The sequence below is a fragment of the Pseudopodoces humilis genome, chromosome 7 (genome assembly GCF_049639895.1).
Source record: "Pseudopodoces humilis isolate 2021_Gansu_Grassland_sample_001 chromosome 7, ASM4963989v1, whole genome shotgun sequence".
NCBI lineage: Eukaryota > Metazoa > Chordata > Aves > Passeriformes > Paridae > Pseudopodoces > Pseudopodoces humilis.
Genome location: NC_142206.1, coordinates 53,743,928 through 53,888,106, shown reverse-complemented (window position 1 = coordinate 53,888,106; position 144,179 = coordinate 53,743,928). Strand labels below are relative to the sequence as shown.

The 144,179-nt window shown below is 42.5% G+C and overlaps 1 protein-coding gene across 1 annotated transcript; it reads right to left on the bottom strand.

Moving 5' to 3' along the window:
* Positions 1-28,804: 28,804 nt before the first annotated feature.
* KIF26A (kinesin family member 26A) lies at positions 28,805-122,293 on the bottom strand. Its single transcript, XM_014250039.2, has 14 exons — positions 122,220-122,293; positions 92,109-92,609; positions 75,482-75,642; positions 56,826-57,009; positions 44,740-44,949; positions 42,699-42,792; positions 41,948-42,210; positions 41,516-41,699; positions 41,060-41,219; positions 39,227-39,389; positions 35,293-38,671; positions 31,689-31,879; positions 30,666-30,816; positions 28,805-30,147 (listed from the first exon to the last, which is right to left on the bottom strand). The coding sequence occupies exons 2-14, from the start codon at positions 92,472-92,474 to the stop codon at positions 29,972-29,974; spliced, it is 5,682 nt and encodes a 1,893-aa protein (XP_014105514.2). The 5' UTR covers positions 92,475-92,609; positions 122,220-122,293; the 3' UTR covers positions 28,805-29,971.
* Between the last annotated feature and the right edge of the window lie 21,886 nt (positions 122,294-144,179).

Genomic DNA, 144,179 nt, shown 5'->3' with positions numbered 1-144,179 from the left:
CCTGAAACTACTGGCAACAGCAGAAACACAACAAAACAAGCAACACCACTCAGCTAAATATGCCATTACAATGCATGCACAGTTGTTTTATTATGCACAGGCCAGTAGATTAGTACACATCACCTAATAATGTACAATTAGGTTCACTTCAGAAACAAAAACAGACTGGCAATGTGGATGTTCACAGAAACTGCACAAGCAATGAAAACCATTTCATTTCCAATGAAAAGGGAAAACTGGACAAACCTTGCCCTATGACAGATGAAGCACATGAATAAAAAGAGGCTGGTATTTTCCTTCTCCACATGTCAGGGGATAAAACATGTTATGAAATCTTCATTTCTTGATTGCACACAACCATGAATGCCAGCTTGCTGTAATTAAAAGGCTGGAACATCAGCATTCAACAAGGTTTAGAAAAGACTGCTTAGGAGAGAAGTTCCATTTACCCTTCTGTAGTATGTCACAACAGCACAAGAACCCCGTACCACACATGAAGCTCATGGTTTTCAGCACTGCTGGATTTCTATATAATTTCTGCACAAATTTAAATAGTGGGTGATACAATGCAGTATCTGCATCAGCTACCTGGCTGTGGACTGACTGCACTCCAACAGCTTCCATGGTGCTGTAGCCTCTGTCCCCAGGTGGTCTAAAATGCTTCCTCTAGAGCAGAACAAAAGATGAATTCTCTAGTGTTTCCAGGAGGCTGCAATCAGCCACCAGCCTGACCAAAAATATTTTTTGTGCATTGTGTAGCATCATTTATCATCACGTCCTACACTAATCATCTTCACCACATGAGCCTGTATTCAGGCCTTCAGTCCACCACTAAAGTTTCCCTTTACCTTAGATTTGATCAATTTTTTCCCCATACTATCTTCCTCCTTCCCCAAATAACTGTTTCAGAGGTTTGACAGTGTTGATAACTGTAAAGAGCTTAATTTAATGTATAAATTTGTGCTTACATATTCAAAAGGAACTTTGATAAATAATAAAAGCAGACCCAGAACACATACTTATTTTAAATCTTTTTTAAAAGAAAATCAAATTTAGAGACAATCTTTACAGATTGACCACAGGCTGAAAGCCAGGTCTCATGCAGCTGGTGTCATCCAGACCCTAATGAGACATGTTTCCAACACTCAGGAATCAGTTAGAAATGTCATCATTGTTCACATGTATTTGGAGACATTATTAGAGTAATTGAACTACTTTTTCAAACTTCTTACCAAAAAGCTTAACCAAGGATCTCAAATACTAGTTTGAAAGAAGGCTGACAGGCCTTTAAGATTAACATCAGGTATTGAGATCCACGATGAAAGCTGAAAAACTGACAACACCAGTCCTTTCTTGTAAGAGCAAGAGAGCTGACTCCACTGAAGCATAACTCATGTTACCAGTTCTGCAGTCAAAAAGTAATGTTTGCAACCTGATGCTCTGAAGATGGGATTGGGAAGCAAATCTTCAAGTATTAATGGCCTCTCTACTCTTCATTTCAGGCAATTCAGCCAGGAGCTTATGGCTAGTACAAAGCAGGGTAACCAAACACCCCAGACTGGCAGCCAGGGAGCAGACCTTCACTATTAACTGAGCAAAGTCCTGCTTCTTCCCCATCCTCAGCTCACAGCTGAGATTTAGCCATGACATTGTAATTGCTTCAGGAATGTGTAAACCCTCAGCCTCAGTCCTTATGGCAATGGGTTCTGTGAATTAACGAGTGAGGTAAATCACAGCTGGTTAAGCTTACATCTCCATAAAGATGTTCATGTGTATATACAGAAATACAGCAGCACAGAGTCCATCATAAACAAAATATTCCAAGCAAGGAAAGGAGAGTGGTCACGACTCTGCTGCACATTAGCCCCAGGGTTCCTGCAGCACATCAGCCTGTAAGGGCTGATGACATGAGACCATGACATCCTGAGTCAAATGCCTTGGTGCAGAGCACACACCACCTTCTGGGCCATAAACACTCCCTTCAGATCCTGAGATTCAGCTGCTTCCATGCACAGCCCAGAGGGCAGCTGCAGTTACACTCACTGACTTAGCCACCTGCTGAGTTTGTTTCTCCAGCACATTTTTTAGACAGAAAAACAAGAACAAAGAAATTTAAAAGCGTGCATACATTTGAATAATGCTAAAGACAGACTTTGAAGCAAGAGCAGAAGATGATTATGAACTGAAACTGCTACGTGGTTCTTTCTGCAACTCATAGCTGCAGCAGCACTCTTTCCTTCTTCTCCACATCAGATGGATGATTATTTAAATTCATTTATTTAATTTACTGCTCCTTCCTCTTGCAAAGGAGACAAAAATCAAGCAGACAGTGATCAAAGACCTTAAAAGATCAGCAGCCAAAAGGACATGTCTATTTTATGCTCCCTTCTCTCCACCCATTCTAGAATGAGTGGCAGAGGCTTACTGAGAAGCAAAAGAAACTGGGACTCTCTGGTTGCTTTTGACTCTAATTTCTAACCCCATCAGGGTAGAAATAAAGCCTGCCTTCTACCTTCATGACCTTTGATTTCTGACACTGCAAGACTCTCAAACTTTTTAACAATAAAATTTATCTTTCTAGAGAAGAAGAAAGAATCTGATCTTCCCCTTTGGGTACAGTAGGACTTTTAGAGATGAGACTGTGGTACATTTCTATTCAGGAAATAGCTCTACTTTATATTACACAACTGCTCTTTAGTTAAAAGGGATGTTCCAGAGTCTGAGAGAAACTGCATCTGAAACTTACTGAGATGGATGTGCTAAATGTAGTGAGCACATTTTCATAACAAAAAAAATCAAAGCAGAACTTCAAATTAACTCAACACAAACTATCCCATAACATTAGAGGAAGAACAAGTTTTAAAAGTACTTCTGGTTCAATTTAAAAGTGAACACTTCTACTTAAATTTGGATGTAACCCTGTGAAGCTTCTCTTTGTTATTGTTGTTAATTTTTAAACCAATAACATTAATTTTAGATAAATTGGAAAAATCCCTAAATGTAAAAATTCTCAGCTCAATGAAATCACCAGCTATAATCCAAATTTTTGAAAGTTTTTGTTAATTTGGTTGACTTTTCAGTAGCTTTGATTTCTTTAAAGCAAATCTGTTCACTTAATATAACTTTACATAAAAATTGTTTGCAGACTTTACTTTAAACTGCAGCCAATTGTACTGGCCTCTTTTCAGAAAAATCCTCCATCAGACCAACAAAAACTGGGATAGATCCTCAGACTGGTATCATCTAAAGTAACTTCTCTGGCTGGTAGATATTGCACTAGACGGATTCTGGTACTTCATTTGAGCAGAAAACTTTGGTTTTATTAGTTCAGGAAACATTTTGTAGAAGAGTATGCAAAATTTATTTTAGAAGAAACAGCTGTGATCATCTGGTGTAGTTCTTCCAGGTGTACTAATCCAATCCATTCTGATCAGCAATTGTGTGGGTTTTGTTACATAAACAGTGATGAATGCACCAGACCCGTGGCCAGCAGCAAAGCCGGTGATTCCAGGAGACCACATCCCATCAGTCTGGATCAGAAAGTGATTTGGTCCAATAATCTTATTCTTCCCTCTCTGCCTCCCTACAAATCCTGACCATTTTAAGAGTTTCTAATTTAGGAATTTTTTTTTTAATTATTTGGGCATCTTTATTTTCAACATACTGCAGGAATAACAGTAAAGCTTCACTTCTCATACAACCATCCAAGAAAAGGCCTTTTTCAAAGGAAGTAGTTCTCCATTTCTCTCAGCAACACAAGAAAATCTCCCTGAAAAGCTTCCTACTATTCTGCAGGGTGTCTGAAAAGAAGGGGAATTGCTGCTTTAAATATGCCTCTCAGGCTCCATTGTTATCAGCATCCAAGTTCTTTCTTTGCCCATTTTCCTCTCACCTTTTGCTGCTTATATTTCCTCAGGCATAAATTTCTTGCTTTTTTGAAAATAGATATCTGTCTCCTTCATAAGAGAGGCTATTTAGAGCTAGAAAAAAGAATACAGAGAGAAATCACCACAAGTTTTATATGTGTTAGTGTAACTTGAAGACATGATGGGTTCACTTTTTTTCTGCATATCCATACCTTCATTTTATAATAGACAGACTCATGGTAAGGAAGTGAGGCTCCATGTAATTCCCTTCCCTGCTGGTAGCCCCCCATTAAGCCTTGAGAGACATTGAGTCTGTTTCAAACACACCATATCTTCACAAGGTGCCAGAGAACTTAACTTTGGTTGTTATTAAAATCACTAATTCTCAAACGTGCAATTTCTCATTCTCAAACACTAAAATGAAAAGGGATAAAAAATAAATACTACTGGCTTTTGTTTTCACCAGTTGAAACTGAGGTTTGTACCCCTGTTATAATTCGTTGGACACATGTTAATTATTTGCATTTAAAAGTCATGGATGTGGCTTCCATATAAAAAAAAAAACAAAACAAGTCATAAACTGACATTCAGATATAATATAGATTTAATATCTCCTCTCTATTTCAAATTTCACCAAACTCAACTGAGTTCCTGGCTGCTGCAAAGTGACTGCATAGTCTGAATAAACACAAATGTTCAAAGGACTGATAATGTGCCAAAAAAAGTTCTCCTCCATGAAAGAAACACTTTTTCTGTCTGAATGACCAGTTTCTCTGAAAGTCCCACCCAAAAATAGCCTAGATGTACTTTATAGCTAGCATCTGACTCACACTACATTTTCACCTTGGTAAAAATACAAGATCAAAAGAGCAAAGCCAAGGGGTATAATTTTCTCCTCCTTTGTCACATCCCAAAATGTTAAGTACACGTTCTTTTCCAGCAATCCTCATACAAAAGGATAAAATGAAGAGCAATGAACTTCAGTCTACTAAATGTCACCCCAAAATAGGTAATTACCATATGAACATTAAACTGATGCACTCCTCTCCTTACGAGGTTCCTTTTTACAAGCTGAAGTTATTACCAGATCTTAATTGATGTAAAAATGAAATCTCTCAGAGCTGCAATTCGAAGACCTCCAAAACTTCACCTACCAGCTCATTCTAAACAGAGTTGATAAACCTGGGTCAAAATCAATTAAAAATATTCACTAAGCACATGGAGAGGGAGCATGTGTTTGAGCCAGAATTGCATGCAGAACTTTGAATTTGTGTCTGTGCATACAGCCTACATGGGTCACTTCTCAGCCAGTGACTGCTGGTTGTTCCTCTGAGGAAAGGTTTGCTGCATCTGTGTCCTTGCCCATGAACTTCATGGTGAAACAGATACCTGAGTATCAGTGTGTTATAGGCTAGAGGCAAATCCAATGTCAGCAATGGGCATCAGCTGAGTAGTTCAAATCAAAAGCTACAGGCAAATTTAGACTGCACATTAATTTAGCCCATGGTTTATTTACTGAGGGGAAAGCATCCACACATTTCAGGTTCTCTAGAAGATTTATCTCTATAAGACAGAGTTATGTGGAGACAATCTGCTTTAGCACCTCTCTCAAGAAGCACTTAACATGGAATCTCTTTTCTGTGATTATCTCTTTCATCAGCACTTTCCTAAAATACAGGAAAGGGAGAGAAACCCCTGCGGAGCCGACAGGGATCACAAGACTGCATTCATGTTACACCAGGACAGCCACAAGAGAAGTCTTAAAATTAGGTATCAAAGGAGAAAGACTAGAAAGTACTCCAGTCCAGACAGGCTAAAGCATGAATCCATGGTACATCACATAATTTTAGTTCAGGATTATTAGTTTATTCCTATATGTAGTGACACAAAGCTCATTTTTCTGCTTATATAGCACTTAGAGTTCATATAAAAATACACTGACGTTTAAAGGCTGAACAAAACCTGGCATGTTTGAGACAATGATCTACATTCACTTCCAAATATTCATCTCTACACTCTTCCAAACTAAAGCAGCTAAGGTGAACTATGAATGAAGAGTTACTTTTTTTTTTCTTGAAGAGTCTAAGAAGCTACTTCAAAAGGAAGCGAACATTTCAAATGCTATATAAATACTATGATTTTAAGGTAATGTCATATTGTTGATCAGTCCAGGTAATCTCCACATAAACATGGAGAAGTCAAATATGAAAATATACTACCATCTTTCTATAACATCTCTGATAAAGCTATATCCTTCCATGGACTCAGGAGTTTCTTTGATGCTCAATACTCAAAAGCCATAGTCTGTAAAATATTTTCCCAAGCCCACAGCTTTCCACTTAGCTACAAATTTTCTTTAACAAGTGACTATGAACACCTCTGTGCTCAGAGTGACAAATGTGTTTCCTTGTTTCCTCTCTGCAGATTCCATGTAGGAAACATCACCAGCACAGCACAAGGCATGTCACAAAGCTACAGCTTCCAAGAGCTTTCAACACAGAAATAAGCTTCCATATTTCTATTCCAATTTGATGGTTCTTTTCTCAATTTGTGTCAAAAGACAAACCTCATCCAGTCTCTCAGCAGTCCACTCCAAATGGCACTGCTGAGCTCACACAGGCTTGATGCACAAAGCTACCAAGTCTGACATGAGTTACTGTCCCTGTTCCACAGACTTCCACTCTGCCAGAGCAGCCAGGGGGAAAATAACAGGGTTCCAATCTGCTTGGAAGGGTTTTATTTTTCACTCCTCAGTATTCATACTCAAGCATTTATTTGGTACAATCATAGTCATCATGCTAAATTGGCAGAAAACTGAGATTGCTGATTTATTCCTATAGCAGGAAGATTCAGATAACAGCAAGCAGCACAACATACAATTCAACAGCAGCATGTAACTTCTGCACCCAAAATTTTATGGAGAGAGTTGTCTCATGTGCAGTGGTTTAGCTTTATCAATTTGAGTTTGTCAGCTAACACACCAAATAATGTGGTGGGTTTAGTGCTGGCTAAAATCACCAGTGCACTTACTCATTTTTTTGTAGTATATTTTGGTAGTATATTTTCATATTTGACCTCTCCTTTACCTCTCTCCCAGCTGCTACAGTTCTCCCTTCTCCAAGCTCTCTGTGGGCTCCTGGGCCTCCATTCCCTTCCATCTGCTCAAGCCTGGAAGTAAACCTGGGACCTGCACAGCTCTCACGAGCACCAGTTCCATACAAACTAAGTTTTACTGCTGCTTTTCAGCATCTGAGCCACAACTCATGGGCTGATTCATCTGAGAATACCTTGCCAGCTCCTTGCTTGATTCTGCTTGAGGAGAGCAGCAGCAGCAGCAAAAAAGGTCACAACTGCCACTGTTTCAGCATGCACATTTTATATGCTGAAAGAGTTTTTGCAAGAGTTAGTGCAGATGGAACCAAAAAATCCTTGCTCCAGGATGCTGGCAAGGAAAACTGTTCCCTCTACTGACATGTTGGCAAGGAATTTTTTTTTTTTTTTCTTTTTTCCCCCCTTCTTACACCAGCACTTTCATATTGGAAATTCTCCCTGCAACAGGATGCTGGCCAGAGTAACACAGGCCACAAGCATCCTAGAGATCCTAAAGCTTCCTTGTTTTTTTATTTGCCTGACAATAACACTGAAATCTTTCAGTATCATCCTCATTGACTGCATTAAACATCAGTAAGAATTACTTCCAATACATAAATTTTTCCCTCTCTCACTATCACCTTTATAGAGACAGAATTTTAGGTACATGAGCTGTTCTACCATGAGGTTAGGAGATACCTAGATTTTTGTTTCATACTTATGCAGAGAGATTAATTGTGTACGGGGTGTGTCACCGACACATCCTGTCTGTTCAGATTAACTTTCCTCCTTAATCCAGATCCCAAACTCAATTTTGAAGCAAGAACATTCTGAGTTTGGCTGCTAACATGCTACAAGCCACTAGATCAGGGAAAAAAACCCTCCACTTCACAATGTACTTGTAATAAAGGATGGCCTGGAAGAGCTTACTCTCACACTCTCAGACATCACCTGACACAGAAGACACAGCTTCTAGCTGGTAGTCCACACTTCCTGTAGCATTAGACAAGCTGCAGTGGAAGAGGGAACTAAAAGTCTCAATTTTTTCTCATCTTAGACCCAGCAACTGAGGCTACTGGAGCCTACCCATAGCTTAAAAATCTCCACATTCACATTATCACATCCCTTAGTGTGCTGTACACTACCTCACAGCAGGGTTTATTGGGTTAGGATCACTAACTGCATGAATTTTAGGCAAGACTAGACTTGAGACATGGGTCCAGAGTTTTCTGCCTCTGACAATACTAATTTATATCTGCTTTATAGGCCTTGCACCATCTACCAAGGTGTCTTTTGACTTCAGACAAGAGTCATGGTGATTTTAGCAGCAGCATTTCACAATCAAGGTCCTGCACAAACAGTTATTCCTGCAAGATGAAAGCAGCCTCCCTGGACAGCAAGTAACTGTAAAGTTAGTGCTCTATGCCCTTCAGATTAGGGAAACTGCAGATTTGTTTTCATTATGGGAAATAAACTGATTAGCAGATGGCTATTCATTTTTCCCTCTCTGTCAACTCTAATAAAATATAAATGGAAAATATAAATAGAAATCTTACTTCAATTAACATTCAAAGAGTTGAATGTTTGATCTCAAAAAATTTTGAATTTTGATCTCAAAAAAAATCAAAATTCCTGAACATTAAGTATATGGTTTGTACAAATTAAGTAAATTAATCTTTTAAAAAGGACGTTTGTTTTTGCACTTGACTGATAGCATGCAACATGATTAAAACACATTGACCTCCAAGCTTTAAAAAGATCACTGAAGATTTACTTAGACATTGGACCCACTTAGCTAGGTTTTACCAACTGAGCAGATATTCTTCAGGCTACACAAGTGCAATTTCTTGACTTTATTTCACCTTAGTGTCTTTATCAACATGGCAAACCACAATAGGGTTTTAGATAATAAAAAAGTCAAGAAATGAGGTCCCACTTTCAGCTTGCCACACTCTTCAGGGCCAGTAAGTCAGAAGCTTTTGCCTAGATTTTGTTTCCACATTTATGCAGCATGCAGTGGAATGTGCTTTTGAAACAGGCAGAAATGAGCTTGTGCAGGAGGCACTCAAGTGTGTGCTGCAAGAAGAGTTAGCGATGACCTGCCTTTCTGCATTTGGTGTTCCATGTCTTGCATCTCCCACCATTTCTCTGCCTGCTCTACTTTGATTATAAACACTTATTTGGTGTTCCTCACAACAGACCAGGGAGGTCTCAGCTGCAAGGGCCTTCCCAAGGGCAGCATAATGTGAAAAACAGCTCTGCAGGGGATTTACAGAACTAGAAAAATACATGGAAAGTATTTGCTCTGTAAGCTGTTGGTCAGAAATCACTGCAAAGGACAAAAATCACCATTACATTGGTGCCCTCCCCTCCAGATTCAGCAGATGCTACCTTAATGCCAATGTGATCCAGCCTTGCTATAAAACTGTACAAAAAATACCACAGCATTTCAGTGCATTGCTATTTTGTTATCACAAAATGTATGCCTTCTTGATCCCCAGCTATCATCTGCCCAAACTACCATCAGCAAATACATTCTCCCAGACTCAGAGAGATTAGGGAAAGCAGGCTACAATAATTTCCTTCTCTTCTCAAACCCAGCAGACAGAGTAGCAGCCCTTCCTGCTCCAACAGACCAATGAAAAAAGTGTGAAAAATAACTGTATTGTAGAAGCAAACACAAATTCAGACCAAATGGGAGGCCTGTGGAGCAAGGCACATAGTCTGTGAGTGCTTGCCTCTCACTGGGAACATGCCTCTGGTCAAGAAAATACTTTAACATATGTGTAAGACACATTGCAGTCACTGAGCCTCAAAATTATTAAATTCTTTCCTGAACAACAGCTTAAAGAAGAAATAAAATATTCTCCACTATTTTCATAGTTTATTCCAGAAGAGGCTTCCTTGATTAGAATAATACTGTTTGTGTTATAACTGTTTGACTCATGTCTTGAATTCCCTGCCATACAGAGTTTTCTCAAAGAACACCGGGAAATTATGAAATAAGAATTTGTCTTAATGGCCATTTCCAGTCTTGCAGTAAGGCAAGTTTCTCCTAAAAAATAAACATGATAAATTGGTATCTAGAAAATCCAGTCAGCTATTAAAAACACATTCTGTATATAAGAATAAGATCTAGACATTTCATTCCAACCCCAGGGTCTGGAAAGGGATGGACATGAAGTCCACAGGTCCTGCCATTCCCTGTATGTTCCTGGCCTCTGATTCCCTGCCTGCTAACACAATCACTATCTCAGCTGGCAAACCCACACATCTGTTTTCCAAAGCCAGGCTTGCCTGCCATGCTCAAAGTGCTTGGCTCCTACCTCAGCTAGAGTTCCAGAGCTCACGAGGAATCACAGAACTAAGAAAGGTCTCCCACCTTACCCCCATGGCCATCCCTTGGGTGGCTGCCTAAAGCAGGTCAGAGCACTCTTCAGCCCAGGCCATCAGCAGCAGCTCCCAACCTTCCCAAGGAAATCTCGGAGTCCAGATCACCCAGCCACAGGAAACCGTGCCTGGTCATGGGACCTGGCTCACAGTCCATATTGCCAAGAATTTTCCTCATCACATAATGCAAACCCTCCAGGGCTGCTTTATCACCACACAATGCCCTGCAACTTGCACAGCTTCTAATCTTTTAGAACTTCTTAGTTATTTCACCCCAAAAGAAAGAATTAAAGAATTTTAAAGCCGAGATTGAAGTTTTACTGTGTGAAATTAATTCAACCAAACACTGCAACCCAGTGGAAGCTCCAGACCTCTTTAAATGAGCCCCTTCAGCAGATAATGTCTTTTTAATCAGTTTGATGCTCTGATAAATCTACTCTTATTTCCTAGCAGGGAAAAAAAGGAGCAACTGAGTTGATGCTTGCTTGAAACAAAGTATTTTGAGATAGAAGCTATTTGTGTTCATAAACCCCAGAAAGCCTCTAATTTAGAAACACAGGCAAATCCTTTCTATTCCAACTCCATAAATCTGTTTGTCTAATCCTGGGATATTTTGAGAGATTTTATGATAGCCCATGTGCATATCATTCCACTTGTCTGCACAGCAAAATTTGCTTGAGTACACAAAACATATAGCAACTTGTTGGGCTGAGTAATAGTAATAATCCATCTAATCACAGTCAATTCAGCTGCTGGTTGCTTATGGGCATCCTTTACACATTAATTTAAAGACTGAATAAGCAAGATCAGAGCAGCTATTTAACAAAAGCATGCTCATAAAGCTCCTCTAAGCACCCAACACTCATTTTCAGAGGCTTGTGATCTGGGAGCATGCTTTTAAAACAAGTTTACCAGCTTTAACCTTTCTGCTTGTCATCAGAAATACAAGTGAGGAGAATTTTATCTCATTTCTTACTAAATGATACACATTTCTGAACACTAATTTGGGCATCAAGAAAAAGGACACTTGTACACAAACAATGAAGTGGAGATTTTTGGTTTGTGGTTTGACTTTTTTCTTAAATAAATCATGTATTATGCCCACTCTCCAGTCTCAACTTGCCTTATTTTCAGTCAGAATTGCCCCAGTGAGGTGATGGGGTAGAAAGTGAGGTGATGGTGCCCCTTTTAGACTGAAGGTCTAGTGGGCACCATCAGTCTTTCATTAAGAAATATTTCTTGCTTTAATGTGTTTGAGTAGGAAAACCACACATTAAGTGGCTGAGGTTTTGGCCCATAGTGAGTGCCCACTTTTTCAGCTGTTTTCAGATGTGTTCACAGATGTGAGTGGCAGCAGAGGTCACCATCACAGAACTCATGGCCCACTCAGGTCACCACTGCAAACCCTGACTGCTTAAACCTGGTGACTTGTGTGCCTTACATTGTCACAACAGGGAAAAAAAACAGGGCATGATCTTGTGGCTTTCAGGGTGGATGTGCAAGAACTAAGGGTCCAGTTCCTTCAAACTGGGTGGACAAGCATGTCACAAAATGTGAAACAAGCACTCCATGTATGGTGTGTCAGGAGGTGCTCTGGCAAAGCACACGGTTACTAAACATGACTCCAGATTTATCTCCAACCTCAACAGGCAAAGCTAATGAGAAGATAATTGATTCGTCCCCCAAGACAACAAAACAGCAGTTTGCTCCAGAAGAAGGTTTCTTCAACTCATTTCTTCAACTCTAAAGGTGTTAGAAATCAAGCATCAGAAGTCCCCTCAGCCTTTCCAGGAGGAGCATCAACAATAAATCACAAGTGAGTTCTGTGAACACTCAAGTGGACACATGAAGGCCTAAGAAACACCATCCACTGAGAAAGAAATCCCAGCATGTGAGAGAAAATGACTCCTCCCAAGTTCTTCCTGGCTTTTTGCTTTAAAGGCTGAGACAGTGAATGGAGACAAAAATTACAAGAATAAAAACGAGATACAGTGCAAAAACTGAGCGGAAGTGTCACTGGCCACAGATGCCTCTGTATGACAGCAGCTCTTCTGCAGAGTGAAGAAAACTGTTCTGTTAATTGTCCTGCTGTAACAACCCCAGAAAAATGCCGTTCAAGAATCAGGCCTTTTTGTGATAGAGCTGTACTGGTCAGTGAATTGTTTCCCCGCTGACCACAATACCATCACAGGAGGTGGTTCAGGAAAGCAGAGATCAGTGGAAGCAATGGTGTTAAATCACTGATTGAACCAGGGTAGGATGTTTTACTGGAACATTTGTCATGAGGGGTAGGCATGCATCAAAAGGTCCCTTTCTTAGCTCCAATATCACATGCAGAACCTAAATTTCAAAATTCCAGTTGGAAATGCAGTTGTATACATTACTTTCCCCTTCTTCTAACTGGTAAAGAGATACTAGCAAAATTCCTAGCTCTTCACAGGATACTACCTTCATTTAAAATCACTTCTTTACACATGACTAGGGATGTGTTAAGTTCTTGAGTATACTTCTAGTTAATATAAATTTGTGTCAGTGTCAACATCCAAACTGTTGATTTATAGAGCAGGAAAGTATCTGGGCAATGAACTCTGCTAGCACTGGCTACAAAAATTTAGCATCTAATTATAATATATTAAAAATTATCACCTTTTGATCAGTAAAGATACCATTATTACATCATTGCTATGCTATATTGCAACTGGGTTTCTCAAGGACACTTATTAATCACCACAAGATTCATAATATTCCAGTTACTATTACTGTACCACTGCAGAAGTAAACAGAGATTGAGAAACCAAGTATCTTGCCCTCAGATCCCTTAAATAGTCTGTGGCAGGTTCAAAGTGTTCTTTATAGCAAAGAAAAGGCAGCTTAATAGCTAAGCACCACATTGATACTTGGGAGATCTGAAGTCACTTCTTTCCCATACACCTTTTGTTTTGTGTCTGGCATGCTTCCAAATATATCCAGGTTCATCCTTAGTACAAGTGGGTGAAACTAATTAAACAGGAGCTGGATAAACATAGAAAGTGTTAAAGTAACCCAGCCACGCACAGCCCAAGCCAGTACTGTTTGTGCAGTAATGTTGTTTTTCATATGTATGAAGGGAAAAACAATTCTTCTTTTAATTGCCAACTGCTTAGTCCTAGACAATAGGAACTAAAGCACAGGTTAATCCAAGGAGATTACATACCACCCCCAGTGCAGGTACACAAAGCATCTTATTCCACCTATCCTTTCAAAGTAGAAAATGACTTCACATCAAGGCAGTTTGGGAGCCCGAAGAATGTGGGCAAGTTTGTGCTGGTGCACTTCACATCATGACTTGCTGCTTGTGCCTATCAGTGCCATGTGGATGGTCCTACACCCCTCGGTGAGTGTGCAGCTGCTCCTTGGCAGCACAGGCATTGGGACACAAAGAAATACACAGAAGGCTCTGCAGGAAGACTTGTGAATGCTGGTGGGACATAGCTAGCCTCCTCCAGCAGAGAGAGGCTTTAGGATAAATGTTCATTCCCATGTGCTTCAGCAGCAATGCCACCACCCCACCTCACACTAATGGGGGAAACAGCCCACAGAAGCAGCAATATGGATCTTACTTAGTCTTATTGAATTAAAGATGTGACAGCAAAGATGTAACAGAGGGATCTTGGCTTTGACTCCACAACTCCTTCAGTTCTGTGCTATCAATAGAATTATTCAAAAATTTGCTTAATAAGAGAATACACCCCCATGCATGTCGGCTCCTAATACACTGTTTTGTTTTCAGCCTGTCTTTGGTAGCTTCTTGGGGCTGCGGCAGTACATATCACACATTAGCTTCAACCTTTTCATTCAATCAGCTATCATATATTGAAATACCTTCCCTTGTCAACAAGAAAGAAATATTTAAGATTAAGAGAGAGGACCCCTGGGTAAGGCTTAGAAAAAAGGTATAGGAAAGATTTGGCTCTTCAAGCTCTCCTGTATATGTTCTTCTGCAGCTCTCCCAGTATCACTAAGCCTGTTCTTCTCAGGGGAATTACATTTGATAGCATATTTAGTTCACAGGCCTAGCACAGTTACATTAAACAGAGGCAGCTGATAAAACATTACATCTCCCTCCCCCTGGTACTCCATTTGCTGTGATGTAAAAGGCAGACACCCCATAGAGAAATTAATCAGAAAGAAGGGGAATGAATCTAAAGAGTGAAAATTAAAGACCCCATGACATCTACATCCATCTACTACATCCAGATGAAACTGTATCCAAAACTCAAGGATGTATTAAGATCTTTCCGAGAGATGGAAGGGGTTACAGAATTCAGTATATTATCATCAATATAAATTACAGTTGTTTAAATGGAAAGAATTCTCTTTGCTCAGCAATGAAGCTCCACAGAGAACACAATGTCTTTTAGAAGAAAGTACACTTTTTTTGCTCTGCAAACTGAAGAAAAAGACTTCAAGCTAAAGGACAGCTCATATAGAGGCAATATCAGTCTAACTTCAGTAAAACCACACTGCTTTACCTTCAGTAAGGATATAGCCTAAGTATCTACATTTCTCCCATAAAGGGAAATCTACAGAGGTGTCTGTGTTCAAAAAAACCCACAAACCAACAAAACAACCATAACTGTGTGTCCTAATTGAATGGTCAGTTCCTCCCCATTTGGTCTAATGCTCTCGAAGCTTTTCAACACCAAATCTATCCCAACATAAAGAATTCCTATAACTCTTTTAAGGGCATCTTGATTTCCCTTTATCCCTTAACCAGATACTCATCTATCAGAATCCCTGAAAAGACATTTGCAGAATCAAATGGTGCTCTGTAAGGGAGGGATTCTAAATGTTTTAGCTAACAAATTTGGCTGGAATGGATTAACCTGGATAGAATGTGAAAGAAGCAATCTTGGCTTTAAGCACACATGAACTACTCTAGCCTTTGTAGACTTCAAATGGTAGCAGGGAGAATATATTTAACCAGCAAGGAAAATTGCAAGACATGGACAAAAGTGAATGGACCATGCAGCCTCTTTTAAACCATCATGTAGGTATGCAGGTTTTATTTGCAACACCCTAACTTAATGCCAGGGTTTAAATTTATGGTCTGTGAGCAAATGTGCAAGAAGAACCTCGTGAACTCTTACAGACAGTACCACATTTATGAAGCAATGCTCAGATTACAGCTTCCTCAAAAAGGAACTTAGTAGAGCAGGGTTTGAAATGCTACTTTCAAATCTGTTAGGCTTGATTCAGGTAGACCTGAATTTGAAGTGTGGAGCAGAGAAAGACCCTTAAATTAATCACATCCCTCCACAACACAGGATACAGAGTAAATATATCACCTTTCCTGTAAAGATATATCGCTTCAGGTGTTTGCAGATGAATAAGCCTGAATCAACCATGCAAGCCTACTTACTTTACCAAAATCAAAACTTAACTTCATTTCAAACTCACTTATTCTAGAGACACACAGCAGCCTTAAATCACTTTAAGGGGAGATGGAAAAAAAAAACCTACAGGAGAATACTGCTTCTATTCTCAAAATAAGAGCATTACTCCAATCTTGGTAGTTCTGGGTGAGAGATCAGAATTGGGCCTTGAAAGATTATTAAACAAGTATTAAAGTAAAGAGGACTATATTGCATGTTCCTTCTAGAAAGTCTCATACTTTGTCTCTCAAATCCAGCAAGAGGCTGCACACCAGAAGACAGGAAATTCTAAGTTTAGTCAGAGCTGACTTTCAAACCACATCATCATTTATTCAGAGAGAAAATACCTTCATGCCTCCTGTTGTTGCAGACTGTTGAGATGAGGAGAATACAATGTTCTCCTCTTCAGAAAGGACAGTAACATCACACTGAGGGTGGGAAGGGTCTGCTCACGTATTAAAGAATCCTGTTCGTAGCCACACTCCAGTAAAAAAAATAAAATTATATCATGATACAGACTGCAACAAAATAGTAAGACAGATAATTTTCCCATTAGTTGCTATCCAAGCAAGCCCACTACTTGACAGTAACAGCTTTGGTACAGTCCTGCCTAGTTCAACTTTCTCACTTTATCTCTCTAAATTCTCCTTCTGTTTCCTTCACTTTCACAAAAGTTTCCTCACCTTTCTCCCACTGCATATGCAAAAGAAAGAAAAACTTACTGGCTGTCCAGCCCCTGTGTTCTTCAGAAAAGCCCCTCTGAGCCTCTCAGCTCATAAGGAGCTCCCTGCCTAAACCAGCCCCTAGAATCATAGAATAGGCCAAGTTGGAAGGGACCCATCAGTATCACTGGTTCCAGCTCCAGCCCAGTCCCCAAGCAGTCTCTGGTAAGAATGTGACAGACATTTCATTTAACAAATTTCTCTAGATCATAGAATCACTCAGGTTAGAAAAGACCTTTAAGATCATTCAGCCCAACCATTACTCAGCATTGCCAAGACATGTCCTTAAGCATGACATCCATACATCTAAATACCTCCAGGGGTGGTTACTCCACCATCTCCCTCAGTAGCCTGTTCCAATGCTTGACAGCCCTTTCTGTGAAGAAATTTTTCCTAATATCCAATCTAAACCTTCCCTGGCACCTTGTGGCAGTTTCCTCTCATGCTATTGCTTGTTGGCTGGGACAAGAGGCCACCTTGCTCCACCTTCCTTTCAGGCAGTTGTAGAAGACAGTAAGGTCCCCCCGAGTCTCCTTTTCTCCAGGCTAAACACCCCCAGCTCCCTCAGCTGCTCCTCATAACAATGGTACTCCAGACCCTTCTCCAGCTCCATTGCCTTTCTCTGGACTTGTTCCAGCACCTCAATGTCTTTGCTGAAATGAGGGGCCCAGAACTGGACACAGCACTCGGGGTGTGGCCTTACCAGTGCTGAGAACAGGGGGACAATCACAGTCCTGGTCCTGTGGCCATGCTATTCCCAGTGCAGGCCAGGATGCCACTGGCCTTTTGGCCACATGCACACACTGCTGGCTCACAGCAACAGCAGCCCAGGTCCTTTGCCACCGTGCCATTTTCCAGCCACTCTGTCCCCAGCCTGTAGCGCTGCAGGGGGTTGTTGTGACCCAAAGACAGGATCTGGCACCTCACCTTGTTGAGCCTCATACATCTCGCCTTGGGCCCATTGATCCAGCCTGTCCAGAACCTTCTGTGGAGCCTCCCTACCCTCCAGCAGATCAACACTCCCACCCAACTTGGTGTCATCAACAAGGATGACTGAGGACACCCTTAATCCCCTCATCCTGAACACTGATAAGATGTTAAACAGAACTGGATCACTACTTACTAATAGATGAGACACTCAAGAATAAAAATTCCTCCCAGCATTACAGTGTAATAGACTTCCAACACCACCACCAACAGAATAGCAAACCACATGAAAGCACCAGGACTATGACCAAGACTGTTCCAGGACTTATTTCAAAGTGATGAGATACATCTTGGGCTGTGGCAACACCTGTGAGACCGAGGTGTCCCTTTCTACATCTGCAGGGATAGCAGTGTGCTTCCTGGTTACATCAAAGGAAAGAACATGTCAAAAACAGTGTTCAAGTAACATCATTTAGTAGAAATATTTATGCTGCAATTTCTGGGAGTTAAGAAACATTCCAGATACATCCTACAAATGTTATTAGGCTGTTTTTGTAAAAGTAGGAGAGAAAAGGATGAGAACGCTTGTAACAAATGTTCTTGACATATTAAGCTAAGAAGATTATCTATGCTTAAATATTCTTTGGAGGATGTTGGTTTATTTACCTTATGAAAGACTTACATGGACTAGATCTTAGTTCAGATCAGCACCACACATGTGAACACTCTGCAAAACATTAACTAAGTGAAATAAAGCAAGCTGGAAGCTTTCATATGTTTCTGACTCTGTATAATGCCAGGTTTTTCTAAGTTAACTCTCACTGGCTTACTCTTGCCATTTCCCTTGATTATTCTTTGCTTTAGCCTTACAAACCAATAGGCTTTATTTAATTGCTATGTTCAATACTATGGTTTCTTTTTATGTTAACATCACAAGGACAGTGGGAGGACATCTATTTTCTCTACCTTTAAAAAGAATTTCTGGTGCCATGGGCACTTGCTGAATTGAAATGCGGAGGGCTTTTTGCCCTTGGCACATTAAGCCATTCCTTAATACAGTAGGCAAACAATAATTAAGATAAAGACTTCGGTATATGAATAACTTTCACTACGCATTAGACTTCACTCAAGGGTTAATAATCTGCCCAGGGTTGAGGTCTGTGTGAAATGTCAGGAAGCTGTAAAGGGGGGGTCTATTCTAGCTTTCAACACCAGCAAATAAAACACCTTATTTTAACAAGATCACAAAGAAGAGCAATGCAATGCTGTTGCTACCACAATTTTCTGCCTGAATGTGTGTCTATGTGTATAATAAAATTAATCATTTCATCCACATCAGCTTTCTTCAGGAATGTGACAATATCCAATTGTAAAAATATCAGTGAATTCCTACCCGAGGCATGTTGAGGAGAATTCAGATTTGTTAGTGTTACACTGATAAGCACCCATTTCTCAGAGGCACATTTTTGTCCTGTAAAGAACATTTCTGTATTTGATTCAAAAACTTTTGGGCAGGTCCAGACAATATTATCCTGGAAGCTGTGGGATGTGGTTTATCTTCCAACAGCCAGAGTGGGGAACAAGGAGCCAAGACAGTCTTGCCCCCCTAACCCGTGTGCCTTTGCTTTTCCTCAGTTTACCCTCAATAGCACTCTTCTAATAATAGCTTGCTTTAATATTTGCAAAACATACTGAATGCATGTCCTGTGCATGTAAATATGTATACAAATGATTTCACAGCAGGGTGCTCAGCTCTCAAAAGTGTTTTGACATGGCCTGCAAACATGAGAAAAGGCTTAACTGAAAACTTCTCATACTAAATACTTCAGCTCAAATTAACAATTTGCATTGGGATACTTCACACCCACTTCAGGCTAAGTCGTATTTCAAACTAACATAACTTTTTGCACTATGATGAGAATAAGAGGACTCCAGTAGGAAGTACACACATCAGCACTTTCTTCTCCTTTTAAGTATAGTGCAGGCTTTGAAGTAGCAAAAAATAAGAACAGGTGTATTTTGTAAACAAATTTCTACATCAACTTTCAAGACTACCCTGCAAAGTAATGAAAATATTCATCTTCATTATTGTAAAGAGTAACATAAATAAACAATTATTCTCTTTTTTTTTTTTTGCAGAGATATTAGGTTGATCAGTTAGGCCTATTGCAGAAAGACTTGAATTAGTCTGATTAGTCTCAGCTACTTAAATTCAGAAGCAGATGCCTCACTTTGCAAGAGTGGTGATTAAAGGCTGCATTCACAAAAAAAATTGGATTACGCACACTTAAGACAATACCTACCATTTTTCAGCTCTTCCCCTCACAGCAGATGGCCTGTACAATTACTGACTTCAAAAAATTCTCACTAGAACTCCTCCAAGGCTCCCCTCACTTTTTGAGACAAAGGTATGTGCAAGTCAAGACTATTTTCAAATTTTCTTCTCATATTGAGGCTCATCATGCAGGTCAAGAAAACCATTCACACAGGATTGTAAATCAAAATACAGTGCCTGAACATTCCCAGAAGAGTCACCCATATGGCTACTAGCAGCAAGGGAGAAGCAGAATAATAACATAAGAGCCTTGGCAGCAAATAAAATCCACATCTCACCCTCACAGCACTCCAGCCAGCTCAAGCAAGTGAGAAAGCCAGGACTGAGAGATACAAAATGGCTCATTATCTACCCCAGAAGGCACAGCACTGCCAAGCCGCTCTTTATCAAGTCCTTAACAGGTGTAAAATTAGCACTTGTTATTAAAGACAATGGAGTTACATGTATTGCCAGCAGCCGAAGAAATGTGCTAGAATTGTTTTCACCTCCAGTTAATTCGGTACCATTCAATAATGTGCACGAAGCCCGTAAATTAGAGAAGTGCCTCCTGAAGCATGGCAGGGAGCTAAGACAGTGTGAGCAGCCTTTCTAAAACACAGGTGATTTCCTCAATGAAGGACTGAGGACCAAAACCTCTTTTCATCAATACTGATGTAAGTTCAAACAAATTGCATTTGCCTGAGTGTGCTCTCAGGTAAACCTGTGCCAGTGTAATCTCCAACCAGAACCTGGAGCTGTCAGAAATCCTCATAAGCAAATGTCAGGACAGCGCTGTTTGCAGCTTTTATAACCCCACAGAGCACAGACTGGCTGGCTGCACCAATATTCTCTCTTCTCAGCTACTTGCAATTCATTCCTGGGAATAAAGCAGAGAGAGGTGGTATTTACTGAGCAAAACCCTATTTCAGATGTACCTCATTATAGGCAGATCTCATTATAGGCAGATGACCTCAGGTTTAGGACAAGAAGTCACTGAATCACTCAGGACTGTGTATCTTCATTCTGTTCTAATACCATGCTCAGCTCTGAAAGCAAATTATTTAGATACATACTGCACATAGGAATGCATCTAACTGCTGAGCCGTATTATTTAATAGCACTGTACAACTCACTACTCTCCTCCTTTCTTCAGTAACTGGGAGAAGGATTGGCCAACGTCAAACAAATCTGATCAAGGACAGAAATCTCAGTGATAATTACATTCCCACAGGGTTTCATGAAAACTGGCAGTGAGATAGAGGAGGAAATTAACTTCTCCACCAAGGGGAGGGAAGTCAGGCATCTCACTATCCCTGTGGCAGCAATTGGCCAGGCAGCCAGCACACAATTTGCTCTGCACTAGCCAAGGCACACGCTGCCTTTTGTCTGCTGGGACTGTCACTGGGAGCATGTCAGGAGATCAACTTTAGTGGGAGGCATTTTTAAGCCCATAAGAAACCCTGCTTCTCCTGCCAGATACCATGCACAGCCTGAAGTGCAAACCATGGGACAAAGCTTTCTTGCTTTAATATTAATACTGAGTCTGTTCCTGGTGTGTGTGGGAATGGTGCTGGTCTAGTGCAGAACAATCAGCTCAGAGAGAGTTTCTAATAGCTGCAGGTTCTCTTCTGCTGTAGTGTTCTGCAGTTTTCCTACCGTCATTTTATGATGCAGACAGAACATGTCTGAAAGCCAACATGTATACCCAATATAAAAAGCAAACTTTCTATTCAAAGGCCACTGGACAAGTTCAGGTTTGGACAAAACGGGTGCCTGTTTGCTAAGGTATGAAACACCCTACCACTGTCCTTGGTTCGTCATGTATCTTAGAGGAGGCAAGAATCAACATAAAGCAAATAAAAAGAGCAGTTTCTTTTTATACAGAGCAAGTCTCCAGCTCTTGTTGGATTGATAGGTGTGGTGAGTCACCAGCACATTGCCAGGGCTGTCAAGTTGTCACTTTAGCTGGCTGCAGTACAAAGCCGAGTCCTTCCACACGGTCACCACTCCCCTCTCTGCGTGCAAATAAAGACTACAGCCTTCTCACTCCTTTTTCCAAAAGCACAGGGAAATCTGTTATTTCTTCATCAGTCTCGCATCCCCCTGGGCAGTGGGAGTGCTCATCATCTGATGCATGTAAATGCTAACAAAACTCCCATCTTGACATTAAATGGTTTAAAACCTCTAAAATGGCAAACGCAGCGTAGTAATGACAAAAACTGGTAGGTTTCAGGTTTCCTACAGGATTCTGCCATGCTGGCACTGACATCTGTGATATTGCTAAACTAGACCCTGGACTTCCCAAGGACTGGGAACTAGCAGGAGAACTTGAGTTACAGTCTGGTTGCCACAGATATTTCCGTCAACCAGTGGAGCTGCTCGGTCATGCACTGACGCTCCCCAGCCTACGTGGGTGCACTTCAGAAAAGAAAAGGAGCAGCAGGTTCCCTAGAGGAGTTCGTGCCAGTGTGCTGCAGGCTGGCAAAACTCATCACTCATTCACTCTGATAAGATGATAGCACAACAAAGGCAAGGCTGATGCAACACCTTTGTAAACACAGAGCCACGCTGGCTTTGTTGAAGTATTGCCACATTTTAAACCTACATACAAACAGCAGAACCACTGCAGCGTGTTGCTGGGGTAGGCTGCAGCTAAATCACCCCCTGCAAAGCACTGGGGGCTCTGGGCAAGCAGCAACACAAGTGGCAGCCACTTGAAATGCAACAACTGGCACAGGTCCTCGAGGGCCACCAGCAGCCTTGCACCTCACTTACCATCAGCTGGAAAACTATTAACCAGCTGCATCCATGCAAAGAGCAGAGAGAGGCTTGTGCCAGGTGGAGGGAGGCAGGGCCCTCACGTTTCCAAAGGTTCCCAAAGGTTAGTTTGTGTATGGTGCTGTCAGACTGCTGTGCTCCTTTCCAGCCTGATTATTAGCACTGCTAATGGGGACAGGCCTTGGAGGACAAGGACTGTAGAGCTGAGTGCCTGGTGCACACAGAGCCAAGATTCCTGGCCACATTCCCAGCATATAGAGACCTATCTACTACATTAACAGATTTTATAACATCAGCAGTTGAAACAGGACATCCATAACGTGGAGGGGTTAACTTTACAAAAATTTTCAATCCTGTATTTATAATGAACACACGTGAAAAGTGATCTTTTGTTGCTATGGTAAACTAGTCAGTGTGTTGTCAGTGTATTGGAAGACCTTCCTTGCCTAGACCTGGAGAGATTTCCTAGTTCTGATTTTGGAGGAAAAATAAGTAAGACATGTCACTGAAGTTTAATGCTTTGATGCTATTTCAGGCACTGGTTTGGGTTGGGTCACCTGTCTATCAAGGACAAACCCATCAAGTAACTTCATTACCATTGCACAACACCTAATAGTAAAACTGCATTTACAACAGGATTATTAGTAAAGAAGAGCAGGAAGAGAGAAAGAGAGTTTAGATACTAAAGAACAAATCAGAGACCAAGTGAGGCACCCAAAGAGGCAACAGCAAGAATTGAAAATGTCCTACCGAACACTTAAAAACTGGGAAAAGGAGAAAACAGGGAAACCTTGTGTTTGCAAAAGTGTTTTAGAAAACTTCTACATCAAAGCTATACATAGGGGGGGTGCAAATGATCTGGTTGGTATGAGGCTGAGCAAAAATGTGACAAAGGATATAAACAGGGGAGCAACACACAGCTGGCCTCAATCTTCTCCACTCCCTTGTGCTTGCCCAGAATGCACGGCTTTGAAAAGAAGTGCACAATCCATGTACTGGTATTTTCTTCCATTATGGATGTATTTGTATATATTATTATATTTTCCTCCTTCTGTTTCTGTCTCCAAAAGCTGAATCAAAGCTCTCCATCATTTCCTGTTGCATAAGTAAATAACATTATCTTCTCTTTGAAAACTGAGCAGTTTGAAAATGGCATCCCATTGGGGCCTGTCTGCAGGGTTTCAGCTGCCGCAGCTGAATGTTTTGCTCTATTCAGCAAAGGACATTGGAAGAGACATATTTTTAAGAACTTTTATGTGCTCAATTTGAAGGCAAACACAGTAGTCCACTTTGTCCTTCCCTCTAGTTCCCTGTCTATTTAGGCTAAAAAATTGTGTTTGTACAGCACTTAGCCCCATGAGACTGAAGCCTTTAGGTACAAATGTAACTCATTTAAATGGTAATGTACAACAAAATGAGTGGCACTCTTCAAAACAAGCAGCATTTGTAAGTGTATCTCTGCCAGGTGCTGACAAATGGAGGGTCATGGTTGCAGGCAAAGGGAAAGGTCTCAGTGAGACAATATTTAGAAGTCAGTTTTTCCAGTCAAAGGCCAAACTCTAAAATGTCTGCTTATTTCTCTACTGCCTATGCCCTGAAGCACTGTGCCTGCCTCCCAGAGAGCAGCACACGAGGACTCCAAAGGTATTTCCTATACAAGGTCAGATCAATTAAAATGTGCTTTAAATAGAGTCACGAGAGCCAAGTGCAGAAACTCCACAGTCTGATTAGACCCCTGACACACTGAAGGGCAGAGCCTCAGACCATCTGCTGACCTCGGGTAGGAAAGCCAGATAACAAGGAGGTGGGACCTGCTTTTTCTGTACCCTGGGACTGAAGCTTTGCTCCTTCTGGTCATTCAATATTGCTTTAATACCAGAGGTGCCAGGACTTAACTAGTGACCTAGTTCTTTTCCTACTGAAGTCAACAGCAGAACTCCAAAACCTAGTCTCTCAAAAGTCAGGACAAGCTCTTTTAGGTGTCCCAGTGAGACCAAGCAGGAAAGGAGCTGCTGCTGTCCTTCTCCAGACCTGATAGGAAGTTTCAAAATAAATATTTACATTAAAGAAATAAATGAAGCAAAACCTTGGCAGAGTGAAGTTGCACTGGTTCACGCCAGGGCCTGGGCTGTCCACTTTGAAGACAAAGAAAACAAACAAAACCTGTCTCAGAGAGACCTTACAACCAAGATTTGAAAGGTCCTAGTCTCAAGAGAAAATATTAATATAAAAATGCAGCAAGTGAATTCAGTGCTACTGAATACGTGTTAATGCAGCAGAGAGATGGCAGAAATGTTATTTGTGTCTTCTGTAAGAGTATCCCTTTACTCTTCCCCCCCGCAGTGAGATGCAGTCCAGTGATACCTGCCCTTCTGTCTCATATGGGGGTCCCAGGAAAATACTAAAACCAGGAATTACCTGTCTCAAGCTAAATGCAGAAGCAAAAGACAAGGTTTAACAAGGTTAAAAACAGGCTGCTGAGGGAGTGCATCACCTGGAGTCCCTATGTGGGTTGCTTTGAAATATTCCCCTCCTCTTGGCTCCATGCTCCAGCTGTCCCAGCCGCCCTCCACTTGTGGAGAGGCTCTTGGGAAGGGGAAACAAGGAGTGAAGCCATTGGCTTCCCTTTAAGCTGCTCTAAGGTCACCGTCATGCCAAACACGCCCCATCATCCTGCAGCTCCCCTCAGGTCTGATAATAAATCTCTGAGCATTTACAGTGTCAAGGGTTATGTCTTATTCTTTGTATTCCACAAGCATATTTCTGCAAGTCAAATTCTGCATGGAGACATGAGATGTTACACACAGGAGCAGCCTGGAAGGCAGTTACTACTTTCTAATTTGCACTTGCGATATCATTTCACATTGGCAGAAATATTCTTTCCTTTCTCCTAAATACCACTGATAAATAAAATGTTTTTAGCAGGATTTTCATCTGGTGAAAGTCAAGGTAGCTCCGCTGAACCACTGCTAAAGGAATTTACACCATCTGAAGCCCTGGAGCAAAAAAAAATCCAAGTCAGTGGGATATAAGCCAAAATTGGAGTGTTTTGCTGGATACAAACCAGATTTACTTGCTTGCTTAAACAGGTGCCTAAGTGCTGTAGTGAAATGGGTCCCAAATATGAAAGCATTTTTTATTTATGTCCCCTTCTGCCAGCTTGGACATATGATACAGAGGTCATCTTATAGCTAACATTTTTGTCTTAAACCCTGACTATAGCCACACTGTAGAACAGCTGCCTGTGGAGTTATGTTCCACACATAACTTTAAAAATAAAATGCAACTGACTGGAAAACGTGGGTTTATAACTAGAAAGAGAATACAAGGGTACCTCAAAATAGATATAAATGAGACATTTTCTGCATGCTGAGAAAAGAACTCACAATCTTTTCTTTCTACTGCACTCTCTTTTGGTACTAGTGTTTCAATAATGTATTTACAGTGTCCTAGAACTGCCTTAGCTGGAACTGGTTAGACCAGAAGCACTGCATGGGAAAAGGGTTTACACATACATTAAACAAGTTTTTGTCTACAGAGCATCTTATTTCTCTATAGGGAATCTATGTTTGTACTAACTGCAATTCCAAACACTTGTAGCAATGTCCCCAGCAGGAACCCCATCTCCCAGGAGCAGTTTTATGTACTGAACCATGACCATTGAATGAGAAAAGGCAAAAGTAAGCTTAGAGACCATGTCCACAACACAAGTTCCTCCTCATTTTCTCCAGTCCCTGATCACCAGATGAGAGTCCTGCCTTCTAATTTGATTTCTGTTCCAGTCCATACTTCATCTGCTCCTGAAATAGGCCTGACCATGTGAGGACCTCTCCTCTTCTTGTCCTTCACACAAGCTCACCTCTGGCCTCCTTGTGAAACCTAGTGAGATGTGAAGTTTGAGGAAAAGGGAATTTGTGTCCCTGAAATTTACTCTTTAAGCTTTGAATCAGCATCGCACTCCAAAAAACCTGTCAATACTTTTTTCCCTCTTGTTGGGAAATAGGTGTGATGTGAGCTGCTTGATGAACTGAGCCATCAAGGGACCTAGAAAGTGTTGCCCCAGCAAGGAGAAGGTGAGGAATTTCATGGAAAGAACTACAAGCAAAGGAAAAAGTATTCCAGTGTGAACTATCTCTGCCAAAAGTTATTCAGGCAGCTCTCCAAAGCCAGTGGGTTTCTAAAGTTTTGTTTGATACTGTAACAAGCTCAACACAATCAGGTGTTTAAGTGTGCAATTTAGTGGCTGTTTTAAATCATCAAATTTAAATAGACAAGGAATGAAATAAAGCACCTATTTTAATTTTGAAATTTTCATCCATAATCTGATATAATTCTTTATAAAATAGACTCAAATAATAAACTAAGTATATATTTGTATAAGTTTTAGCTGGACAGAACTGCAACAGCTAAAACAGTAAGCTAAAATATTATCTCAAGTCTTGAGGTATGAAAGATCATTTACTACCCCCAACTACCAAAAAAGAACAGTACCTGCATAGGCAAAACTCTGTATTTCATCCATCAGTGCCTCACCTTATTTTGCATGTCAGGCTTCCTTTGTGCCACCAAGCCAGAGGCTAAATACATTTAATATGCATATGATTGCCAAGTTGACATGGAACTCAGCAGCCCTGAAATGTCTCATTTGTTTCTTTGTGGCAAACATAACAGTAGTTAGAAACGAAGGACAGAATATCAAAGGATGCCAGTCTGATCAGCAAACACTATACAGGGGAATATATAAACACATTAGCAGGTTTATCAAAACTGGGATGGACGATTAGCAGCTTGATTTTTACTTCAGAGGATGATAATATTGCCAGGGTGGGGGAGAAACAATGAAGACCTCCAGGGAGAGGATGAGGTGGCTGGCAAATAAATAAAAGAAACAAAACCCCTTAGGTCCATTCAAGATGGTGTTAGAGGCTACCTTGAAAAAGAGTGTGTGCCCAGCCTTGCTGTGCCCAGGGCTCAGAGGTACCACAGGTCAACTCATCCTGCCACAGCAACATTGTGCATAGTGCAGAAACCAACACCAAGTGCAAAGTTCCTCTCTTTTTGCCATCATGTTTGTGGAGGTTTCCCCTTTTGCTAATAAATATTTGTTCCTCGGCCTGATGCTCCTTTTTTTTATTTTGTTTTTATTTATACAATCCTTGCTCTGAAAAATCCACAATGTATTGAATCACTTCATGCTTTTGATTCTATATTTGAAGAACTGTGACTTTCTGCACACAGCAAGTAAATTTAGATGGAATTTACAAGTCAGTAAATATAGCTGGTATCCAAGGGTATCAGCAAAGGGACCCTCCAGAAATTCCAGATGCCATATTCCCTTGCATAAAACCAGACACAGTGCCAAACATCAATAAACAAACATGGTGCACCCTTTTTCAGGGATAAATCAAAGGGATAGAGAAGGGCACTCTTCATAAACAATGCGGTCAAAAAACTGTTTAAGCATCAAACCCTTGCTCTGACTCTCCCAGTCCTTCATCTGCAGAATGAGGAGGAAGGAATTTACCCCACCTCACAGGCCTCTCGTGAGGAGAAGGAAACAGTGTGTGGATGCCATGCTGTTAGGCCTCCCTAAGGAGAGAAAAAGAGCGAGGGGGAAATTTCACACATGTCAGTCTTTGGGCCAAATGGCCAGAAAAAACTGGAGGTGGTGTCACTAGAAGCACCAGCTCCACGTTAACCCCGCCTGGGGAGGCTCCAGCCAGCACCAGGAGCTGAGGACCAGACACTGCTGCTGTCCAGCCAGGGAGCAAACACAGCAGTGGCACAGAAAAATGAATGTAGCAGTTTGCCATGATGGACCTATGGGGCCCAGGGCTTGATTCCACTTCCTAGTTTTCTTGTGGTTTCAGACCCATTTTTAATTGCTTTTTCTCATCAGGGAAAACAAGTATGTGAGCTGCAGGTCTTTGTTCTGTAAACTATCAAGTGCTAAGAGAATGTAAGTATTAGCACCGCTATTTATTTCACCCTTTGGTGTTTTGTCTCTCTTTCCTGATTGGTCTATGATGACGAATGTCAGAACTCTGTTCCCAGTTATACACCTCTTGGGCAAAGAGACAATGCACTGTGAAATTTAACACAGTGTACCAGAGACCATCCTCCTCCCTCTTCTGCATATTAAAATCACACACACAGCAAAAAGCACTCGTAACAATAGATGTATCTTTTATTCACAGATAAAAACTGAAGCAAGCTGTTATAATACATATTTATACAAAGGATTTGAAAAAACCATAAAAAGGAAGATGATTAGAAAATATGATTCATTATGAAATATGGTATTACATACACTATTAAACCTTTTCAAAAGTATTTGTTTGGCAACAATTTATCAATAGTTTCCACACTTAAGTGGCCTCCTTCAAAAAAGCACAAATCTCATGCAGCATGTATAAACTTGATCCTGAGGGTTTGCCTTCCTTAGAAAAACTGTAAAAAGATATACTATTTGTCTTAAAAGTTCAAAATGCAAATGCTATATTTATAGTCAAAACTATATAAAAATATGGACCTAACTTAACATTTACAAAAACTTTTTGCTCCTTTTTTTTTTTTTTTGCTTGTTTTATGATTTTGGTAATAAACGTAATTCTCAATTCCTGCAGTCAGAGAGGAAAAAAAGAAAACCGAACAAAACCACAGTGCCCTTTGTAGACTTCCTCACATTAAGTTTACGACTCCAAAAAAGACCAGGTCTGTGAAAAGTGAGGTTAGTAACCAAGGAAGTAGGTAAGCAGTTAATATATATCTATATATGTATATATAAAATGGAAAACAAACATTTATTTTGATCTGAAAAAGTAATAATACAAAACCTGAAGGTAAAACAATCATCTCAAAATGCCATAATACTCCTTTTCAATAGATAAATGTTCATAAAAATATCTTGAACCCTAACCAAGGAAACAATTATAATACAATTTTAATTCTGCTACATAAAACAGCTTTTCTATGAAACAAGAAGGCAAGTTCAGGTATGAAAACATAATTTACTTATTGCTTTTGCTACAATGTTGTTTGTTTTTTACATATAGTCATAAATACACTATACAGTATAAAATATTTCGTAGGAATACATTTTGTGGTCTGCTTAGGTTTGCTGGCTTTAATTTCTAGCACCAAATACAAAAATGAAAATCAAATGAACTTTAAAGGCACTTCCATTTCATGTTTGTTTGTTTGTTAATTAACATCAGGTTTTGTACTAAATTTCTTCACTTCCCTCTGGTAGAAGCAATACTTGATCCTACTTTCATCTTTGTACAGCTCAGGTCACGTTGAGGCACCAAATGATTTATGAACATTCCCATTCCTCAGCTGTTTCTTTCTCTTACAACATTCATTGTTGCTTTTTAGTCTTCACCTTTCTTCCTTCACTTCCCAGCTACTTTACTTCTTCATGTCGGACGACCCAGCTTCACTTCCTTCAGTCCCTTGAGAAACCTCTCTTCAAACCTCCACTTCCCTCACTCCATCCTGCGCATCGGATATCCCGATATCGAAGCACGTCACTATCATGATATGTGACTTGCACAGATTAACACACTGCTCCAGTTCTTCTGTCACTTGTTCCAGTGCCTCCAGGTACTCCTGTGACTCCTTATCAAGGTCAGGATCCACTTCAACTGTCAGACAAAGAAAGTACTGAGTAAGAGAAACAGCTTATCATAAAACATTATTCTATCACAAAGGAGCCAATATGGTAAAGTAAAATTTAGTTTCTCTTGAACTAAGGTTTTTTTTCCCCTTTGTTCAGCAGATGTAAAATTCTACCTTGAGGCTCCACTTATGCAAAGCACTCAGTCTGGGAACAAATCTCATGCTTCAATTTCCCAGCTATAACATGGATATGGAAACAATTTTTTCCTTCTTTGGAAAGAAGAATAATAAAAGGGTATATATTTAATTTAAATGAACATCACATTTCATATTAATGGCACCATTTTGATGCTCTCTTCTGGTTGGTTTGGATGGGTTTTTTGTTCAAATAGTGTATTACAAAAATACAGATTCAGTCAGAGTATTTTAGGACTCAATTCAGCGAAATATCTTAGCAAGTGATTAAGTTTTTCAGTGGGACTGCTGACATGCTGAAAAATCTGTTAGAGGGCTGATCATTTTGCTATTTTTGTAAAATACTTACAGTCTTCTTTCCACTTATTTGGATCCATCATCAACCTGCACTTTGTCTCTTCCAACTCTTCCTTCAAAAATTCATGCTTTGCCTTTATTTCTCTGATTCGCTGCTGGCGCCTCTCCAGCATCTTCAGCTTGGTATGGAAATACATCAGACCCTTTTAAGACAAAGAAAGACCACTTCATGAATTTTCCTGTTGTGAGCTGGCCCATAACAGTCTGACAAAAATTGCTCTCAGCTCACTACTTGTAAGAGTGAGAGGGTGGCTTGTTTTATTTGGTTGTGGGGTTGGCGGGGTTTTTATGGGTTTTGTGGGGTCTTTTTATTTGAAGTTTACATTTATGGATTCTTATCCAGAGGAACTGAAAGCTGCATCACTTGAGCATTTGTTGCACTTCTCTGAATTAGCAAACATCTCCTAATACATTCTGAAACTACTACTGTTTGTAGATGATTTTTTTTCCCAGTAGTGAAAATGATAAACACGGCCTAATGATGTCAGAGTTACAGTTAACGCTAAAACATGAATTCTTATTTTCTAAAAAGCATTCCTACCTTCTCAACATCCTGGAAAGGCTATTACAAAAGAAAGGGGAAAAAGGCATCAGTAGAACATAGAATTGTGGTCGCTAAAATAGAATTAGCTGAACTGTTTTCCAAATACAAGTAAGTTAAACTCAGTATATCCCTGATTTAATAGAATCTTGTCATTTACATAAAGAGTTAATGACCCTGTTGTTGAGGGACGCTGTAAGGTTCCACCAGCCAGGCTAGGATTATGAAGTCTTCTCATAATGTATTCATTGGTAACTTCCATTTACACCATCAGTCATGTTAGACACAATTAATTTTAGGCAGTAATCATTTTCATTTTCTGTGTTAAGGGTACCCCAACATATGAATTGTAAAATTAATAATTATAGTACTTTAATTGCATTCAATTTCCTGAACACCATTCTGGCATTCAAGCAAAGACTTTGTCTGTATATTGTAATTTAACTTGTCTACAGTTGTAAAATATGTTCTGACCTCAGTTTCCTCTTGTCTGTGTCGCTGTAAGCGTTCCACATCATCAATCTCATAAACTTTAATTTCAAATGGCTCTTTCAAAGTGCCTGGCAAAGGTGGTAGATCAACCCATTGGCCAGTGACACTGGGTTTTCTTCCTAAGGAGGCAGCATCTGGCAGTGGTGCAGGAATCAGTCTGCGACGCTGGAGACCTAAAATACAAAAACAAACATTCCTCAGGCTCCAAGAGACTAACATGCTGCAGAACATACTGCAGTGAATTAAAGAAAGATCTAGGTTCTCAGCATACTTAGAAAGAAATGCTTTTCTTCATCTTTTCTTTTTAGTAAAATACCCTCAGGCTGCTAACTGAGTTACTGCCTTGACAAAGTAGGTTTCACTTGGTTCCCAGATGGGAGCAACAGCAGTTCTGCTCCCAAAGCAGATGTCTGAACATCCGTTCTTTATTCTCTCCTTGCAGAAATATTTTGCCTGGATTGATTTTTGTTTGGTGGACTACAGTGGTATTCATTACCTTGCAAAGGCAGTGAGATAGTGAATAATCTAAAACTAATACTGATAATGGCTTATTTATCTGGAAGTCTTCTGCTCCCCCAGTTTAAGCCAAGCAAGGCTATCTAAGATCCCTGTCACTGCACTACATCTTTGCAAAGCTCAAACAGTTCCCTCCAGAACTACTACTGCTATTTTAGGGTGCCAAATACCAGCAGTGGGATTGAGAGACATCCAGAAGGCATCAACCAAGCTGCAACTTGAGCACCTCTAATGTTGAGGCATCTCACACCTTTGCACCAGCACCCAGAAGCTCAGTGCATGACAAAACTCACCAATTCTGGGAGCCTTCAATAGAATGCTCCCAGATTTTGTAAGAAAATCATCCTGCTCCATTATGGTTCTGCTAGGGTTCAAGTTTCATTGAAGCAGAGACTGAATTATATCCTTCAAAAATGCTGATGCTCTTGATTGTAGGAGTTGGCACTCTGGTGCCCAGCTTTTTTTGTGGTTAGTAACTCTCTTACCATTCTCTAAAAATCTGACCTTTACAAGCCAAAGCATGTCTCAAGCCTGAGTATATGCATAGAACTAGTCAGGCAACATTAACAAGCCTGCAGTCCAATCCCTAGGAAGAGGAGGGCTGAAGGCCACCAAAAACAAGCTGAAATGACACAAGTAGCAGTAAGCATAAGCTGGCTTTAGGTGACTGGTGACAATAAATTTAGTACTTAATTGCCTTCTCTTATTAAAAACTAACTCAGAGTTGATGAGTCTTTTTTCTTCTGCTCTTACAAAAGGAAGAACATCAAACAGACGAGGCAGCTCTGCCCAAAGGACAACACTGCCAAAATAACTTCTGGGCTGAGACCTCTACAGGAGAGGTAAGTGCTAACTAAGGCTGTCAGATAAGCCCTGTCATGAACTTCAACATGAAATGAAGAAAAATCCCAGCAGGCACGCCCAAAGTAACACACCTCCACTGATACCCCAAAAGTTACCTGCTTTACATATTCCTAAGAAAAACATCCCTCATTCTTAATTGCATCCTTGCTGATTTCTAAGTAACAAGAACAAAATGGGAATGCTTTCAAAAGGGGAAGACTTGATTCTGCTTCTACAAAATCACAACCCCAATCCATTCAGCCTGAAACACCACTACAGTCCTGCTGGATGAAGCCACACACTGTAACCCTGATCCTGTAACTGCTTTGGTGACAGGACATCCCTCTGAGGAAAGCACCAAACAGCTATGGTCAAACACATGTAATAAGCAGGAAAACTTCATCTCCTTCCACTGTACAAGCCAGGGTCAATGGCTTTTCTCCAGGAATTAAGTTACAGGGTAAGGGGACAGGTTTACAGTGACATACTTGGGAGTAGGATCTGTCCTTAAATCCAGAGCATCCAACATAGTCTAGTGTTACGTAAGCTACTCCAAGAATATCTAACAATGTGCAAAGATTACAATAATTTTAGAACAGTAATAGGTCTGTACCAAGCATTTCTCGTAAGAAATATTTGATGCACTTCCTGGAAACCACATTTCATGCATAAAACACATTATTTTCTCAAAGTCTACAGTACTCCAAAAAAGTAATACATAATTTACTGATATAGAGCAATTACAACTGGAAAAAGAAATAGTTTTTCATTTTTAAAGACCTTATAAGTATTTCCTGGGGCAAAACCAAATAAAAATCCATCAGTGAGTAATGCCTTCTCAATATGTGTGCAACTCACACAGTTGTTAATATTGATTTGTAGGAAAGGTTTAAGAGGCTGATATGCTATGCAAAGAGAAGTGCAGCAAATGTTGCACTGTTTCCAAAATGATCACTTGCTGAAGCAACTCAGTTTCCTTCACCAGAAAGCACCATGAGATCAACTTCATTTCATTTTGTTGCCAGAACACAGCATCATGGCTATCTAGAGGGACTGCAACAATTGCCATTTTCCAACCAGAATTTCAGATCCAGCACATTGCTAATATTAGTTCCCACTATATTTCCAACAGTCAGTATGCCCAGGCTGCTGAAGGAGGCTGCTGGTTGCCAAAGATTCTTTACAATACCACAGGATTTCAACCTAGATCTGAGAAATGAACACTCTAACACCAATCATATGAGCCAGATTTTGAAGCTGACTGCAAAAACACTTGACTGCAGCTGCACCAGCAGTGAAAGCAGTAAGGAAATATAGGAAATAAGGAAATATAAGGAAATAAGGAAAGGCACCAGAGAGAAGGAAAGGGGAGCTGGCCCCCATATGCCCACCTTTGTTTGGTATGGTCAGACACAGTGAGCCAGAGATGCCCCTTCCAAGCAACTCTCCCAGTCAGTTTCCTACTGCTTATAGTATTCACACACACACACACTAGAATTTCTTAATATAAATAATATTAGAGTGCAATACAATAATGTCGTGATTAGCTGGTAGCATTAACCCAAGAGTCACTACATCTTACACACACACACCCTACTGCTCTAAGCCTTACCTTTGGGTAATCTAATGTGCATTTAGCAGTCCTCATTAATTCACAAACACTCTTCTCCATTCCCGGCCCATTCCTTAATTTCTAAACTACAGTCCTAGTGTTTGTCTCTGGCATTCCCTCACAGACACCTAGCAGCAGAGCTCCTCCTCTCCTCACTGCCCTTCTCTCACCAGTCCTCCAGGTCACTCATTCAATCCTCACAAAAACTCATCAGCACCTCGTTCTTCCCAACCCACCCATAACACCCTCCTACTCGGGCCACCCTGGTCCTGGGTCCTGCTGAGGGAGGAAGGAATGTCATCCCCCATCTGCTAGCAGCCACCTGCTGCCTCCTCCCTCGCAGAGAGGCTGCCGGCACCCCGGGGCACTCTCACCTCTCCTGCCCTCTCCACCGCAGCACCTGTGTCACACCTGCAGCTTTGAAGTAAAATAAATGACAAGTAGCTGTTGTCACAGCAATGCACATGCACACACAGGCACATGCAGTCAGTCCACCTCCCTGCTGTGAGTTCCTTCCAAGCCTCCTCTCTGTCAGAGATGCCACAAAACACCTCCATCCTCAGGATGCAGTGGAGCACCAGTGAACACCTGGCCTCCTGCCCCATCATGTCTTACCTGTTGATCGTTTCTTGGGGGATTTAAGGCTCCTCATCCGACCCGGCGATGACATCCCGCTCTCGCTCATGGAGTCGTGTGCCGAGGAGGCGCTGCCGGTGGCCTCGCTGTCCCGAATCATGCTCTCATAGCCGCTGCTGCCGCCACTGTGGTAGAACAGAGCCGTCCTCCCCATGGCTGGTGGCAGCTCCCCGCTGAGGACGCTGCTGTTGTCACTGCCGTGCCCGCTGCTGTAGCGCTGCGGCCGCCGCGGCGCCGTTATCTTGCTGTAGGGAGACGGCAGCACCGGCATCTGTAACTTCTCGTCGCTGAGGTTGATGCCACTGTCATTGCCGCTGTCAGAGTCGGTGGAGCCTCGGAAGTGTCCTGCCTTGGCAGAGCCGCCCGACACCAGCTCGTTCACACGGCTGTTGGCTGCCCTCATGGCCTGCTTGGTGCCCATGATGGTCCCACGGCCGGGTTTGCTGCTGACAGGCTGCACAGAACGGGGAGCTGCCTTCCCACCAGGGGCCATGCCAGAGCCCTTCCCTGCAGGCTGTGCCAGGGACTTCACAGAGGAGCTGAGAGACTTTGACCCACTGGCAGAGAGACCCCGGTTTTTATTCCCGTTGGCTTGCACCTTCTGGTTAGCTGTGGGTTTTGCCTGGCTGTTTTTACCAGGTGCAGGGGCGGTGAAGGGCAGTGGTAAACCCATACTGGAAGAAACAGGAGGGACCCCCAGCCTGGGGACAGAGCGCCCTGCCCGGCTGTTACCAGTGCTCCCGCTGTCCCTCACCATGCTTGCTTTGGATCCAACAGATGTCAGGCTGTCACACCTCTCCAGAGACATGTGGCTCCCATATCGGTGCACAGTTTCACTCTTCGATGCCTTCACCTTTAAGCTCGATGTCATCTTGGGCAAAGAGTGGTCACCCTTCAAGTTCATTTTGCAGCTGGCACTTTCACTAAAGTAAGAGCCAGCTTTCAACCGTAAATCTGCCTCATCTTCAGCCTTTGGCGTGGCAGCTCTGGCAAAGTCCAGGCCACAGGCTTTCCCCCCACCGTTACCCAGACCAACAGGTTTCTGCTCCAGGCTCGATTTACGTACAGGAGGTGTTGGAGGTGTTGGTCCACCTGGTCTGGGCAACATGGTTGATTTCTGTGGTGCATTCTTCTTTCCCAGGGATGATTTCAAGCTGCCGGTGGCCAAGGAAGCATCCGAATTCCCTCGGGTCCCAGACTCTGGCAAAGTACTGTTAGCATGTGACACTGGCATCACTCCCAGTGTGGTGGCTCCTCTCTTCAGCTGTGGCATCTTCATCGCAACTTCTGACTTCTTTGCAGCTCCGCTGGAGGATTTACAGGCCATTTCACAACCATCCACAACCCTCTGTGAACAGGTGACCATAGTCTGTGACTTCGTTGGCCTGGATGCTGTGCCAAAACACTGGGCAGCCTTTTCTGGCTGCTTCTCAGTACCAAACATGTGAGGTTTTGGACACAGCAGCGACTCTGCAGGTTTTGCTTCCAAGTGATAATCGGTGCGTAACAGCCAAGGATCTTCAAACATACCATGTGGATTCTGCAGCTCTTTATAGCTGAGGACAGTATTATTGTGGATTGGAGAAGAGGTAGTTTTTGTTTTCCTAGGAAGACTAGAATGTATTGTTTCTATCACAGGAGCATCACGAGAATTACTAAATTTAATTTTTACTGGCTGATCAGTGACACAAAAAGCACTTTTTATCTGAGATGCTTTGGTAGTTTCAGAGGTTTGAGGGCTTTTGCTGATGCCTGAGGAAAGCTTGCTGGAACTCAAGCTCTCACTCTCTAGCTCAGAGAAGCAAAATCCACTGTCATTCAAAGCACTTTTCAGGGGGACACATAAATGGGATGAGTCCAAGTTGAAGGGTTCCTCGGACTTATTACAGTTGTAAGATAACTGTGGGACAAAGCTGTCACTAGACTGGGCTCCATCACTTTCAATTGTACAAATGCTGACTTCACTAAGCCATGAACTGATGGAGGAACGTCTGCTGCTGGTAAAGGGATCCTTAGCAAAGGGCACAACAATATCAATATTTACACCGGTAGAAGCTTCCTGTGAGGTATAAGCATCAAACTCATCATTTATGCTGCTGATAATACTGACCGGCCTCGAACCTGATGCAAGGGCCTGAAGGGAGCAGTCACTGTTAAAGCTAATGATACTGGAAGGTCTCCCATTATCCATAATTCCACTAATAGAGAGCTCTTCCACCACTGTGAAAACAAGCTCATCCTCTCCATTCAGCTCAACAGGCTGCTGCAAAGTCACTGTGGTGGTCAGTATATCCCGATCAAAACATTTCCCTCTGAATGCTGACCTGAAGCTGTGTACCTCTATCGCACCTGACTGACTCTGGGTGTTGCTACCAACAAGGAATGTGCTTCCTAAAGGATTCTGCTCAGGTTTGTTTCCCATCTGTTTGCTCATTCCCACAGGAGGAGTCCGAATTGCATTGCTATTGTCCAGCTCCAAATTCTCAGCTTTGGAGCTTGGGGAGTGTTCTCTCTGCTGGGGAGGGGGAGGCGCTGGGCTTGGCAAAGGTCTCTTCACATACAAGGACTTTTCCTTAGTGACACATTCAGCTGTGGCCTTACTCTGCTCTGGATTCCTCAAGGGGCTACACCTTGAAGTCTGCAGGGAATCATTGATTGTCTCTCTCTCTCCCTCTAGGACAGAGTCTATTATTTTGTTGTCAGCTCTGCTCTGCAGCTTGGAAAGCTCTGCTTTCAAGTGAGGTGTGCTATTTTCTTGACAGTTGCCATTGCCACCCCTTGGTGCAACGGCCTGGAAAGAAAGGTTATGTCCTTTTTTGGGGGATGCAGTTTCTTGTGGAATCAGTTTCTTAAATCCCCCAGAAGGAGAGGATACTTTTTCCTTTATCAACTTAGACTGTGGATTTTCTGTACTTCCAGGAACAGGACTGCAATTGGACCCAGTTTCTCCACAAGCAAAATTTATGGGTTCCTCACTTCCATCAATGCACTCTAACCTTTCCTGCAGTTCAGCAAAAGTGTTGCATTTGAAATGGTCCTTGTCAGAACTCCTACCAATTGCAGAATTGTCTTTATTTCTCTTCTTATTTAGGGATGGGATAATGGGAACAAACTCTGGTGGACCTTCATTATCTGTCAATTCCCTGTCAGACAAAGCTGCACCATTGGGACCAACATAGATGACAGTATCACAAGACTGTTCACTGCTGGAGGAATAATCAGGATCACTGGATATATTCAGGACAGGAAGGTCAGGGTCAAGGGCAACAGTTCGTGGGTGGAATGGCCGCAAATGGGGCGGTCTCCGGACATGTCCTTCTTCACAGGAACTCTCTCCTCCAGATGAGCTGGATGCATACTGCAAATGACAAGGAACAGAGAAGTTATTAGTACCAATTGACAAATAAGTATATACATGTACAGTAAATTATTAAAAGGTCAGGTTGCAATATACTCTGTGCTTTGTGTACATTATCACAACTACATCTAGTGGGAAAATAATAGAAGGGAAGGTAAATTAAAATAACATGCTACATGGATTTTACTGCATTAATAATAATCTAACGATCACACCTTTTCAGATAATTTCTATTAAATATTATGCATTTCTTTCTTCTTACTAGTTTTCTGTTCCTCCTTTATAGATTTTTAATTAATACTGATAGAAGCTTTTGAGATAGTTCCACATGTAAGCAAAGAAAGAATACGTGTTTGAAACAAAAAGAAGGGAATTTCAGGATTAAGGTTTGGGAGCAGGATGATGGCTCAGTGCCAAGTCATTTGTTAGTTCCTCTCCTGAGATTTTATGCATTTTGTATTACTTCCACACATCGAGAAATCCCATGTTTCCCTACTGAGAGGTTAGGAAAACTCATTTTCAAATGAATTCATTTCTGCTTGTTTGTGAACCAACCTTGGATTTCTTCTTTCTCATGCGGTGGATTCGCGATGCGAGCTGAACAGTGGTGAGAGTCTCTGCATAATTGGCTGGGGAGTCAGAAATGTGTGCAATCATAGTAGTCCTGCAGTTGATGTTCCCAAGTGATTCCCTCAACAACATTGTCAACTTGTTGTCCCTGTGCAAAAATTGAAAACACCAGGATTATTTAAAGAAACCACCAAATTTTTTGCAGAATTTTACACCACAAGCTGTACGTTCACTCTTGTGCATGCATAAGATAAGAAATATGCTCCTGTTATTGACCACACTTAAAATATGTCTAAATGTACACACACAAAGGTACCAACATTTTAATTTATCTGCCTATGTATTTACAGAATGGTAAGTCATTTTGTTGCTCAGCAAATTGTAAACCAGTTGACTGAGAACTCGTTTTCTTAGGTTTAGGTCATACTACCCAAAAGAGCTCATGAGTGCTATATTTTTAGCTGAACACACTTAGTACCTGGATAGTTACACTCTGTGAGCTCTATGCAAACACGTTTAACAGTAAGAAATACAAGAAGTCAACAGAAATGGCAAGAAGTCTCTAAACAAATATAACAATGTTAGATACCAGAAATACAAGTGTCACCCCAACTACTCTACTTTCCATTCTGCCACCTGTGGTCTGCTCTGCCATAGCAAAAGGGAAGCAGAACTTATCTCTGGAGGCTTTCTTGCAAAGCCTCCACTGTGGACAGTAAAGCTGAGGAGACAAATGACATTTTGTACTCACTGGTCTCCAGGACATCTTTCCCCAAGGTTCCTTGGAATAGGAAGCTCCCTGCTTCCTACTGCCCCACCCCAAGCAGTTCCAACCTGAGGGAACTCCTGTCATGCCTGATCACCAAACCACAGTAGGTGACCAAGTTGAGGATCTGCCCTTCCCTATTTTAATCCATCCATCCTCTACTCCATGCACAAACCTAGCAAGTAGCCTGAGGAAAATATCTCTCTGGCTAATACAGAAAGAAAAAAACACCTGTTTGAGATTCATCACTAGATAAATATGTGAAATGACACAATTGATAATGCATTATAACTTTGTGCTGTTGTTAAGACAAGCAGCAATTAAATTTAAGGACTGAAGGCCAAGTTCTGGTAAGAGTGGTTACAGTGTGGCTGTTGTCTTTAAGCCTGGCTCCCCACAGGTGTCTTTGACACAAAATTGTCACAGACACTCCACAAATGAACACACCTAAACATTCACTTCTGCTAAAACTAATGTGCAACAAGGTGGTCTTTTGGGTTTTTTTTAATTGAAAATATGTACTATCCAAAAAGACACAGAAATAACAACCTTTGATGACCATGCTTGATCAATACTCAATTATTTTCCAAATTTTCAGTACAATTTTTACATTTGCAAAAAGAAGAGAAAATTGTATGAAATTTGGGTTCAATTATTCACTTTGGCTGAGATTAGCCAAAAATTCCAAATCCAGGAAACAAAGAGGAGAGCAAAGGAAAGAAAACATGTTAGACATTTTTCCCTCACTGCTTTCAACAATCAAACCCTCCCCAACACTTCACCAAAATTCAGTATATACCAATATACAATTTTTGGCCATCTAAGAATTCCACATTACTCAAACATTTAAAAGCCTGTGTTTATGTTAATATGGACAAGTAGATGAACAGATATGTGTATCTGTAGGAGTGACCTTAAAACAAGACAGACCCCCCTCTCTGACAGAATTTCCTTTAACTTCATATTAGGTAAACAGTAAATTGTTGATACAATCCATTTCTCAGGTAACACCAGCCACAAATTTAAGATAATGCAGACTAGACTTCACTTACTTATATGGCACATGCTTAGCACCATTAATTAAGGCCAAAATCACGTTGCCCAGGGCAGAGAGAGACAGACACAGAGAGCCTCCTCCATCTCGGCTCTTGCTCAGCACTTTTTCACAGCTCCCTAGATCAATGAGATGCAAACGACTGCGTCCTCCAGACACTAAAACAAAAAGGGGTAAAACAGTTGTACATCACGTTCTTGCATGGACTCAAGCCAAACCTGGTATTCAAAAGGCATTCAAATGAAAAGAATAATGAATACAGCATGGGATAATGACCAAATTAATATTTAATTGTAAGGAAACCAGATATTAGTCACAGCTACAAAAGTTAAAGGTGACTCAACTGGCTTGAGAGTTTTTTTTCCTTTTTAAGTTAATCGTAAATTATTAGTAAAACTAATGCAACACCAACCACATCATTAAAAAATGAACAATATGGTAAGTTCATTCATACTTCCTCCTTTGCCACTCTTCTCCATGCGATACTGGTATATGTGAAGAGTAAAGAGCATGTGTGAATTCCTCCTATCTTCCTCCTCACATTCAGGCTTGCTGGTGCTTCTGGCAGCAATTGCAGCATCAAGGAAAAAGGCAGCTTTCTCTGCTGTTGGGGCCCTTAGCTCACTTTGGTTTTGAAGCTTGAATATAAACAAGAAAATGACTAATTAGCACAGGGGCATTTTTTTTATTATTTTTTGCTGAACATGCTAAATCTCCAGGGCACTAAGAAAAACAAATATGTACACCACGGGAGAAGGGCTTATAAATTAAAAGTAATACATTTTTTTTACTGGCTTAAAAGTTGTCATATTTGTTGTCAGATAAAAGGAAATAAAAAGCAGAAGAAAGTCAGGCTCAGAAAAATCTGTTGTGATATTCATTATACCTGGGTTCCACATATTGGATCTTCTCTCAGATAAACCCCAGGAGACTGGCCATCCTGAAGGCTGCCAGTGGCTACTTCAGCTAACAAATCCTTTAGGTTTTCATCTTTGCCACTGATCTCTACAGCAGATACTCTAATAGAGAAACGAGTTCCAGTTTTTTCTTTACGTTCATTGATCAATTTGAACAGCCAAGAAATTGCACAGGGGATGATACCAAGGCTTTGTGTGGAGTTATCTTTCCCAATCATGGTAAAAGATTTTCCTAGAATGAAAAGACAAACATAAACACAATTAACCTTTCTTGTACAAGGCAGTGTCTTCATATTGCCACCTGATATCACCACGGTACATTACATGTAATGCCATGTGCTGCACAGATAAGGGAAAGAAGAGATGAAAAAATTCAAAGTATGTAATTAATAATCCATTATTATTTATTCAGTTAGGTTTGCAAGCTTTGTAAGCTGGACCCACAGCAAATTAATGTTAAAAACATTTCTGATCTTTTGATTTTCATCAAAATTCACCTACATAAACTTGTTCTTGAATAAGCTAATCTGATGCTACATTTTACCTTTTCAAATTAAAACTTACAATCGCAGTGTAGAAATAAACCGTGATAAGTTTGCAAAGCTAATTAAAAAGAAATTCTAATCTATTCATATACTCCAGGTTTATTGTTCCAGGAGCTGACAGCATGTAATTACCAGACTGACATAGTAATTAACTGTAACGAATTTGGGAGCTCACCAAGCTTGACGTGACCAAAGCAAAATATGCAACCATCTGCACCATTCACAACAGACTGGATTACTTCTGCTACTGTTCCAGAGCATACCTCAGCCTGGAAGAAAAATTGGAGACAAATAAGTGAAAGAGCATATACTGCTGTGGTTTTTACTACTCTTCTGTAATGAAATGAATGACTCAATATTTTTGAGGCGCAATATTCTCCCCATTTTTATGGCATCAGTCCTATTCTTTTAGTAACTATGTTATCTTAAAAAAAAATAAAATATGCTACTACAGCCTAAAATAGTTTTCAATTCTATTAAACTTATTCTCTTGGAATATTGATTCTATGACTAATGTAGCAAACTGAATGCTATCCAACCAGGCTTCCTGCTGGTATAATAGCTTAGCCAAGGCTATTCAGTAATAGTAGCAACTCCACTGAAATTAAGCTCCTCAGGAGTGCTCACAGGAATTAAAAAGACATCCATACTGGAGAAAATGCATTAAGATCCATGAATGAGATTTCATAGTATCACATTTTCCTCTTTCAGCGGAAACATCATCATCAATAAAGAGAACTTGCTAAAATACTTGATTGTGCTAAAACCAGTTTATCCATGTCAGAGAAGGTTTCAAATACATAATAAGATGATCTATTAAGTACAGCAACTGGGAACAGGGGAGGGGGCTGCTGTAAATATGTAACTAGAGTTAAATGATAAAGCTCTGTTTGCATCTGCATGGCAGCGAGCTTCCCTCCAGCTGTAACGCCTCCAAAGAAGGGGCTGCAGTGGCCAATATCACCCAAACACATCACAACAGGCCTGCTACAAGGAACTGAAAAGCCATCCCAAAGCTGGGGTCAACAGCCTGAAGGACTGGTGCCAAAACCAGCAGACACACAGCCTTGCAGCAGGGCTGGCAGCACATGTAAGAAAACCTCACTGCCAGTTCTGGACTAATGCTGAGATTGCTGTTGCATACTTCTGCACAAAGACCCTACTTGAACTTATGAAGGATCTAAAAACAGCTTTCGGAGAGGATTATCTGTGCTTTGGGAACTGAGGTGTGTGGGAAGTTATTCTCCATCCTTAGTGCTTGTCTAGAACTTAGACTCAATAAATACTTTCCTATCTACAGTCTGGGACCCAAAAAATTAAACAAAACCCTAGGAGAAGATCTGAGGAGGGGATTATGAACTAGACACTGTCATATTTTACCAACATTAAGAGACTATTTTCACCTTGGACTCTTTGCACTGAATTTTTCACCTTAATTTTTTTCAGCAATTCAGACTTGGTGTAGTTCTTCAAATGCTGTTGAATTAGTTCTTTTTAAAGCTGTTCTAGGGTTTTATTTTCTGAAGCAAAGATTTTTCACAGAAGGAATTATCAGATGCCCATGAGTGCAACCTCAATGGATATACTGCAGACCCCAATCCTCTCAAAGACCAGCCATCCTGTCTGTAGCAGATTTCAGGTCTTTGGCTACTACTGAATAAATGCTCCCTTTTGTAGGCCAAAAGAAAGACATGCACCACCATCAGCACAACCATCAACATAAAATAATCAGACAAAACCACAGTATAAACAAACTGGAAAAGGTGCAGATAATATAAAAGCATCCTGTTCCAGTTTAACAATCCCAAGGGATTAGCTTTATCTTGCCTCCTAGTTTAACATTAAGCGTATGTTTATTTCCCATTGAAAGCTGTGGGGAAGGACTTTATTTCAGTCCCATCAAATGGGTTAAAACTTAGCTGGATGGAAAACCAGATTTCAAGCTGGTGGTGTGCCTTTCTCTAACAAGGGAATGCATGAGAAGGTAATTTAGTCAGCAAATCTATCTCCCCAGCTATTATTCTTTAATTTTACATCTTAACTAAACAGAAGATGCAAGAATTTACCAACTTGTCTATTAATTACCATGTTTTTTTTTCCAGGCATTAAGGCAAGTCATTCAAATAAAATTCCCCAGAAACAGAAGGAACTCTTCAGGCAATCAAATGCAGTGGCCAAGAGAAGACTCAAGATGTTTATGTGAGTGACTCCAGTACCTGTGAAGCATCCTGGGGGAAAACTGCATCAAAGGCAAACATCTTTGGGACAGCAACAACACCTCTTCTGTGACCTGCATTGGAAGGCCCCGTCGCTGCTGGATCATAAAACGTGATTTGCTTTTTTCGTGGGTCTACCTTTAGGAAGGACATGGATTCAGATGTTTCATGTGCTCCTTGAGAGGAGCAAATCCTTACCATCACTTTCACCTGCAAGGATTCAGAAGAAAGCAACAGCTTGAGTTCTCAGCTACAGATAAACACATGCAAAACATTCCTCCCAACCCACTCCCCTTCCCATGATGTGTTTGTTTGTAATGTTTAGGTGTGTCAGAACAACCGTGGGACAAAAACAGAGCCAGATTTTCCAGCCTGGGGTCTTCAATCAACTAATTAGGTTTCAAAGGTGCACTTTTTCTCTTTAGTTGACACTGTTCCAGTTTTACCAATTCAATTTATAAATGTCTGATCTGCAAGTATGATCCACTGTAGGTGTAATACGATGCCAAAGAAAAGAAAATTCTAGTCTCCTTAGTTTCAAGTACCCAATGTGACTGAAAGGACACTGAAAACCAGTCAATAACACTGGGCTCAGACAGCTACTGCATTTGAAATAAGTCTAGAAACTTTCAATTTCTCATTCATATTATTCTAATAAAAAGGTGTTTCTCTTACAACTGTCCCAGGCAGCTGCCTTTATGTTGTCATTGCTAAGCTCTTCAGCAGTTAGTTGCAGATTTAATGGGGGGAAAAAAAAGAAGGGAAAAAACCCCAAACCACAAGCCAATAAAAGGTCAAAAAGCTTGAAAAGAAATCTCTCACAAGGTTCTGTTTCTATTGCAGCACTACAAATTATGGTATCCTACACACAGGTTTTTAAGACAGTATCTTTAGAAAGCTCCGACATGCTAGCTGTGATTTCCAAAGCACTTTATGGGAGCCAAGTGACTGGGTCTCAGGAAAATTCAGCAACAGCTGCACACCTGCTTCTTTTAAGCTTCCTGGAAATCATACTCTTACTTTAAAAACCTGTGAAATACTGCCTCACACCCACTTACAACCATTTATCCTTATGAAATGCTCCCATGTCAGAACCAGCATGTTTTATACACCTTGCACTGAAGTAAATTACTATTACAGGTGCAACTTCAACTCTGAACTGCACTGCAGATCAGACTTCAGAGAAAAGCAATGTTCAGTGAGAATTACTTTTTCCACAGTGTATGAAATGTTTCAGTAACAAGCTGAACAACAGTATAATGTCCTTTTTCAACTACCAGACAACTCTCACAGCACCAGAGTTAAGCAGGTGGTTGAAGAGCCTCAGTGGTTGTGATATACCACAGTGATATACCACAGTGTACAGCTGGAACAATTTCCATATGCACCCATCAGCACCTTCATCTTCTGCAACACAGCTACTGAGCCACGAAACACCCACTCCTGTTAAAGCACATGGTTTAGTGGTGGGCTTGGCAGTGCTGATTTAACAGCTAGACTTGATCTTGAAGATCCTTTCCAACCTAGACAATTCTATGGCTCTATGAGTCAGTCTCACTTTTAGCCCCGAGCTGGATATTGCATGTAGAAGCTGGGTTCGAAAGCACTTGTCTCTGATAAAGAATGATACTCTGTTTCAGTAAACTCTTTGCTAAAATGTGTCAGGACAATTTGACTGCTACTTCGTTTCAAGAACATTATGTCATTAAAATGGTGTGCACTTATTCCATGAACACATTCTTTGTGTCTTTACCAAAAAACTGGACTTTGCAGTCAGCACTTCCCCGTCACTTCCATAGAGACACTGGCAAAGGAAGAACCAAAGCTGAAAACCTACTTCAGCAAAGCACAGCATGTGAAATGCAGGCAACAAGCAGAGACCAGAGCAGGCTGAGCCACCCTCAGGGACTGGCCCTCATACCAAACAAGATGAAAACGTGACAGCAGACACATCTGTACCCAGGGTGTGCAGTGAAATGCAGTGACCAAGCCAGGATGATCCACAGCAGATGTGGGAGCAGCAGGAAGCACCATGCTGAACTGTCCCTGCCTCTACCAGCTGGGGAGGGCAGATAATTCGAACATTTAAGTTCTCAACTGTCCCATTCTTCCATCTCCTTCTCTCTATGGGGGCTAAGCTGTACATGGGCATCCTTATACAATTCCTCAAGCACTCTCAGAGGAAATATTTTCCACAAAGCCGCTCTAAAAAGCTTTCTCCTAACATTTCTTCCAAACAAAGAGGTTAAGAAACAACCAATCCTTCCCACAAACACTGCAGGAGGCTCCACCAAACATAACAGCAAATTCTTCCACCTCTTGACTCAAGCTGTCCCCGATCCAACTTTATTTTCTTTCACCTTTCACTGTAACATAAATATGAAAATACAGTCCCAGAAAACAAGCAAACCTTAAAATAAATGAAACAGCTGCCTCAAAAGCAAAGTGCATCAGAGGTGACACACTCAAGGCTGTTTCCCCATAAAAGCTGCATGAAGCAGCTTTGTGTATTAGCCTGCTAGCTCAACCTTGACATGCTACCAAGGTGCTCATAAAAAATAACCTCCCTCAGGGCAAAACAAAACAAACAAATCGCAAAAAAACCCAAACAAAAACAAATAAACAAAAAAATACCCAACAAAAAAAACCCAACAAAAAAAAAAAGCCACCTAAATATATAAATATATGTAAGTATAAATGCCCACTTCAGGGTCACTTGATTAAAATGAATTTTAAAATATATGCTGTTTTCAAAGCACTTATCTAAACAGTCCTTTCTGTTCTCTCTTCCATCTATTATTAGATTATAGGAGCCAGAGCTTGGATAAGAGGAAAATTGGTTTGCTCCTGACCTAAACAGCAAGTTACCTCCATCAGAGTATTGCTCCCCCTAAACATAATGATGGCTTCACCCACAGAAAATCCTTGTGTGACAAATTAGCTTTTTAAGACCACCTCTCTGAATCAGAAAGATACTAAAATAGCTTCCCATAATGGATCAGATCCCAAATTTAACAGGTCTCAAGGGTCATCCTCATTTTCACAATGGAAGTGAGCTTTCAAGACAAATGTGAGAGGGGAGAGAAAAGCAGCTTGAGGGATTTCCTCTTTTAGTGTTTTGTGTAAAAATGCTGATTTGCAGAGTAAAAAAACACTGATTCCACATTTAGTTTCCCTGCCCACTAAATAAATCTGCAAGTGATATCTAACAGTAATTGTAGAGTTATAATGTGCCACACTCATTCATGATGCTGAGCCGGACTGATTTCACTCCGGGAAAAAGCAGGAATGCTCATGGAAGTACCATCAAGCACAAAGATTACTCAAACACATCCCTTCACAAGAGCAGAAACTAAGAGCAGGCAGATCCCGGGTGCATGCACATGCTTCTGTGTGTAAAAAGGAAAGGTTTGATGTAATACTGTTTATTCTTCTCACACTTCCTGCATGTCTGTGGCTGAGGACCAATCTTAAGTGACAGGTTTCTATTCTCAGCTCCGAAGTTCATCCCAGTATTCTTCTGGAGTTAATACTGCAGGAAAACAGTGCAGTGTGAGTACTATAGAGCCAGCATGGCTCTTGCCTTAAGGATCAATTTAACTGCAGCTTCTCCTGGGTCTCTTTGTCTAGTTCTCATACAAAAGGCATGCTCACCTGTAGAGACAATATGAGTTGCAGGAAATCATCTAGAAACAAGGGCTTGCAGGGAAGGGAGGATTCAGGATAAAACTGGGCCTGTAAATTTGAAAGTAACTTTGGCCCATAACTAGGGAACGAATCAGCAGTGTCTGCACCCCAATACTTTTATTTCTTTATGAAAATGAGTTATTAGAATTAAGTGCAATTAGTTCCAGGCCCATTTAAAATCACACCTTTTGTGGGCAATTATTTGACAGTATGTCCAGGTTTCTGGGACTCCAACTGCAGTGGTACCAGCTGCTGCTAACATTTGTACAAAGCAAGGAAACAATAAGAAAAGGAATTTAGAGGAGAATGAATAAAGAAATGAAAGAGTAAGACAGGTCAGGGGGGTGGGAACAGAAGAGAGCTAAAAGGACTGGGGGTGAGGGGACAGAGAGACAACAAAGAAAAGGAAACAATACAAATTTGGTGATTTCAAAAAGTCATCTCAGGCTCAGGGCACCTCACAACTCTTATATTCCTTAAGGACAGCTAACACAGAGATCCATTCTGTGATCAGAATTACCCTTTTTGCTAAAAGTGGGTATTATTACTTTTTTCCCCCCTTTTGTTTTTCTTCTTCAATGCAGCGAACGACACAAGGTAAAAAAATAATTACAAGTGGAAGTTTGTAATTATGAAGGATAGAAGACTTTGTACATAGACATTCATGCAGACATTGAATACTGGATAGAAACTATATTTTAATGAGGATGTTGATAGAAAAACCAGCTAGGTTTGTATTTGAGTTCAATTTCTGCAAATAAAAATAAAAAAAACATAAATATCACAATATTTGCACATTATTATCATTTTTCTCATTGCCTGAAGACAGTCTAAATCACTGAAACAAATGAAGTATCTCATTAATTAACTGACTAATCTGGTAGGGTTTGTACACTGGGGTTCACCCTCCATTACTCAACTTTTCCAAACTCATGTAGGTGCAGGAATCAGGAGGTCAGCAGAATTGTTGAAGGAAATCCTATTAAAATCAGAAGTGCTTGGAAAAAGAAGATGGTAAATATATCTTGAATATGTCATTACAAGATAAAGAATTCAAAAATAAATAAAAAAGAACCTAATTTGGAAAAGCTCTAGAAATGGGTGGCCTAAGGTCAGAGGTCCCTCACCCAGCACAACAATGGGTGTAAATTTAACCTTCACTGGGCAAGGTTGAGAGTTTCTGAGTAATCAAAGAATTTTTTTATTTTTTTCTTAAAAAAAAATTGTCAGCCTACAATGGAAGTCAGGACAAAGAAAGGCAACAAAACAAAACAGCCACTAGAATTCATTTGCTCCAGATATGCAAGGGCAAACCTAAGGGATGGAATCTGAAGCATAAAAACAAAAATCACACCAGTTTTATACAAACATATGGGATTTAAAGGAGACAAACCTGCAAAAGGGTGGACTTCTTAAAAATAAATAAATAAATAAATAAATAAATAAAGAGGAAAAAAGAGAAGGCCTCTGCATGGAAGACAAGTGGAGGACTCTGGGGCCAAACCCCATAAAGGTTTAGAAACATCTGATGAGATCACTACAGAATTACAGATGCACTCAAATATCAGCAACCTGTTGGAGTCCTGAGGCAAAACTCTAGACCTTGAGTTTTGAAAGTCAAAGCTAGATGGATATTTAACAGTTTTCACCTAAACACCAACATATCTCAGAAACTGAGGGATGTACATCCTAAATGGCACCAGCCCTTCCTCTCCTTGCAGTGTTCCTCCTCTGATACTGGCTACCCCATTTCACACCAAAGGGTCACAAGGAGAGGCCCTCTGCCTCTGAACTGAACCAGCTGGACTTGAGGAGAACAGGACAGAGGAGTCACACTGACCACAATAATTGGCTGGCTTCAGGGCTCATCAAGACAGTGCAGAGCATCAAGTGTATGTCAGTGCCAGAAAGTAGGTCTGGAAAAATAAAGAGGCAGACCAAAAACCTGTGAAACCCAAAATTTGAAGCAACTGACAACTGAAGGTGAGACTGATGGTCAAAGACCAGCTATAAATTTTTTCTAGTAAGGCCCATATATTTTGGACCTGAACTGAATGGAGCTATCACAAAACCACAATCAAATACAAAACTCCACAACCAGTGAGGCATGTGTTGTCCCAGAAGAAATCCTGTCCATGCCTGAATTTGCAGAGAAAAGAGCCACTGGTCAAAAGAGAGAACAATACAATCCTACATAACTCTAGACAGAAACAGCCTGATTGACAATCAGGTTCTCATACATTACCCCACAAGCAAGAGAGATGGAAAGGCTTTAAACTCTGAGACCAAAGAAAGGGGAAGGACCATCTCACACTTAAAGAACCAGATGATTTAAATTCTGTTCCTAAGACTATTATGGACCTCTACTGAATGTTTTAGACAACAAATACAAAAAATATTATGTATATATATATATATATATATATATATATATGTATTTATTAGAAAATTGGTCATTCATCTTTCAGTGGAGGGTGCCAAACACTCAAGACAGTTTAATTAGGGACAGATATGTAGACAGTGAAGACTCCACTAATTCATTAGGTAATGACTAGACTCCATTGCACTTTGAATGTTGAGGAAATTAGGATCCTGACCCAGCCAAGTATGTTAGCACAGGCATAACTGTAACATAAGGTACCTCCTTGGAAACCAATGGATGTGGAGTGTTTATGTTTTTGTAGTGACTCTTTGTTAGCATCTGATGCTTATATAGTTGTCAAGTTTCATACTAGACATAATGAGAAGGAAAAAGATAAAAGTAATGGATCAAAAAGCATTTAAAAATTTAAAATACATGTGCTCAAGCCTTTCTTACTAAAATAAACTCTGACTTTGTCTGTCCATATTTTGGGAAGGTGCTGGCACTGTACTGGAATCCATTCTAAAAATGCTGGTCATATTCTGCATTACAGCAGTATCATAATCCCTAAATGAACAAGCAATTTGGTCTTCAGCAATAAACGTCATTATAACAAATTTGAATGGACACTAAATATTCCCTAGAAACACGCATCCTTGACAGGCATCGTGCAGCCAGGAAGTTAATTTTGTCCAATGTTCACAAAATGGTGTATAACAGCAGGTTAATTAAATAACTATGTTTAGACACCCACCATTCTGAATTAAGATTTCTCACCAAGAAATTACAAAGAATTCACATTCCGTTGAATAAAGACCATTTTCCAATAAAATCACTTATTTTTCAACTACAGTGTAAATCAAATTACAAAAGTCCTAGTTCAGAGCCAATATTTTTCATGGATTTAATTGTAACTGACAGATATATAACCCTTGCTAAATTGGTTTACTGTGGGTGGTTCTTACAAGCCTTTCATATACTGCCACTACCAATGGATGGCAAATTTATATGCAAAATCACCACGCTAGCATAGACCATCTAGCTCCCGTGGGAGAACCTAAAACCAGAAAAAAAAAAAAAAAAATCACTTCTATATTGTACTCTGCTAAAAAAGAATTGATTCTGTACTCCCAGAAAACATGAAGGAAAAATACTTCATTTTTTTAAGATGAAAAAATGTTGCAATAGCAAAAATTTATTTTTGTATTTTTATCTCACTTTTCCACATTTTTGTTTAAGCAGTTCAAGGTGTTTTGGCAGGGATGCAAGTACATTGGATGATACAGTGGTACCTACATCGATAGGCGAGAACCTCCTGTGATACATGACTTATATCAAAAATAACGCTTCAGTCATTAGGGAACGAGGAGCAGTAAAGATGACAAAATTAAGTACCTATTTGTTATCCATCATCAAAGCATCATAAGAACCAGTGAATGGGGGACACAACACACTTAAGACAACCCTGCATGATCAGTAAATCATGTTATCAGTACCATAGCTATGGCTTAGTAAAGCATAAATGGAAGTAAATGTCTTAAACTCATAAATGGAGAGCAGCATGCATATACCTGTCCAAGAAACATGTCTGACAATTCAGGTTCTCTTTAAATGCTCCACTTCAATTGTCTCACATAGGAGCATTCTGTCATTCTAACATTAAAGAAATTGACAGAATCCTTGGAAGAGACAAGCACTTAAAGTTGCTGTTGTAAGTGATGCAGTATTATAAAGAATGAGCTGAATAGCACCCCAGAAAATAACATTTTGCATGAAAAAAGCTTTCCACTATGCTAAAGAAAAATAGCACATTAGAATGCTATATAGTAACCACTGTAAAAAGGATGTCTTTCTTAATACCACAATATGATAAATTATCTTAAGTAGCACATTAATGTCAGAAATTGAGCATAATCTAACTTCTTTCCAGTGACAATATTAAATGGCTTTCAGACGTCTTTCCTACTATTCTGACATTAAATTTAATAACACCCAGAGAGACCACAAAAATGATTCAGTTACAAGAATCATAGTGCACTGGATCATTGCCTTTTAAGTAGGATTCAACTAAATGGTTTGGACTCTGATGCTTTTGGCACATTCAAGAGAAAGCTATGAATTTTGCAACGTAACATTTATCAGTAGTGTGCAAAATTCCTTTCAGTATCCAGTTTGAATTCATAGTGGGATCTTCCTTTGTGCATGAGTTTTATTACTGTTGATTATATGAAACACAGGTCCCAGGCAGACCTACTGTTCTAAATTGTGCTTTTTTTCAACTTCTCCCTGCTTGGTATTCCTGCGTGTTGACAACGCCAGCAAGCACCTGTGAGAGTGTGTAACATTTTGCAGTCTTACTAAAGAAAATTAAGCAAAAGGCTTAATTAAAGATTTGTATCACAGGACAAGTCCACACACTGCTGCTGAAATTATTAGAAGCAGAAAAAATTGGTATTTCTGAAATGTAAAGAAATTAATAAGACATTTATTTTCCACCTTCCAGAAGAATACTTGAAACAGTCAGAAATTATAAATACAAATTGCAGAAGATATGTAAGGGCTCTCTGCTGCAGCAAGTCTTTAATAACAAATGTATTCAACCATAAAAGCTGTATAGCAATTTCACCACAGAAGAAATGGATGATATGCATGGAGATGATGATGTGAAATTAAGAATAAATTTAAATCTTGGACTCAAATAATCAATAACTGAGTGCAAGTGCAAGAACTGGCCATCATGATCTCTCCACATTCTTGCCTCGCCCAGCAGTGCTCACAATGCACACTCACTGCATTTGCTGCAGCCATGCAGCTTATGAAAAGCAGGAACTCAAGCCTCTTCCATTCCCCAAATGTCTGCTGTGCTCAGATGTTCAAGACAAGGTCCCACAACCAGTGGCAGGACCTGTTCAGTTCTTGACACCATAGAGGAACACAAGATAGTCCAGATGCTACTTTCAATCAGTTCCTTAGATTCAACTGGCCCATCACCCAGTTCAGAATAACTCTAGTTTCCCTGTTGGCCCCAAAGGTTATATCACATTTTCCAAATTGTTTCTGTGTCTCTTACAACATATCGAGCCAACCTTGAGTATCAGTGGATGGAATAAATGTCAAGAATTACCACTGCAGAGACAATAAAGAAAGCCAGTCATGTTTGCCATTGTAAATGCTTCAACATGTACTTTACTCTAAGCTTCCAGTGGATTTACAAGAGAAATGGGACTGCACAGATTGTATCAGTACAAACAATAATTAGTCACTGTAGTATTCAGGCACTACTCACGGAGAATAAATAGTATTTTGGCATAGTTAGCCTATCATTCATCTCTTCATTTTTTCATAATGGGAGGCACATTCCTCTCATTGAAGCATCCTGGACACTGCATGGGTTTCCAGTTTGTTACTTCTATTTTTCATTCTCACACAACTTCTCAGAGGAGAGGGAGGAAAAGGCTGCCTCACCAGCTGCTTAACCCACTGTAACCACACAGTAATAGTGAGGGACACTGCTGACATGGGAATGATCACCCAAACCACATAGAGTACCAATCATAGCCACAGATGCTGTGGTAGGAAAAAGTGACTCCAGAATTCATCAGTGATTCTGTTCCATATGTCTATCTCATAGTCATTATTGGACAGGCTGCAAGAAAAAGCTGAGGGAAATGATAACCAGGAGGAGTGTAAAGTAAAAGCTGTTAGAAGAGAGACTGACGTTAACAGAGGACCACAGCACAACTGTCAGTGTTTACTGACTGCTCTCTCCATTGCTGTGATACTTAAAGCAGTGAGGAAGAAATGTAATTATTTTATTCCTGTCACCCTCATCATGAGACACCAGCTGAGTAAATCTTGATCAGCAGAAGCTGATGAGTAGGAAATAATGGAGAATGCTAATGCATAGTGAGCTAAACACTACCAAAGGCTGTTTGGCATTGATCAGAAAAGGTGAAACTATGACTTTTTAGTATTAAAGAACACCTACAGAGGAGTACAGAGGTAGTGAGGAGTGACACTTCTCCTTGGATCACAAGTTCTAAGAATTCAGACATGAAATTTCATTTGTGCTGACTCATAATTTTTTTAAAAAGCTGTATTCTTGGAGGTGTTTTTTTAAGGCAAACCCTGATATTCATAAAGTTGCAAAAGTGGAATGGGTTTAGACACATTTAGTAGGTACTGCATATCTTACACTGTGTTCCAGAAATGACTACTTTGGATTTTGAGGAGCATTAAAACTGGTAACTAGCCTACCCCATCATCATCTGGATGCTCTGAATCTTAACTCAAGAACTAAAGGGCTGATTCAATTAGCAGAGAGCTGTTATCTTCTCCAGCAAAGCATAGGATTCTTCCAAATTGTGGTCAAAAAGTATTTGGTGAGAAGGACACAGCTGGAACCCTCACAGATTCACAGAACATGCTGAGTTGGAACTGAGTCCATCTCCTGGCCCTGCAGAGGACCATCTCCAAGAATCACACAAACAGAATCTTCAATACACTGTGATCCTTGTAGGTTCCTTCCAGCTCGGGATATTCTGTGATTCTATGCTTTTAATGTTTCAGCTGAGAGCAAAATAACAGACATTTTGAGGGTCAACAGACAGCCATCCTGTGCTGGAGGAAGAGCTCCCGCAGCTGAGCTGATCAGGGTCCTGCCATATCCTTGGAATTCTTGTGAAGCTTTTCCTTGCAAAGTTCCCCACTCTACTCACTAATAAGAACAGTAGGTAGAGCTCATGACCCAAGGCATATTACCTCCTGTCCTCTGGAATCATGCACTTGATCACAGACTTTGTTAATCTGTTTGAAGACACCAGATAAAACAGTGCTTGCCATAAGGTACAAGTCATGCTGGGAAGTTCCTCCAGCCACCCTCAAAGCACAGGAAAAAGGCTGAAGTCTCTTGGCTACACACAGCTGCAGGCACACAAGTGCACAGCCAGTTTTATTGAGCTGTAGGCACAAGGATATACAATCATACTCTAAAGATCTTTCTAAGGCAAGTGTCTCAGAAATACCATGCTCCCTGTTATTCCTGGTGCCATGGCCAAGCACTAAGTCTCACAGAAAAAAAACCAGGCACAACAAATGGGTTTTGTTTAAACTCACACATAGAAAGGACATTCCTTAGCAAAACCTCTTCCACCTGGGAATGTCTAAATTACTATGCCAGGTTTACTGTATTCCATCATTACATCCTCTTTTTTAAGACAGTGGAAAAGCAGGAGAAAAAAAACCAATCCATTTTCCTCTGTGACTTTCCACCTGCTTAAAATAGCCCAAATTACTCTTTTATTTTCCATTAAGCACAAACCCAGTTAGGAAATACGGAGTATTCTCAGTGAGCAAGTGTCAGCTCCAGGTATTTAGGCTGACAAACTCTTTATGTTAATGCTGATTTGTATAGTTACTCTAGGTGCATATTTTAGCTCTCCTGTGCACATTACATACTTCAATTCTATCTTCAAACACTAATCTCTTGTAGGCTATATAAATAAGTATTCAGACTCTGTTGTGTGGTTGATTAAACTGTTATAAATATGAATAAAGCTCTAAGTAATTGGGTTGTATTTTAATTAATTTTAGATAAACTTTGCATGAATTCTTCAATTTCAAAGGTGCTGCATTTTCTAAGTTGGCAAGACTGCTACTCCATTTCCATACCCTTACAATGACATGTGAAGCAGATGGAAACAAAGCCTCCTCAGCATATCTTCTTAACCTCAGCAGAGAGACAGCACCAATGCCTGAGTCCTGCCAGCAGCACAGACACTGCTTCTTCCACAGCTGAAGCCTGTATGGGCATTGGGTTTGGACCAGTGCATTTGGATGTCAAAGGAAATTTTGTCTCTTACTCATTGCAAAGTCAGCAGGAGGCAACAGCACTCAGGCACATTCAAATGAATGTGGCTCTCTCTCTATCCCAAGACCCTTTTCTTGAGTCTATCCAGCTCTGTTCCAGGCCACAAGCTTCCATCCCAGTTAAAATTTGTCAAGAAAAATATTTTAAAATATTGAAATCCACAGTTACCTTTCCAATGCCAGGGTTGTCCTTGATTTTGGACACAGCTCTCAGAAGGCATGGTGGTGCTGGGGGAGGACAGAGCTGCAGGATGCCACTAAAGTTAGTAGCATAAATAGAGAAGTCATGTGTGTGTGGCAGGGGTGGATGGTATTTCTTTCTCTTCGAAGACAGGTTAAGCTTCTGTGCTGCTCTGTATAAAAGTAATAGCAAGAAAGGACAATGTTACTTAGGTGTTAACAGGAATCGGAACCAGACAAACAGATGCTCATTGTCTGGCTAACAAATCAGGTCATTGCATTCTAATCTGATTTCATAAGGACAAGCCACCAGGACACTAATAAAAGAAATATGGGTAGAAAAATTACTGGCAAAATATTCAGTTTATTTCTTCACCAACAGAATTTCAATTATAATCTAACTTGCCCTTCTTTCCCCCAACAGCCTGACATCTGAATCCTAAAAAACTAACATCTCACTGACGTAATAAAAAGCAGAAATAATCCCCTTGTCACTGGCAGAACCAGATGGACTTTGCTGGTGATAACATTATGAAAGTGGTTCTTTGTACTCTACAAGTTACTCAAGGCAGAGGATTGCACTCCAAGTCAGCTGAGCTCAAGATCCTCTCCTGTTGGCTGCACAGAAAATCCTTAGATAACAGAAACTTTCCTTCAAGACAGATTGGTTTTTCCTCCCCAATTCCTTTCTTTCACATAAAAATGGAAAGCTATTTAAAAGACACGCTTTAATGTGCTGAATGATAATGATCCTGTTTTTTAAATGTAGAATTTCAAAACATAAAAGATGAAGGAGGAAAAATTAGAACATACAATTAAAATTGTAATATTCTTCCTTGTGAATAAAAATAGCAACATAATCTGTTTTTTCTGCTATTCCCCATCAGCAGCACCAAACAATATAGCAAGAAACCAAAACAGAAACTCTTCCCTACATCAAAACCCACGTGGGAAAATAAAATTCACCCTGCAGAGTGATTATTTTAAGCAGAACAAAATATGTATGCTAGCAAGCACATGCTGGGCAACTGGGCATGGCAATGAGGGTGAAATCTCAGTTCTCTCAAAGTCAACAAGAGCTTTAACACTTGAAAAAGACACGTATGAGCTGACCCCGAGACTCTCAGTAGACAGTCCATCCACAGATAAGTATCATAAAAGCATCCAAATTGGTACCTTTTTGCATTGCTTTGAATGCCTGTTAGGGCAGCAAAAGCACAAGGTGTCCCACTGCCAGCACCTGGGGACTTGCCCAGACGACACTACTGATGCCAGCAGGTCTTTTGGGGACACACCACTCTTCTGGTCCATGCTTGTAATATAAGGGCTTGTCACTTCATACAAATTAGTATCTTTATACAATGACTACTTTATACTTTCATCATGTCTTTCAGCCCAACATCCCCAAGTACTTTTCAGTGAGATCAAACTGGCACTAGCATCTGTGAAGTTTTATAAGCAACAGACTATGGAGGAACCAAGGCAGTGTTTTGCTGTCAGAACGAATTAAGGGTAAATCTAGAACCCCAACCTTGCTACGGATCTTGTCATCATTGGCAGGCAGCCTCGGGCTTAGTAAGCTGATCAGAGAGGGAAACTGTTCCTTTGCTTGTATTTATTGCAGGTTAGGAATAAAAATTAACACCAAGAGCAGAAGGGCTGCACAGTTTCTTCCAGCTGCACTATTGGCTTCAAATGAGCAACAGTAAAAAGCACTGGCTGTGTCTGATTGTCAAAACTGGACACTTGAGTCAAAATTGGACAGCTAGTTAGTACAACAGCAGGACTCTCATCACTCCAAAACTCCCAGTCCTTTTCTCTATATTCCAAAACCTGTGTGTTAAACTCCTGAACCTTTTTACTTCAGCTTCTAGAGATGCAGACCCCCTACACGCTTCCTTCTCCCTCTATAAACACTACACTATTTAGAAAAAGACAAAGATGCGTGTGATAAAAAAATGAGGCTCTAGTTCCAAACTCAGAGGGAGCCCAAAGCCACTGTCCTTTGAGGAACAAGTTGGACTTTTGCCTCTGAGGAAAGAAGCAGCTTTTGACTCCTACTGCATCCTGAAACCAGCAGGAATTGCACCCCACAGCGAAGCAAAATACCACAAGCATGGGGTTATACAGAACCTCAAGGGTTTGGTGGCAATGAGAATGGGTTTAACTGCCTAAATCTCAAACCCCCTTACTAATACTTCATTCAGTATGAAAACATACACTGAAATAGGACACTGGGAACACAGTTGTACAACTTCACTGTGGTTGCAGCTGCACATTAAAACTGTAATGCCTCCTAAATCATATGCAGCTTTACTGTGCAGAAAAGAGTCTCTACCTGTTGGTACTGTCATTGTGGAACTCAAGACAGTCATTAGCATCTATCTCCAAGTACCAATTAACAATCCTGCTTATTATTTAATCATCTTGTTGATTAATATGAAAGATAATGTTTATTTTCTTGTTTACATGCTATGATCCCTTGTTGAAATTATAAAAACTCCTCAAGAGAATGTCTTCAAAGTGCAATCAAGATATACATTAAATCCTGATGAAATAATTACTCCTGCAACAGATCCAGCTGAAGGGGCTCCTCTGGGAAACATACATGAAAGAGAATGAGATACAAAGGACAAATTCACTCAGGAATTGTGTGTTCAAGCAGCTAACTAAGCACTAACACTCAATGAGTAACTGCACCCAAAAAGGCCAAGCTAAGCAAAGCATAGAAACAATGAACAGAAAATGCAACTTTTTAGAAGTGTAGCATTTCTCAAAATACCTCAGTAGCACAGTTTTGGGACATTTTGATAAGCAGATCCAAGATTCTCAATCTGTTACTAACTGCCTTAACTTCTGCACCAAGACAGAACCTCTTTCAAACTGGTTCACTTTGACAGAGTGTGTGACCTTCCTGCACCACACCGTTCAAAGGACAGCGGTATACGCTACCTAAAGCAATTAACTGCTGTAGTGCTGATAAATCCTCTTCCTGTGAGTCTGAAGGGCGATGACTTTACTAAGAAATTTGGCAAAGGGACTGTTGATGTCCATGTGAGATAACAGGAAACTGAAAGCAGAGGAACTCGAGTAGCTGTTGTAGAAAATAATCAGTGCTTTGATGGGCAACCGGCCAACTGCACTAATAATGATGTGTGTGGTTCACACTTAAAATGCATCTCTTGTCAGGTAACAGTACACAAAGCTTAATTACAACCTCTCTGTGTTTGAATGTAAGAATGGATTTGTCTGACATTTAAACAAGGTTATTTCTGGAGCTGGAACACCACAGACAACTTGCAAAAGCAGTATCAAACAGCTAATGTGGTCTGATTTTGTTCGTTGTTTTGGGTTTTTTTTCCTAAAAGGGAAAGGTTAAGGATCTAATTGAAAGCATAGGGCAATTTAGCCAAAACAAAACATCACTATCAAACTGTAGACTCTGAATATGAATTCAAGTAATTGTCATCCTCAGCTCCTATAAAAAGCACAGTCAGTTCTTCTAACAAAAATCCAGTTGGGCAGCCCCTTTCACATGCTTTGCTTGAGCTCCTGGACAGGTCCAGGCAAAGAGCACAACAGAAACACTCATCAATCCCTATGTGCTTCTTGCAGAACAAGCAATACACTTGGTGGCATCTCAGACACCTACTCATTAGGCCAAAATATAGGCCAAGCTGGTCTGGACATGGGCCCAAATAAACCAAACAAAACCAAACTTCTAAAACCTCTTTACTTCAGTAAAATTCATGTGAGGATGCATTTACATGGAGCCAGTCCTGAGACGCTCCAGAGTGTGAGACTTTCTGCACTCTTTAGCCAACAACACATTTCTGAATTTACACTTAAGTTTTTGGTTAAGCTTTCAGCTTTTTCTTTTCTCCAGAATTCCTTTTCTCAGGGGGAATTTGTTCCATGGAGACAGGATTGGAAAAGCTCTCCTAAACTGGGCCCTTTTCACCCAGCACCAGGAAGACAGCATTTAAGCTCATGCCAGATCACTTTCTGCAGTGAGCCTAATTTGGTGCCATGTCCATTGCCTGACCTGCTTATTTTACTCAAATTTAATCTTGCACAGGAGGCCCTCACACACACCTTCAGCACCACAATGGGCTGTCTGACCTTGTTCAATATCAACTTCTGTTTCCTCACAGGGAAAATTATGACCTTTAGGGAATTCTACACAAAATTTAAGCATTACAGTCAATTGTTTCTCCAGGCACATGCCAAATATTTTTCATAGCTCTGACAGAGTTTTACACTTTCCATCTACTCTTTCCCCATTCAGCCTTCACAACCACTCTTCTACAAAACACTCTTACAAGGGAAACTAGGCCCCACACTCTTACACTTCTCTTCCAATTAAAGCATGAGAGACATCCATGTATATTGTTTTTACCTCCAGCTGTGAGATCTACTGTCTGCATTTTGCTTAACTCTTTCCCTCTTTAATAGAAGATGTCTTTTAAGATGCTCTGGAGAGTTCTTTCCTCATAGCTAGGCGTCACGGTAGAAAATAAAACTAATATATGGCACATGCAGGGGCACTCAAATATCAAATGACAAGGGACAGTCTCTAACCTGCTCCTTTCCCCACACGATTTACAGATTACTGGGTTTTCTGCCAGGCATGGATGAGACCAGTGAGGAAAACCATGGCCAGATCAATTACATAATGCTCAGCACTGAGGGAACAACACTGTGCAACAACAGTAGCTACAAAGCCCGCTCATTTTTAATTTTAAATTCTGCCGATATTGTTAGCATGACACTTCAGATATTCTGATGTACAGCAAGCTGCTTCTAGCTTACACTCCCTGCACAGATACTGCACATTGTAGCTGTGAAAGTAAACAGCACAATTTAAATCCCTAAAGCACTACTTCCGAACGCAATTTCTCCACAAAAAAAAAAAAAAAAAAGGAAAATTAGATTTGGAACTTTCATAACTACACAAAGTTACAAAATTTTTGCTTAAAACTTTGTGGATTTTATTAACCTTCAGAAGCAAGAGAGCTATGAAAGATACTTTGGGACATACTACAAATGGACCAGCTGAGATAAAGGCAGAGGACTTAATGGACACAGAACATTTATGGACAAACTGCCACAAGTCAGAACTGGGAATCCTGCTTCCCATTATTAAGCTCCACTGACAAGAATAATAAAAGAAAATTTCTGCATATCCATTTCACCATGACTCATTAAATATTAACAGTTTTAGTGTTATTAGCTAGTCTTATCTTTCAGAGATCACTATCATTACTCATATTGTGAGAATGCTGAAAGGCTTCACTGAAAGGGTCAAGGCCAAACAAGTGTACAGTCCAAGCCTTAAATATCCTGAACTTTGGACTTTGCATGAGTATGCTTACTCAAGACTTTTGGTTTGACCTTGACAGACATCAAGAAAGTGATTTTTATATTGATTCTGAGCCATCTCCTAAGTTTAGAAAATTATGAATGCAGGCTTACACTGAGAACCAGTCAACTTTAAAGCAAAGCTTTCCCAAACTTTCCCAGTTCTCAGCTCAACAAGGCATAAATCCCCCCACATAACCAATATCCCAGTCTTTTCCTGCTGTCAACCAGTTCCAAAGGAAGCAGTGGGAAAGTCACAGCCTGTCATCCTATCTGCAGTTCCAGTTATTGTTTCCTTAATCACTCATCAAAACAGGGACAAATAGACGGATGTCCTACAATACATCCTCCAGCACCCTGCCCCAGGCCTTCCACAACTCATGGGATAAACTTGGTTGGCATTATTATTTTCATTATTGATATTGCTGTTTGATTTGTGGTTCAAAAATTAGAAAGGTAGTGCAATAAAAAAAAAAAAAAAATCAGTTGCTACCCAAAACCCCAAGTAAAATTAAAAACCAGCAAGGTATCTGTTCCCACTAACAGCATTCACCTTGGAAAGCAAAATGTGATTTTAAAAAAACATATTTTTAAAGAGAAAACCAGGAACGTGTAAGTACATCATGACGGTTTGGAAAGGACAGGCACCATTTGTATTTTTAGAGTAACTTTAGTCCAAGGAGCCACTTACAAAGCACATGATAAACTTTGAGGGTAGGGTCTCTTCCTCCCTCAAGCTTACTAGGTTCTTGTGATGGATGTACAACTTCTGGAGGACATAAACACTTTCCCCACTTCGTAACATCACAAAAGTTCTGCACCGAAACTTTGTTTTCTTAGCTGTCCCAGTAATGTTGCTGAGAAGCACTGCCAGGAAGAACAAACAATTAATGTTCCTTATTTCTGTGTTTTGCCTTCCTCAATAAATAATTAGTTCATCTGGATCACAATGCACAGCTTCAAACAATGGCATTTTTATAATGGGTGAGGGTAATAAAGTTTCAGTAGAAACCCATTATTCTGAAACATTCCAAAATGTCAAACCACATTTAATATTTCAAGGATGTTACCTCACCAACACTGTGAGAGCAAGTATCTCCAATTCGAGACAAAGTTCATGCCTTGCCTCATGCACATAGCATAATCTTGCAATTCAGACTTGAATTTCAGCCTCTCACTTTGACCTTGTAATTTTCTCTTACTACCTCTTATTAAAATCAGCAAGGCAGAAATAAAAATCAGCAGTGCTGACATATTAGGATCATTGTCTCAGCTTTTCACTAGACAGTTTTTAACTACTGTTACTCTTAGCAAATTCACATCTCATGTCTCCCATTTCTTATTTTCCCCCCACCTCAGCAGCAGACATGCAGAGGAGTTTATTTCCTTTGCCTGCAGCAGCTGCTGTCTGAATGAAAACCACCACTACACCCTGGTCAGTATTCTCTTTTCAAATTAAGAACTCCCAGTCCTTCCAACCTCTCCTCACAGGTCAGGTTCCCTTGATTTCTGCCCATCCTTGTTGCTTGCCCCCACCTCTATTCACAACTTCATAAAATATGGAATAAAAAGGCTTTGTGCATCAGTGAGCAATAATCAAGGTTCACCTGAATTCAGGCACAGAACAGAGAAAGGCCAAGCAAAGCCACTTTGGGATAAAGTCAAAACAATCTCCAGAAGATGAGAAGCTAAAACAAACCTGCAAGATAATCCTGACATCAAAAGAGCTCCCTCATGCTGTAGATACCCAAGAGGTGGTTCCTCCACTCAGCAGTTTATTAATTTAACAGAAGCAACCAATCTAGCCCATCTTCAAGTATTCAAGCAATTTGCATACAGGTATCCAAGACAAAATTTTCACCACACTTCTCTGTAACTTTTCCCCAAGTTTAAGAAACACCAAAGGGCAGATCCTCACGAGCACTGACAAAGGCACTCCAACCATCTTTCCTGCTCTGCCAAAACAGCAGCTTATGAGGTTGCTGCTGCAAAATTGTCACTTCCATGCTCTCTTCAGCTTGTAGACTTAAGACATTTTTCTGGCCAAAGAACATTGTTTCAGCAGCCAGAACCAGTGTTCAGGAGCTTATTTTTATATATATATATCTCAGAATAACAGCTAGTCACAGCAGCCTGCCACATACCATCTTCAGCTCTGCTCACTAATGATGTTAAACAAAGCAGGAGCAGATGAACATATTGCTGCACTTCCACACTCGCTGTTTACAGCTGTACCATATGACAAACTGCTGAAAACTCGTGTAGGTTAATCTTTAAGTAAGCAAGACTGTCAACACCTAATACAGAAATATGTCAGTTCCCAGGCTGCACACTGCACAGATAGCTATGTACTGAAAATACTGCTGGCATTCAGGTAGCTGTATTTCCCCACTCTGTTTCATGAGCTAACTGAGCTAAGCAGGCAGAACCACATCAATCTAAGCTCACTCCTTAGGCAAAAAACAGTTGGACTTATTTGCCAGGGAGACACAGATGCATGAAACAGTCAGGTTGAGCAAAATAGAATTCTAGTCTCATTTGTATTCTGTCAAGAAAAAGTAAGAAAGACATTTTTAAAACAACAAAGTAATGCAACTGAAACAATGGTGCTAACTACCCCTTCACTACTGAAGTAACACTAAAATAAATTACTTAAAATTTTGCTTTGTAGTATCAGCTCCTAGTGTACAAAAATAATTCTGCTCATTCAGGCTGCTCCAGGGAAGAGGTAGATGTATTTTCAAGTGTTAAAGATGAGAGATAAAGTACATTACATGACTAACAGGGGTTCGTCTGAAACACCAGATTAAGAAATATATCTGACAGGAAAGAGAAGGACCAAAAGAGGGGAAAATTCAATATTTCCATATTCCTAACTGCATATAGCAGTCTGAATACAAGTTAGCATCTGTGAATATAATGCCTTCTTTACAATAAAAGCTCTGAGGTGTTTTATATCTTCCTGTTACCTTCCTTTGACCCAAAACACCATCCCCACAGATATACCTTTCTCATCAATTCCAGCTCCTTCGGTTCCGTATTTTATTGCACATCTAGAAAATCCGCAAAGGATCCGTTCCCGCTTCAGCTGGGTTTTATTTCAGATGCTTAGTCATAGGCTTGACACCTATACTGCCATGCAAATAACTTCTCGGGGGGGCATTTACTTATTCCTACTCTTAGTGAGTTAAATGGTCAATGACAGCACTAAATGATGCAGTGGAAATCATCCAAGTCCAGAAGTGGTATGCCTACACAAGGAGTATTTTTAAACAGAGGAGGGACACATGGGCTTCTAAACCCAGGGTTACTATGATTTATTTAACTGACATCAGCTCTGAAGTGATACTTCTCAGAGGTATAACAGGCTGATAACTGCATCACCCTTCAAAATAGCACTTAGAAGGAAAATTTGAGATGCATGTTTTTCCATCACTGCAGATGGAGAGATCTGACTATTTCTGACCCAAAGATGGTAATTTTAAATTTCAGTAAAAATGAGCAACTCCTGAAGACCTGCTTGAGACACATCAGTAAATGATATTCTGAAGCTTGCCCTAAAGTCCAGAAAGCTTCACTAATAACATTTAGATTAGATTTATTATATGCTGATTAACATCCATTGAGTCCTTTCCTCCAGAGGGCAAGTGGTTCTTAATAAGTGAGCTCCAACACTGAGGACACAAAAAGCCAAACAAAGCAGAAAGCAAACCAAATAGCAGCACTAACTAATGATGAGCGAGACACTGCTCTTTGAAATGTCCTGCCAAAAGAAACATCTTCCATACTCCAGCAGGAAGGATGAAGGAAGCTTTAGAAAGCCAAAATTCAGTATTTCATAGAGAATTTAAAAGTAGCATCAGAGTAATCCTGCAGTTGATCAAGCACTGCAGCTATAGTGCTGGTACATTGTTTTGGCTTGACATTTTATTTTTTGTCATAAATGATAATGTGGGATGTCTTGTTTTGCGACAAGCACAAGCAAGCACAGCAGTTTAGCTCTGAAAAGAGACAGTGCCACTTCAAAGTCCATCTGCCCTGCAAACCACATCCTGCACACCATAAACCAAATGTTAGAGTGACTCCAAGTTGGTCACAAAAGCTAAATATTCAATTAACTACCAATATGATTTAAAACTATTTCACCTGCTAAATCTGTCTTGACAATAGTATTAAAATAGTTAAATTTGTTATTGGAAGAGCCTGAAAGTCACTAATGAAGTTTTAAAACAGGTGCAAACTGTCAAATTACATCCCCACAGGAAAGTCACCATTATCATTTTACCTATGGAATGCTCCGTTCCCACTGCAGAAAAACCACCAGTGCAGCTGCCACTGCTGCCAAGCTGAAGAGCCCCAAATAACGGAGTCAGAGCAAGCGCTGGTGTTCAGGAGTCCAGGAACCAAAAAAGCAGGCACACTGGGAGGGCTGGGCTGAGGGGGAGGCAGGAGAAGTGCTCCTCTTGACAAGCTAGGAACGGTAGAAAGAAAGGAAAAATCCAAGGGGAAAGAGAGACTCTGGTAGCTAGGCAGCAGTGAGATTCCATACACTCAGGAAAACAGAATAATCAAGTGCATTCAGCTAGGGAGGAAGGAGAAAATAAAGAAAGGGTCATATAGAAAAAAAAAAAAAAAAAAAAAAGATAACTAAAATAAAGGAAGAAAATATTAAGTCCAGGTGAGCAGAAGATCCAAGAGAGGACAAAGTAAGAAGAAATATCTGCATGACTCCAGTCAAGACTTCAGACCTTTTCCTAGTTTGAAATCCACTGATCACTATTTACCCCGATAAATAAACGCAAACCTTGGTGGCTCTGAAGGCAGAGATTCTCCCTTACTTGTGGGCACATCTGCTTTATATTATTCTTTTCTTTTCCTCATGGGCATCAAGAGTGCCTCAGTATATACAGCTAATCCAAGCGCTGCAACCACTGTCTACACTGAACCACCTACTGCAGCTCAAAACGTCACCACACCTCCTGGGAAAGCAGCTTCTGCTGCTCCACAACCTCTTGTATTATCATTCATGAAGGCATTCAGGACGGACAAAAATCAGCCCTCCTCAGGTGTGGCCTCAGATTATAAAGATCTTTAAGATATTCGGTCAGCAGAAAACACTGGAAGTGCTTTGTTGTACCCCAATTCTGCTTCTGCTCTCAAGCTGGAGTTAAGACCTAGAACATCCTCTCCAAAATTCTGACCTCATCACATCGTCCCCACATTACTAGATCCATTTCCCCTACTTTTTTCACAGCCTCTTCATTTTTCTTGCCAATCTGGTTGGCATCCTCTTTTCTTTATTCTGCCACCTCCTGCACAGTCCAACCTGCTCCCACTCAAGTCCTACAGCATGTGCTATCAAACAGAGGCTTCTCCTTCCAAGCATCTCTCTGACACTGCTCTCCCATACCATGATCCCTAACACTCCATACAGGAGCTTCATCTTCCAAGGCAGTGACTCACAGATGCCTAGTCCTGCTTCATCTGGTCACCACCCAGTTCCCTCTGAGAGTGTCAAACCCTCACCATGGGCTCTCCACCTTGGCTGATTATTCAGTCCTCACCTCTCTAAAAGAACAGGCATACCCTGACCACAGACCTGTTGGTCTCTGGGACCTTTTCATGCTTTGCATAGTGTTCTAACTCAGCACTATTCATCTTCAAACTCTACTTTCCCTCTTCTCTCAGCTGCTCCAATTTCCTCACCTCTCCCTTGGCTGAACTACAGCTCAGGGCCTCATCTCTGCCCCGTCAGTCTCACACTATCACAGATGAGCTGTTCCTAGCAGGGAGCCTGCCTTGCCACACACCAAGAATACAGTGTGTAAATGCATGATGCTGTATTAGTAGTGATCCCAGTAATGATGTTCTGCTGTTAAACACGCTGTCCTGAGTCATTTGTGCTTCCAAGAACAAAGCCTAACAAATTCAGGCTTATCTCCTAATTTATCCTCCTCACGGGCTAACGTGAAATGGGATATACCTAAAGCATACACTCTTTGTTTGTCCTTAATTATAGGCAGTATTATGCTGCCACAGCAACTAGGAAAGCTTAAGCTGCCCTAAGTGATACAAGATACTGCACAAAGCCTCACATCCTGCCCCATCTCCGTGCTGTGATACGTGCGGGGCTCTCGGGGGACAGGGAGCAGCCACATTCCAGCAGCGCGGAATGGCAGTGGCGAGACGAGGCCAGCCCCTGGTGACACCTGCTCCCCATGAACACCTGCATGAGGCTGTCTCGCTCTCCCTGGCTCCATACAGAGAGGAAAAGGGACAGGAGGGCACCCCCTCTCCAACCCCACCAGTGGGGAGCACACTGCAGGATCAGGCTGTTCCAGTCCTCTACTCTAAACCCAGAGTAGGGGCTCATTAAGGAGAAAACATTAATTATGTATCTGGCTGCCCCTGAAACAGCTGGATGCTCCACTTCATCTGCACATCCATAGCTCTCCTGCAAGCTGAAAATTTCCCAGCCACCGTTCCTGAGCAGTGACCAAATGGCAGCAAGAGAAAGAGGGGCTTTTTGGGGCATTTAACAAAGAAGTGATGGTGCACTGAGGGGCTGCTGGGCTGCATTTAATGCCAGCAAGCCATCACATCCCTGAGGAGCCCTGCAGCTCCTATCATATTGCTATGGCACTGTGAAACAGGGACAAAACAGCCATGGGGTTGGAATGTATCTGCCAGCAAAGCAGCCCTAATCAGGAAGGGCTGGCACCCCACTTTCAGAGGTAACTTAACTAGTTCAAATTAATTTTTCCCACATCACATTAACACAGGATTTCTTGGTTGTGGGTTATGTTTACTGTGGAAGCTTTAACGAGTTACTCTGCTTCTTCTCTTGACCCATGATTCATCAAGAATTTGCTGTGCTTACCTGCAACTATAGCACGGATTTCTGTTTCAGCCTCACACACTAGCTTAACTATCACAGGTCAGCACAAAAATCTCTAACTCAGGATCCAATGAATCACAGATTTTCTTCACCTTTTGATGAACTACTACTTATTCATAACCCAGTTATTAATATTATCAAAGAGATTTAATTTGTGCCAGCTCTGCACAAAGCCAGGATACCTGTGCACCCCAGCATGGTAGTGGGCAGAAGTTTACAGTTATTAAATACAGGGAACTGTGACTTACATTATGAGTTAGCAGAAATATAATTCTTGCTTTTCACAGGACAGAGAATGACAGGCTGAAGTGATTTACCTAGAAACATCTTAAACCTGGCAACTTATTAAAAAAAAATGTGTTTCTTTTTTTTTTTGCTTTTCTCCCCTGCATTAAATTCTGAAAGTACTGATAGTCATGGAATAATCAGGTTTAACAGGTTAGCAGTAATATATGCCTCAAGTGTTCCTAATACATCATAATCTTCTTTCAAAGAATTTGCATCACTGTCAAACTGAACTACTGATTTTCAGCTGATGCTTTTAACATGTTTCTATGGTTACTTTCCAAGGTCGCATCAGAGAAGCCTGAACAGCAGTTCATGAAGACAAAAGGCATTTTGCATCCTTCACCATATTAAATAATTTATGAAAGTTAAGGCATCCTCGAGGAAAAAAAAATCATAAAATGATAGGTTCTGAGGTTATTTTCTTTGCAACAGTTTGAAGCACAGCAAAATCAATATCTCTACAAAAGCTTTCAAGATGAGACTATTTGACTAATGTTCCATATGGTACAAAATGCTAAAGAACACATTCCAAGTTTAGATCTATATGCACATGCCTACATGAACTGCATGAATGGACTTTAAACCAAAATGTAGACATCTAATTTGCCGCTATCAGCTTCATCTTTTAAATCGGGCACAAGGCATTGTCTCAGTATTCTAAATTTAAAAGATGCAAAAATAAAACTGAAAAAGATTAAGTAAAACCAGTAATGACAGGCTTTATTATTTCCACCATTTTTTATTTAAAGCCATACAGATTTCATCCATCCCCTAAATGTTACAAATTTAAGTAGTGTAATGAAAGCTTGTACAAAAAATATCTGAATTCTCTGCCTACCACTACACTGGATCAGAGTTTATTGGAACTAATTGAAGTGTCTAAGGCTTGGAACAAAAACACATTAGTCATTTAGTGGTTGTGCTAATATTGCTATGCCTTTCCTGCAGTTTCATTAGATACAGACTGCTTCAATACCCTAATCATATGCTCAGTCACAGCACAATCAGGACACAGAGTACTGACAAGCTGTCCTACCATGCCTAAAGCTGATAAGGTGTCTGCTCTATGAGTAACCTCAATTATTGACTATATTTTATGGTCAATCTAATGACCAAATGCTTATCAGTGAACCATCAGGTGCCTGTAATAGGATAGTGACCCTTAGTTTATATGTACCATTACTGCTCATTAGTGAATAATTAGATTCTTTAATCCAAATTCGCAGGCATTAAAATATGATGGAATATCCTGACTCTATAAAAAGACAACTACGCTTATTTTAACTCTTCAGATGTTCAATTATATTACTCAGAGATTGTATATTTTGTTAAGAAAATCTGCTTGCAAAAAGCATATCATGTGCAATGTTTTATATCATGCCTAAATTGACACAGCTTTCCCAAACATGCAGGAGGATGATGAGAGCAGAAAGATAATGGGTGCGATTCACCACTGTGATTCTCCAGATTTATTATCTTAAATGGTTTTAATCTAGCAAAGCCCAGCAACATCTCAAATCATTTAGAAACCTGAAAACTAGTGAGTGCTATGTTTGGAAGATTAATTTTTCAAACAAAAGCAGGTGGATACCTGGAAAGTAGTTCCACTATACAGTTTCCACACTTCAAAGGCAGCAGTCCTACAGCAGCAAATGCAACCCTCTAAGCCAACCAGTTTGAAAATATCAACATCAAACAAGATGAGAATTTTAGAACAGGGACTTAATGCAGTTTGTCTTCTGCTCAGTACTGCTCAGGGTTGCTTGCTTAGTTATTTTCTTCTAATCAGTTTTGATTCCTCCTCGCTGCCCTGCCACTGCTCAAATCTTCTTTCCAGCTTGTGCACTGAGGGCAGGGATCCCTGCTCCCCAAACCCCACACCCCCACCCAGCTGCACAGGCACTGTCACCACTGTCACCAGCCACCAACAGGCGGAAATGGCACGTTAATGGTGACAGCTTCGATTTATTGGGGGTCTTGATTCTTCTCCCAAGGGAGTGGTATTTTCTTTTTTGTCAGAGAGCCCATTAACCTCTTCCCAAGTGCATGCCCATTCTAGTCCTTGCTGCCCTTCTCCTGCCTGATCTTGGAAACACCATTTCCCCTCTTCCCCCACTGCTCGCGTGACAAGAAAACCCAACTTTGTTATAAAGCTTATTACAGCTCTATAACAAAATATGCCAGTTATTTACTTAGCTGCAAGCATAGCCCACAGAAGGGTCCTACAACTATCTCACATATTTTCCCTTAGTAATATAAAGTTTGTTCAGGTTCCTTACACAAAAAACCCACCTGGAAACTGGTATAAAGTGTGGAGCACTAGGCAAGGCACACTTCATGCCACACCAAGGGACAAAGCCAGCTGCATTCTTCTTAAATCTGAAGAATGCAAGAATAAACTTCTCTTGAAACGTAAGGGTGAACTGGAAGTCTCCTCACAGCCATCCATGAACATAAGCTGTGCTTTTTGCCCTGGCTTTCTCATTCTGCCAGTGACCTGCTGCTGCTCCATTTTCTGCTAAATCCTCTGGTCCTCTGGTAACACAACCACTGAGGAATCTCTGGCAATTTGCTTGCGTGACACAGTCAGATGTTAATCAAAGCTTTCCTCCTTCTGTGACAGATCACAGTAAGGAAAAAAGCTTAAAACTGATTTAATTTCTTAATACGCTTCTGTCTGCTGTCTTGAATATTTGGCTTTGATTCTGAATACTTAGTGCTTCTCTGCATTTCTTGGTAATGAATAAAATACCTTTTTTTAAGCAGAACATAATTAAGCTTGAAGAAATTAAATATGACATTCAGATGAGAAAGAGCTTCAGATGAATATGTAGTTTTGGGCTGCACATATGCTTAACAAAATCAATGCATTCCCTGCAAAGAATATCTTAAAGATACTCATTTTAACCATGGGGACCTCTTATGACCAGGTATCCTTTTTGTTGCATCTCTTAGCTATTATTTTCCAGGTGAGGACATGAACTTTCTGTCCTGTCTTCAGAGTTTGTGACCTTACAAACACAGAACTGATTCTCATCAAGGAACAAACTAGAGCAAAAAACAAAACAACCAACCAAAAAAATCCAGCAAGATCTCTGTTCCCAGGCACAAAACAGTCCCCAAGCAAGAGTGTAAGAGTGTTATTTCAGCAAATAGAAACTCCAGCTTTAATGTGAAAAAGGCATTTATATGTGGCCAGGAAACCATGTCACAACCCAAAAGCTAATTGTGCTAGGACCTTGTACAAACACAGTGAATCCTGTTTCATGAAAAGTAAGATTGGAATACCTCGTTCATGTGGGAAAAAAAAACAAACCTGTATCTAGTATTGCTGTGGCTCAGGAAATCACAGATGCAGCTTCCACAATACCCTGTGAAGGCTTTGCCTTCCAAAGTAACTAACACTGCACCCAAATACACTGGACATTAACATATATGCATATTTTTGCCTAGCTACTTTATTCCTAAGGCAAAACAGCCCTTTTAACAAGCCAAAATTTCAACCACAGCTCATCTCACAAAAGGCTCATGTAAAATATGAAGGTCCTCAGTAGACTTGGTCAAAGAGAGGCCAGTGATTTGCAAAAAAAACAAATATATGTGTGTGTCTGTGCAACTGTCAATATATCAACTTCATTCATTCCAATAGAGAACAAGAACAAAATCTACCAGGCTCTGCATAATGTGAGTAACTGGCCTTGCTATGAAGTTCAGATTTTAAGTGGCTGAGGAGTTTCAGTATAGAAAAAAAATCAGAAAATATAATGAATGGGGACTACAGCATGACACTACAGCCATGACTCTTCTTTCATCTCCAGGTGCTTCCTGAGAGAGCATTAGCTAAACAGAGAGATGAAGGAGAGACAAGTGAATACTGCTGCAAAAGAGTCAAGACAGGGATGACCTTCTTCCTCAACATGTTCAAGGCTGGATAGTGCAGAGGGAAGTAGACAGGAGTGGAAGGGTTGAAACAAAGAGGCCTGAGAGCCCATTTACTGAACAAACCCCCCCCAGCTGATTATATCCTAATATTTGTGGCTCCTGGAAAAGCCATTTCTGCCAGTATCTGTGTCATTTCTCACTCATCCTTGAGGATTTCCTCCTCTTCCTTTCCCCTCCTGCTGAGAGGACTGCATGGCCTGAGGGTGGAGGACTCGGTGTGAAAACTTTGATCCATTGAGGTCCCAAAGGCAGAAGAGTCAAGGGAGAAGGAGCAATGGCAGAGTGAGCCTCTCCTGAGGTTAATGCCAAAGTTGGGGGAGCAGCCTGGCCAGGACTTTGTACCCACCTGAAGATCTGCTCAACCCATTTACAAGTGCCAGGGATCAATGATGGATGTCTCTCTCCAACAAAATCTTTGTGAGATTTTTTTTTTTCCCTTGTGTTTCAACAACAACAGAACAAGAAACAAAAGTGCTCTGTGCACAAAAATTGCATCAGCTCTGCCCATCAGTTAAAAAATTCAAGAGAATCAATTTTGAATATAGGAAACATGGGTAGGGAATAAGCAATGTACTAATGGGGTTTTAAAATGTTTTAGCTATCACAGAGCTGCTAAAGCTATAAAATTCTGATTCACTCAAGGCAAAGACAGATTCATGAGAAGCAATTAGGGCCTGATCCAACATACAATGATGTCATTTGCAGTCTTGCTGCTGACTTCAAGAATCTTTGAATTAAGCCAATGATATCCACTTGACAATAAAAACAGAACTGAGTTTTGCTGACCAGTGACAAAAGCATTACTGAGAGAAAATATTTTGGTCTTTTTTTATACTATTAGACACTGATTTCTTTCTCTCAGTTTCAAGGAAGGTATTTTATTTTCTGGTTTCTCCAGTGAAAGGGAAAAATCTTCGCATTTCCTTATTAACACTGAAATATATCCAAAGTAGATTAAGAAAAAGATCATACCCTCAATATGAAATACAGTAAAAAAAGCTGTGCTGCAGTCCCATCTAAATACTTTGAAAAGGATGCATCTGTCCTTGCTTAGGTAACTAAACAAGAAAAGAGACATCTGAGCTTCTCCCTTTACCTTTCCTCTCCATTCCCACTGATTATTTCAGATATCTATCTTTGAATGAAACAAATCATCCTCAGCAGGCCACCGTTTCTCTGTGTTTATTCAAACCCACAGCACAGAGACAATCCACTAATTTACACACAGTGCTTTTGGGGCAGTCATTTCCCAGTCTCTTGTGAACAGACAGGCTGTGATATGCAGGCATTGGACACTATCATTGTGCAGCGCTCTTTTAAAAAAGCAGAACTTGGAAAGTTGAGCTCTTTCTGAGGTCAGATTGTAACTTGTAGTAAACATAATTTATTTAATGACACAAAACATGCTAAAGACCAATGAAAAGGAAACAATACAATTACCATTGTGATTACATTCTACGAGGGATTCTTGGTGCATAAATTTTACTTTAGTGCCATTCACAGACATACGCTTTTCAATATTGACTCAAAATATGTTCAGTTCTGAATTAAAAAAGGAATTGGAATGCAAGTACAAAGCCCTGAGTTTTGTTGTTTTAAATACCATCTGCTTGACAGCATATTACATTTAATCAACATTGCTAATTACAACAAACATCCAAACAAAACTAACATATTTTTGTCACAGGACACCAGAATAGAAAAAAAAAGATATTGTTCTGGGCTATTGCTAGAAGAATGTCCAACTGTCAGCTGTTTCTACCAACCATGGAAAATTTATTTGGAGAGATAGGTCATGCTACTGAATAAAAATTACCTTTGTTTTACCTAGATCTGAGTGAAAAAGTCTTGTTACTTCAGCTTTTGCTCCCTGGAAACCTACAGAACAGCAGACTGGTGGTGAAGGTGGCCATTAAGGACTAGACAAAGCCCAACACGTGTCTCCTTGGGTGTTGGTCAATAGAGGGTCCAGGTCTCCAGAGAGAGAATCAGGGTGTCCCCATCCCATCCCTGCTCTCCAGTGGCAGCAGAAAGCCACAGTCATGACCAGGTGACCAACTCCACCCTTCAGCAACCAGCACCATGGCAAACACAGCACTTCCCAGCTGTTTGAAGACCCACAAGCAGTTATGGAAACCAGAAAGAAGAGAACCTACCTTATGAAGAAGGAAGCTGCAGCCGAGGTACCTGCTGAGACCCCGGCTGGAGCCACCACGCTCTGTGAGGCTGCCGTGCCGCCCGTGGGGTCGGAGCCGTGCTGCCCTGAGCTGATCTGAACACCGGGAACATCTCGGCCACTTTCTGGTGCTGCTTCTGCCTGATAAAAATAAAAACATACCAACATGTTAGTACACTTCAATACATGGCCACAACAGGGAAAAATTTCACACAGCACTTCCAAAGAGAGTCTTTGCAAGGGTGAGGGTAAAGACCATTAGCAGGTGAGGATACACATATATGAGGATACAGGTGGAGAAGTGCACCACAGTAGGCTCAGCAACAGAGAAAGTAAAAATCACAACCACAGTGGAGGAGCAGAAAAACACAGAACCTTTGTGAGGAGTAATGCACAGTTAAATAGTTTGACAGGCATGAAGAAATGGAAAACGATAAGCAGAACCCTTTTGTTTTACAATGTTATTTTGGAGCTGGCAGAACTGTTTATCTGGTTCAGTTATGACTGTCAGGAATTATTTCTCAGTGGCACATCACCTACAAGACCTATCTGTTTAAGAGGAACTAACCAAACACTCACACTTGTAATATGTTTCCACATGAATAATCCCAAGAACTAAATAAAACTGATTTTTTTTAGAAATACATATACAGCCCTGTTTTTCAGTATTATTTTTCTTAGCAACACAAGTGCATAACACTTTTCTCCTGCAAACCTTTCCAGTGTAAGAACAGGAGATCCTGGAGATCCATCTTCTCCAGCATAAAGCATTTGCAGCGTCTGAGACACAGTCTGAAAGGGGGAAATTGTTTTGAGATTTTGCCAAAATTTTAGACATCTGTATTGTGAAATTGTGTCAGGTCTATATCTTTACATTAAGGCCACCAACTCTTTCAAGTACCGAGTTCAATTAAGCCCCATCAGTCAAATGCTCATTGACAGTGCTGGGAAGCCTCCTCTTTGGAAGAACCTGCTCTCTGTCTGGGAGTCCTGAAGATTTAATTAAAGATGACACCACAATAAATATTTGTCAAAAGAGTTAATTGCTTCATGTATGATAATATATGATGTTTCTGTCATCTGAAATACTACTTTGACATTTCCAACTAATTAGCTAAAATAGATTCCAGGAAAGGAGACAGCCTTGTAATGAAGCACAAGCACAATTAGGTACTTCCTGGGATGCCACCAAATTTTGAATTTTGAGCTGCCATAGATCATGTTTTACAACTACAGATATGCAGACATGGCAATAGGACACTCCCAGTTACATACACACCCTGAATTTTCTCATACACTGACAATACAAACAGAGATTTTCTCATGAGAACTGAGACAACCTGGTTATTAGGTACCAAGGAAAAAAACTTTGCCAACCAAGTAGCGCTCAACTGGTGCATGAAAGCCTGTCTGGAGTTTCATCTGGACTCATTCCTAGAGGCTGAGTGCTGTATTCCCAGTTCCCAACAAAGTCAACAAGAAGAAAGTGCACACAGATCTTTTGAAGGTCTGCTCTTTCAAGGTTAGTATTATTATCAGTATTATGAAGTGGCTGACTAATGCTTTAACATAGAGTGCCACACAAAAAATTATTTTTATAGAGCTCACCAGAGATCTGAGGCTGAGACACAGAATAATATTCATGCAGATTAACTTAATCCTAGTGAAGCTATTCAAGCTAGAAGCCAAACTGGAAACTTGGAACAACCCTCCGCAAAACCCTTCACTCTGTAATACAGCAATCTTATGAGATCAGATTTCTCTGTGACGAAAGCAGAAAGACCAAGCACTGTTAGAGATCAAGACTGGCACAAAGAAATGGTGTGGCAGGAAAAAGGACTTTAAAAAGGGAGTTTGTCTGTCCGTCCTATCCATGATCTACTGGCAATGACAGCCAGAAACAAAGAAGCTTGGAAAAGGATCAGATCCACTCACATGGTTAATTGCTTATAACTAAGTGATGGAGTAATGAACCTTGAGGGGGTCGATAAAGCAGGTATTTGATCATTAATGCACTGAAGCAAAAAATGTGTGGTCTTGACCTATAGCAGTCACAGAAAGAATATGGCACATGGAACAACATGCAGATGGGTAAAATCCAGTGCGACATCCGAACTTCAGAGTTACATGAACTGACACAAAGCACTGACAGCAAGTGGAGCTTACATGGATTCAGCAATTTACAAACTAAAAAATTCTACACCACAACCTCTGGAGCCAGCATGTAGAGCCCACAGAGTGCCACACCAGGGACTGCCATGCTCAGCAGCACTGGCATGACAGCCAGAGGAGGACCCAACCTGCAGCCACTGGCAGGATGACATCTGTGTCTGAATACTCCCAAAGTTCTGTCAGGAAGACAACCAGAACCCTCTGCCACAGAAGCTGCTGTCTCAGGCTCAAGTCAGATTTTCAAGACTTTTTCACTCACTGTCAACAGGGGCTATACTAGACAAGAGACCTTGACACAAAGAAAATTGTGTTTAAGCCACATTTTGATAAAAAGACAGGAGCAGCAACATGTTTCTAACCAATCACACTAATTAATGTATAATGTAAATGATGGCATGATCTAAAGCTAAATATGAAATCTGTAGAGTATTATACACATAAAAAAACCTTCAGAACTTCATTGAATTTTACAGCAAAGTGTAACAGACTTGTAAGAACTGACTGGAATCTGTTAACAGATCGATTCCTGTAAAAGCTATTCACACTTAAAAATATAAGCCATGTGTAACGCATATTCCTTTTACACTGCTTTTTTATTTCTATGAGAAGTCAAAACCCTACATTTCCAAGAGACCAATGGTTGTGGACATATCAGGCACATAAATTGAAATATCCGAATCAAACCTGATATTTCAGACGGCAGATGGTTAATATACTTTCCAAACCAACATATCTAAATTGGATAAATTGCTATTCCCACATTAAAGACATTTGAAAACTCAAACTGTAATTTCTGTTTCTGTAAGTTTTATTCTCAGTTCTGTGTGAACATAAAAAGAGGATGTGAGGAAGCCAATGAGAAGGGACTGATTCTTGTAAAGGAGCAAAATGTGATGATATACGATACAAAATCATCAGAAGACTACTGCAGAAGACAACCCATATAATTTTCATTGACTCAACTACCCAATTAATATTAAACACAGAGGTAACATAAGTTTTGCTGCATAGTGAGAAGCTGGAAAACAAAAGTTCTTCCAAGTTTTGGAATAATTTCAAGGACTGTCTGCACCATCCAAAGTGACAGGATTTTCCAGCACAGCCATATGCAGCTCTCCCTGAGAAGCTGCATCTCTCAGGTGATGAGAAAGGCTCAGGTATGACAAAATTTGTCAGGTCTAGGTCATTTACCCTGAAGAAAGAACACTAAAGACAAGTAATGGGACCCTCCTGGGCCTGGACACTCCAGTTTGTCACACCACAAATAAAAAAAAAAGGGTTGTTTTGTTTTGGTTTTTTTAAACTAAATGGACCTCCCTCATCTCAACAAATACTTTTCTGAGGACTGTGTGTGGAAAACAGAATTCTTTAGAGAAATTTGAGCAACTTTTGACTTTTCCAAGTGTTCAAGTCTGCACAGAGAGAAGGCTCCAGACGGCAGCTGAGAGAGAACTGTGCTTCTCCATTTAATGAATTTTCATAAATCATTAATGATCAAATGCAGAAAGCACAGCCTTGTCACTATAAAGTGTTACTGACTGCACTGAATATTTAAAATGTCGTAAGGCTCCACATCCAGAGAGTAACGTTTGTTTCAATTTTCTAAAAAAATATTTGCTGGACAAAAGCCATTGGAAAAAAACCAAAAACCCTCTGGAAAGATGCTAAACCTTAAAGGAAGGATTTCCAAAACTGTTCTATAGGACCCCTTCCCTCTACTCTCTCCAAAACCACATGAGAACTGGCACCAGTAAGAGCACAGCAAGGATGACATTTGAAAATGTCACACCAAGCATTTTGCACGTGCAGGCATGAGCAATGTCTTGGTGCTTTGTGTCAGTGCCTGTGTCATGGACAGGAGGGTTTTGGGACCAGGTCCCAGAACCCATCCTGAGGACATGGGGGCAAGTCAGTCACAGTGCATTCCCAGCTGGCAGCATCCACACACACAGCTGAAGATGGCAGAGCCACAACAAGCAGTTACAGCATGACTTGTTCCCAGTTAAGAGGGCAAAAGCATGGGGGGAAAGGGCAGGATGAGATGGAGCTGACCTGACATCCTCAGGCAGCAGTGGGGGAGGTGTGCAGGGCAGGATGGGGGCACCCCCTGTCCCATCCCTGATTCCCAGCACACAGGCTCACTGTTGTGACTAGATGGCAGGAAACATCTGCCCAGGCTTAAGCAAGTCAGACTAGACCAAAATTACACTATAAAGAAGTTGGCCCTAGATTAAATTTCCAGATACACAGGACTCTGTCAGGCCATTACCATCCAAAGGACAATTACAACTGTAACAAGCTCTTTACATATTTGAAGAGCCAAGCCAAAAACTAAGCCATAATGTTTCCAGTTTTCTGAGTATTTCCATTCTCTGGACATTAACCTTTGTCAAGAGAATGACCAGGGATCCAAAAAAGCCAAACAAGGTCATGCCACTTGGTCTCTGAAATGCATCTGAAATATCTATCTGGCAACAGGCAAGAAAAACACAGGACTATAAAAATCTATAGAAAAATAGACCAGTCCCAGGATAATACTGTCATGGCAGAAGAAAACCAGAAGGTTGGGTAAAGCTGCAAGAGAGTATCAAGAACAGAATCACTAACAAGGGAACAAAGCAAATTACAAGAGTCTCTACGAATCTGACACACATCTGTTTATCAGAATCACGATGCCATATAATTTATTTTATATTTCAAAAAATTGGTCCTATAATGAAAGCACTTAACAGGGCCTTCAGGTGAAGCACTAAGTGCTCTGGTACAGCCTGAGTCTGTACTGGTGATTTTTTCCCCTTTTCTAGCTTTTTTTACCCCTTTCTGACTAGCAGGCAGACAGAATTTTGAGGATTTGCTCTAACTTACTATTTCCCCCTTTCTGACTAGAACGTCACAGTCAATTAAATTGTAAAAACTGCTTGATGTAATGATTTTGCAAACTATTAAACCTACTGTTTATATATGATAAAACAATAATTTTCCACCTAAATGATTCATGCAAAGACTCTTATGACCTACTACCACTGAGTGGAACAAACGTGACGTAAATCTTGAGCTGGATAATGCTTACACTATAAACCCTTCTTTCCCATAAGCGTGGATAAGTCCTGCATGCGTCTCCTGTGAGAAATGTCTCCTCCTGACTGATGAGCATTACATAAAGTTAACAGGGCAGCATATGCCAGGCTGAAGTGAAACGTGTTCTGGATAAACTTTTTACTGCCATTTGGCATTGTTTCTGCCAGGGCTCATTATAAAGCAAGTAGGGCATTTTATAACTACAATACACTACTGTAGTCATTTATAACCTGCAGCTGTGATGTGGTAACAAGAATGACTAAACCTGTAGTTTCAGACTTTTATATGCATCTCGTGTTCAATGTAAATCAAATGCAGAGCATAATATCCCTTCTCTCAAAAAAGGCTTTTCAGCTACAAGAGTTGCTAATGCCTGGCTTATGATCAATCTCTGAAGATGAAGCAGAAGGAGAAAAATTATAGAGAAGTAGAATTAAATAGAAATAGGAGGCCCATCTGCTGTCACAGACTGGAAAGTAATATAGGCGATCCAAAGGCAACCTCAGAGCTTTTGCTTTTTGAAATAATATCTGAATTACTAAAACAGGTTTAAGGTTTGGATCTTTACCAGCAAAAATCATTAGCAGTCTGTGCTCCATGCAAAAAGGACCTCATCCTTTTGGGCAGGGCACAGCTACATCCAGTACTGGCATCCTTGGCCATACCAGGATGGAGAATCAGCAGCTTCCCCCTTCTGACCAAGGGCTTTTGATCTCAGTCTGACCCAGATCTCTCCCAAACCATGACACTTGGTGCTTGAAAAGATTAACAGGGTTCTGGGCAGGCCTCAGTCTACAAAATGGAGCATCACTCTTTTCTTCCTTCAGATTGGCAATGTGGGAAATCCCAGCAGGCAGGGCTCTGGTAGTGCAAAGATGTCAGCAGGCAGTGACAGACCAATTCCTTGACATTTAAGCTATTCAGGACACCCACAGCAGAAGACACAGCTGGCAATGCTCTTTTTTCTTTCCTTCTTCACAGCGATCTGACTGCCAGCCACATGAACAACACCCTCCTATCTGCACACAGAAACCCACCACCTGGAAAGTCAGGACGTCATGAAATGAACTACCAACAGGGACACAGATCCTGCTGCACATTAACACTCTCAAATGAGGACTTTTCATGTGCAGTGGATTTAAAACAGCCAGGCTAGAGGAACTGTTTCTTCTAATGCCTCTAGGCAAGCATCAGAAAGTGTTGCCCAGAGCCTTCCCTGTTGTCTTCTATTACAATAGGTATAGCCTCCAAAGCCAAAAAAATCTAGCTGTGTACTTCCCTAGGTATTTATTTAAATGGACAAATATACAATAAAAATCCCTGCTTTTTGTCAAAGGCTGATAAGAGCAAGCAAAGGAATTCATTAACAGGCTCATAATAATGCAGATTTCTGTCATTTTAGGATTGGGTTTCCTACAAAGAGATAAATGCTTTTCCATTAGGACTGACTTCCATGGGCCAGATGTGTTTCTAACAGCCACTAAACACAGGAGACATGCAGAGCTTTGAACTGGAAGAACTTGTGTCACCTTCCTGACTCCACAACAGCATTTCTCAATGATTTCGGCAACTCAACAAAACTTCACCATGTCTTGATTACTCTCTATTCAGCAAAAGAAAATACCATGTTCCTAGTTTCATTAAAATCACTGTATTGTTATAATGATTGACATACAATGTCATCAAATAAAGCAAAGGTGGACAGAGATTGTCATACCTAATTTCTATCTCAATCACACTTGAACTGCTTATGTATTAGATGTAGCTGCTTTAAAAAGAACATCCCTTGGGATCAATTTGCCTGACAGCTACCACATGGAAGGCACCCATTGACTGGTAGTTCACTTGAATAGGTACAAGCCCTCATTATCTGAAAACTGGCTCTTAATTACACCCATATTTAGAGACCAAGGTTCAGTTACAGGCAAGCTCATGAAGCAGCATTAAGTTTGCAAAGACAAGGACAGCTGTAATCATTGGAATCATTGTTGAAGGACACCAAGGTCTCAAATCAGGGATAGAGCTGTGCAGGTGACACTCTTCTCTTGTGGGTGTTCCTGCCAACCCTGCTGTTTGCTCCCAGTGTTGAGGCCATGTAACCCAGACATGATTCACCATGACCAGAGTGAAATCCCCAAGCCTGCAGATGTCCCAAAGCTCTTTCAAGTAACCAAATGCCAATAATAAAAAATTTCAGAAGAAATTTCCAAGTGTGGCTGTACGAAGAAGTGTCAAGTGAGATTTGACACAGGTAAGACCACATAGAAGGGGAAAAACAACATAAATGACTCCTCAACAACACTGAGCTCAAAACTTGCTTGGAAGATTTAAGGGTCATTGACAGTTCCTCTAAATCAAGATGTAGCAGCAGCCAAAAAAAAACCAGCAAGCAAATTTTGGACATCACAAGGCAGGGCACAAAGAACAAGAACAGTGTCCACATAGTGAGCACCACATATTGAGTCTAGCTCTGCATCTCAAGACACGGTGGTGGAGTAAGGGAAAGACAAGCAGAAAGACAAGCAAGTAAATAGTCAAGAAGATAAAGCAGGTGCCCTAGGAAGACAGAATGAAAGAGGCTGGGACTCTTGCTTGGAGAAGGGAAGAGGAAAGCCTGACTGAGGCTTAGAAAATCATGGAGGTACAGAATAAATTGAATGCAAGTGAATACTTCTTTGCACTGGGGTAGTGAACTCATGGAACCTGCTGGCATACAGAAGCCTGTGGAGCTTGAGAGTGTTTCAGGGTCAGACAGGGTTTGGATAAATTCCTGAACAGCAGGTCCCTAAACAGACCCTAAAGGGAACAGACAGGTATCTGTCCCTGTGAATTCTCCAGCTGAGCATGCCGGGGAGTATGAGCAGACTGCAGAAAGCAGCCAGGCTCCACAGCTCTCCCTAAATACCATTTCCAGCTTCACTGCTGGAGACAGCCCTGGGCTAGACAAGCTGCAGCTGAGACTCAGCAGGATATTACTAATGTTCTTATCATTCCCATCCAAATCTTTTCAAGAGAACCTTAGTGTAACTAGCAAGAGGAGGTTGCACTATTCCTATATCCCCTATCAGTACTTCAGAGTCATCAGGAGAAGCTGACAAGACTCAAGGAGATGTCCACACAGCTACCTTGAATGAACAAACTAGACCTTTCCCAAGCCAGGCATCACAAGGGCCATTCTCCCCTTCTTTATCCTTCCATTGCTACCTGACCCATAAAACAGCCTTGTACAACTCCATCACCTTCATTTTTGAGAAGCACAACAGAGACAGTTCTGAATGGCAGATCCATTATCTTTACCCAACAACACTAAAAACACAGCAACAGCCCCATGCCTTCAGCACCTTTCAAATTCTTCCTTTGCATAAGGTATCACAAAAGAACAAACTCATTCATATTTGAAATAGTAGCAGCCATGCAAATCCAGAGGAATTAACTCAATTGTCTCTTCTCCAGGCTAAACAGGACCAGCTCCCTCAGCCTTTTCTCATTAGAGAGATTCTGGAGAATCTTCTCCATCATCTTCACAGCCTCACCCCTCGATGGGACCCTCTCCAGGAGCTCTGTGTCTTTCTTGAACAGAGGAGCCCAGAACTGGACACAGCACTCCAGATGTGGTTTCAGCCAGGGCTGAGCAGAGGTGTCCGATCATGTGCCTCAGTCTGCTGGCAATGCTCTTCCTAATGCAGCCCTGAATTCCACTGGCTTTCTTGTTCACTAGAGCACTGCTGGCTCGTGGTTAACTTGCTGTCTACAAGGACCCCCAGAGCTCTTCCCAGCAGGTCAGTTCTGTACTGGTACATGGGGTTAATCCTCCCCCGCTGCAGAACCCTGCACTTGCTTTGGTTGAATTTCATTATGTTCCTCTCTATCCACATCTCCTGCCTGTCCAGGTATTGCTGGATGGCAGCACAGCACTTTGTGGTACCAGCCACTCCTCAGCAAACTTCCCAGGGCTGCACTCTGTCCCTCCATGCAGGGCATTGATGAATATGATGAACTAAACTGGAATCAGCACAGACCCCTGGGGAACACCACTGGCTACAGGGCTCCAAGCAGACTCTGCATCACTGATCAGAACCAAGGTCCAGCACAGCACCTGTCCTCACTGGCTCTTCTGTCATTTGGAGAAGAAAATTATCATCAACCCATTCCAGGAACCTCCTAGATTGCTTATGCCCTGCTGTGGTGTCCCTCCAACAGGTATCAGGGTGGTTGAGGTCCTTCATGAGGACCAGGACTTCTGAACATGAGGTTGTTCCTATCTGTCTTTGGAGGAGCTATCAACACAATCTTCCTGGTTGGGCAGCCCACTCTCTATACTGTCACTGTGAAATTATCTCATTGTAGTTTTAAAGTTCTATTTATAAGTCTAATAATCCCATCATTGATTACAGTGACTGTATTCAAATTATAAATCCATTAGCTGCTCAACAGTGAAATAAAATCAATAATGCACGTAAATGGGGAAAAAAGGAATTTAAATGCATACATTAACGTCACTTGAAGTAGCGCTATTTTATGCACCATCTCTAACAAAACTGTGTCACATCATTAGCAATAATGTGAAAAATCTTTTTCAATTAACAGAGCTGATTTGATGCTATGTTCACTAAAGTGGCAATCCATTCCATTAAACACACACATACAAAATGCTTGAAATATCTATGAACTCTATCCATACATCATAAATTCTCTCCTAAGTACTAAAACACAAAAATAGATACATCATTTTCTATTGATGCTTTTTAAACCTCCTGGTAGAACCTACCAGGCACTTCAGTGACTCTAGCTGCAAGGAACAAAGAGCACCAATTTTTGCCCCATGCTCAGCTGCTGCCACAAAACAACAAGAGATGCCTTCAGCAATGCTCATACTGTGCACAGCTCAACCATCTGAAGGCCCAGACCCTCAATATGTCATCATTCCAGTAAACAGCCTGTTGAGGAAATGTCAAATTCAAAGCACTTAAAAAAAAAAATAAATAGATGAAGTTCAAATACTGTTCTACATAAGCAGGACCACTGGCTAATCCTACCTGCATACAGCTGTGCAAATTAGTTCCTGTCATGTTCTAAACAGATACCACTGCAAGACTTTCCCCTTCACCAGCCTGCACTAGACTAAGCTCAGCCTGAATTTATTTGGTTTCTCTGCTGCATTAACTTCTGAAGCCAAAGGGTATAATTCATCTGTGGCCCCCCTTAACCCATGCAGCCCATGCAACAGTAGCCTCAAAAAAGCTGTTCTTTCTCAAATCTTGGATGACACCACTTCTGAGCTTCAGCCACAAAGTATGAACCTTCCTTGTATGGTGACTTCTAGTGCTGGGGTGGCATGGGGGGCATTGATTATCAGTTCACCAAAGGATTTGGAGTGTAGAGAACAAATGGACCAGCAGGAAGCAAAAGACACTGAAGGAAGCAAAGTGAACAGAAAAGGCCAAAGAAACAAGTTGAAAGGCAAAAGCAGAAAATTTAAATATTTGGGGTATTTAGTGTAGCTTATGATACACTTGCTAGATGAGAGAATTAACTGTGGGACAAAGGTAAATCCAGTGTATTATCATTTTCACATAATCTCTAAAGTCTGCTTGTGTTAAATCTATCTCTGATGAGTTATAGGTGAAGTCTGGGCAAACATTCCTTATTTTTGCCTGTTGAACTCAATTGTCAACAGAGGCAAGTATGGACTTGTTTCCTCATGAGAGCTGTAATAATAACTGCTTAGCCTGGAGGGGTGAAAGATCAAAAGAACTGGTTTCAGGTGGTAATTTGAGCCACAAGAGGGTCTGAGTCCTCAAAGACTTACCCCGTCCGTCCCACAACTGTAAAACCAATACTATGGTGGAAGTGTCAAACACAATAAAAAGAAATGCAATCCATACCCTCAGCCAAGAAAATGTTCATTTCCATCTTGTAGCCAATAACATCTCTGTTAACTCTTAATATTTTTCCTGTATCACTGGAAATACATTAAAAAGTAACTTTGCTTTCACCTTCAGCACCCTACACTGGGGGCAGTCTAGAATAAGAGAGCACAAAGGTCCCATCAACTACCAAAAACAGAGGGCTACACTTTCAGCTGCACGTTTAAGGCTGAATTTCCAGCCCACTCTTTCTAAGCCAGTCTGCTCACGGGCTGCTGGGGCAGGGGCTCACTGAGAGTGGCAGTGTTGTCCTCCCACATCACACCCCTCCCTCTGCATTCACCAAGGCACCAAAGCTCAAAGCAAGGCATGACTGCCCAGCTGACATGCTGCAGTCACAAAAAAGGTCTTTTCCATGGGAACATAAAATAGATTAGTATGAGAAAGCATTTAGTAACTTGGACCAAAAGGTTTCCTTCTGCTTGAGACTTGTGGAGGGTGACCAACAGTAACTTTGAAAATTAAGTTTTTTTACCACCCCCTTTCCTTTATGCACTTCCTCTACAAGAGCAGTGACACCAACACTATTGGAGCTAAAGGGCAAACAGAAAAGCCTCAGTGCAGTCCCTGCCTCACCATCTGTCTAGCATTGACTTCTTGAGGATGAAGATGTTATACGTGGAGTCTGAGAAATGTCCCAAAGCTCAAAGACATCCATATGTCTCACGGACAAGATTTATGGTCAATGCACTGTATTTTAATTGTTTCATTACAAAATATATTTCCCACATTGTATTAATAAAAGGTCACTGAAAAAGCTATCAAGAAGGGTTTTAAAAATTAATTTAAAAATCCATTTGGCATGACATTTATCAAAGTAAAAAAGTAAATGCTGGAAAGTAAATCTTGTCATTGTTCTGTTTTCCACAGTCAGCTTTTTATTGCATCTTTTAAACAAAATGTAAGTCACCCTTGCTATAAACAAAGAGGCTTTACTCTACTCTCAGACAAATCCATCTGGTTTAGATTAGGGTAAGCAGAAGACTTATTCAAACTACAGGAAAGCCTGAATTGTGACTAAAATAACTCGTAGGTTTTTCACATAAGACAAATAAACATAAGCTCTGTGATGTTCTGTGTACATGTGCTGTGGGTGAACCCTCCCTCTCTGAACCTCACAGACCCAAGTAATAAACTTATACCTAAATTTAAATTTGTGAATACTCTCAAGAACATACATTGAGCTTTTGATAATTTTAAAGTTTTGCATAGGCTTTAAAAGTTTTACTTAAGGCACTTCAAATTTTTTAGCACTCCAACTTTTTCAATTTCTTGATGGTGCATTTTTTAATGTATTTTTAAATCCACTTACAAATTGGTAAATTCTCAAGTAACCACAACACTTTGCCTTATAACCAGTGCCAGTTGTATATATTCAAGTAAGAAATACAGTGTGACCAAGATTTCACTTTGTGTAAGATGAAAGAAAAAGCAATTTTCAAATAAGCTTTATTTCACTGAGATGTCTTTATATCACATGGCATGGCTACTTTAGCACTTTCATGCAGTATATAACACTGCATAATAATAACACAGTCAATTTTAAAAATACAGTAAGACATCTTTTTTTCTACAATACAAAATAAATGCAGATACTTCTAATAGGCATACAAGTTGTACAAGTGGTTTTAATGTTCTGCCTCTCAGCCAGATTCCAAGACATCTGGGGAGCCCAAATTCCCCTCAGTCCTCTCCTTTTGCATTAAACTGGGTGGCGGTGCTGAGCACTGCTAATGTGTTTTTTTCATTTGAGTAGTAACCTTATATTCACTTGTCAGGTCTAGAAATAAAAACATCAATATAAAATTGTTTATTAATTATAGTTGTCAGGTGTCCAGCACAAATCAGCTGCCTTACCCAGAGTTACACCAGCTCCCTCCCCTCCACTGTGTTCACTGTCTGCTCAGACAACTTATCACTGCTACTGGTGATTATTTTCTGTAATTTTTCACAACAGGCCACTTGGGTAAAGCAGCTGATTACATCTTCACCTTTTGCACCTTGATTGCAATCCTAGTCCTCCCCTCCCTGAACCGTCCTCCAGATCCTTAATTACTGTTCCTCTTCACAGCTCCCAAAGCCCATGGTTATTATTTTGGTTTGAGCACCCACACTATGCCTCAAACACACATTCCTGTTCAAAAAATTTATAATCTATATAATGGATTTTTCACACTTGAACTCCAAACACATATTAAAAATTTACGATGTCCTGCACTTCTGACCCCCAACATTCAGCCCAGAAGTGTTTTCACAACCGTAAGTGACATTACAAGATAATACATGCGAGTTTGGGGAGGGAGATGAGAGGAGCAGAAATCAAATCTTTTTTTTATTTTCTCTACACAGACAATTCCATTCCCAACACTATTAGAACTAACCATGAACAAAAAATACAGATCCTGGAGAAACATGGGTGGCTGCAAGGTCTCCTGAGGTTTGGCAGATGTACACTGGGGTGTATTTTCACACCCAGAAGGCACTAGGTACACAGTAGCCTGCATCCAAAAAAGGATTTGCTCCTCATGACTGACATGGGCTCTACCAGTACCAGCTGGAAGCCACAGGGACCACTGGAGGACAAGGCAGGCCAAGACAGACATCCAAGATGAGAAGGACAGAGAATCTCTTGGAAATGCCTGCTGGTCTTCCACAGCCACAAAGGAAGCCTCAGTAATTATTTTGTAATAAATACCTGGGCTTTTGGCAATTAAAAATATTTGAGATGAACCCTAGCCTTTACCTTTGTCTTCCCAAATTTGTAAAATTAATCATGCCCACTTCCTATGCAGCAGTGAGTTAAATTACTGGGAGGGTAGGCACTGGGTAGGAGCCTCCCACCAGGGAGTTCAGCACCTGTTTCAAGTACCCTTTAGTAAGGAAAAAAGGTGTAAGTACAGATTCCCAGTGAAACAGGAGTATTTACAGGGTGGTCAAAATAACTGGTGCCACAAGCAAGAGTGGAAACTTCCTGGGAAAAGAGCCATCTTCTTCTTCTGCATTTGTGCAGTATGTTGCCTAAATGGAGGCTGGAGTCTTAAAAATCCAGTCATACATAATAAATAGTACATTCAGTGCTGTTCTTTCTACTGCAGTAGTTCTTGCTGCAGAATTCCTCTAGCCAGACCAGCTTTGCTCCACAAGACAGGAAGTATTACTAAAGACAGACATCACTAAAAGTATGTATATGCACAGTTCTCTTCTGGGTTAATCTGAAACCTAAACCCTGTCTCTAACTTAAGGAAAGAAAAGACAAAATTATCTCTCTAACCAGAAAGAAAAGAAAAAGGGTAAATCAATCAAATAAACTTTTCTAATAGGGAAGGAAGTTTAGATGCGAGAATCAATCGAACTTGGAAAATCCCAGTCATTGAAAATTTGTAAAAAGACGTAAGATAAGAATTGGACAAGAATGTCCTGCAGTGGATACTGTCCTAGACAAGGGCTAGACTAGCTGTTTCCTGAAATTTCTCCAATCCTATTTCCTTCAACACCTGTGATTCCTCAGGGGAAGAGCGTAGGGGAAGCACCCACCCAAACAACTTCATCAGACACAAGGCTCTTAACAATACAAAAGGCAGTGGAAGAATTCCGACAGACACAAGAAGCACCATCTGGAAAGAGATGCACTCACAGTCTTCAGTAACTACATTTGGGTTTAAATGAATAAAATAAATAGAGAGGAGAGATAAAACAACTGAAGACTAGCTTCTCTCCAAAAACTGCTTATAAATCTGAACGATCCTTGCAGATGACTGGATCACATCCAAGCTGCCTCCAACACTTGCAGTGTTTGTCCTTTCGTTAAAGGTCACTGTTTTCCAGGCTACTGAGTTTCTTTGCACATTTCTAAATCACACTTAAGCATTATACACGTTTTTCCTTCACAGGGGTTAAATGAGGCAACAGTTTTATCTTAGAATAGCATAGTGGTTATGGAAGACCACATCTATCAGTCAGCATGGTTAAGCAGGAAGAAATCTGTAGCTGGCTGTAACTGAATTATTCAGAACAAGAATAAGGGCAGACAAAGAATGAGCAGACAAATACTTCTTTCAGAGTGCAGGCTTCTTAGCCCAGCAGCTTTCCCATTTTTCTTTCTCTGTTTCTGTGATATACAAAGAACTTAAAAGGCAATTTAAATGTAACATCATACACCATACATGGCCAAATTGATTCCCAATGCATGAAGAAATGCTTTAGAGAAAAGCTCTCATAGCAGAAGTTCCTTATAATCTATGAAGAGGTGAATGGGCCATTTTCCCTTTTCTCAGTGAATGACCTGATGTCAGTGGAGAGTCACTGGATTTAAATGGGAACCCCTCAGAGGTGGAATGTATGTGAATTCACAAATTTCTTTAAGAGAGGAAAGTATGGGAGGGAGCAATCAAGTCTCCAAGCCTTTTCTGGATGAAAACAGAAGTCAGTCTGGAAAAGTAACGTTACATAGCAGCACTCAAATATTTATCTTGGATGATCTTGGAGCTCAACCAGCTGAAGCTACCAAGCAATATTAGGCAGTATTTACATACAACAGCACATAAGGCATTATGTTAAATTTAAAGCTGCTTGGCACCAAAATACCTGATCTTGCAAGATCCGCTATGTCATCTTAAGTGAAAAGCATTACTTCAAATTGTACACATTTCATCATGACATATAGTCCCTTGTTCACTACCTGAAAACTGGTCAGGAATAAATCTTAGTCAAAACCAGCCACATACTGCATCCTTCTTAGAACAGTTCCACGGATAGCTACATAATGAACTTGCTTTTAAAGGGAACATGCACCTCTATAAAGCCTTTCCATTTCCCACAAGAGTTCATAAAATGCACGCAGAATACAGGAAATCAACATCAAGGCTTAAAATCCAAGTGCAATGACATTTACAGGCATGTGGCTCTGAAGCAACCTCCTGAGCCCCTTCCTCAGCAGCAAACTGTTTTGCAACACATCTAAGCTGCAGATTAATGCTGTGCATCACAGTCCATCAACAGCAACTGCTGAACTGCACACAGCATTAGAAGCTCAGCACTAAGACTTGAGGGTCAAGTTCATCTTTGATATACTCCCATGAAGCTCCCAGAGCTTCATGTGTGACAAACTTGGCCTTTTGTGCTTCTCTAAAGGGGTTACCAGGTATGTGACAGACAAATAACATCACCCGCATACATGGAGCTAGAATAGGTGCAAAAACATCTGAGGAAAGGATCTCACCATGTGAGATAAGAAAGCAAATTCCTCGTGACATCTGATACAATATCTTTCAAAGCTCTTTAACCCTTCAGCTCTTGAAACATGCCTTAGAATACCGTTAGCTGATCCCCACGAAGATAAATATGTATAGATCTCAAATTTTATCGGCATCTCTCTGTATGTCCACACACACGTGCAAACGAAACTCAAGCAGATGAATTATCACTACTTACTAGACAAGCCTGAGGCAGGAAGCTGTTCACCCTGGAGATACTCCACATGCCCTCGAGGTACTGCTGAGCTTGGATGGTGACGGAGCTCAGGGCACCACTGAGACCGCTGGGAGCCACTGTCACTTGAACGCTGGAGTTGGGAAAACTGCCCACGCCTTGAGACCATCCGAGTCCTTTCTTCCTGTCTGCCGCAGGGAAGAGACCGGGCGACTTTCCAGGCTGCCTGCCCACCTGCCCAGCAATGAGTGGCAGGTCTCTCTGGGAGGAGACAGCGACCATCCTGGGTACCATGCTGGTCACTGCCCCGGCGCCGGGCGGGAGGTCAGGCATCTCTGGGTAGCTGGTCTGGCTGAGGGTGTGCATCATCTGAATGGCTTCCTGCTTCAGCTGATTCAAGTGAGTGGCACAAGTTTCACATCTGCTCTCTCCTTCATTCCTGTTTTTCTGTAAGTAGTCAGGCACTTGAAGCTTGTCAAAAATTAAAGCTGATAATCGTGGGTCCTACAGAAGCAAAGAAAGGGGGAGAAAAACACCATACTCAGTTAAAGCAGTGCAGAAAGATAAAAAGGAGAGGAAAAAAGAAAGTTCTCTGAATTGCTCTCCACTCACAGAATTACTTTAAATTTGTTCTGGTAACTCTCAGCATTTTTCCCACTGAATACCCTAACAGGCTCACAGTGGATTAATAAACCATAAGTGAATTCATCTGTATTAGACCCAGCATGAAAATTATCATCGAAATTAAACAGTAGAGCTGCGGTGTTCTTGATAACTGCTCATTCTTCTAATTAACTCTCCTTTGGAGACATCTAAGGCACCCGTGTTCCCCATGCTTAGGAACAATGTTAGTTGAGATGCTGAACCTACAAATATCATAACTTGATTCAAAGGCATACCACCATCAGAAACCCAAGAAAATTAAAGTATTTTAAAAAATTAATGCATTGCCTGGTAAATGTCTTGCCACCCTTACCCACAGAAATGATTAATCAAGTGGCATAAAAGCTAGTTTACATGGTGCTGCCCACAGGACCATTACCTCTGATCTTTGCAACCCAGATGGCCACAATATTCCCTTCTGCTACAGTTGCTTTAATGAGAAATAGATTTGAGCCTACAGCCATGAGTGAAGGTGTGACAATGTGCACACCAAGACCCTGATTCAAAAGCAACACCTATTTTGTTTCCACAGAGCAATTCCCCACTATCCCTTGGCTAGTTCATTTTAAGGCTGCTAAGACATTTTAAAACCCAGCACCGTGTTTCCACTTCAGAGATAGAGTTACCTATCTCCTGAAACACACAAACGCCTCCCCATCCCAGGCCTGCTACTGTAAAGATTAGGCAAGAGATTAAATCCAGCCCTGTCGTAAATCTGCTATTGAGACTAACACCAGGCAGTAAAACTGACCCAGCTTCACACACTCATAGAGCTCTCTGAACAATTAAGGTTTTAATGAAATCACAGTGCAGCCAAAGGTTTATTTGTATAATTATTTTAAATGAAAATATTTAATTTTCTTGTTAGTAAGTAGGACACACATAGCTGGTAAATCAGCCATCCAACATATGCTGGGGATATCCCCAGATTGGCATTTGTTTTTAAAAATGTATTACTTTATGCCAAGCTGCAATTCCTCTCTAGGAAATGAATATCCTATTAGAAAACTAATTCTGGTTTTAATTACAATGCACATCAATAAAACTCTTTAAAGAAGTCTTGGCACTGGTACTTTGACTTTGCTCTGAATTCAGAAAGTACTGAAATACTGCTTAACTTCTGCATCAGAATTTATTTCTGTTGGACTACTCCTGCAATAGTTTTCGTCTTTCACAAGACACAGGTCAGTGTTGATAGAAACCATTGTAAGTATATCTAGCAGCACATTATCCCACAGCCAAAAGCCATTAACCAAACTTGCTCTTTCTGCAATAATCTAAATTATTGTTTATTGACTTAAAAAAATACTTCTTGGGCTAAGAAAAGCTACTCCTGCCACTGACTGAACAATAAATTGATTCACATTAGTGAATCAGCATGTTCACTAAAAGTGAAGTGAAAGACACTGTTTCATTTTTGTCTCTTCTCTTTATTGGGCTTTAGATCCTCCTAAAAATGCCTTTGAAGTTGCACCATTTGCTTACCCTCGTGAAGAAAATTCTTTTCCCACCAAACCTCACAGAAGATGGTAATACTGACTTAATAGATATAGTCAGGAAAAAAAAAAGAAAGAGTAATTAATATTTTAGAAACTTTTTTCTATCCCTTCAGCAGAAAGTGCTATTGGTTAGACTTTAAAAAACAGAGACTCAGCGCTGCAAGCACTATTTAGCCTCAGGCAAAACAAAGGCCATGCAGTCTATCTCCCAAGAAAAACAAACAGCACCGTGCTCAGTGCTCCTCAGAAACTTCTCCAAGGGAGAGCCCTCTGAGCAAACACTTGCTGAGGCTGACACACAGCATCTATTCAAACAGCCCCAAAACACAGCACCTTCCAGCGTGGCTGCCCCGTCTGCGGCCAGGCACATCCCTGGGCTCACTCCTTTGATCCAAGCTGGGCACACAAGGAAGCACCTGCACGTCCCAACTGCGTGAGCCTCATCTGGCAATGCTTAAATTGCTATCAAATGTCAAAAGTTTCAAATAAGCAATTAAAGCGAATTACTAGGTGAAACAGGCTTCTCATTTAAAAGAAATTACTTCTTTTGATGTAAAGAAAATTAATGACCCCAATTCTAGCTCCATAAACACAGTTTACAGCATAAGGCAGATCAGAGTCAGGCCTGTCTTGCAGTTACAAAGAAATCAAGTGGATGTCATATTAAAGGGGGGGAACAAAAATAAATTTTTTAAAAATATATATTTAGAAAATTACACAGAGCAAAGCTTATAGGCATATAGCATGCCAAATTTAAACTTCATAATTTATTTATAGGTTGTTTTTTTTAAAAAAAAAAAGGCTTCTCATTTTCAATGCTTATATTTTGCCAAGCTTTACAAATAGCCTCTTACCCCACACATCCAGTCACCCTCTGTGACCCCCAACTCACATTGTGGCCAACCTTTTCCAGCACCTCAGGGAGGGCCCAGCTGGACAGTTAGATTACTTTTATTTTTCCACTCTGAGAGACAAAAACACCTGGCTAATGGTTGGGCGTGAAGGCCAGAGGAAACACAAGTTACTGTTAAAAACATTAACCATAACTTAGAAGTTTAGCCAGCCCCATTAAAGAGGTTTTACTGCCTGGTGACAATGCCTGGTCCTGGGGAGCCCCAGCTTCGGCAGCTCGCGCCCTAACAAGGCTGGGGTGGAAGTTACACTCTTGTGTTTAACAGAGGGAAGAAATAAAACTTGAGTGACCAAATGTGTGACACAAACGTGGGAGGAGTGAAGCAGCCAAAGCCATCCTTGCTGCAGCTCCACCAGCAGACAGACAAACCAAAGGGGGTGTGCAAATCGCTGAGGGGAATGGCACAAAAATTTAACACGCAATACACAAGCCTGTGTTCCAAACAGTGCTCCAACACCTCTTTAGTCTGCTACAAAGAACATGACTACTTTGTTTCTCCACAGCATAAATAAACTATGCTGTCTTTGTCACACCTACTTTCCAAATTCTCTTCTTTCCTCCTGAACAAGCAGGATAAGCAGAATACTGTGATGCTGTAACATTCACAGCTTCCCCTCCCACTGCAGAAACCAAAACCCCTCGTTCAGACTCAGCTTGTTAACTTTTGCATACAAATTTTAGATCTTCAAACATCATAGACTGTTAGAATTGTAAAATAAATGGTCTCACTAGGAACTGAGGAGCCCAGCAGCCCCCAGCAAGGTCAGGGCATGAGATAATTACATATTCTTATATGTGGACAAATTTTCTGAATGCTTGAATTTACCACTGCTTTTCAGCAAGCAGTTCTTACAGACACAAGCCAACTTGCCAACTGCTGCTGGCAGATTAAACACACACATGCAAACTGCCCACATGAGAGGAGCTCACAGAAATGGTCTGCAAGTTCAGGATGGTAAACTTGGAAAACCAGGACTGCTCCCACTAGAACACACAGCAAAACACCCATTTCCTTCAGCGTTTAGCCTGAAGCCTGCCTTCAGGCTTTACCTCTGAAACCAGAAGTAGGGAAAAGAAGCACAGATTTTAAAGCACATCCAGCAACTTGTAACAGTGAGAAGGAAACTAGAAGTCTCTAATTGAGGATTCCCTCTCTGATGTAACAGCTCAAATGTGAGCTCTCATGTGCTGCCTCCCCAGGAGAGACAGTGAGGACGGAGCAGGGTCTCAGCTACTGAGGTAACACCACACGCTGCATGTGGGGACACCAACAAAACCCACATTTCACAACTGTAAAACGCTACATCCCCAGACCGTTGCCCTTGAAACTACAGTCACAATTCAAAGCAATTGGAATGTGGCCAAAGGCAAATATCTCCAAAAATCCCTGCTACTTAGCTTAGACACCAAAGTCACTGCCAGGTTTTTAAAGCATGAAACACCAAATTACCTCCCTGGACCTGAACTATTCTGAGAATTTGAAGCAGTTTGTCAGTGATAACTGCGCTTAAATTAGATTATTTTGAAATTAGAGGTCAATCTGTAATTTCCCAAGTACTTACAGTTTGCAGTTAGATTTTCTGTTTAACTAACAAGAAAGAATAGAGAGCTTTTCTTCCATTGCAAAAGAGAAAGATAGATACAAGCTTTGAATCTTACCTGCAGCTACTGACTTCTAACTCTCAAACTAAGCAAGAGAAGAGAAGGCAGAAAAGCATCTGGATTCTCACTTAAGAAGTCCCTGAAGTAATACCCACCCATCTGTAACCTAATCCCTTCAGCGAGGAACTGTGCACAGAGTGCGAACAAACGATGACGAACAAATGATGAAAAGTCAAATTGCCAACAACCATCCTCAGTAATTATCCACAATTTTGCCTGGCACTGGTTTCTGCAGTGCGAGTGTATCAGGAGAAGTATTTGGCATTCAATGAAATTAAAGTCTTGATAGAAATATAATTTAAGAGAAAGAGGAGTCATTGAATGTCACACTGAAATATATAATTAAATACAAAGTGAGGTGAACAACATTTTAAAAGGATGCTTTCGGAGAAAAGAATGTACTATCCCAGTGCAAAAGAATCAATGCTAACGATTTTTTGTCTTAATTGTCCTTCCAGATCTCTGCCACACTGCTTACAAATTAGTTTTTATCTTACATGACATTGTGAAATATCCCCTAATATCTTCTACATTGACAAATACCTTGAAGGCTGATGCCTGCTTTCAACTATATAGCAGTCATTGTGGGAAAAAAAAGGGAAAAAAAAAAAAGCAAGCACTATATACAGCAAATCCAGAGCGTGTTCAATGTAATCAAGGGGGGAAAAAAACAGTGTTAATAATTATCTTTTTAAGAAAAGTTTCCAACTATCTGACTAATCTCAAGGAATTGAAAATATGAGCTTTAAGTCTTCAAGTAACCCATGTTGTGAATTCATTCAGTCACTGACCTCATCTTATCAGAATATAAACAATCAAGGAAAAACAAACACATGAAGCTTTCACAAAAACAGAATTCACCTGAAGTCCCATCTCCTGTGGGTTAAGGGTATCTGGAATTTGCAGTGTAACTTCACTGTCCTTGAAAACATTCCTCTGAACAAGCAGGAGAGCAATCCACATTTCCAAAGTAAGCAAAATGTGCAGGCATTAAGAAAAAGGTAGATACATTTTTAAGGCTGAGTTCCATTCGGCCTCTTTAATGTCTCACTACCTTTAGGTGGAAGGTTAATTTAAGCCAAAGGACTGTGGCCCTTCTCCCATTCTATCTCCTACCAGGATTTCTTCAAATCTCCAATTCCATTATTCCGTTTCCAGCCACAACCTGAGGTAATGCACACAGATAAGTATTTGTCTTAGTTTAGGGCAAATTAGGAATGAACAATCCCCCTGACTCTACCCAGCTGAGACTCAACCCAATTTCTTTTCATCTCTGGCAACCCAAAGAGTTCGAAAAAAAAGAAAAATCCAAGCACATTTTCTTACTTATAAAAAAAAAAATTACACAGTATCTCTTTTAAACAGTGCCCATCTTTCTAACAAAAGCCAAGCAGTACGATAAATCTGCTCAAAACCACATGACCCCGCACTAAAAATGACTGCGCCGTGTTTAGTTATTCGGCAGTTCCACTGAACTCTATTTATTTCCATTTCCTGCCCACTTTAATGTACTTCAGTGGCCTGCAGTAAAGTTGAAGCAATAGGTGTCTGTCATAAAGATGAATAGTGCTATTGGAATGCATAATACAGTGGAAGGAGGAAATGAGAGCAATCTGGTTTATTTACATCTCAGGCTCCCATCAGCACCTCAGCCCACCTCCCAATGGCTTCAGCTGCCTTTCCTGTTATCTTGCTGTATAGTCCCCTGCAATGAGTTGGCTTTTAACCTCTCAGAACCAGAGGGGATGAGCTGATCTCCCAGATTTGCTTTCATGAGATGGCAGAGTACTGGAGCAAACAGCCATGCAGTGTGCTCAGCGCAAAGAAAACAAAATAAAGGTAGTGGTTGCCATTTAAATTAATTAAAAGACACAAACAAAACAAAAGACCCCAAAGAGATCTGCTATCACCGGTAAATTTAGATCAACACACAGGAACCTGACTACTTCTGAAAAACAGTAATTACTGTTTCACAAAATATTACTTTTAATCTTCTTTCTTTACAGTCTAATTAAACAGATATTTTACTTGCCTTTGGAAAATGTTTTTCTTAATTTCATCCAATTTTAACATTTGGTGTGTTCTATAAACTATGCATCCAAACTAGTATGCAATTTTATGCTTATTTTTAATAGTGTATGCCTTCATTTAAAATTTATGACTTTTAATTTGCATGTTTATTGTTGGTTTTAAGTAATCTTTTAATTTTCCCTCTTGGGTTTGAGGCTTACTATAACTTCATAATGTAAATTCAGTACTGATTTTGTTCATGTGAAAACACCATCTTCCAACACACGTTGTGTCTTTTTTAATTTCGCTCTTATTCATTTTATAAACCTTCAGAAAAGTATTATAACTTGGAACAGCAGCAAGTAGCAATAGTTGCACCACACAAATTCAGTGTCTGAAAAGCCTTTGATACTACTTTCAGAAATAGCCACTTGGATGAAGCTGACTTTCAGAAGTTCAGGCAAAAACCTCTTACAGAAATTAGACACTTGTTTAAAAGATAAAGAGCTTTTCATCCCTAATTATTTTTTCTTTGAAATCAGGGAATAAGTTCTGGTTAGCCCATGAGCACAGTAAATCAGATTATAAAAACTCTGCCCATTAGAGTCTCAACTGCATAAAAAGTCACAATTTCTCTTTCCTCTTCAAAGCAAGCCAAGCACTCACAGGTTAGAACAGCTACTTGGGAAAACAATGCTGTCCAATGCCAGCACATTGAATGCCACCAACTCCACATACAGCTTGAGTTCAGTGAGGCTGCCCAGATAAGAGAATAGCTCAATTCCAGCATAGGCATGAAAATCAGAGCACAGCACCACTACACAGAAACATGCTGCCTTGTCAAAATGCCTCAGAAACACCAACTCTTAATATCATTTTATGGGAAACAAAAGGCTGTTCCTGCTATTAGAACTCAGTTGACAGCCTGTGTTTCCAGAATTACAAATTGCACTGTGAGCCTGGCGGAATGGACTCCCTCACTGATGAACTCTGACCAACAACCCAGCCCAGCCAGCCCAATGGACTGGGCGAGGAGTCACACCCATGATGAGATCTTCATGTTTAAGTGATCATAACTTCATTTGTCCCAGTAGAACCATGCCCATTTGTATCAGACAGACCTTTGATGAGGGAGCTCAAGAACAGCTGGACACCAGCCACAGTGAAAGCAACTCTAGCTTAGAAAGACTGCATAGGAAAAAAAAAAGTGCTTGGAACACTCCTCTGTATACGAACACTACCAGTGTTTCAGTCCAACCATCTGAATCCAATTAACAGAACGCTCAGCGGCAGAAGTTAGGGAGTGGACACATTTTCAAAATGAACATCATTAGCATAATGTAGATTTAAAATCAACTATGGAAACCAGCACTTGGCATTGGATCACACTCTTAGTGTCTCATTCACTCACTCATTTTATCAATTATTTGGTAAATGAATACTTGAAGACCATACAGAAACGATTTAGCCTTCACAACCAAAAGGCTGCCCATTGTGCACTCCCTTGCAAGCTACAAATTACTGCATACAGTGCACAGTTAGCACACCATGCAGCTTTTATTATTACAAAAGTGGATTTCACTTATTCTTCATCTTAATTAAGTTCCACTGCCTCAGTTCGACTGCTTCACCAAAAAAAAAAAAAAAAAAAATTAAAAAAAAAAACTTGTTGGCTGAAAAATTTTGGGTTTACATCTGAATTTAGGGAGCGCTGTAGTGGAGTTGAGTTTTAACTTTTTCTTGTTGCCTGGACTTAATCAAGGGAAAAAGAACCTAACAGGGATGAATAGCCTAGGAATGATGAAGAGCTGTAACCCCTCAACCATAAACTGGCCACACTCTGCCTGAAGAGTCTGCTTTAGTTCCTTTGCTTACTAGGTGGAACATATGAGATACCTCCTCCCTCTCTAAGCTGTTCATCCACCAGCTCTTTAATGTGGATTCTTGGATGGCTTTTTTTATACCACAGCTTAAGCAAGTAAATTCAGAAATCTGCAATCAGCTACCTGCTGGTCCTGTGTCCTCAGTATCTCTGGACTAGGATATTAGTAAGGTTCCATTGCTGTCCCTCAGTTTCAGATAGGCTGCCACGACATAGAAGTAATTAATCTCCTTCTGCTCAGCTCAACTTACACTAGAAAGAAAAGATAAATATGCAGATCCCAAGGGCTATCTTCAGGTGGAGGACACTGCCCAAAGAATCAAGTGATCCTCCTATGGAATCTCATTAGAGTGAAGTATGATCCCAGCCAGATAAAATACAGCTGGAGACAGACCATTTGAGGTGTGTCTAGAGAACAAATAGCAGTTTAAAAAACAAGAATGTTGTACAAAGTTAAAGGAGTTTGGTCTATTTAGTTTAGAAGAGGGGAAAAGTAATGAAAGCCCTGCAGTACAAAAAGTGGTTACAAAGAGACTGCTGACAAATTGCTTCCAGATCCACTTGGGTAAGGAAAATAGGAAATCATTCTACTTCTAAGCAAAGGTAACTCAAGAAAAACTATCAAAGATGAGTGAGCATTGGCAATTGCTACAGAATGGTGTTGGGAATTCTTGTTCTTTTGAGAATTACTGAAGAGCAGGTGAAAAACATCTGTGGAGGTTATCAGGAGATAGATGACCCCATTCCAGTGGAGGAAGCTAGACTACTTTTTTAAAGATCTGAGGATCGTTCCCCAGCCCTATGATACTAGTTTTGGAAAGATGGGCAACATCTGTGCACAGACTTGCTGCTTGAGTCCAAGTGCCACAGACATCAAAATACTGCTCTACTTAGATGACTGCTAGTTATTAATAGTAGTAACCTACACTATCTTGCTCACAGCAAGTTTTCCAACTTGCATCATTCCTACGTTAATGTCATACCTCTTGTCCTAGTTGTGACCCTCTATATACTTTGAAAAATTCTTCTGTCAAATACAGCCAATCATCACCACACACAAAACTTTCTTTTACCACTAATTATGCTACATTTTATATCCCATTTTAATCTTCCTTTACAGACACAAAGTATAGAATTGCTACATTTTGCTTCCTAGAACTTCAGGGACCAGCTTTAGGAATCCAAATGAGATGCTTAAATTAGAAGGTGCAAGTCCATCTACTCCTATCTGTCCATCTCAATGGACACCAGGTACAAGTGGTGTCCCTCAGGGTCCATACTGGGACCAGCATTGTTTAACATCTTTGTTAAGGTCAACCAAGGGCAGCCTCAGCAGATGACACCAAGCTGAGTGGTGCAGTTATCCCACCTGAAGGATGGGATGCCATCCAAAGAGAGCTGGACAAGCTTGATTCGATGAGAATCTCATGAGATTTAACAAGACCAAGTGCTGGTGCTGCACCTGGGTCAGGACAAGCCCCAGTACCAATCCAGGCTGGGGAAGAACAGACTGAGAGCAGCTCTCGGAAGAAGGGCTCGGTAAGAACTGCCTTTACCAGCCCAACAAATCACACTCGTGTGAGCAGAATGACAACAGTCTGGTGATCAATATCCACCTGTAACCCTCTTGTTAGGACACCCTGCAGCAGTCCTGTGAAACCTGCAAGATGTGCAACCTCTCACCATCCAGAGGACTGCTGCAATCAAAGAGGAGCTCCCTTTGCCTAAGGTCTGTCTTCTACAAACATAAATCCATGGGGCTACGCCCACAGGCAGACATAAACCCACTCTGCCCATGCTCAAAGCAACTCAAAAGCTATGTTAATAGCGTTTATAAACTCTGCTAAGGCACAGGATATAAACATATTAAACCCCATGGGCAAAGTGAGCCTGTAACACATGCACACATAGACATATACCCACGGATGATTGGCAAAAATACCTCTGCAACCTTTCAGGCTCTTCACACACACAAAACAAGCCTCGTCTCCCGAGACACAGAAGCAATCAAATACCTGGCAACAACTTTCAAAACCCTTCAAGCCAGATCCTATTAAAACCAGCAACTAAGAGATGAAAGGCACTAGCTCGTCCTACCAGTCACACTTAACAAGGCTCTAAAACATTTACTGTATCTAACGTTACCTCTATAGAAATTCCACAACTGTAGACAATGCCTAACATCATAGGATACATTTATGTTTCCGTTCAATTGAAGGTACTACATAAAAGCATGTTTTTATTTTAATTTGTGTTCTGGGACCTTGGAAAAGAAGCTGCCTCATCACCTGTTGGAAAAGGCCAAGTACAGAGGAAGAAAGGGTTCTTTTAAGAATAGAAATTATAGCCCCAGAATGAGACCTGGGCCCTAAAGAAATCCATGGCAACATTCATACTGAGTGCAAGTCATTATATCCTCCTCTAAATTGAAACATCCCTGTTATTAATTTCAAATTAGCAGTGAACTCTCACCAGCCTGCCTCTCCATTTCATAAAACGCCCATGAAATGCATGTTTGTAGTTGCTGGGTTACATTTGGTGTGAAAATTTCCCCATTTGTTTTAAAACAAGGTTTTCTGGCATTATTTGTGTCAAATTTGCAGTGAATCATTAAAATAAAACCTGCTACCCAAGTTGCCTTAGTATTATCATTACAGATATAAATACACATTTAAAACCAGTTGTGTAATCATGCCTTGCTAACATCCTTATAAAATCTGACAGCTTGTCAAATAGCCCCCACTGTGGACAGCACTGAAGCAGTTCTGGAGATCATCAGAGGTAAAAGGCAGTGAAGATAAGTACCTTGTCCCACCTCCTGCACATCACAGCTCTGATAATTTCAACCATAAGAAGTAGTGACCCTGACAGGCTTCTTTAATGAAAATAGATGCTTCAATATTTTAATAAATACTCATTTTTATTTAAGCCCATGTACCTTCCAAACCCACAGTACTTCTGAAAAATATAATGTTTTTAAAGTACACAGTATATGAATAAAAAACACAAGCAGGTGGGGACAGCACTTGAGCTGTCCTAAATCCAGAACTGACACAGGCTACTACTCTTTGCTCCTGTGACACTTTGTATCAGCAAAGCCAGAAACTCTGCTCCCAGTGGTCAACTTGGAAAATCCAAGTGGCTGATTCCAGGACTCTCAGCACCATTCCAGGCACTGACTGTGCACTGTTAATATTTGATGTATGCTTGCAGCTCCAGTCTCAGAGAAAGCCATTAAGCAGGACATGCTCAAAGATGTGTGTTTTACTCCACGTGCCTGATGCTGTGATTCACAGGGAAAACCTGCACAGAAGGCACAGGCTGGGATGTTACTGCTCCAAGCTCCATCAGCAAACAGTCACTGAAATAAATTAACATCAGCATCTCATTGAAGCCCCTGCATGAGAGTGTTAGGCAAGATTTATTCAAGACTACAGTCTCTGGAGCAATTGATCAGAATCAAAGGTAAGCCAAAAACTAAACAAACTAAAATGGGACCAGCTAGAATAACAAAGCAGCATGGCCAAGGCAGCAGCCACATGACAGCCAGAGGCATCTCCAGAGCAGTCAAAACAACTGTCCACAGAGCTTGCCAATGAGCCAGATGCTGCTGCTGGAAGAAGAGTAGTGTTGATATAAACTCAGAGATACGAGATGCTTAACACCAAGAGCAATCAATCTTCATGATTCCCACATGGCTGCCAAGCTTTGCTATTATGCCACAAAGAGATGAAAACAAACTTCATGAAACACATGTAGGTCTTACATGAGAAACTCCCTCCACCCTCCCCTTGCTACTCAGAAACAAACCCACAATTTGGGTGTAGCTGTAAATGACCTGATGCTTTTCCTGAGTTAACAACAGAATCAGGAAAGAGTATCGTTGGCTAAACAGTGCACTGCACACGCCCTGCCAGAAACCAATGAACTTATCATGCTGTATAGGAAATTCCTATCTTCCACATCAATTAGTGACCCAAGAGTGATTGATTTTATAATCCCAAACTTGACTTACAAAGAGACTTCCTCTGGGGCCAATTTTCCATTACCCAGCATGTGGAAAATTGCATATGGTCAGTGCACTACGAAAACCAAGGAAAAATAAGTGCTATTTAAACCCCAATTCTACCATGCCTCCACATTCTTGCTTTCCTGAGGGAGATGCACTTTTGACAGTTACTTCCTTTCCCTGCCCCAGCATCCTATCTGCACCACACACCAGCTGGGCACTCAATCAAAACAGAAACAACAACAGGAACTAGCAGCTATTCATTACAATAGGATCAAAACATTTCTAGGCACTAGCGCTTTGCCAAGTTACCATCCTTGAAGACCTGCCACAATCTTCCTCTTCCCTCCCATCACAGACACCACTGCTGAAAGTGGCCCCACTTCAACCTGAAGCACCTCATTTTGAAGACCACAGCTTTTGAATCAGAACTGCAGGAGGCAATGGGACTGGGCAGCAGAAAGGTGAGAAAATTACCTGGCCAATAACACAGGCTGATGTTTGTCCTTATTCCAATCAATTTAACATTAGCTCCAGTCTATAAAACAGGATTTCACTGCACACCAATGACCAGGGTAATCACAGAAACAGCACTGCAGTATGATTACTGGGTGCTAATTATATCTTATAAAGAGTTAAAGACAATGAAGTACATGTAATAAAGATTTATATGCAGTTTTTCACTGACCTGAAACAGCTTCATACATTAGTAGGTTAACGTTACTGCAAAAACAAAGCAAACAGTTACATCTACATGATAAAATACATGAAACCCAAGAGCCAGATGTTGGGTCCTTTCATCCAGGTAGCAATAATTTAATTCCTGGGAAAAGATGATCTGTCTTGTTGTTTCATCAACACATAATACATCTCAGAACCAATCCTGGCCCTCTGGCCTGGTCTGGGTACAAATCTGCAAGACTGCACAGAGTCATGGATCAAGGGTCTCCTTTTCCTGTGCAGCCATTGCTTCCTGGCAGTGAACAGAGCAACTGGAGATATCCTCAGTCTGTATCTGTAACTCCCCATTTATGCACAACAGCACAGACCCCAGAGAGGCTGTAAAGAAAAACTGCTTCCCCTCACATCCCTCCAGGAAGGCCAGTTCTCCATAGGTAAGCACAACAGGGAATGCCAAGAGCTGCCCACCCTCTCCGCCACAGTTTCTGATCTCCAGCTCTGAGACACAAAGGGTCCCTTGGCCACCAACTAAGGGCCCTCTTTTCCAAGCACCATCAAGAACTGCTGGCCTTGGGTGAGTCATTTTGGCCACACCATCCTCATCTACTGTCCATCCCCCCAGAGAACAAGACTCATCACCTCTGGAGAGGTGGACAGTCAACAGCCACCATGAGCACCCACCCAAAGGTCACAAAATACTTGATGACACAGGACCCTACATCACGAGCTACTCAGCAGTTTTGCTAACTACACTACAAACAATGTAACTGAAAAAGCACATCCCTCTGCAAGGTTACTCCAACCCTGTCACTGGATAAACCATACCACATGTAAGATACACTTCTGAACAAGGCACAACTGATAGGAGCATTTAATAAACACAGCCATTAACTAGGAAACATCCCTACAGCAATTAAAAGTTTGCGAAGTACTACAACATACACCTGGTTATCGCTCTGACATCTGTTTAGGTTTTCTGTGTCTTTGTAAGTGAGACCAAACAGGAAGATAATTGAGTTTATGGGCATTTCATGAGAAAAATGACAACAAGGTACTGCTAATTGTTCATGAAAAATGGCATACAAACTCAAATGAAGCATGTGTAGTGTTTGAAATGCTTAAAAGTTACTACATTGCATAATGAACCATATATGACCAAATGGTGTTTCTCCTACTAAAGAATAAAATTATTCTAAACTAAGGATTTCATCATAAAATGTGAGGAAATTCAATCTGAAAAACTGCAGTTGTGCTGAGCACATTTTAAGACATATGGCAACTTTATAATGGTCATCAGGGATGAAGAGCCAAAATTCTGCTGCAGATTTTAAATTTAAGACATTTCACATAAAATTGCCTCTCAGGAAACAAATTAATTGTTAAGTGTGCATCCTCATAATGTTACAGACAGTATTTGGCATATGTAAATATGACTACCTCAAAATATGAATGCTGTTTTCAGTACAATTACCCAATTGTTTTAGAAAGGCTCGAAATAAGTTTTTAAAAAATTGTGTGAAGGCATCATTAAAAGTAAACAAATATAACAAGAGCTGCCTTAACTTTATACAGAATTACTGCAATATTATTCAGCTACAATACATTATCCAGTGTTCAAAAGTAAATGCCCCAATTACTATTGTAAGTCTGTCATTTAAATAGTTCCTTCCTGTTTAAAATGTGGAGAGCCAAATGCATTTTCCCACCACTAGGTATTGTGTAAGAGTCCTTTCTCTTCCAGCAAGCTGGCTGAAGATGGATGAGCTTCCAAACTGATATCATTTTTAATTACGTGTTTTTCTCTCATTACTAATTTCCTAAACACGTCTCTAATCTCGCAGTGAAATCTCTGAGTGCAGTAGGTGTATCCACATACATCATGCTCTTGAAAATTAAAATGAGATAATGATCAGGACTGCCATCACAACATAACCTGAAACAAGCAAGATACATGAGAGGTGATACATACCCATAAGACTGATCTCGAGTGTTTCTGGAAAGCAGCAACTGGATGGTTTCCATCCTTCCCGTAGAGCCAGTACCACAGCTAGTGGGGTCTAGGAGAGGGAGGTGCTTCAAGCCCCCTCCAGCCTTGCACTTTCCACCAGGCATTTACAAGCTCATCATGCTAAATGCATTTCCACCCCTTCACTCCCTTCCCCTAAACACCGCACCAAGAAGCCCTGTGTGCATAAGGCAGCCAGACCAGCCACTCCTCTGCAGAAGATGTGCTCAGGTATCCCAGTTCCCTCCTGCCAGCAGGGCTCCAACAGCTCCTTCCAGCTAGGCCAAGGTCCCCTGCAGGGGCTGCCTTCCCCAGGAGCACAGGCTGTGTTGGAGGCAGCCACACCCACCGGACAGGTAGGGAGGCACATGCCCACACAGGCCCCATGGACCAGGAGGGGTCAGACCCCCGGCTGCTGCATCAGATGCTCTCCTGGCAGGAGCTGGGACCCATCAGATCAGGCCAACCAAGTGCCAGCCAGTTATTCCCATGGGATCCCTCTCATTCCTCAGATACCTCTCACTATCCTGAAAGGGACTGCACAGCTGAACAGAGTTGCAGCATTCTCTAACCATTAAACCAGCAGGACAAAACTGAAGCTCTTCAGGGAAAGGGGGGAGCAAAAGAAAACAAAAACAAAAGGCTAACTGTCACAGGGCTTTCTTCCCAGCTAAACACTTCACACACCGAATTCCTAAAGGAGTGATGCTTTCAGCACATCAGCTGCCTTCTCATCAACTGACACTTCCCAAATAAAGGAGGAAAATCCTAGAACTGTTCAGAGTGGCTGACATTTAAGAAATCAAATAAAGCAAAACCAGATAAATCAGAAGCACTTAAATAAGTTTGTATCTTCTAAACAGTCTTAAAATATGTCACAAGTATGATTCTGCCTACTCACTCAAAGAAAAGGGATCTCTGCTGTTTTGCAGCCAAAAAGATGAAGGTAGAAAAGGACTAGAAATACAGTTGAAGTGCACACACCAGATTAATGCTCGTAAAACCAGTGCATGTCTGAGGAACACCAACACCAGGGCTCTGGTACATATGCATGCAAGTCACTAGTCTGTAATCGCAGGCTGATCAAAATGCATGTGCTAAATGGAGTAAGCTTATCTAAAAATGTAATGCTAGCTGAATTGCCCTGGGCCCCTAGGGAGGCCTGCAGCACACTGTGAGTGGGCTGGAGTTCAGATTGTTTTGCTGAATTCACACGTGCTGCTGTGGAAGCTGGATGGTGAAAAAATTAAACAATTTCACATTTTCTTCTCAAAAAAAAAAAAGTCCACAAAATTTCATCATGGTTTTTTTACCTGCTATCTATCCATTGACCAGGATCAAAAGCTCTAAATCCAGCCTTAACTTCCCCAAAAACTCAATTAAGAAATTCCTACAAGAACTCTGGTTCCTCTTGAAAACAAACACTTCTCCTAAACTTCCCACAGCAGAGGGAAGGAAAAGCTGGGGATGCTCCCATTTTCTCCCTCCCACAGCACCTTGGGAGGACCATGAAGACGACACCTACAGACCCAAGGCTCCACCAGACCTTGGCCTTGCAGCACCCACCCCTTGGCTGGAAGCAGCACCCACCAGGGAGCCAGGGTAAGGCTGAACTGCAGAACACAACCCTCAGCCCCAGGTGGGAATTCACTGACCACCAAGGGCAGGGCAAGCCTTTCATGTGCCTGCTGGGTTATGACTGGGCTCCTACTCCTTAATTCTCATTAACATTTGCTGACACCTGCTTTACAACCAGAGGGACAGGTTCTTTACGAGAAGCCGTTTCACCTTCCCCAGTTAATGTCTTAATCCACAGACTGAAGCAGGTCAGATTATCTACACTTATCAAAGACAACATTATGCTTCATAAGCTATTTTTCTGCTTCAGTAAGGAGCAAGTACATTTTATTTCTTACTATTTTACCCATTACCTCACCGAGCTGCATTATTGTTAGTCTTTCTGAGGCTCTCCTAGAATAGGAATGCATAAAACAGGATTTCCTCCAGCTCTGCATACCTACTTACTCCAGAGTCATTAATGACATAGGATTGGATTGAACAAAGACTTAACATCAAAAGAGCATTCAAAACAGCTGGGAACAAAAATATATCTGCCTGGAACACTGCATCTGTGTTTTGTCTTTTGAAAAATGCCAATGAGGCAAAAATTTGGTTTTAAGACTACTTTTACAGGGATGTTTTCATGAGAAAAAAAGGACTTGTGAAACCCTTGCATGTGGGACATGTATCCCAGAGGGCTTCAAATTAAGTTTATAGCAGTTTTTATACATAAATCTGTAAATCGAGTTGTCCTCTTTCTGGAGATCACATGTGACTTAACTGCTGTCAAAAGGAATTCTGCAGAAAGGACCCAAGAGCTGCACAAAGAATCCTCAAAAAAAACACATTGTCCTACATGTGAAACAAGCAATAGCTGAAGGGTAGGTAACTATCCTCAGAATTCAGCTCTGAGATTTTTAAAATACCTCTAACCAATATGTTAAGGAAAACTTATAGATATATACCTGTAAGAAAAATGTAAGTGATACTGTTCCAGGATTCGTAGAAATTAAGGCTATTGCTTGGGTTCAGTGTTTAGCATCCAAAATAACCTTGGCAATCTCTTAAAGACCTCTGTCTGGGTGGTGTACACAAAAGCAGTGGCAGGCAGCAGGCTGGGAGGCAATGCAGGGATGCATGAGAAGCACTACAGGCTCTGTGCTGCTGTCAGCTCCCACCTGCCCCAGGACATTTCCTACCTCTGCCTACAAACACAGCGATCCTCCAACCACTAAGTAAACAGTCTTTGAAGATAACAAAGCTTCTTCTAATCTCTCACTGATGTCACTGCTGTATTGTACTCAGCTGAGCTACAGAAATCCTGGGTTAACTCACTCTGTAAGATCAGGATTGCCTTAACTCTGTTGTTGCACAGACTTCAGGAATCCTGTCAGGTACAGAAAGAAGTATGTTTTTCACTCAGTGAATCTAGGTTTTCTCTTGTTGAATAACCAATCATTTTTCAGCTTGCTTCCTTAGCAGCAGGTGGACCATTTCTTACCATTATGCTTAGTGAGACAGCTTTCCCAAAGAAAGCACAAGCACAGCCCCTTGGAAGGACAGAATGCCATGGACAATTTTCTAACACTAGCAAACACGACTGTTGCTCCAGTGACAAGAAGGAAAAATCAGATTGAGCCTGGACCAGTAGGGTAAGATTCCTGGAGTGGTCCAGGGCCAGGAAGTTGGACTTGTGGGTCCCTTCTAACTCAGGATATTCTATGATTCTAGCAAGAGAAATTAAAATAAAAACTGTAAAAAGAAAACAAAAAAGTAGAGACTTCCAGTTAATCACCTCAGAGGACAATGACTTCGTGTTTTCACTTGTGTTCACTCCCCAGGGTGAAGTGTTCTGCATTTCAGTTCTTTACTATCTACTCCACACTTTTCACTGCACCCAATCCTCCAAGAGCCAAACCCTCCCACAGGAATAAAACACACAGTGAAGAACTCAGGGTAAGTCAGGAAAGCCAACCCTGCATATAACACATCTTTCATGTTATCAAAAGACTTGGAAATATGATGCTGAAACCCAACTAAATTCTTACAGCACAAACAGAGCTATTTTGCTTTTGAGCTGCATGTGCTTATGAGCAGACATGACCAGAATAATAAAAGAACACAGAGCACAAATCTGAGAATAGGAGCTCAAGTTGTGCCTGAATATTCACACTCCCTGTCAGTCCCAAAAGCAAGTTTCTTTTGGAAAGCCTGAATATTGTCAGCCGGGGTTTTTTGCCTCTAGTTATAACAAATAGATCCTGGCACTACTTCTACACACATACACATAAACAGGTAATTATGTTACCCCTGAGCAGAAAAATGAAGAGGATGTGTTGGAGAAAAGCAGACGGAGGTAATGATACCAACACAGAGAGATGGATTTGGAATACTGACACTGACCGGCTCTTCAGTCTGGTTTCCACTGCAGCCCACCCATGTAAATCAACCAAAACTGCACAGAGCAGACTTCATTTCCCACCTGTTAACACAGGTTATTGATTCCACTGTCAATAAAAGAACCATGATGCAAACTGCTATGAAACTAAAACCCAGTGTCGCATGTAACCGGAGACAGAAGGAGGGAGATGTACGTTCAGGATGATGTATTGCTGAAAATACTCTTCCCTGAACCCAGCCATGGCTCCCCAAAGGGTTGTTACCAAAGACATGACTACCTCCCACTGCCAAACTGCCCTCAGGGAGCCAGTAAGACTGAGCCAGGGTGCTTCTCCTTGTGATCAACTGAGCAAATGCTGAGTGAAAATTTCCACATAAAAATCAGAGAAACCCATTCACAACCTGTGTGTTTCACAACATGTCAGCATGACAAACTCTCTCAATCACACAAATATTCTTCTAATCATTTAGCTCTTTGTAGAAGTCTCAGATTTTAAACTTGAATAACAAGTAACTTCACCAGAGGTCAGTCAAGCAGCAGTAAGACTGCACAAGTTGGCAGGTTAAAGCATCTCATGTGTACAAGAGTACAAGTATGAAATTCAGAAAGGGCCCCCAGGGATCCCAATGCAAGACATGAAGATGTAATTAAAAACCATAAATCCATCAAACTAAAAATATGTAAACTTAATGTATTAACTCATATATTTTTCTTCCTTGAACACATTTGTCTTATTCTACACTCCTTTGGAGCCTACAAATAAAAAATTAAAAGTATGAGAAGAAATATTTCTTAATATGTAAAAAGTGAATATCAATAATAAATGCTTTTTACTTTATTCTTACAGGTAGTTGCTGGAAGAAGCTCTCTCAGCAGTCTGCTGAGATTCTGTGCAATTTATGAATTATTTCAACTGTATCTCCTCTTCACAAAATCCACAAAAGGAAAAACATCTTACAATGTTTCCATGCCACTCAATCATCCACACAAAATTACCCTTGTGAGAGCTTGTTGGAGGAATGTCAAATGTATCTGCCTGCCTTTGCAACAAAATCTTCAGAAAAAGACAAACAAATAGTTCAGTTTACAGTTACACAAGTTACACTAACACCTGAACATTTTAAGAGCAGATTCAGGGTTTAACTTTGAATTTCAAGCTACTGGCAAAATAGTTCTAGGCTAAATCCTGCCCCATGTTTCACCCACAGCAGAGTTTCCAAGATAGCTTACAAAAACTCTGCAGTACCTGTAGGTCATACTAAGTCTAAGGCACATCTTCTAAAAAGGGTATTTTGGACAAACTAGCCCTTCCATCTTCTGCTCACTGACCAGAGAAGTAGCACCAAGCGCTGCCCAGAAACGACAGTGGCAAAGACATTTGTCCCTCACCTCCACACTTCAAAGGCCAAATTTTACAGAGCAAATTTGTTTCTCATCATTAATGAGTGTTTCCTTGGAACCAGGTTTCCCAGGGCCATGCAGCAGTTTGGGAACAGCACGGGTAACCCACAAGGAGCAGAGCGATTGAAACAAGGATGACCAGATTTCCTGATTGTACAAGCCACTTGTTAGTCCTCAAGTTTCTGTCTGTCACATTCCACAGAGTCTCTGAAGACAGCTCCTGTTGGCCTATTTTGGGGTGGGAATTGGACATGTGCCACCAATCTGGCATAGTGCCATTGATCTCAACCACTTCAGCAGTCTCATCTCCTCCAAAACACTCAGCAGCACCACTCTGCTGAAGGCCATGTGATGTACCCTGGGCATAGACACCATCCCTGAACTCCTCAGGAGCCACATAAGATGCAAAAGCACCAGGCAACCCCTGAAAATAAATTTTTACTCGATAAAGCCATATGCAAGCTGTAGGAAACTGCTGTTGTCTGACATCTAGAAGAAAAGCAGCAATGCCAAAAGGAATAAGTACATGTTACAACATACAATACAGCAAGACCAACATAAGGTAATAAAAACAGAATACAATACAAACTGAGTACATTTAACATCCCAAATGAGTTCAAACACAAAGCCAAATGCTGCCCATTTACAGTATAATCAGCACTGATCAATTTATACACACAGACAGCAACACAAACCATGCTGTAACAAATGGTATGTTGCAATAAAACAGGAAACACATTTAAACATAACCTTTTGAATGCTGTGAGAACCAGGACTAATGCTTCTTTTTCCCTGTTCATGCTGAAAGCCAAGCCAATGTCCAGCCTAGCCAGAAGTATCATATTTCACTTTTGTACATCCCTCCCATCCCATTCACCCAGCAGTGTAAAATCCCTCAGCAACATCAGGGGAAGATTTGCTAAGAGCTAAACGAAAATTGATCATCTTCCCACAGCTGTCCAGTGTTCCACTCAATCCTGCACAGGTATTGATGTTTGGTAATAGCAGCCCAGCCCCAGCTGAAACTCAGAGCAGCTTGCCAACTCCAGGAATGCTGATCAAAGACAAATTTTAAGACTTGACTCAAAGAAGGAGGGTTGTACTCACCTAAGCCTCTTTTTGTGAGCAAGAGCTGAGATTTCCCTGATTCATTGTACATTAGGGTAATGTACATAGCAGTCAGACTCTTGGTGAAAAAACAGACAACAATGGCATTATGCTGCCTAAAATACATGGATATATTTATACTAAACATTTTTTCTCCAACATGAGAATGAACATCTGCCAGCTACACCTTAAAGGGTCAAGCAGCTTCAAAGTAAAGTCAGTCCAAAGAACTATATCACGAAGATTTGCACTTCCTTTAGCTTATGCTAAAGAAGAATATATTACTCCTGCTAAGTGACATATTCTCATCATATTCCAAATGATAGCAATAATAATTTGAAGCTTCGTTCTTAAGTTCCTCCATAAAATTTAGCTTTCTTTTCATTTAAGAGTAAAATATTTTTAATGAAAAACTAGTAATTAATACACCTTGGCATAAACTTCAACAGCAGTAGGAGGGACTGAAGCTACTAAGAGCCTCCAGTTTACAAGGCTACATCACATTTCCACAAGGCAGCTTTCAAGTTACAGGAAGGCATCATGCAGTACACAGATAAAACTTTTAGGTACCATCAGCACAGCTCTAACCCCTGCTCCCTGAGCTGATCTCATACCTGCTGCTTACTGAAGCTCCACTTCAACTGGACACACACCACAGACCTTCAGTCTCCTTCCACAGCCTCAACACTCCTCTCCTGGTGAACTAGCAGATTTTCAGGACTACCTGTTACTGCCTTTACAGTTTACTTGAAGTTCCCAGCTTTTTCAGCTCTTTCTGCTGTTGCAGTGACCCCAGCTCCAGAAACTCCTCCCCAATACCTGACCTGAAAGTTCAGTTACAAGTCACAGAGTCCCTTATTTTCTGTGTCCCTGTGTTATACATTCCTGTTGTGCACATTACAGGAGCAGTCAGTTCTACTAACAGCAGTTGATACTTCATGCCATACAAGCAAGAGAGAGTCCCCACCACAAAAAAAAAAGTTCTTACCAGAAATGAACAAAAGATAGAAGCATTTTTTCTCTGCTGAGCCAAGGAGAAATTAAGCCCATGGATATTAAGCTACTTGCCCAAATTCACAAACTCAGTGACAGATGCAGGGATTAATTCAGATTTTGCATCCCTGAGGTGGGACAACTCCTGTTAACAGAGGCAGCAAGGGGTATGATTCTCCTTGAAGTAAGGCCCAAGTTTTCTCCCATAAATCATTATACAAAATTAGCAGACACTTGTTCAAGAAGTCATGCAGGTCCTGATCACAAGCACAGCCAAGAATACACAAGATTCCCACCTTCCTAAAGATCCCTTCCACTTGGAAATACACTGGACACGTAAATATAAAATAGTTATTTCAGTGCTGCAGGTCTGCAGTCAGAGGACAAGGAGACAAATCCAGACAAGTTAAATTCCACTGATTTCTAGTAAATAATAAAGAGCAGATACAGTACTTCCAACTGGACAGCTGCCTGCCATACTCAGTATGACCAAAATCCAAACAGATCTAGTTCCTGAAGGTAATCCAGTTTTGAGAAAGGCAACAGCACTGGCATATGGAAAAATATTCCATAAAACAGGCAGACGCTTTCAGAGAGATTTTCCTCATCTAAGCAGGGTGAAGCAAAATCTCTGCTCACTTTTCATGACAAAGCATTTATCTGCCAGCTGAAAACCCAGGGACGAGCTGACTCTTCCCCACATCAGCATCTTCACTGTGGCAAGGACAACTCAGGCCCACAGAGTGCAGCTATTTTGGGGTACCCAAACAGCAGGAGACACATGCAGCAACTGTGAACATGGTGGGTAATCCTGGTCTTGGTGGGAGGGAAAAAAAAGAATGAAAATCTTGATGGTTTCAGTCATCCCCACTCCTGTGCCCTGCAGTGCCAGGTCCACAGCAGAAGCCACTGTCAGCTGCTGTGAGCTGAGGAAGAAGAGGAGGACGACTACTGCCTCCAACAACCTCATTGTTAACAAGTCAGAGGTTGGGATCACTGTAGGTGGAAACTCTTGGCAAAAACAATAAAGCAGCTACTACATATTTCAACAGGTTCAAAGTAACCTCAGATGTTAGGAGCAGATGCTCTTTTCCACCCCCTGGGATTTTGAAATGGTTTATGTGTTTCCTCCCTTTCCCCTAATAGGGCAGGGTGCTGAAGGAATTAGCCAGAGAAAGAGCCAGAGAAACACTAATTACCCTCAGCTACCCAGGAGACCACAGTACCTTCAGCTAATTGTGCAATCCCCTCTTCAGATCCCCCAGTGAGGTCTCTTGCTTCCAGCATCCAAACTGCAAGATAATCCCTCTCACCTGTATTTTAAAAGGGCATGCTTGAAAATCCTAAGCATCTAAAGCAAACTCATTACAATTAGTTTCCACAGCCTGTCCAGTCACACAGGGAACGACTGCGCCGAGTCAAGGACGGGAACTGCTCGTGTCAACACATTTGACACAGTCCTGTCACTAACCCTGTTATTAGACTGCACACGTACCTGCAATCCACATCTGAGCACACTGCCTGGAGCACTCCACAGCCAAGTCTCTGCAAGAGTCTCTCTCACAAAATTAAATATTAAATGTGCATCTTAAAAAAATGCCCCGTAGTTTCATATTTATTAACTGAGACCTTACTTTTCCACTTACGCATTTTTGAAATGTTAAATATAGAACATTTTAAGGCGCATTTAGTGCTTGTAAAGAGCTGTGAAAATTGGATTCCTCTAGAGAGCAATCTGTAAAAGACAGCTCTTCCACTAAATTCCCGTTATCCATATCAACCCAGCTGCAGAAAGATCTCCCATGAAAATAAGAAGAGCCCCTAAGTAACAGAAGACCCCAAACTTAGTCAAGACTCAGCTGTGTCACCATTGTGACTCCCAAATTCCAGGCAGTAAGGGGCTACCCCAGCAGTAAGTGCTGACACACTAACAGAAAACAATGGGCACAGGCAGGAAAACTCAGTGAAGCCAGGGACTACTCCTAAAAGCTTAGACTGACTCCACATGCACCTCAAGTGTTGCAAGAAGTCTCCATATGCTCTGAATCCTTGTTCTCTCAGGGAAGCATGACCCTGCAGGCAAACACTGAGGACACAAAGCCCTCTCCTAGGGTCCTCCACAAGCAGCACAGGCTCCTGGAGCAGCCAGCAGTGCACAGTGAGGAGACAGGTATTGGCCAGGGATCACATGAACTCTCCTTGCCTCTGCTCCTGCTGATAGCAGGCCATCGGAGTGGCCAAGATGGGAACTACAAAGCATTCCTGTCTCACACATCAAGACTACAGCTCTCAATCCCATACCTGTCCTCTCAGCCTGGTTTTCCAAAGCAATAACAATTACTGCATGGTCCTTCTTTGCATCCTTCTTACTGACAGCCCACCTAAATAGCTTTTGAACCTGTCAAATTATTTGAAATTGAGGTAGAAGGCACAGAACATGTTCCTACAACTTCCACAAACTATGAGAGAAATTGGGCAGTACCCACGTGTTATTAGTTGTTTGGCAGAAGCCAGATGTCCAAGTTCTAGCTTACTGTCAACCAAACAGTGTGTGCAGCTGCAGAGAAGATGCTGCCTCTTATGGAGTCATCTCCAAGGAGGGAACAGCTGGGATTAATGCAGAAGGATAGGGAGAACAAATGCAGTGAACATCCATCCCACCATCCTAGTTCTGCTGCTGGTGGAAACATGGGGGAGTTATTTAGCATACAGGAGAAAGCCACAGGAAAGTGCAGGCCTAGCCCAAAACTCTTCATCTCCCCTTCAGGTGATGCAATCAGCAGCACACACAGGTGTGCTCCCACCAAGAGACCATCACTTTGACCAGAAGGAGGAGTGATGGGAGCTCAGTCCCGCAGCACTGCCTGGCATTTGCAGAGGTAAGACATCCACACAAACAGCACATCTAAAGCCAGCTCCATCTTCCCTTTTTTCCCGGAGTACCAGTGATTCCTCCAACTCTGACTGGTGTAACACTGAGCCCTGACAAGGGTACAGCAGGCTAGGACTTGCTTAGCTACCTCAAATGATTCATGGTTCATCAGCAACAAAGGTATTACCTGTTCTGCTCACTGAGGCTCCCTGCAGACCAGGGCTGGCAGCGTGATCCTCTGTACCCAGCTCAGCTTACCTGGGCAGCTGAGAATACAGGATTTTTTAGGTATTGGGGAACAGAAGATTGCCAAGCCCACCACTGGAAATACAGCCACACTCTCTTGTCTGTCCTTCAGGCCCTTGGAAGCAGTTCAGTGGTGTGCCTCATGGGGATAAAAATTTAAAGCAAAACAAGAGAACAGGGAAGAAAATAAGCTCTTTAAGACAGGAAGAATTTCTTGAACTCAAGCTATAACACAAAATTAATGTTTCTGCCCTGATTAATGTTGCCTCTGGCACCTGCCTGCACTGGCAGTACAGTATACACTGCTCAGACTGGGGGTGTCTGGGCATGAGGGTGGATGGAGACAAGTGAAATGCAGTGTCTGAATCCCTGGGCTGGGAGAAACATGATCATCAATGCTAACCACTTTCAAAGTGAACTTCTGCTGGTCTTTGCCTCCTTTCAGTTCTGATTAAAAAAAAATCTTCTAATACAGTATACCTAGGAACAAACATTACTTTTCTACAACCACAATATTTACACTAGTATAAATCCCTTCTGTGGATATAGTTGTATCCATGTGTGCATTCCTCACACCAGGAGAGCTTTTCTCCTCTGCTCATAAGGGATTAGCTAAAACCATTTTACAGTAGCTGTATATCCTTAAGGCTATTTCCTGTGCCAGAGGCAGCAGAGAGTTTACTTCCAGAAATGCAGCTCCAGGAGCATGTCTCTCATATTGAACAGTCCCTGCCTCTCCACTTGTGGAGACACACACCTCACTCTGACATACACCTCCTCAGAAATGACAGCATGTTTGGGTTTTACCTAACAGGGGCAATCACACTAATTAATTAATTAGCATTTGTGAAGCACAATGAAGAATTTAGGTGCTAAGTAATATTATTACTAATTTAATCTACATCCCATTCAGTCCTCAGTGTCTTCCTGAAACTGCCAACAATGATGCCAATTAGTGGTAATTGTGGTTTGTGACAAGGCTATTTGCCAACTGGGAGTGAAACACAGACCACCAACTCATTTCCCATGGATTGTCCCACAGCTGCCAACAGCAACAACTTCCAGGCACAGCAACCTGCTCTGCACTCCAGCCAAAATTCTGGCATTAGGAGATCCCGTATCCCATTACCGACTCTCCAGGGACGCAGCCTGCAAAACTTTCAATTAGGGATAAACCAAGACACCTTGTTTTTCCCTCCTGCATTAGTTCAGGACATGACCCAGTAACTGATGCCAACACTGCGATACCAAAATGTTAATCTGGGATAATTTCAGATTAAACTTTGCTTGGTTCCATCCACACTTAGTGAAAATCACTTTTTGATTCACACACAGGCCTCACTGTGGTGGAAAACTGTAAAGGCAGCAGCAGTAAAATGAAGGGAATTGAGAGTGTAGGATGCAATAAATCTTGTGCTTGGGAGACTGTTTGAAGAGTTTCAACATAAGCAAAGAGGTATATCTTTTTATCAGCTGTCCAGAGAGGTTTGGAGGACTCTGAAGAGACACAAACAACTACCAGTATTCTACAATCAATGCACATCATCTGAGCACTGAAACTTTAAATTATTTATATATTTTAAATACATCTAATTGAAAGGATAGCAACACAAACTGTATGAATCATAGCCCTCTCAAGTAATTAGATTTGTTATCCCTGCAGACTGCAAACAGTATGTTGGTTTTCTATTCTAATGTGAATTCAATCCCTTGTCAGCTGCCCCACGCATGAGAATACACCTCTACTCTTTCATCAGGAAAGATATCAACAGCAGGAAACTAGCCCTTCTTTCATCTCTGAGGCACCCACCCACCTTTCCAAAGGGTTTTCAACCAGGTGTGGAAACCTTTCTGAATCTGTGCTGAAAGATCTCTTAATTATTATGGCAAAAGGAGGTAAATCCTTTGAGAGCAGCATGCTCCAAGCAGTAGCCTTCTGGTGTTTACTCATCCAGTAGCTGCTTAGTTTGACAGTGCATTAGAAGAGCTTGTAGGGAACTTTGGACTTGCATTGTATGGGCATGAAACTCTTACAGAGAGGAGCTGCTTTTTCAGATGTCTTGTTATATAATTAAACAAGAAAGGGAGGGGGGGAAATCGAGCAAGCTGCCTTTTTGGCACAAGCATTACACAGTGCTCACCCTGCCAGCATATTGCATCAGATTCCCTCTGCAAGGCCAATTCTCAGCAGCTGAGTAGCCGAACCCCTGACTGTTATCTCCCGCTAACCTACTTCACGCTCACAAGGCAGTAAGTACAACTGTTTATTGCATCTTCCTTCCTGAGGAGCTGCTCACCACACCAGGATTAGAGGGAATCTGAGCTTGCAATTAGGCTACAGGTCTCAAGTGTCAGAGAATGCAGTTTTCAAGAAATTTCAGCCATCAAGCCTTACTGCATGCTGCACAGGGAGTAAACTCCAGGTATCTGTTACTCCATGCTCAGGTCTGCTGAGGTTCTGACTCTGTGATGACTCCTATTTTATTACGTTCCAAGGCATGCTTTGAAACCCTGCAGAAAAGGGGGATTATTTTACCCATCATCGAGTGCTTATCAAGGAAGTCCCCTGAGACTTGCAGGAAGGAGACCACACAAACAGGCCTTTGCTCACAGGTCTCCTCACCTGAACACCTGGCTGAGGCCCCTGACTCTCCTACACTGGGAATTTTTTTTTCCCATGGCAGAGATCCGCTCACAGATAGGACCAGATTCTTTATGGCAGAGGCCCACCCCAACAACAGGAACAGGGGTTTCTGTCTGCTCATTGAAGCAGCCTATCTCAGGCACTTCACAAGGGAAATTAAACTTCTTTCCACCATTTGCAGCAATCCAGAAAACAAAAGGTCCAGCAGTCCTGAATCTAATGAGATAAGATACGTGACCTTTTACACCACAGAAATAAGAGCCTACTCCAAACCCAGCAAGTCAAAAGAGAGACTCCTGTCGATTTCAAAAGACTTTGGATCTGGCCTGAAAATGCAAACCTCACTGTGCATTTGGACACTGCTGCACAATGCACTTCCAAACAAAACTATATTTAGATTCAATGGGAATTCTGTAGATCATACAGGAACTCTTTGAATGAAAACGAAGGTCAGTAGGGTTTGGCTTCCTCTTCAGACCCTCCCCCCCATTCTTGCAAACATCCAGATAAGCATTGTTTAGAAAACAATACATTACTTCCAAATGTTATCAAAACCCCAACACACGTTTTGTGTGTCCTGAAACAAAATCTCAGGGTCTTCTGTTGTATTTTGCCCCATCAGCTAATTCTCAGGATCTCTTCAGATGTCTAAGCAATACTGTATCGAGACTGTCTTTTTTCACCTTTCAAAAGCTTTGCTCTACCTGCTCTGACAAAGGAAAAGGGACAAGGATAATAAAGGCCTTTGATAAACAGAAAACAAACACGGAAAGGAAAAACTGCGCAATCAGAATACATGCTAATAAAGCTGCACCTGTGTTAGAGGGAACCTCCTGCCATCCTCATGCACTCTCCCCATTCCCTACAGGTATTAAGTGCCACGGTGCAGCTGGAGGAAAATGACACGGCCAATGCATGCCCGAGGGACATTATGGACAGGAGTGAGCCCATCAGCCAGGCAGGCACGTTCAAGCACCCAGAGGGCGAAAGCACAGCCCACTCAAAAATCATCCCACTCAAAGTTTCCTCCAGCGCCACAGACACAAGCGTTTCATTCTCAGCTGCACTTTACGGGCTTCTCGGAAGGAGGAGCTGAAAGCCCGCCACCGGCAGCTTCTTTTAGGAAGGATGAAGGCAAATCCCAGTCGCAAGAGCGAGCCGGCATCCCTGGGGCGGTGTCAGGAGGTCTGGGCGGCCCCGGTCCTGAGGAGGGACACGGGGAGCTCCCCCGGCACCCTTCTGGGGCGGCCCTGAGGGCGCGTCCCGGGCAGCACCTCTACAGCTCCTCGGCCCTTTCGCTCCTCTTCCCAAACTCCCTGTTTTAATTTTAACTGTTTCTGGCAGCCGGTGGCTGTAGCAGCGGGTGAGCGTCCAGCCGCACAGTTTCGCTTTCTGATTAAAGTCCGGGACGGGAAATCCTTGAACTTTTGAAGAACCTTCCCGGGTTGGAAATCTCCAACACGCTCCCCTCCCAGATCCTTTGGGGATGTACTTGTGACCCCGCGCGGGCCGGGGCCCGCAATCCCCCGTCCCCGACCCCCCGGCGGTGCCGGGCGCTGCACTTACCGGCGGGGCGTTGGGCGGGCAGCCGCCGGCAGCCAGCCGGGCCGCCTGCCTCCTCAGCTCGGCCAGCTGCGCCTGGCAGCTCCGGCACCAGCCCCCGGCCGCCGCCCGCTCCAGCGGCCGCGGCTCGGCCCCCGCAGCGGCTCCCGCTCCCTCGGGCGGCGGGCGGCTGGCGCAGCGCTCCTCCTCGGCGGCGGCCGGCGGCCTCTTCCGCGGGGAGAGCTCCCGCACCGCGCTCCCCTCCGCCACCTGCGGAGACAGCACAGCTCAGCAACGCGGGACGCGGAGGCAACGCTGCTCCCACCCTCCTCGCGAGGAGGAAAAAAAAAGGGGAAAAAAAAAGTAAGGAAGGAAGACTATTGGGAAAAAAAAAAAAAAACAAAAAAAAACCAAAGAAAAGCTCAATCGCGGGGAGGAGATGAGTGCTGTAGGAACTTACCCCCGGCGCCCGGGGATCAGGTCCCAGAGCCTTCCTGCCGGCGGCCGCGATCATGGTAGCGGGGGATGCTCCCCTGCCCCGCTCCGCTAGTGCGGGCGGCGCGGTGCCCGGCGGCGCGGCCGGCCCGGGGCGCCCATGGGGGGGCGGGGGTCAGGGGTGCCAACAGTGATCGCGCCGGGTCCCCGCCGCCCGGACTGCCGCTCTAGGTGATGTTGCCTCCCATGCTGAGATGGGAACGAAGTTTGGGATGGGAGAGGAAGGCGGAGTGAGCTCCCCACGGCGGCACGGGGAAGGACCCAGAGCACGGGAGCACGTCGGCAAAAAAAGCTGGAAAAGTGCTCCGAGGGCAGGGGAGGAGGGGCTGGGCAGGGGCTGGGCGGGGTGGGGTGATTGGGGCGGGGGAGCCTTGGCCGGGGCGGGCTGGGGTTCGGGTTTAGGTTTGGGATAGCGGCGGAGGGATAAAGATACCATTTCATAATGACCCTACAGGGAGAGTGCCAAAATCAGTGAGACTTAAGACGTTGCTTCCTTCACACTCTAACACCCAAGTTCCTCGGGAGTCAGAAAAAAAAGGGCCGGGCGCGGGGTGCGGTCCCGCCGCGGGGCGCGGAGTCAGAAAAGCGGTGCTGGGGGTGCGGGCCAGCTGCCAGCGGGGGTCAGGGGTCCAGCCGGGGTCCGCTCCCCTCGCTCCGCCCCGCGGCTGCCGCTCTCCTGCGCGATACGGTGGGCTGGGATACGGTGCCCACCTCCCCCGCGGGCAGATACGCGGTGCCGCGGGGCTCAGGCCCTGCGGGGCCGGCTCTCCCGCCGCTCGGCAGGCGTGACGGGATGCTCCTACACGCGAAAATTGACCTGACAGATGGAGAAATTAACGTTCGCAGTCTACTTGGCTGCCGCTCCGGCTCGTATATTTAGCACTTTTCTCCTTCTTTTAGTTTTTTCCCCCCAGAGAGCGGAGTGCTCGCCGCTGTCTGTCACGGCGGTCCCGCGCGGGCAGCGGTGCCGGGGCCGGGACGTGCCCGGGCCCCGCGGGCTCCGCGCGGCCGCCGCCGTCCCTGTGACCAGAGCGCCCCCTGCCGGCGCCGCCGGGCCCGCGGTCCCGCCCGCGACGGAGCAGCCGGAGCCCAAACCGGAGCCCGAGCCCCAACCGGAGCCCGGGTCCCAACCGGAGCCCGGGTCCCAACCGGAGCCCGGGTCCCAACCGGAGCCCGGGTCCGATCCTAAACCGGAGCTCCACGGGGCCGCGCCGGGTGACGGCGGCCGCTTCCCCGGGGATGCCAGCGCGGTTCCTGGGCCCCTCCCCCGCCACCGCGCGAGTGGGTGCTGGCGGCGCGTGGGGTCTGTGGTGATGTGGACATCGCTGAGCACAAAGAGTGGGGAAACACATACGGATAGGGGAAAAATTAATCCCGCCCCAGGAGGCACCTTTCCATCGCCGCTTAAACTTTTCTGGCTCGCCCGAGCACGTGTGTGAAGCGCCCCACCGGCCCCACCCCTAAGGATGCATGCATGTCTTGGGGCAGGGCTGGGGCAGTGGGCGACAAGCACAGCCCTGAGGCGCCCCGCAGGCAGAGAGAGCCCCCCCTGCACTGTGATCGCTACCCCCCGCCCGCCCGGGAAAAGTTTGGGTGCGGGAGTAAAGCGGAGACCGGGGGGACACGGGCTGGTTCCTGGGGGCTGTCGTGCGCCCCTCTTGGGGCTGGCGGGGAGCCGGGACTGGCACAGACACGCACCAGGGACGCCGCGCCCCGGCTCCCCTCTCCCCGCCTGCTCGGGCGAATGCTGCTCTCCGGAAAGTTGCTCCGAAATTTCCTGTGCCCAAACACCATCTGCAAAAACCTCCCGCAGCTCCAAGGCTCGGGTTGGACGGGGCGGGGGGTAAAGGGGGTGGGCTCCCCGGCTGACGCTGGGTTGAGCCGCGCTACGGGGCTGAGCAATCTCCTTTTCTTATTAAGCACAAAACCCTCCTGGAAACAGGGGGACGCGGTGCCACCACTCCCCATCTGGCACCGGGGTCACATAAGGTGCCGCGGTGCCCACGGGGAAGCCCCAGGAGGGCTCCGGCAGTGCGGTTCCCCCGCGCCCCTCCGCGCCGCTCCGCGGAGCCGCCAGGACTGTTCGTGGTGCTGAAACCTGCCCGGCACCGCCGCCCGCAACTTCGCACAGCCAAGTTTGCCACCCCTTTCCCGTGAGCTGACCGTCGACCCCCTTCTGGGCCCCAGCTCCCCCGGACCGCGGCAAGATCCCCTTACCCTGGCTTTCCTCCGCAGAAGGTGGCTGGTGAAGCCGAAGATGATCTCCGAGTCCAAGCACAAGGCTCCTATCTCCAAGAGGCTGGGATTTTTCCTCGTGGCGTTGGAGGAATCGGGCGATTTTTGAAAAGCCATAGTTTAGGGTTTGAAATATCCTGCTCCCTGAGCGGAGGCGATGTATTTGTATACACACACGCACACAGAGTGGGAAGAAAAAAAAAAAAAAAAAAAAAAAGGATAAAATAGCAGACACCTCCCACCCGTTTAAAAAAGAAGGAGGGAAAAAAGACAAAAAAAAAAAAAAAAAGACCAAAAAAAAAAAAAACGCCAGACGCGGGTGAGTTACTCCGTCATCTGCCAGGATGCGCCGCCGGGATGAGGTAGCCAGCAGCCGGGCAGACCCGCCAGTCTCCCTGCCTCTCTCTGCTGCTCTCCGCCGCTCTCCCTCCCGTTTTATCCCCCCCCCTCAGCGCACCTTGCCTGACGAGCGAGCGCGGGCGCGGGGCCCTCAGCGCCCCACAGGCACTGGGGCCGCGGCCGGGGCCGCCGCTGCGCTGGGTGCGCGGGGCCGGCAGCGCCCTGCTCCCCCGCCGCCGGCCATCAGCTCGCCGAGCGAGGGGGCTCCCACCGCCCGCTGGCCAGGAGCCCGCACTGCGAGCCTCCTGCCTCCCCCCATCCACTGCTGGGTGGGTTTAGTGGCTGGGTTGGTGGGTTGTTTTTTCCCTCCTCCTCCTCCTCCTCCTCCTCCGGGGTGAGCGCAAGGAGGGAAAAGCTGCCAGTGAAGTCAGTTTAGGAGGGAAGAAAGACACGCACCAAAAAAAAAGGGGGAAAAAAATAGGGGAAGGTAAAAAAAAAAAGGAAAGCGTGAAGGAGCAGAGTAGAGCACTTTCCGGAAGGGACGCCGCCTTTCACTCCAAAAAGCTTCCCCCTTTTCTCCCCACTGCTTAATTTTATTTGCGGTGGTTGCGGACGGCAGGAGGAAGCGAGCTCCTCCTCATCTAGGGGCCGAGACACAGGTGCCCGATGGCCGCTCCTGGTCCGGCAGCCTTCCCTGCAGATTGCGTCTCCGGTCTCTGACGCGTGTCCCAGCCTGGGGCTCGGGCAGGGCTCGGGGTCCCCGCCGAGGCGCGGCCCGTCCCGTCGGGGCGGGCGGGATGGATGGAAGCGGGGAGGGGGCTCCGGGCAAAGCGCTAATCCCTTCCCACCAACTTTCCCGCTAAATAAATAATCCCCCCCTGACAAAAGCATTAGCCAGCTCCATATGCCCTGCAGTGAAAGGGAGTTGAATAATCTATTTATCCCGGCTCCGCGCCGGCCGCCCCGCCCGGCCACCGGCTGCTGCTGGGCGGGGGGCGGGGGCAGCCGGGCCCGCTGCTCCCGCCGCAACTGCGTCCGGGGCAGGGCTGAGGTCCTGCCCCGCAGCCTGGCCCCGGCCCAGCACGTGGGGAGGGAGCTACGGAACGGTGTCGGCTGCTGGGGAGCGGGGAGGGAAGGAGGAAAGGAGGGATAGGGATGAAAAGGGGGAAAGGGAATTGAGGGAAGGGAGGAGGGAGGGAGGAAAAGGAAATAGAGAAAAAGGAGAGAAGAGAGAAAAGAGGGAAGTCTTAAGTCTCTATGGCCACAAAAGGACACCGTAGTTTATGCTGAATTTTTACTGAGTTGTCTGTTCTGGGCTTCCCAGCTCACAATGATTCTGTGTGTTAGTTGAAGGAAGAGGGTTAATAGGTGTCTCTGTAGGATGGAGGGGTACAGGTGTAACAGGCAGGCACTAAAGCAGTGCTGGGAGGGAGGAGAGGAGGGTTGGAGTGGTGAGATGCTTACAGCAAAGGTGCAAGGGTTTGTTTGGCTCCTTGCTGCATTCCTTCCTGATGTCCAGCTATCAGACCAGAGACGTACCAGTGCGTTCAGCTTGTCCCTGAACCCATCTGGGAATGGTGTCTGCAGGGACTCAATCCCTGGGCCACTCACCCTCTCATCCCCCACCACCCCTGTCCCAGCTTCCCAAGGTCTTCCACCATCCTTCCCTGCACAAGTGGGATGTTCCCCTGCCTCAGAAGATCCCTGTGCTTGGAAGGTCTCCATTACCAAGGGAGTAGGAAGAAGTGGGTGAAGAGGAGTGCAGAAGGAAAAACTATTCAAGCAAAAGGGTGGTATGGACATCAACAATCCAGGTAAAAAGTGTCCCCACTCAGGCACTCAGTTCAGGTGTTCAGCATGACGTAGAACAGTGCCCCTCACCAGAACCAGAAGCATGAAATGTCATTTCCCATTCACTGGAGTCTTTCCCAGCTCGGCTTGGAAACATTCAACAGCAGACAAAAACTCAGCCAGGCCAGGAAGGCTTGTTGTCTGCTCTGAAGAAGGCCTGAGGCGTCTGTCACCATCCCCCACATTTTCAGACCAACCAAATTTAAGCACTGACGCCATGCTCAAAGACAGCCCAGGCCTTCCCTGTCCTCATGGCACCTACAGCCCACCATGACCTCCTTCCCCAACACAGTTTATCCCTCTTCCCTGACTCTTGGCAAAGTCCCTAGGAAGGACTGGGTCTAAAATATGCCCTGAATGTCAGGGACTGAGGGTCCCTATTCAACCCCAACCTCACCCCTAATCCTGGAGAGTCTCCCTTTAATCACCCCTATTAAAGCAAATATCTCCCCACCTCACTGCCCTCAGGTGTCTTGCCAATAAACAAGCTGAAGGGAAAGTTATTACCTTTTATTCATGGTGTCTAAACTAAAGTAAAACATCAACAGGGTGACTGTACATAATAATATACTAGATAAAGTCCATTTTTCTTGGGCCCTCTGAAAGCGATCCCTGAGCATTAAAAAGGGTCTCTTAATATATATCTTATCTCCCCGCCACAGAGCCCTGGCTGCAGATAACCAGACAGCCATTACTGCACCTCTGAAATAACCCCATTTCCATCAGGGCCACTTCAAACAGGCTTCTCTTTAAAGACCCCTGCCTCTTCCCTGAGGGGAGGTGGGAAAAGGCTTGAACCTCCCTGTGTGGGGGATTTCATCCAAGTTCCCAAGCATGGTGTGGGGTTACTGCATTGCGATGCATTCCCTTCCACAAATAACCATGGAGCAAGGCATTCTGCCTGCTAGCCACAAGCCTAAATCCATCTGCCTTGTGCCCTGCTTTGGGGTGAGTAGTGCTGGGCTCCCACCGTTCTGCTCCCCTGGGCCTGCTCTGCAAGCAGAGAGAAAGCTGAGGAGGAGAGGAGGGACATGGCAGGCAGCTCCCACCTCAAGGGAAATGGCCTTCCCAGTGTGTGCACCCCAGGCTGCAAGGTGACGCTGTACAGGTTGCACTGGACCCCTTTATTAATACACCATACAGGTGATAGAGGATTTATTAAGTATATTGCTGTGATTTCACATTTAATTTACTAAGAATACAATGGTTTGGGCTAGAGGACCCAAGGGAAATCTAGGCAAGAGTGAGCAAAAATCCATGAAATTCAATGTAGCACACTAATCATGAAGGCATTATAGTATTAATTGCTATAATGATATACTTCTAATCCTATCTTACACTGCACCACATAATTTCATTGGGTAAGAGAGGAAAGGAATTAAATTTAGTTCAATACAGGCAAGCATGTAACTTAATAGAGTAGTTTGACTCCAGCACACTCAGGAGTTCAGGGCTGATGTCACAGAACATGGTCAGCAGCACGGAAGAATGATGGCACAAGACTTTTGACACTCTCACTGACATCTGGAAGCAATATGGAAAAGTGCTAGATATCTGCTTTTCAAGAGGCAACCTGGCCATATAAAGGATAATTAGAATTCGTTGCAAAGATGATTTATCATGTCTATCATTGTGCTTGAAAAGGCTAGGTCACCCATGAATGCTGATGAAATTTCAAAGATCTACTCCCCAAGGACTTTCTGCATCTGCTGCCCTCTGAGATGGGGAAATAGCCCAGGGCAAGCTTCTCATTAATACCGCAGGAAAATATAAGCATTTTGTCCGACATAACATTTTTCTTCAGTATTATACCTGACACCATCAGACCTTTAAATAACGTGGTAATAGGGCTCACTTTAAAGTTCATGTACTTGATGTTGTGCCCCCCCCTTCCCATTCTCCCCTCCCTCCCCCTGGTTTCAGCTGGGTAGAACCTCTCTCTAACAAGCCAGCGTTTTGACCCGAAACACACTTTCTCCCGTAACAAATATTGTGTGAGGTGGGCGGAGGTGGTAAAAGTAGCTTTTGATCTTGTTTGTATAATATGCAAGAGGACATCAAAGCGAGGGAACAGGAGGAGGGAGGGAAAGGAAAGCAGAGCAGGAATAACCCTAGTCAGTGGAACACCAAATAGCTCATTAATAGCTAAATAAAACATAATTAGGAAAACACGATAAATGAGTGGTTCTTTAAAGAGAGCGATGGCGAAGTGGGCTGGGAGGGTGGCCAAGGGAGGCGGGCACAGCCCGATTCAAAGCCGGCCCCGAGGCAAACCAAGCAGGGCCTGGAATTCAGAGAGGGCAGCAGGACCCCTCGGGGACCCCCTTCCCCGCCGCCCCGGAGGCAGCTGCCCCCGGCCCCGTCCCTCTGGGGGAGCCCCGGGGCCCGCGGGGCAGCCGGGGGGGCTCCGGGGGTGTGCGGACCCGCTCCCTGCGGGTAAAGGGGAGCTGTTTCCCCGCGGGGCGCTGCAGGTTTCGGGGCGTTCCCGGGCGCTCTCCACCCCGGGGGGCGCGGGGGGGCCTGGGAGCCGCGGGGGCGCCCGTTTGTTTTGGGTTGGCTTGTTTGTTTGCTGTGTGGCCTCCCCTTTATGTTGATCAGGCCGGCTCTGGGTTTAATTGATCTGCGGGGCGGGCAGTTGAGACCATCAAGGGAAACTTGCAGACCGCGGGGAGAATAACGATGGTATCGGTGAAACCGGAGTGAAAGGCAGACACAGCCCCCCGCCTTCCCCCGCGCCTGTTCACACACAGGTGGGGACGCGGCTGCCCCGGAGGAGCTGGGGATGCCCGGCTGAAGCTGCAGGGCTGGACCGACTGCCTGGGACATCCCTGGGGCCCGGGGGGAGGGTGTTCGGAGAAGCCCCCGGCCCTTTCCTGGTCATCAATTAGGAGGACACCAGTACCAGCTCCGGGGTGACTCTTCGATGGCTCAGCAGTGACTCCACAGGTGGTATATGTGCCACCTTCACCTGCCTGCACCGGAAGGGACGAGGGGAACACGCGGAGAAGAGTGACTAATTTCTTCCCCATAGGCATATTTCCCCTCTGTCCCCGAGGTGAGTCGGGCTAGGGAACTCCGTCCTGCCTCTGGGTGGTTCTCCTTCCAGCTCTGCCCTCTGCTCGTCTTAACAAGTGCTTCCTCACCACACCTGTTGTCCTGCGGGGCCCAGCCCAGCCTACAGAACCCCTTTCCACAGTTCCCACCACAGTAAGGGGCTCCCTGCCATGCCAAGACCGTGTCCCGCCTGCACTTAGGGCAATGCAGGCCACAGCGTGGATCTCACAAGTCTGGAGCAAAGCAGTGGCTTTAGCAAGCCCCAGGTCGTGACCTGCCTCGTAGGGAGGGCTGGGGGAAACAGCTTGGTGCAAGGGCTTTCCTGTCCCTGCCTGGGCTTGGCAGCTCAGAGCTCATCTCGGGTTTGCTCTGTCTTGGTCTCTCGCCTCTTCATGACCCTGCTCTCCAACGGGAGATGGAAAACCCTCCTGTAAACAACTGGTGAAGGTCAGGGGAAGGAAAGCCTGACACCACTTAATGAAAGACAGTTACAGACTGTCTTTTGCTCAGTTGTCCGTGTCTGGGAGGCGTGGGGATCTCCGTGTTCAAGCTTTTTAATTTCCATTTTAATTTGCATGTCATAAAGAGAGACAGTATGCCGTCCATGGTCTCGTGTTTAATTTCTTGTCACCCTAATCATGCCAGTTTAACCCTCACTTGCTTGCCTACGTGTTTATTATGCTCAGTCCTAGCTACCATCTCTGTGAAACTGCCTGCTCAGGCACATTAGAAGTGTCCTGCTTGCAGTGTAGATTTGAGCTTCTAATACTATTCCAGTGACTTCTGCCCAGATGCATTTGAGCAGCCACAGCCCGTAGGAAGAGTGGCAAACAAAGAAACAAACCAAAAACAAACAAAACGAAAAATCCCAAAGCCCACAATTGCCTCCTTTTCAATGTCTGGTTGGGCGGTTTTTAAAGGGGAGGGCAAGAGTGAGGATTACTTTTTCCGTGCTCTGCCTGCCACTTTAGAACCGCCTTTTCCCCCGGTGCGGGACATGCTTCCGAGGAGTCCCCGGCACGGCTGTGCAGTACAGGGGATGGGCACAAAGGCATTTTCCGTGCTGCCGGCAGGCACGGGAAGCCCGGGGCGTCTCCCGGAGCCGGAGCGGGGAGGCGGCGGGGTTCAGCACCCTGGAGAGCGGCCCCGCTCCGGCCGTGCGCCAGCGGCCGCTCCCTCTGCGGGGGAACCGAGAACATGCCCGCACGACTCCGCCTCAGCGAGGGGCAGATGTCAAAGGAAAAATAGCTTTTGACAGCAGCTGGGAGCTGTGGCTCAGTGTCCTTGTGGTTTTGGCAGAGGGATGGCGCGGGCTGAGAGGGATTGGTGGTGACGGACGCTCCCGAAGAAACGGAGCTCAGAGGATTGTTGTGCTCTCTCCCGTGTAAGGTTTGCGTTACCGAACCCGCACAAACAGAGAAGCAAGGAAAATCACCTGTTCCTTAAACAAGGCAGCAGCCCCGCGCTGCCGAGATCCAGGGTGCCAAGGGTTAAATCGGCTCTGCTGCAGGGGTGTGAACTGGCAGTGCCGTCTTCCTCCTCCTCCTCCTCCTCCTCACTCCTAGCAGAGTGACTCCGGATGGCCGGGAAAAAGCCCTTCCCGTGGGGCTGTGAGAATCCTGGGCAGAAAACGGAAACTAGGGAAGATTTCATGCAGGGGGGAGGGCAAAAAAAAAGGTTGTTTTTTTTTTCAGCACTGACTTCTAGCCTTAATCAAAGAGTTCTCCATCTCCCCAGTAGGGCACACATGGAGGCATTCCTAGGAACAGTCCACTTTGTGACAAAAAACTCGCTTTAAAAGCAAGCATCTACACAACCATATTTCCATCAAAGGTAAAATAGCATGACAACAAACATGAGAATATCCAAGGAGCTGCAACAGAAAGATTCAGCTCTGCTGGCCATACATAGCCTGGAAGAGAAGCTTCCTCCCCTCCCTTATCCTGTCCTACACAATGAAGATTATATCCTAAGCAACAAAGTCAAAAAATGTGCTACAGAGAGCTCGGTGTGCCTCATCTTGTATCTATTCTCAGCTCACATTAGTGGAGCTTACTTACTGGAGAAATCACTGTTTTTGTTTTCTACACCACATTAAGTCTTGAGTGCATTTTTCTAATGGCCCCAACCAAAGCTGAGCACTTTATTAATCCTTTAACCAAGCAAAGAGATTCAGTTTCCCAAACAAAGTTTTAAAATACATTTATTTGAAAAGAGAAAATTGTGTCTCTCAACCGAAAAGAGGCTGGTTTGCCAGTGAGAGGCACAGAACAGGGCAAGTGATTATATTTCATCAATCGAGTTGCTCCTCAGAGCAGATACCACTCGCTGCAACAGGCATGAACTTTTTGACTGAAAGACATTGGTAGTTCTGAGAACTACACCAGAGCCGCTGGATTCTCATACCTGAGGAAAGACACATACCAGCGAGTATCCATCCATCCATCCATCCATCCATCCATCCATCCATCCATCCATCCATCCATCCATCCATCCATCCATCCATCCATCCATCCATCCATCCATCCATCCATCCATCCATCCATCCATCCATCCATCCATCCATCCATCCATCCATCCATCCCTCCATCCCTCCATCCCTCCATCCCCCGGCGCTCCCGGCCGCCCGCGGCCGGTGCTGGGCGCTCCCGGCAGGTGGCGCTGCCCCGCCAGGAACCGGCCGGGACGCGGCGAGGGGGCGCGGGCGCTCGGGAGCTCCAGGACACGGCTCGAGGGACACCGGGAATGCCCGCGTGGCACCGCGGGAATGCGGCCGTGCTCTCTGCGCGTTAGAAAAGGTCCCCCAAAAAGCACATTTCGCAGAGTCCCACAACGCTTCGGGTAAGAGGCGGCCACTGGAGGCCATCTGGTCCAACCTCCCTGATCAAGCAGGGTTTCTTGGACCTGGTTACTCAGGATTGTGTCCAGACAACTTTTGAATATTTTCAGTGAGGCGAATTCCACAGCCTTTCTCGGAAGCCTTTTTCAGTGCTCAGTCACCCGAACAGTAAAGAAATTATTCCTCAAGTTCAGGTGGCAGTTCCTGCGTTCCAGTTTCTGCCCACCGCATCTCATCCTATGGCTCAAGAGTACCGAGAAGAGCATGGCTACAACTTCTTGATACCTTCAGATATTTACCTTAATACTATAATATTTATTTATTATAATATATATTATATATAATTATAATACTTTTATAAATATTTTTATTTATTATAAATACCCTTCAGATATTTACATACACTGGTGAGGTCCCCTCTCAGTCATTTCTTCTTGAAGCTAAACAGACCCAGCTCCCTCAGCCTTTCCTCATAAGAGAGATGCTCCAGTCCTTTAAACATTGTCATTGTCCTCCACTGGATTCACTCCAGGAGCTCCATGTCTGCCCTGTGCTGAGGAACCCAGAACTGGACACAGCAGCACATTCTGTGGCACTGATCATAATCCTCTGAGACCTGCCATTCAGCCGGTCCTCAATCCACAATGTCACAATAAATAAACAGCAGACCATCAGTAGTTCTTTCTCTCCCCACCTTACCCTGCCCCATCCTGCAAGGAGGTGCTTTACAAAGGAAGTTTTAAAAACAAGTGGCTAGATTAATTAATTAATCAATCAATTGATTGATCTTCAGTAAAAAAACTTCTTTTTCTAGTTATTCAGCTTTGACACTGAATTTTTGGCTGTATATTGTCTTTTCTCTGTCCTAGGATAGAAAGGGCGAAGACCTGAATCACTATCAGGGTGCTGACAGCCTGAGAAAGAAAAGGAGAATCAATGCCGTTTTCTGTGAAACAATGCAGAAAGGGGGTGTGAGAGAATCAGTCTTGCACATGGAAAACATTGCTGGAGAGCCTATGACATAAAAAGTGATGACAGGTTCTTGCAAAATATGACAGTACAAATGGCTCCCTAAACTGGAAAAGCACTCCCTCTGTACCTATTCCGAACCAGACATTTTCAAGCTACAAATACCCTGCTGGCACACGAGGCTTCTATGGGCTTACCAATTTACCTCTGGCCCATTCTGAGCCAGGAGTCAACACACATGGGGGAAATGAAGAGCAGGACCAGCTACAGCCACTGGCAAGTAGCTGTCTAGAGCAGCAGGCCACATCAGACATGGCCAAATGACCATGAGCTCCAGTGCCTCTATTCCCTTTGCCAAAGCTCTAGAAATCCAGGCCAGACAGTAAGGACCTTACTGTGGAAAAATGGAAGATCTTTTTGGTCCTCATACAGGCACATTTCTACCACAACTGTAGGGACACCAGGCCAGAATCCCCACCCCATCCCCAAGTGGTTTTTTTTCCTATTGCAGAAGACACCTGGCCAAATCCTTATTTATAGGACAACGTGTCAAATTTTGGTTCTTTTTCCTGCATAGCTGAGAAGCTTTCAGCTGGCTCTGCTAAATGCATCAAGACAAAACAGTCCATCACATAACAGATGCAAATTGATCATTCAAACAAAGGAAAAGTTTATTTCCAGTGGGGAAGGACAGAATTCAGACACATCTCTCCAGAAGACTAAAACAGTAACTGGGAGAGGCAATCTCCCTGGTTCACTGATTTTGCTAACTAAACCATAACTGGGTCTAACCTGGAAAATCTAGCAAGAGATTTGAGTGACAAAGGTTACTTTCTCCTCTGGTGATCCTTCTGGCAGGTGGGAGTGGAGGAAGAGGTTAGAGTGGAATAGGATTTGGGGAATGCAGGCAGGAAGAAGAGACATGAAAATGAAAGGAGACAAGGGGGAAAAGAGAAAGAAACAGAGAGCAAGCAAAGTCGAAGGGCAAAAAGTTAGCATTCCCACACAGAGGGAGATACCTCACTGGGGGAGGGAGATAAAGAATTAAACCTTCGTTACAAAAGACCCCAAAATAAATGAATACCTAAGACATTTTCTTTTCTACCCCTTTCCTAACAGATTCATCCTAAATCCCATACCAGGGCATCCATCCCCTTCTTGCCTTCCTTTCACCTCTTTTATCAAGCAGACACAAGCACGAGCTCAGTACAGCACAATAAACACTTAGCCTGGCTGCTTTCCTAGGCCAGCACCTCCCCACACCAATCCTGCAGCGAGGTACCCATCCACCCACTGCCAGGCCAAGCAGGAGCTTCCAGCTCCTCTGGCAACACAGCAGCTCTTCTGGCCCCAGACTAACCTATTATTTTCAGCTCCTTAATAGATCTTGCTCAGTTTCCAGTATAGAGTCAGGAACAACCCCAGTTTATACAAGGTTGCACGTACTCTCCCCAGACTCCCAACCACTCAGAAGTCATTCACCTATTGGGATGGTGACAACAGTAAAGTCTTTGGTTATACTGCTGATTTACCTTGGCATGATGATCATTTCCATTTTATCAACATCAGTGACCCAAAACCCATGATTGAAAGCACTCAAATGAAAGACCTAAGCCATCCAGATTAGAGTCTATAGCACTGTGACTTCAATGGTTCCATCTTCTCTCCAGCTCCGACAAATAGAGTGACACAGCACATGCTACCACCAAATGGCCCTTTGCTACTTTCTTTTTTTAACTAACAACCCACACATGAGAAGGGGAGGCACAGGAGTGGATGGTTTGCCATTACAATTAGGTCAGCTCATAGTCTATTTTTTTTCCTTAACTGCCTTAGTTATATGACTGTTGGTACAGCTAAACGTGGCAAAGCAGCTACAGGGACAGTGCCCAGAGGTGTCTCCTCTTGTCTCTGAGTGTCCCAGGACAGAGCAGCTGCTACCAGCAGCAAAGTGTATCTCTTGTACAATGCCCAGTCATGCTGAGTCATCTCTTAAAGGAAGATGGGCAGCAACTTATTACCATTATATTCAGAAAGTTTCTCAAGAGATGTTATATAAAAAGCTGATTATAATATTTTTGCTCTTTCTGGAACTTGTGGTACATGGAAGACTATTGATAGGTGCTCTCAGTAGAAAGCTACCTGAAGCCAGGCTAGTTCTCTCTTTCTGTCAAAAAAAAATACAGTTTTATGCAAAAAAAAATCTGGATTTGTTTCTATTGATCAATAAATAATAAGTAATAATAATAAATAACTTCATGGAGCCATGTCCACAGGCTCTGTGACAGAAACACTGTTCACTGGTCACTATAGCATCACTAAATAGCATCTAAAGTCACAGTTGTATGGGTTCAGACTGACACCAGCCCAGATGTGATGAGTACTGGACAGCCTATGAATACTGGCAATGTCTGTGCTCCTAGATGCTGACAGCCTGAAAGATGCAGTATCTTCCATGTTGACTTTCTAGACCACTTAAAATTAAGTCTAAATATGAATTTTGGAGCTAAGTTTAGTCCTTGGGTCTGGAAAGAACTTTGCAGGAGGCTGGCCTCTCCTGGAATATTAGGTCCTTAATACACAGTCTGTACAAACATTAAAATCCAGTGCTTGTTTTCAAAGTAGTGTGGTCACTCTGTTTTTTTTCTTTAAACCCTCATTACCAAATGGAATGCATAAGAAGAGCCAGGAAAAATATGTTTGTATTTACTAGGGAAAGAAAAATAGAGAGGGAAGACGTGAACAACATTATTATATGTGATGAATCTCCTGTTTATTTTAGAGACTCTGGAAATTGCCTTATTTTTTCAATTGGACCACATGTCCTTGTTAAAGATGTGTTCCACTCCAAACCATAAATATTCCAAGGACATCCTATTAGCAGTGTTATGAAAGAGAAGGAAGTAGATTATCCCAGTGGAAGGCATTCACACTGCCCCCTGCCATGAACTTGATGTAAGCAGGTCTTCTACACTGCCTCCACAGCAAAGGAGATCCTGTCCAGGAGCCTTCCTACAGCCCTCTGTCCTCCCTTTGGAGATGTCTGGGAAGATAAGCCTCTCACACATGCCATCTAAAATTGGTGTCATGTGAATATCCTCTTCTGGCCTTACAAACTTCGAGTCTATGAAAACAATAAAACACTATTAATTTGACATGAGCACAAAACTGTCTTTTACAATTGTGCCTCTGAATCTGGTTAGAGGGAGCTTGGGATGCCACCACTTTGACTTTTAGTACTTGGCACTGTGCTGCTCAGGTATGAACCCAAAAGTGATCCCAAAGAAAACCTGCACAGCTCTGCTGAGTCCCCACCAAGCTGTGTGAATGTGGCAAGTTTACATAGAGGCTGCAGCGAGGGGGGAAGGATCAAACTGAAATAAAAATCCTGTCCGACCTCCTAATCCTGAATCACCTTTTAGATCTTATCCATCTATCGGGGAGATTAAAAGGAACATGATCCACAAAAGTCATCATACTCCTGAGGAAGCTGATCTTCAGGGAAGAAAAATCCAGAAGGAAGCCCTAGACATTGGAAAAAGAAAGGCTATGGTGCACAGAGCCATTTATTCCTGCTACAAATCCCTTTTGCCTGGAGCCAGGTGCTTATGAATTCTGTCCTCAGGCAACAGAGTCAAGGGAACCTCTTTTCCTATCTCTTGCTGTCAGATTTTAAACTGTCCTTCTCAATAGCTCACCAAAACTAATTTTTCCATGTGTCAGTTGAGCTTCTGACCTGGTAATAGATCAGCAAAACTCAGACAGGGCAAGACAGAATTTGGGATTGGGAATCCCTGGTTTTACCTGAAATGACAAATCCACGTATCACTGTAGCAGTTTTAGCATCTTCTGTTTATTCTGTTCAATCAGTGTACACAAATAACTGGTGTTTTTCTGGGTTTAAGCCCATGTGAAAGAGAAAAGATTTGGCTTTCTGTTTGGATGTCATAATATTAATAGAGAACATCTTTAGAGGCTTATTACAATGCAATATTGCCAATTCCAAGTATTAGGAAAATGAAAGAAAAAAGAGGACATAATGAATCATTCATCCCCACCCTTCAACAAAAATCACGAGAGTAAAAATGGCATTAATTCCATTTGTTTACCAGTTTCTGAGCATTTCTATGTCGTCAGATTACTATTTCAGACTCTTCTACCACAATGGGAACTAGGAACTGTCTTAAATAAAGATTCTCATTGTCTTTAAATCACACAAATCCTGAAGCTGTGGCCTTTGCGGATAAAAATCTAACAAAATAAGCTAAGAAGGTAGTTGGGATGAAAATACCAGAGCAATTAATGAACCATCAACACTGAACAGGTTCATAAGGTCGGCTGTGTAGCAAAACCCAGAAAATATGACATTTGCTGAAACAGATTTAAAATGCCTGAAGTGAAAAAAGAGCCAGCATAATACATTTTGGGTATTAACCCAGATCAACTATGCACAACGTTCCTAGGGAAAAAAAAAAATCAAACAAAAACCCACACCCAAAAAACCAGTTGGGGCTTTGTTTTTATGGCAGGTCTGCCAGTCCAGATATCTGATGGAGTCAGGAAAAAAGCTGCTGGCAGGATAGCTCCCTGTAAGACTCAAAATGTGGTAACTAAACATTATTATAAATTGATTTCATCTTGACACCAAAGCCAACTTTACAGCTGTTTTATGATACTGTGAAGGTTAAACCACTACAGAACAAGTACTCCTGCATGCTGCTACTATAAAAGTGTCACTGAACTATTTCTAATTTTAGTGCCTGTTGTTCTAAAAACTGCTTCCTGCTGCACTCCAAGAAGCAAGAAAAAAGGTGATTCACATAAACCTAGGCAGCTGAGGAACTAGATGGACATAACTGATGGAGCAGTGCATCTATAGGGTTTGATTAAGGCTGAGGAGGGACTCTCAGGGGGTTTAAGTTGCCATGGTCCACAATGTGTAAGTCTCATAACTGATTTAGTGATGCTGCCCCACTTTCTGGCAAACTAAGAGAAACAGGTACTTTTAGGGCAGAATGAGACTCCCTTAGTTCAGCCACCCAGCTTAAGATGACGAATTGAATCACACCTGAGAATAGCCATTTGTTTGCACTAACCATGTAATTAGTTTGGGCAACTAGAAATTTTATTTACTTTTTTTTTCAGGTGAGTATTATCCAAGTGTCCAATAAAAGGTAAACTGGCAGAACACTACTCCAGCTATACCTCCACCTCACAGGACTCAAATATGTCACAAAAAAAGGAGGGAAAACCAACACGCTCTAACAGTAGATATTACACCTTGCCAATATGCTTGGCAGAAATTAGTGCTTTCAAAAGCCATTTCCTTTACTGGTATTCCCAAATACCATAAAAAAAAAAACAACAACCAAAAACCATTATCTGTGAGCTGGATCTATCTAAGAACATAAAAAAGATGACATGAAGCCATGTAAGCTACAGGGAGAGTCAAAATCGCTGGTCTCTGTTAGTGAGATCATCACCACCACTCACAACATCACAGAACTGTTTAGTTTGGAAAAGACTTTGAGGTCATTAAGTCCAACTGTTAACCCAGCACCACCTCTCTCACCCTGGACTCCCATAAACACTGTAGCAACTGAATAATTTTATTCTCAGAAATTGCTAGATACCATGAATACCCTTAAAATGAGCATCAAGCAAATTCTAAATCACAGGTTGTCAATTTTTTTAGTTAAAGAACCAAAACCAAACCAGTTAGCAAAGAAATCCTGCCTTCATTGTTACCAAGCACAGACTTTGTCACCCCATTTATCTTATGGAGATGCTATTACTGTTGATATGGGCAATTAACTGTATTTGGAAAATACATTTTTCAAAAATTTTCTGCATTATCTGCATTTTCCATCATCAGTTTTGAGCAGAAAATTACTCACAGGGAGAAATAACTTCAAGACCTGCACCTGAATTGGGGTAAGCTTTACAGCTACACAGAAATCGAAGATCATACACCAATTTACACAGGCTGAAAGAATGGTCATTAATTCAAGCCTAGAGGGTTGTAAGCTTCCAGCAGTGAGTGAATCTTTTGTGTCCCCCAGGTAAATAAAGCACATGGTCAGATCAGGGCTAAGCATTTTTGATACACAGAAGTGGTAGATGTGTGGTCTCTCAGCATGAAAATTATTGTGTGAACAACACTGCAAGTACAATCCCAGAAGTTAAGCAGAAACTTCCCACCATGAATGCTTACTACTGATATTTATATATAGTTTATTTGGTATTAAGTTTTCATAAAACAACTTTTACTGTTATTTTTAAAGAGTTCTAGAAATGCAACTACCTTGTTGAGAGATGGAACTCTTCTCGTTCAAGAATATAAGCATGACACCTAAGTATGGTGCCTAGGATACCCTGATTACAGCATTACTCAAGAGCTACTAGCACCAGCATCTAGATTGCTTCTGTGCAGAGGGGCATTATTCAGCAGATTACCAAGAAAGGTGTGTTCTGGGTTGCTCTTTCTTAATTCAAATGTGCATTTGATTTGAATGCATACTTTACTCGGTGTTGCTACCTGAATCTCTGACCAATCAGCATCCCACCCAATGTATTCGTGTGTGCACTGAAACTCCTGGATGCTGCCAAAGCATTAAGCAGCCTACAGAAAAGGGTGGGGAGGGAGGAATGTGCTTGTACTTCCTTTTCTTGGGCAGAGCAGACAGTTAAGAAAGACCTCCTTAGTTCAGAGGTTAGTCTGAAACCAGAAGGTTTAATCCACCTATCCTTCCAGTCTGGTCGTAATACCTTTGCTAATCATTTTAAAAGGGAGTAAAAAAATTAAATATTATTATCCAAAGGCCAAGATTCCAGTGATAAGCAACTGAAATATTGTCTGGGACTTTAATAGGAAGAGCTAAAAGCATGCTTTGCAACTGCAGGGCAACATTTTACTAAGTTTGGCAGAAAAGTCTCCTCCCTTCATCCCCTCAGGCTTCTGCTTAGCTTAGACAATATCACAAGGAAGGGCTGTTTTGCCAATGAAACCAGAGGTTTTCATTGTGAATTTGTTGGGGATTTTTGTTTGTTCATCCACATGGCTTACTGCCAGCTTATGAAAACTACAAGCCTGTCATCAGGAGTTCACCCAGTCTGAGAAGAAAAACAACAGTTAGAAGTCAACCTGATACCATACCCTAAAAATGTCACAGAATAAAACACATGTAAAAGATATTTCAGTAATGTTGTGACACTCCCCAGTTTCAGCAATGGACTACACTGAAACATCAGTTTGTATAAGCAGACAGGAGAGGTTTGTCTTGACATGGACAACCCAGTACAAGACATTAAGATCTTGTCTGTGTAAACACAATTTCCCCCACAGGTTTGAATGATTAACAATATCCTTAAAAAACCAAAAACTCTTTCCTTACCCCCTAAAAAGTTTCTTCCAAACTTTTTCAGGGCACACTGCACCTGAGTGAACAGGGAAAAAAAACTTGAATCATGCTGAGCTGTACTAAGAGGGAAGAGGATTCCCTCAGAACAGGAAATTCTAATTTGTATAGCTAGTGCTCCTGCTGAAGCCAGTGGACAACTTGATAGAGCAAGGTGAGAGGATCAGACTTATCAACTGCAGATAGGCATGAGAAAAAAAACACTGGGTCAAATCCCAGCTAGCGTAAATGAGTGTAACTCCATGGAAGTTAATAGGGCTGTGCCGATTCAAGCCAGCTGTGGATAAAACTCACAGTGTGTTTTGCAAGTCTATTTTCAACTCTTCAGGGCTCTGCTCTGTTTAAACATCCACAACACCCACTGAAATTAATGAGAACTGTGTGTGCAGAACACTAGTATTACTTTTTAACTATTTGGGAGGTGCTCAGACACTGTGATAATGAGCACCATATATTAGAACCCAGACAGAATGGTATTGAATCATCAGACCCTTAAGAGGGACAGGTCATTAATCTTTTCCTTGGGAGAGCATTTCAATTTTTGCCTTGGCAAATGAGGATTCATCATTAATAGATGTGGGGGTTCTACGTTTGCCAAGTCCCAGACAGAGTGTGTTTTTCCATTTGCCTTGGGCTTGTGTAAGCTTGCCTAAGGAGGCCAGCCTTGCAGTTTGAGAAACACTGCTAGCAGCCACCATACCCTCATTCCCAGCTAAATTAAACCCTATTATGCTGTAATTAACCTTGCCTAACTTGTTCTGAGTTACAGCAGCAGGTAGAAATCACGCTTTTCCTAGGCTGTACCCGAGAAGCATTTTTGCGTATCAGACTTGCATACACTTCAAATATTTTCAGCCACTCTTGGAAGCCCCTTTCCTGAGAATCACAGCTCTACTGCAGACTCTTCTTGACTTCAGTGTGGCCAGAATCCCCTGAGTATTTACTCGTGCACCTCATGTTCATACCAGATGGCACATTTTTGGAGCAAACGGAATTCCACAGAAGCGATGGCAAGAATACATGTATACAAATCATCAGGTTTAAAGGTTTAAAACATACGCATAGGCAGGCCACTAAGTTTTCTTGGTCAAATTTAAAGCAGTAAAATTCTATTTTATGAATTAGTCTATTGCCTTTTTTATTTAAATGCGAGTTAAGAAAAATAAAAAGAAACCTATTACATTTCTAGTTTCAATTTGATACTTGGGATAGGGGCGAGAAGAGCAAGCACAAGGTAGGAAGAACCTAGCTAGAAGAACAAAGCTACGCTTCTATAAGAAAAATAAATTGTAGGCAGAATTGCAGTTTTCAGACTTTTCCCCCTCTTTTTTAAAAAAATCAAAATTCTTCAGCTGTATTTTGAAAGATGCAGGATTTTCGCTAAGGTCCGTTTGATTAAGTCGACAGACCTTCAAGCCAGGCCATCATTGCCATAAGTCCTAAAAGCAGACATCCTTTGAAGAAATTCAACCAAATTAGGCCAGAAAGTCCAGATGTCCTTTAGCTGCCTGCAGTAAGTGTACATACTGAAAATACAGTATAAAACAGCACAAGACAAAGGTTATTCTGCCCTAAGTAAAAGGGCACTCAAAGCCGAAAGAAGTGCTATCACTAAATACATCTTGGAAAAGTGGGAAGCCTCTGGAGAATACAGCCTAGAGAGTCAATCTGATTCTTTTTTTTTTTTTAATCTGTGCATCTGAGTGTATGGTGCGCATAAAGGAGAGAACAGATGGTTTTGCAGTAAGTGTATCAGCCTGCCTCTAGCACAGCCAGATGACAGCAGCTGCAGCAGCAGCAGGATTTATCCTACCTGTTCTTTTTAAGTTATTAAACTCCTCGGTTCCCACAGGACACGCAATAACCTTTTTTTTTACGCACTTGCACCGTCTTTGCCCTTTCCGCCATCCCCGGAGCGGGACCCGTGGCCGGCGGCGGGTACTGGGCCCGGCCCTCCCTCGCCTCGCCGCCCGTCCCAAGGGCCGCGCGGCCGGGCCGGGCCAGGCCGGGCCGCTCCCGCCGGCTCCGGCTCCTCCTCGCGGGGCCGGCCCGGCGGCTCCCCCGCTCCGGCTCGCTCCGCCGCGGGCGCTGCAGGTCTCCGCCGCTGCCGGCCGATGCCCGGGCCTCGCTGGTCAAGTGGTCCTAAACATTTCACAATTATGCTAGAGAACTGTTGAACTGTTAAGAACCACTGCACCAAGGAGGCTGAGGGTCCGCGGGGAGCGCAGCGGGGCCGAGGCGCGCTTCCCGCCCGCTCCTGCCGCGGGCTTGGCTCTTCCTTTCGCCGCGGCGGACCTGGGGACGAGACAGAACACACGGGACTGGCGGGCGGGCGGCGACAGTGCCCGGGGACAGCGCCCGGCCCGGCCCGGCACGCCCGCCCCGCACTCCTCGCTCAGCGCCGCCACTTACTGATGGCCACCGTCCCGCGAGCATCCCCGGCCTTGCGCTGGGGCTGGGAGAGCTTGACGGCAGCACGCTCTCTTTACAAAGTGGAAAAACAAAACAAAACAAAAACAAACAACAAAAAAAAAAACCACCAACAAAACAACAAACCAAGCAACCCCAAAAAAAGTAAGAAAAAAAAAAGTTTAAAAAAGAACAAACGAAACAAAACCAGCCGTTCTCCTGAGGGGCCGCAGCTCAGCGGCTGCCCGGGCCAGGCGCCCGCGGCCGCTCCCCGCTACCCATGTGCCGCGGCCGCCCCTCTGCCGCGCCTGGCCGTGCGGGGCCCTTTTATACCCGCGCGGTACCTCGCGGTGATGAGCCGTCCCCTGCGCGGCA

Excerpts from the sequence above, each read along its gene's own strand:
- KIF26A (XM_014250039.2), bottom strand. The coding sequence starts at position 92,474 with ATGATGCACACCCTCAGCCAGACCAGCTACCCAGAGATGCCTGACCTC. Across the intron at positions 42,211-42,698 it reads CTTTGGTCACGTCAAGCTTG|GAAAATCTTTTACCATGATT; the intron begins GTGAGCTCCCAA and ends TTTTCATTCTAG. Across the intron at positions 39,390-41,059 it reads GCTAAGCATGTGCCATATAA|GGACAACAAGTTGACAATGT; the intron begins GTAAGTGAAGTC and ends ATTTTTGCACAG.